Consider the following 144,179-nt stretch of genomic DNA (forward strand, 5'->3'; position numbering starts at 1 on the left):
TTTTACCAAATTTTTTCCCAAATTTTTTTTCTATTTTTGTATTCACCCAAATGTATTGTAAACACGTTTTTTAGATGTAAAATAATGTGAACTTAACGATAAAAATATAAAAAGTATGATTAGTTTAATAGAAATGACTTAAGACGATATTTAGCGGATTCATCATCTGTATTTCAAACTTTTTTTACGACCTTTTATATTCACCCAAATGTATTGTAAAGACGTGTTTTAGATGTAAAATAATGTGAACTTAACGATAAAAATATAAAAAGTATGATTAGTTCAATACAAATGACATTAAACGATATTTAGCGGAATTATCACCATTTTTTACCAAATTTTTTCCCAAATTTTTTTTCTATTTTTTGTATTCACCCAAATGTATTGTAAATACGTGTTTTCGATGTTAAATAATGTGAACTTAACGATAAAAATATAAAAAATATGATTAGTTCAATACAAATGACTTTAAACGATATTTAGCGGAATTATCACCATTTTTTACCAAATTTTTTTTCTAATCTTTGTATTCACCCAAATGTATTGTAAAGACGTGTTTTAGATGTAAAATTATGTGAACTTAACGATAAAAATATAAAAAGTATGATTAGTTCAATACAAATGACATTAAACGATATTTAGCGGAATTATCACCATTTTTTTCCCAATTTTTTCCCAAATTTTTTTTCTAGTTTTTTTATTCACCCAAATGTATTGTAAATACGTGTTTTAGATGTAGAATAATGTGAACTTAACTATAAAAATATAAAAAGTATGATTAGTTCAATACAAATGACTTTAATCGATATTTAGCGATATTATCACCATTTTTTACCAAATTTTTTCCCAAATTTTTTTTCTATTTTTTGTATTCACCCAAATGTATTGTAAATACGTGTTTTAGATGTAAAATAATGTGAACTTAACGTTAAAAATATAAAAAGTATGATTAGTTTAATAGAAATGACTTAAGACGATATTTAGCGGATTCATCAACCGTATTTCAAAATTTTTTTACGACCTTTTATATTCACCCAAATGTATTGTAAAGACGTGTTTTAGATGTAAAATTATGTGAACTTAACGAAAAAAATATAAAAATTATGATTAGTTCAATACAAATGACTTTAAACGATATTTAGCGGAATTATCACCATTTTTTACCAAATTTTTTTTCTATTTTTTGTATTCACCCAAATGTATTGTAAAGACGTGTTTTAGATGTAAAATTATGTGAACTTAACGATAAAAATATAAAAAGTATGATTAGTTCAATACAAATGACATTAAACTATATTTAGCGGAATTATCACCATTTTTTTCCCAATTTTTTCCCAAATTTTTTTTCTAGTTTTTTTATTCACCCAAATGTATTGTAAATACGTGTTTTAGATGTAGAATAATGTGAACTTAACTATAAAAATATAAAAAGTATGATTAGTTCAATACAAATGACTTTAATCGATATTTAGCGAAATTATCACCATTTTTTACCAAATTTTTTCCCAAATTTTTTTTCTATTTTTTGTATTCTCCCAAATGTATTGTAAATACGTGTTTTAGATGTAAAATAATGTGAACTTAACGTTAAAAATATAAAAAGTATGATTAGTTTAATAGAAATGACTTAAGACGATATTTAGCGGATTCATCAACCGTATTTCAAAATTTTTTTACGACCTTTTATATTCACCCAAATGTATTGTAAAGACGTGTTTTAGATGTAAAATTATGTGAACTTAACGATAAAAATATAAAAAGTATGATTAGTTCAATACAAATGACTTTAAACGATATTTAGCGGAATTATCACCATTTTTTACCAAATTTTTTTTCTATTTTTTGTATTCACCCAAATGTATTGTAAATACGTGTTTTAGATGTAAAATAATGTGAACTTAACGTTAAAAATATAAAAAGTATGATTAGTTCAATACAAATGACTTTAAACGATATTTAGCGGAATTATCACCATTTTTTACCAAATTTTTTTTCTATTTTTTGTATTCACCCAAATGTATTGTAAAGACGTGTTTTAGATGTAAAATTATGTGAACTTAACGATAAAAATATAAAAAGTATGATTAGTTCAATACAAATGACATTAAACGATATTTAGCGGAATTATCACCATTTTTTACCAAATTTTTTCCCAAATTTTTTTTCTAGTTTTTTTATTCACCCAAATGTATTGTAAATACGTGTTTTAGATGTAGAATAATGTGAACTTAACTATAAAAATATAAAAAGTATGATTAGTTTAATAGAAATGACTTAAGACGATATTTAGCGGATTCATCAACCGTATTTCAAAATTTTTTTACGACCTTTTATATTCACCCAAATGTATTGTAAAGACGTGTTTTAGATGTAAAATTATGTGAACTTAACGATAAAAATATAAAAAGTATGATTAGTTCAATAAAAATGACTTTAAACGATATTTAGCGGAATTATCACCATTTTTTACCAAATTTTTTCCCAAATTTTTTCCCAAATTTTTTTTCTATTTTTTGGATTCACCCAAATGTATTGTAAACACGTTTTTTAGATGTAAAATAATGTGAACTTAACGATAAAAATATAAAAAGTATGATTAGTTTAATAGAAATGACTTAAGACGATATTTAGCGGATTCATCATCTGTATTTCAAACTTTTTTTTCTATTTTTTGTATTCACCCAAATGTATTGTAAATACGTGTTTTAGATGTAAAATAATGTGAACTTAACGTTAAAAATATAAAAAGTATGATTAGTTTAATAGAAATGACTTAAGACGATATTTAGCGGATTCATCAACCGTATTTCAAAATTTTTTTACGACCTTTTATATTCACCCAAATGTATTGTAAAGACGTGTTTTAGATGTAAAATTATGTGAACTTAACGATAAAAATATAAAAAGTATGATTAGTTCAATACAAATGAATTTAAACGATATTTAGCGGAATTATCACCATTTTTTACCAAATTTTTTCCCAAATTTTTTTTCTATTTTTGTATTCACCCAAATGTATTGTAAACACGTTTTTTAGATGTAAAATAATGTGAACTTAACGATAAAAATATAAAAAGTATGATTAGTTTAATAGAAATGACTTAAGACGATATTTAGCGGATTCATCATCTGTATTTCAAACTTTTTTTACGACCTTTTATATTCACCCAAATGTATTGTAAAGACGTGTTTTAGATGTAAAATAATGTGAACTTAACGATAAAAATATAAAAAGTATGATTAGTTCAATACAAATGACATTAAACGATATTTAGCGGAATTATCACCATTTTTTACCAAATTTTTTCCCAAATTTTTTTTCTATTTTTTGTATTCACCCAAATGTATTGTAAATACGTGTTTTCGATGTTAAATAATGTGAACTTAACGATAAAAATATAAAAAATATGATTAGTTCAATACAAATGACTTTAAACGATATTTAGCGGAATTATCACCATTTTTTACCAAATTTTTTTTCTAATCTTTGTATTCACCCAAATGTATTGTAAAGACGTGTTTTAGATGTAAAATTATGTGAACTTAACGATAAAAATATAAAAAGTATGATTAGTTCAATACAAATGACATTAAACGATATTTAGCGGAATTATCACCATTTTTTTCCCAATTTTTTCCCAAATTTTTTTTCTAGTTTTTTTATTCACCCAAATGTATTGTAAATACGTGTTTTAGATGTAGAATAATGTGAACTTAACTATAAAAATATAAAAAGTATGATTAGTTCAATACAAATGACTTTAATCGATATTTAGCGATATTATCACCATTTTTTACCAAATTTTTTCCCAAATTTTTTTTCTATTTTTTGTATTCACCCAAATGTATTGTAAATACGTGTTTTAGATGTAAAATAATGTGAACTTAACGTTAAAAATATAAAAAGTATGATTAGTTTAATAGAAATGACTTAAGACGATATTTAGCGGATTCATCAACCGTATTTCAAAATTTTTTTACGACCTTTTATATTCACCCAAATGTATTGTAAAGACGTGTTTTAGATGTAAAATTATGTGAACTTAACGAAAAAAATAAAAAAATTATGATTAGTTCAATACAAATGACTTTAAACGATATTTAGCGGAATTATCACCATTTTTTACCAAATTTTTTTTCTATTTTTTGTATTCACCCAAATGTATTGTAAAGACGTGTTTTAGATGTAAAATTATGTGAACTTAACGATAAAAATATAAAAAGTATGATTAGTTCAATACAAATGACATTAAACTATATTTAGCGGAATTATCACCATTTTTTTCCCAATTTTTTCCCAAATTTTTTTTCTAGTTTTTTTATTCACCCAAATGTATTGTAAATACGTGTTTTAGATGTAGAATAATGTGAACTTAACTATAAAAATATAAAAAGTATGATTAGTTCAATACAAATGACTTTAATCGATATTTAGCGAAATTATCACCATTTTTTACCAAATTTTTTCCCAAATTTTTTTTCTATTTTTTGTATTCTCCCAAATGTATTGTAAATACGTGTTTTAGATGTAAAATAATGTGAACTTAACGTTAAAAATATAAAAAGTATGATTAGTTTAATAGAAATGACTTAAGACGATATTTAGCGGATTCATCAACCGTATTTCAAAATTTTTTTACGACCTTTTATATTCACCCAAATGTATTGTAAAGACGTGTTTTAGATGTAAAATTATGTGAACTTAACGATAAAAATATAAAAAGTATGATTAGTTCAATACAAATGACTTTAAACGATATTTAGCGGAATTATCACCATTTTTTACCAAATTTTTTTTCTATTTTTTGTATTCACCCAAATGTATTGTAAATACGTGTTTTAGATGTAAAATAATGTGAACTTAACGTTAAAAATATAAAAAGTATGATTAGTTCAATACAAATGACTTTAAACGATATTTAGCGGAATTATCACCATTTTTTACCAAATTTTTTTTCTATTTTTTGTATTCACCCAAATGTATTGTAAAGACGTGTTTTAGATGTAAAATTATGTGAACTTAACGATAAAAATATAAAAAGTATGATTAGTTCAATACAAATGACATTAAACGATATTTAGCGGAATTATCACCATTTTTTACCAAATTTTTTCCCAAATTTTTTTTCTAGTTTTTTTATTCACCCAAATGTATTGTAAATACGTGTTTTAGATGTAGAATAATGTGAACTTAACTATAAAAATATAAAAAGTATGATTAGTTTAATAGAAATGACTTAAGACGATATTTAGCGGATTCATCAACCGTATTTCAAAATTTTTTTACGACCTTTTATATTCACCCAAATGTATTGTAAAGACGTGTTTTAGATGTAAAATTATGTGAACTTAACGATAAAAATATAAAAAGTATGATTAGTTCAATAAAAATGACTTTAAACGATATTTAGCGGAATTATCACCATTTTTTACCAAATTTTTTCCCAAATTTTTTCCCAAATTTTTTTTCTATTTTTTGGATTCACCCAAATGTATTGTAAACACGTTTTTTAGATGTAAAATAATGTGAACTTAACGATAAAAATATAAAAAGTATGATTAGTTTAATAGAAATGACTTAAGACGATATTTAGCGGATTCATCATCTGTATTTCAAACTTTTTTTTCTATTTTTTGTATTCACCCAAATGTATTGTAAATACGTGTTTTAGATGTAAAATAATGTGAACTTAACGTTAAAAATATAAAAAGTATGATTAGTTTAATAGAAATGACTTAAGACGATATTTAGCGGATTCATCATCTGTATTTCAAACTTTTTTTACGACCTTTTATATTCACCCAAATGTATTGTAAAGACGTGTTTTAGATGTAAAATAATGTGAACTTGACGATAAAAATATAAAAAGTATGATTAGTTCAATACAAATGACTTTAAACGATATTTAGCGGAATTATCACCATTTTTTACCAAATTTTTTCCCAAATTTTTTTTCTATTTTTTGTATTCACCCAAATGTATTGTAAATACGTGTTTTCGATGTTAAATAATGTGAACTTAACGATAAAAATATAAAAAATATGATTAGTTCAATACAAATGACTTTAAACGATATTTAGCGGAATTATCACCATTTTTTACCAAATTTTTTTTCTATTTTTTGTATTCACCCAAATGTATTGTAAAGACGTGTTTTAGATGTAAAATTATGTGAACTTAACGATAAAAATATAAAAAGTATGATTAGTTCAATACAAATGACATTAAACGATATTTAGCGGAATTATCACCATTTTTTTCCCAATTTTTTCCCAAATTTTTTTTCTAGTTTTTTTATTCACCCAAATGTATTGTAAATACGTGTTTTAGATGTAGAATAATGTGAACTTAACTATAAAAATATAAAAAGTATGATTAGTTCAATACAAATGACTTTAATCGATATTTAGCGAAATTATCACCATTTTTTACCAAATTTTTTCCCAAATTTTTTTTCTATTTTTTGTATTCTCCCAAATGTATTGTAAATACGTGTTTTAGATGTAAAATAATGTGAACTTAACGTTAAAAATATAAAAAGTATGATTAGTTTAATAGAAATGACTTAAGACGATATTTAGCGGATTCATCAACCGTATTTCAAAATTTTTTTACGACCTTTTATATTCACCCAAATGTATTGTGAAGACGTGTTTTAGATGTAAAATTATGTGAACTTAACGATAAAAATATAAAAAGTATGATTAGTTCAATACAAATGACTTTAAACGATATTTAGCGGAATTATCACCATTTTTTACCAAATTTTTTCCCAAATTTTTTTTCTAGTTTTTTTATTCACCCAAATGTATTGTAAATACTTGTTTTAGATGTAGAATAATGTGAACTTAACTATAAAAATATAAAAAGTATGATTAGTTCAATACAAATGACTTTAATCGATATTTAGCGAAATTATCACCATTTTTTACCAAATTTTTTCCCAAATTTTTTTTCTATTTTTTGTATTCTCCCAAATGTATTGTAAATACGTGTTTTAGATGTAAAATAATGTGAACTTAACGTTAAAAATATAAAAAGTATGATTAGTTTAATAGAAATGACTTAAGACGATATTTAGCGGATTCATCAACCGTATTTCAAAATTTTTTTACGACCTTTTATATTCACCCAAATGTATTGTAAAGACGTGTTTTAGATGTAAAATTATGTGAACTTAACGATAAAAATATAAAAAGTATGATTAGTTCAATATAAATGACTTTAAACGATATTTAGCGGAATTATCACCATTTTTTACCAAATTTTTTCCCAAATTTTTTTTCTATTTTTTGTATTCACCCAAATGTATTGTAAACACGTTTTTTAGATGTAAAATAATGTGAACTTAACGATAAAAATATAAAAAGTATGATTAGTTTAATAGAAATGACTTAAGACGATATTTAGCGGATTCATCAACCGTATTTCAAAATTTTTTTACGACCTTTTATATTCACCCAAATGTATTGTAAAGACGTGTTTTAGATGTAAAATTATGTGAACTTAACGATAAAAATATAAAAAGTATGATTAGTTCAATATAAATGACTTTAAACGATATTTAGCGGAATTATCACCATTTTTTACCAAATTTTTTTTCTATTTTTTGTATTCACCCAAATGTATTGTAAAGACGTGTTTTAGATGTAAAATTATGTGAACTTAATGATAAAAATATAAAAAGTATGATTAGTTCAATACAAATGACATTAAACGATATTTAGCGGAATTATCACCATTTTTTCCCCAATTTTTTCCCAAATTTTTTTTCTAGTTTTTTTATTCACCCAAATGTATTGTAAATACGTGTTTTAGATGTAGAATAATGTGAACTTAACTATAAAAATATAAAAAGTATGATTAGTTCAATACAAATGACTTTAATCGATATTTAGCGAAATTATCACCATTTTTTACCAAATTTTTTCCCAAATTTTTTTTCTATTTTTTGTATTCTCCCAAATGTATTGTAAATACGTGTTTTAGATGTAAAATAATGTGAACATAACGTTAAAAATATAAAAAGTATGATTAGTTTAATAGAAATGACTTAAGACGATATTTAGCGGATTCATCAACCGTATTTCAAAATTTTTTTACGACCTTTTATATTCACCCAAATGTATTGTAAAGACGTGTTTTAGATGTAAAATTATGTGAACTTAACGATAAAAATATAAAAAGTATGATTAGTTCAATACAAATGACTTTAAACGATATTTAGCGGAATTATCACCATTTTTTACCAAATTTTTTCCCAAATTTTTTTTCTATTTTTTGTATTCACCCAAATGTATTGTAAACACGTTTTTTAGATGTAAAATAATGTGAACTTAACGATAAAAATATAAAAAGTATGATTAGTTTAATAGAAATGACTTAAGACGATATTTAGCGGATACATCATCTGTATTTCAAACTTTTTTTTCTATTTTTTGTATTCACCCAAATGTATTGTAAATACGTGTTTTAGATGTAAAATAATGTGAACTTAACGTTAAAAATATAAAAAGTATGATTAGTTTAATAGAAATGACTTAAGACGATATTTAGCGGATTCATCAACCGTATTTCAAAATTTTTTTACGACCTTTTATATTCACCCAAATGTATTGTAAAGACGTGTTTTAGATGTAAAATTATGTGAACTTAACGATAAAAATATAAAAAGTATGATTAGTTCAATATAAATGACTTTAAACGATATTTAGCGGAATTATCACCATTTTTTACCAAATTTTTTCCCAAATTTTTTTTCTATTTTTTGTATTCACCCAAATGTATTGTAAACACGTTTTTTAGATGTAAAATAATGTGAACTTAACGATAAAAATATAAAAAGTATGATTAGTTTAATAGAAATGACTTAAGACGATATTTAGCGGATTCATCACCTGTATTTCAAACTTTTTTTACGACCTTTTATATTCACCCAAATGTATTGTAAAGACGTGTTTTAGATGTAAAATTATGTGAACTTAACGATAAAAATATAAAAAGTATGATTAGTTCAATACAAATGACATTAAACGATATTTAGCGGAATTATCACCATTTTTTTCCCAATTTTTTCCCAAATTTTTTTTCTAGTTTTTTTATTCACCCAAATGTATTGTAAATACGTGTTTTAGATGTAGAATAATGTGAACTTAACTATAAAAATATAAAAAGTATGATTAGTTCAATACAAATGACTTTAATCGATATTTAGCGAAATTATCACCATTTTTTACCAAATTTTTTCCCAAATTTTTTTTCTATTTTTTGTATTCTCCCAAATGTATTGTAAATACGTGTTTTAGATGTAAAATAATGTGAACTTAACGTTAAAAATATAAAAAGTATGATTAGTTTAATAGAAATGACTTAAGACGATATTTAGCGGATTCATCAACCGTATTTCAAAATTTTTTTACGACCTTTTATATTCACCCAAATGTATTGTAAAGACGTGTTTTAGATGTAAAATTATGTGAACTTAACGATAAAAATATAAAAAGTATGATTAGTTCAATACAAATGACTTTAAACGATATTTAGCGGAATTATCACCATTTTTTACCAAATTTTTTCCCAAATTTTTTTTCTATTTTTTGTATTCACCCAAATGTATTGTAAACACGTTTTTTAGATGTAAAATAATGTGAACTTAACGATAAAAATATAAAAAGTATGATTAGTTTAATAGAAATGACTTAAGACGATATTTAGCGGATTCATCACCTGTATTTCAAACTTTTTTTACGACCTTTTATATTCACCCAAATGTATTGTAAAGACGTGTTTTAGATGTAAAATTATGTGAACTTAACGATAAAAATATAAAAAGTATGATTAGTTCAATACAAATGACATTAAACGATATTTAGCGGAATTATCACCATTTTTTTCCCAATTTTTTCCCAAATTTTTTTTCTAGTTTTTTTATTCACCCAAATGTATTGTAAATACGTGTTTTAGATGTAGAATAATGTGAACTTAACTATAAAAATATAAAAAGTATGATTAGTTCAATACAAATGACTTTAATCGATATTTAGCGAAATTATCACCATTTTTTACCAAATTTTTTCCCAAATTTTTTTTCTATTTTTTGTATTCTCCCAAATGTATTGTAAATACGTGTTTTAGATGTAAAATAATGTGAACTTAACGTTAAAAATATAAAAAGTATGATTAGTTTAATAGAAATGACTTAAGACGATATTTAGCGGATTCATCAACCGTATTTCAAAATTTTTTTACGACCTTTTATATTCACCCAAATGTATTGTAAAGACGTGTTTTAGATGTAAAATTATGTGAACTTAACGATAAAAATATAAAAAGTATGATTAGTTCAATACAAATGACTTTAAACGATATTTAGCGGAATTATCACCATTTTTTACCAAATTTTTTCCCAAATTTTTTTTCTATTTTTTGTATTCACCCAAATGTATTGTAAACACGTTTTTTAGATGTAAAATAATGTGAACTTAACGATAAAAATATAAAAAGTATGATTAGTTTAATAGAAATGACTTAAGACGATATTTAGCGGATTCATCATCTGTATTTCAAACTTTTTTTACGACCTTTTATATTCACCCAAATGTATTGTAAAGACGTGTTTTAGATGTAAAATAATGTGAACTTGACGATAAAAATATAAAAAGTATGATTAGTTCAATACAAATGACTTTAAACGATATTTAGCGGAATTATCACCATTTTTTACCAAATTTTTTCCCAAATTTTTTTTCTATTTTTTGTATTCACCCAAATGTATTGTAAATACGTGTTTTCGATGTTAAATAATGTGAACTTAACGATAAAAATATAAAAAATATGATTAGTTCAATACAAATGACTTTAAACGATATTTAGCGGAATTATCACCATTTTTTACCAAATTTTTTTTCTATTTTTTGTATTCACCCAAATGTATTGTAAAGACGTGTTTTAGATGTAAAATTATGTGAACTTAACGATAAAAATATAAAAAGTATGATTAGTTCAATACAAATGACATTAAACGATATTTAGCGGAATTATCACCATTTTTTTTCCAATTTTTTCCCAAATTTTTTTTCTAGTTTTTTTATTCACCCAAATGTATTGAAAATACGTGTTTTAGATGTAGAATAATGTGAACTTAACTATAAAAATATAAAAAGTATGATTAGTTCAATACAAATGACTTTAATCGATATTTAGCGAAATTATCACCATTTTTTACCAAATTTTTTCCCAAATTTTTTTTATATTTTTTGTATTCTCCCAAATGTATTGTAAATACGTGTTTTAGATGTAAAATAATGTGAACTTAACGTTAAAAATATAAAAAGTATGATTAGTTTAATAGAAATGACTTAAGACGATATTTAGCGGATTCATCAACCGTATTTCAAAATTTTTTTACGACCTTTTATATTCACCCAAATGTATTGTAAAGACGTGTTTTAGATGTAAAATTATGTGAACTTAACGATAAAAATATAAAAAGTATGATTAGTTCAATACAAATGACTTTAAACGATATTTAGCGGAATTATCACCATTTTTTACCAAATTTTTTCCCAAATTTTTTTTCTATTTTTTGTATTCACCCAAATGTATTGTAAACACGTTTTTTAGATGTAAAATAATGTGAACTTAACGATAAAAATATAAAAAGTATGATTAGTTTAATAGAAATGACTTAAGACGATATTTAGCGGATTCATCATCTGTATTTCAAACTTTTTTTACGACCTTTTATATTCACCCAAATGTATTGTAAAGACGTGTTTTAGATGTAAAATAATGTGAACTTAACGATAAAAATATAAAAAGTATGATTAGTTCAATACAAATGACTTTAAACGATATTTAGCGGAATTATCACCATTTTTTACCAAATTTTTTCCCAAATTTTTTTTCTATTTTTTGTATTCACCCAAATGTATTGTAAATACGTGTTTTCGATGTTAAATAATGTGAACTTAACGATAAAAATATAAAAAATATGATTAGTTCAATACAAATGACTTTAAACGATATTTAGCGGAATTATCACCATTTTTTACCAAATTTTTTTTCTATTTTTTGTATTCACCCAAATGTATTGTAAAGACGTGTTTTAGATGTAAAATTATGTGAACTTAACGATAAAAATATAAAAAGTATGATTAGTTCAATACAAATGACATTAAACGATATTTAGCGGAATTATCACCATTTTTTTCCCAATTTTTTCCCAAATTTTTTTTCTAGTTTTTTTATTCACCCAAATGTATTGTAAATACGTGTTTTAGATGTAGAATAATGTGAACTTAACTATAAAAATATAAAAAGTATGATTAGTTCAATACAAATGACTTTAATCGATATTTAGCGAAATTATCACCATTTTTTACCAAATTTTTTTTCTATTTTTTGTATTCACCCAAATGTATTGTAAATACGTGTTTTAGATGTAAAATAATGTGAACTTAACGTTAAAAATATAAAAAGTATGATTAGTTTAATAGAAATGACTTAAGACGATATTTGGCGGATTCATCAACCGTATTTCAAAATTTTTTTACGACCTTTTATATTCACCCAAATGTATTGTAAAGACGTGTTTTAGATGCAAAATTATGTGAACTTAACGATAAAAATATAAAAAGTATGATTAGTTCAATACAAATGACATTAAACGATATTTAGCGGAATTATCACCATTTTTTACCAAATTTTTTCCCAAATTTTTTTTCTATTTTTTGTATTCACCCAAATGTATTGTAAACACGTTTTTTAGATGTAAAATAATGTGAACTTAACGATAAAAATATAAAAAGTATGATTAGTTTAATAGAAATGACTTAAGACGATATTTAGCGGATTCATCACCTGTATTTCAAACTTTTTTTACGACCTTTTATATTCACCCAAATGTATTGTAAAGACGTGTTTTAGATGTAAAATAATGTGAACTTAACGATAAAAATATAAAATTTATGATTAGTTCAATACAAATGACTTTAAACGATATTTAGCGGAATTATCACTATTTTTTACCAAATTTTTTTTCTATTTTTTGTATTCACCCAAATGTATTGTAAAGACGTGTTTTAGATGTAAAATTATGTGAACTTAACGATAAAAATATAAAAAGTATGATTAGTTCAATACAAATGACATTAAACGATATTTAGCGGAATTATCACCATTTTTTTCCCAATTTTTTCCCAAATTTTTTTTCTAGTTTTTTTATTCACCCAAATGTATTGTAAATACGTGTTTTAGATGTAGAATAATGTGAACTTAACTATAAAAATATAAAAAGTATGATTAGTTCAATACAAATGACTTTAATCGATATTTAGCGAAATTATCACCATTTTTTACCAAATTTTTTCCCAAATTTTTTTTCTATTTTTTGTATTCTCCCAAATGTATTGTAAATACGTGTTTTAGATGTAAAATAATGTGAACTTAACGTTAAAAATATAAAAAGTATGATTAGTTTAATAGAAATGACTTAAGACGATATTTAGCGGATTCATCAACCGTATTTCAAAATTTTTTTACGACCTTTTATATTCACCCAAATGTATTGTAAAGACGTGTTTTAGATGTAAAATTATGTGAACTTAACGATAAAAATATAAAAAGTATGATTAGTTCAATACAAATGACTTTAAACGATATTTAGCGGAATTATCACCATTTTTTACCAAATTTTTTCCCAAATTTTTTTTCTATTTTTGTATTCACCCAAATGTATTGTAAACACGTTTTTTAGATGTAAAATAATGTGAACTTAACGATAAAAATATAAAAAGTATGATTAGTTTAATAGAAATGACTTAAGACGATATTTAGCGGATTCATCATCTGTATTTCAAACTTTTTTTACGACCTTTTATATTCACCCAAATGTATTGTAAAGACGTGTTTTAGATGTAAAATAATGTGAACTTAACGATAAAAATATAAAAAGTATGATTAGTTCAATACAAATGACATTAAACGATATTTAGCGGAATTATCACCATTTTTTACCAAATTTTTTTTCTATTTTTTGTATTCACCCAAATGTATTGTAAACACGTGTTTTAGATGTAAAATAATGTGAACTTAACGTAAAAAAAATAAAAAGTATGATTAGTTCAATAGAAATGACTTAAGACGATATTTAGCGGATTCATCACCCGTATTTTAAAATTTTTTTACGACCTTTTATATTCACCCAAATGTATTGTAAAGACGTGTTTTAGATGTAAAATAGTGTGAACTTAACGATAAAAATATAAAAAGTATGATTAGTTCAATACAAATGACTTTAAACGATATTTAGCGGAATTATCACCATTTTTTACCAAATTTTTTCCCAAATTTTTTTTCTAGTTTTTTTATTCACCCAAATGTATTGTAAATACGTGTTTTAGATGTAAAATAATGTGAACTTAACTATAAAAATATAAAAAGTATGATTAGTTCAATACAAATGACTTTAATCGATATTTAGCGAAATTATCACCATTTTTTACCAAATTTTTTTTCTATTTTTTGTATTCACCCAAATGTATTGTAAATACGTGTTTTAGATGTAAAATAATGTGAACTTAACGTTAAAAATATAAAAAGTATGATTAGTTTAATAGAAATGACTTAAGACGATATTTGGCGGATTCATCAACCGTATTTCAAAATTTTTTTACGACCTTTTATATTCACCCAAATGTATTGTAAAGACGTGTTTTAGATGCAAAATTATGTGAACTTAACGATAAAAATATAAAAAGTATGATTAGTTCAATACAAATGACATTAAACGATATTTAGCGGAATTATCACCATTTTTTACCAAATTTTTTCCCAAATTTTTTTTCTATTTTTTGTATTCACCCAAATGTATTGTAAACACGTTTTTTAGATGTAAAATAATGTGAACTTAACGATAAAAATATAAAAAGTATGATTAGTTTAATAGAAATGACTTAAGACGATATTTAGCGGATTCATCACCTGTATTTCAAACTTTTTTTACGACCTTTTATATTCACCCAAATGTATTGTAAAGACGTGTTTTAGATGTAAAATAATGTGAACTTAACGATAAAAATATAAAATTTATGATTAGTTCAATACAAATGACTTTAAACGATATTTAGCGGAATTATCACTATTTTTTACCAAATTTTTTTTCTATTTTTTGTATTCACCCAAATGTATTGTAAAGACGTGTTTTAGATGTAAAATTATGTGAACTTAACGATAAAAATATAAAAAGTATGATTAGTTCAATACAAATGACATTAAACGATATTTAGCGGAATTATCACCATTTTTTTCCCAATTTTTTCCCAAATTTTTTTTCTAGTTTTTTTATTCACCCAAATGTATTGTAAATACGTGTTTTAGATGTAGAATAATGTGAACTTAACTATAAAAATATAAAAAGTATGATTAGTTCAATACAAATGACTTTAATCGATATTTAGCGAAATTATCACCATTTTTTACCAAATTTTTTCCCAAATTTTTTTTCTATTTTTTGTATTCTCCCAAATGTATTGTAAATACGTGTTTTAGATGTAAAATAATGTGAACTTAACGTTAAAAATATAAAAAGTATGATTAGTTTAATAGAAATGACTTAAGACGATATTTAGCGGATTCATCAACCGTATTTCAAAATTTTTTTACGACCTTTTATATTCACCCAAATGTATTGTAAAGACGTGTTTTAGATGTAAAATTATGTGAACTTAACGATAAAAATATAAAAAGTATGATTAGTTCAATACAAATGACTTTAAACGATATTTAGCGGAATTATCACCATTTTTTACCAAATTTTTTCCCAAATTTTTTTTCTATTTTTGTATTCACCCAAATGTATTGTAAACACGTTTTTTAGATGTAAAATAATGTGAACTTAACGATAAAAATATAAAAAGTATGATTAGTTTAATAGAAATGACTTAAGACGATATTTAGCGGATTCATCATCTGTATTTCAAACTTTTTTTACGACCTTTTATATTCACCCAAATGTATTGTAAAGACGTGTTTTAGATGTAAAATAATGTGAACTTAACGATAAAAATATAAAAAGTATGATTAGTTCAATACAAATGACATTAAACGATATTTAGCGGAATTATCACCATTTTTTACCAAATTTTTTCCCAAATTTTTTTTCTATTTTTTGTATTCACCCAAATGTATTGTAAATACGTGTTTTCGATGTTAAATAATGTGAACTTAACGATAAAAATATAAAAAATATGATTAGTTCAATACAAATGACTTTAAACGATATTTAGCGGAATTATCACCATTTTTTACCAAATTTTTTTTCTAATCTTTGTATTCACCCAAATGTATTGTAAAGACGTGTTTTAGATGTAAAATTATGTGAACTTAACGATAAAAATATAAAAAGTATGATTAGTTCAATACAAATGACATTAAACGATATTTAGCGGAATTATCACCATTTTTTTCCCAATTTTTTCCCAAATTTTTTTTCTAGTTTTTTTATTCACCCAAATGTATTGTAAATACGTGTTTTAGATGTAGAATAATGTGAACTTAACTATAAAAATATAAAAAGTATGATTAGTTCAATACAAAAGACTTTAATCGATATTTAGCGATATTATCACCATTTTTTACCAAATTTTTTCCCAAATTTTTTTTCTATTTTTTGTATTCACCCAAATGTATTGTAAATACGTGTTTTAGATGTAAAATAATGTGAACTTAACGTTAAAAATATAAAAAGTATGATTAGTTTAATAGAAATGACTTAAGACGATATTTAGCGGATTCATCAACCGTATTTCAAAATTTTTTTACGACCTTTTATATTCACCCAAATGTATTGTAAAGACGTGTTTTAGATGTAAAATTATGTGAACTTAACGATAAAAATATAAAAAGTATGATTAGTTCAATACAAATGACTTTAAACGATATTTAGCGGAATTATCACCATTTTTTACCAAATTTTTTCCCAAATTTTTTTTCTATTTTTGTATTCACCCAAATGTATTGTAAACACGTTTTTTAGATGTAAAATAATGTGAACTTAACGATAAAAATATAAAAAGTATGATTAGTTTAATAGAAATGACTTAAGACGATATTTAGCGGATTCATCATCTGTATTTCAAACTTTTTTTACGACCTTTTATATTCACCCAAATGTATTGTAAAGACGTGTTTTAGATGTAAAATAATGTGAACTTAACGATAAAAATATAAAAAGTATGATTAGTTCAATACAAATGACATTAAACGATATTTAGCGGAATTATCACCATTTTTTACCAAATTTTTTCCCAAATTTTTTTTCTATTTTTTGTATTCACCCAAATGTATTGTAAATACGTGTTTTCGATGTTAAATAATGTGAACTTAACGATAAAAATATAAAAAATATGATTAGTTCAATACAAATGACTTTAAACGATATTTAGCGGAATTATCACCATTTTTTGCCAAATTTTTTTTCTAATCTTTGTATTCACCCAAATGTATTGTAAAGACGTGTTTTAGATGTAAAATTATGTGAACTTAACGATAAAAATATAAAAAGTATGATTAGTTCAATACAAATGACATTAAACGATATTTAGCGGAATTATCACCATTTTTTTCCCAATTTTTTCCCAAATTTTTTTTCTAGTTTTTTTATTCACCCAAATGTATTGTAAATACGTGTTTTAGATGTAGAATAATGTGAACTTAACTATAAAAATATAAAAAGTATGATTAGTTCAATACAAAAGACTTTAATCGATATTTAGCGATATTATCACCATTTTTTACCAAATTTTTTCCCAAATTTTTTTTCTATTTTTTGTATTCACCCAAATGTATTGTAAATACGTGTTTTAGATGTAAAATAATGTGAACTTAACGTTAAAAATATAAAAAGTATGATTAGTTTAATAGAAATGACTTAAGACGATATTTAGCGGATTCATCAACCGTATTTCAAAATTTTTTTACGACCTTTTATATTCACCCAAATGTATTGTAAAGACGTGTTTTAGATGTAAAATTATGTGAACTTAACGAAAAAAATATAAAAATTATGATTAGTTCAATACAAATGACTTTAAACGATATTTAGCGGAATTATCACCATTTTTTACCAAATTTTTTTTCTATTTTTTGTATTCACCCAAATGTATTGTAAAGACGTGTTTTAGATGTAAAATTATGTGAACTTAACGATAAAAATATAAAAAGTATGATTAGTTCAATACAAATGACATTAAACTATATTTAGCGGAATTATCACCATTTTTTTCCCAATTTTTTCCCAAATTTTTTTTCTAGTTTTTTTATTCACCCAAATGTATTGTAAATACGTGTTTTAGATGTAGAATAATGTGAACTTAACTATAAAAATATAAAAAGTATGATTAGTTCAATACAAATGACTTTAATCGATATTTAGCGAAATTATCACCATTTTTTACCAAATTTTTTCCCAAATTTTTTTTCTATTTTTTGTATTCTCCCAAATGTATTGTAAATACGTGTTTTAGATGTAAAATAATGTGAACTTAACGTTAAAAATATAAAAAGTATGATTAGTTTAATAGAAATGACTTAAGACGATATTTAGCGGATTCATCAACCGTATTTCAAAACTTTTTTACGACCTTTTATATTCACCCAAATGTATTGTAAAGACGTGTTTTAGATGTAAAATTATGTGAACTTAACGATAAAAATATAAAAAGTATGATTAGTTCAATACAAATGACTTTAAACGATATTTAGCGGAATTATCACCATTTTTTACCAAATTTTTTTTCTATTTTTTGTATTCACCCAAATGTATTGTAAATACGTGTTTTAGATGTAAAATAATGTGAACTTAACGTTAAAAATATAAAAAGTATGATTAGTTTAATAGAAATGACTTAAGACGATATTTAGCGGATTCATCAACCGTATTTCAAAATTTTTTTACGACCTTTTATTTTCACCCAAATGTATTGTAAAGACGTGTTTTAGATGTAAAATTATGTGAACTTAACGATAAAAATATAAAAAGTATGATTAGTTCAATATAAATGACTTTAAACGATATTTAGCGGATTCATCAACCGTATTTCAAAATTTTTTTACGACCTTTTATATTCACCCAAATGTATTGTAAACACGTTTTTTAGATGTAAAATAATGTGAACTTAACGATAAAAATATAAAAAGTATGATTAGTTTAATAGAAATGACTTAAGACGATATTTAGCGGATTCATCACCTGTATTTCAAACTTTTTTTACGACCTTTTATATTCACCCAAATGTATTGTAAAGACGTGTTTTAGATGTAAAACAATGTGAACTTAACGATAAAAATATAAAAATTATGATTAGTTCAATACAAATGACTTTAAACGATATTTAGCGGAATTATCACCATTTTTTACCAAATTTTTTTTCTATTTTTTGTATTCACCCAAATGTATTGTAAAGACGTGTTTTAGATGTAAAATTATGTGAACTTAACGATAAAAATATAAAAAGTATGATTAGTTCAATACAAATGACATTAAACGATATTTAGCGGAATTATCACCATTTTTTACCAAATTTTTTCCCAAATTTTTTTTCTAGTTTTTTTATTCACCCAAATGTATTGTAAATACGTGTTTTAGATGTAGAATAATGTGAACTTAACTATAAAAATATAAAAAGTATGATTAGTTTAATAGAAATGACTTAAGACGATATTTAGCGGATTCATCAACCGTATTTCAAAATTTTTTTACGACCTTTTATATTCACCCAAATGTATTGTAAAGACGTGTTTTAGATGTAAAATTATGTGAACTTAACGATAAAAATATAAAAAGTATGATTAGTTCAATAAAAATGACTTTAAACGATATTTAGCGGAATTATCACCATTTTTTACCAAATTTTTTCCCAAATTTTTTCCCAAATTTTTTTTCTATTTTTTGGATTCACCCAAATGTATTGTAAACACGTTTTTTAGATGTAAAATAATGTGAACTTAACGATAAAAATATAAAAAGTATGATTAGTTTAATAGAAATGACTTAAGACGATATTTAGCGGATTCATCATCTGTATTTCAAACTTTTTTTTCTATTTTTTGTATTCACCCAAATGTATTGTAAATACGTGTTTTAGATGTAAAATAATGTGAACTTAACGTTAAAAATATAAAAAGTATGATTAGTTTAATAGAAATGACTTAAGACGATATTTAGCGGATTCATCAACCGTATTTCAAAATTTTTTTACGACCTTTTATATTCACCCAAATGTATTGTAAAGACGTGTTTTAGATGTAAAATTATGTGAACTTAACGATAAAAATATAAAAAGTATGATTAGTTCAATACAAATGACTTTAAACGATATTTAGCGGAATTATCACCATTTTTTACCAAATTTTTTCCCAAATTTTTTTTCTATTTTTTGTATTCTCCCAAATGTATTGTAAATACGTGTTTTAGATGTAAAATAATGTGAACTTAACGTTAAAAATATAAAAAGTATGATTAGTTTAATATAAATGACTTTAAACGATATTTAGCGGAATTATCACCATTTTTTACCAAATTTTTTCCCAAATTTTTTTTCTATTTTTTGTATTCACCCAAATGTATTGTAAACACGTTTTTTAGATGTAAAATAATGTGAACTTAACGATAAAAATATAAAAAGTATGATTAGTTTAATAGAAATGACTTAAGACGATATTTAGCGGATTCATCAACCGTATTTCAAAATTTTTTTACGACCTTTTATATTCACCCAAATGTATTGTAAAGACGTGTTTTAGATGTAAAATTATGTGAACTTAACGATAAAAATATAAAAAGTATGATTAGTTCAATATAAATGACATTAAACGATATTTAGCGGAATTATCACCATTTTTTACCAAATTTTTTTTCTATTTTTTGTATTCACCCAAATGTATTGTAAAGACGTGTTTTAGATGTAAAATTATGTGAACTTAATGATAAAAATATAAAAAGTATGATTAGTTCAATACAAATGACATTAAACGATATTTAGCGGAATTATCACCATTTTTTCCCCAATTTTTTCCCAAATTTTTTTTCTAGTTTTTTTATTCACCCAAATGTATTGTAAATACGTGTTTTAGATGTAGAATAATGTGAACTTAACTATAAAAATATAAAAAGTATGATTAGTTCAATACAAATGACTTTAATCGATATTTAGCGAAATTATCACCATTTTTTACCAAATTTTTTCCCAAATTTTTTTTCTATTTTTTGTATTCTCCCAAATGTATTGTAAATACGTGTTTTAGATGTAAAATAATGTGAACTTAACGTTAAAAATATAAAAAGTATGATTAGTTTAATAGAAATGACTTAAGACGATATTTAGCGGATTCATCAACCGTATTTCAAAATTTTTTTACGACCTTTTATATTCACCCAAATGTATTGTAAAGACTTGTTTTAGATGTAAAATTATGTGAACTTAACGATAAAAATATAAAAAGTATGATTAGTTTAATAGAAATGACTTAAGACGATATTTAGCGGATTCATCAACCGTATTTCAAAATTTTTTTACGACCTTTTATATTCACCCAAATGTATTGTAAAGACGTGTTTTAGATGTAAAATTATGTGAACTTAACGATAAAAATATAAAAAGTATGATTAGTTCAATATAAATGACTTTAAACGATATTTAGCGGAATTATCACCATTTTTTACCAAATTTTTTTTCTATTTTTTGTATTCACCCAAATGTATTGTAAAGACGTGTTTTAGATGTAAAATTATGTGAACTTAATGATAAAAATATAAAAAGTATGATTAGTTCAATACAAATGACATTAAACGATATTTAGCGGAATTATCACCATTTTTTTCCCAATTTTTTCCCAAATTTTTTTTCTAGTTTTTTTATTCACCCAAATGTATTGTAAATACGTGTTTTAGATGTAGAATAATGTGAACTTAACTATAAAAATATAAAAAGTATGATTAGTTCAATACAAATGACTTTAATCGATATTTAGCGAAATTATCACCATTTTTTACCAAATTTTTTCCCAAATTTTTTTTCTATTTTTTGTATTCTCCCAAATGTATAGTAAATACGTGTTTTAGATGTAAAATAATGTGAACATAACGTTAAAAATATAAAAAGTATGATTAGTTTAATAGAAATGACTTAAGACGATATTTAGCGGATTCATCAACCGTATTTCAAAATTTTTTTACGACCTTTTATATTCACCCAAATGTATTGTAAAGACGTGTTTTAGATGTAAAATTATGTGAACTTAACGATAAAAATATAAAAAGTATGATTAGTTCAATACAAATGACTTTAAACGATATTTAGCGGAATTATCACCATTTTTTACCAAATTTTTTTTCTATTTTTTGTATTCACCCAAATGTATTGTAAACACGTGTTTTAGATGTAAAATAATGTGAACTTAACGTTAAAAATATAAACAGTATGATTAGTTCAATAGAAATGACTTAAGACGATATTTAGCGGATTCATCAACCGTATTTCAAAATTTTTTTACGACCTTTTATATTCACCCAAATGTATTGTAAAGACGTGTTTTAGATGTAAAATTATGTGAACTTAACGATAAAAATATAAAAAGTATGATTAGTTCAATACAAATGACTTTAAACGATATTTAGCGGAATTATCACCATTTTTTACCAAATTTTTTCCCAAATTTTTTTTCTATTTTTTGTATTCACCCAAATGTATTGTAAACACGTTTTTTAGATGTAAAATAATGTGAACTTAACGATAAAAATATAAAAAGTATGATTAGTTTAATAGAAATGACTTAAGACGATATTTAGCGGATTCATCACCTGTATTTCAAACTTTTTTTACGACCTTTTTTATATTCACCCAAATGTATTGTAAAGACGTGTTTTAGATGTAAAATAATGTGAACTTAACGATAAAAATATAAAAATTATGATTAGTTCAATACAAATGACTTTAAACGATATTTAGCGGAATTATCACCATTTTTTACCAAATTTTTTTTCTATTTTTTGTATTCACCCAAATGTATTGTAAAGACGTGTTTTAGATGTAAAATTATGTGAACTTAACGATAAAAATATAAAAAGTATGATTAGTTCAATACAAATGACATTAAACGATATTTAGCGGAATTATCACCATTTTTTTTCCAATTTTTTCCCAAATTTTTTTTCTAGTTTTTTTATTCACCCAAATGTATTGAAAATACGTGTTTTAGATGTAGAATAATGTGAACTTAACTATAAAAATATAAAAAGTATGATTAGTTCAATACAAATGACTTTAATCGATATTTAGCGAAATTATCACCATTTTTTACCAAATTTTTTCCCAAATTTTTTTTCTATTTTTTGTATTCTCCCAAATGTATTGTAAATACGTGTTTTAGATGTAAAATAATGTGAACTTAACGTTAAAAATATAAAAAGTATGATTAGTTTAATAGAAATGACTTAAGACGATATTTAGCGGATTCATCAACCGTATTTCAAAATTTTTTTACGACCTTTTATATTCACCCAAATGTATTGTAAAGACGTGTTTTAGATGTAGAATAATGTGAACTTAACTATAAAAATATAAAAAGTATGATTAGTTCAATACAAATGACTTTAATCGATATTTAGCGAAATTATCACCATTTTTTACCAAATTTTTTCCCAAATTTTTTTTCTATTTTTTGTATTCTCCCAAATGTATTGTAAATACGTGTTTTAGATGTAAAATAATGTGAACTTAACGTTAAAAATATAAAAAGTATGATTAGTTTAATAGAAATGACTTAAGACGATATTTAGCGGATTCATCAACCGTATTTCAAAATTTTTTTACGACCTTTTATATTCACCCAAATGTATTGTAAAGACGTGTTTTAGATGTAAAATTATGTGAACTTAACGATAAAAATATAAAAAGTATGATTAGTTCAATACAAATGACTTTAAACGATATTTAGCGGAATTATCACCATTTTTTACCAAATTTTTTCCCAAATTTTTTTTCTATTTTTTGTATTCACCCAAATGTATTGTAAACACGTTTTTTAGATGTAAAATAATGTGAACTTAACGATAAAAATATAAAAAGTATGATTAGTTTAATAGAAATGACTTAAGACGATATTTAGCGGATTCATCACCTGTATTTCAAACTTTTTTTACGACCTTTTTTATATTCACCCAAATGTATTGTAAAGACGTGTTTTAGATGTAAAATAATGTGAACTTAACGATAAAAATATAAAAATTATGATTAGTTCAATACAAATGACTTTAAACGATATTTAGCGGAATTATCACCATTTTTTACCAAATTTTTTTTCTATTTTTTGTATTCACCCAAATGTATTGTAAAGACGTGTTTTAGATGTAAAATTATGTGAACTTAACGATAAAAATATAAAAAGTATGATTAGTTCAATACAAATGACATTAAACGATATTTAGCGGAATTATCACCATTTTTTTTCCAATTTTTTCCCAAATTTTTTTTCTAGTTTTTTTATTCACCCAAATGTATTGAAAATACGTGTTTTAGATGTAGAATAATGTGAACTTAACTATAAAAATATAAAAAGTATGATTAGTTCAATACAAATGACTTTAATCGATATTTAGCGAAATTATCACCATTTTTTACCAAATTTTTTCCCAAATTTTTTTTCTATTTTTTGTATTCTCCCAAATGTATTGTAAATACGTGTTTTAGATGTAAAATAATGTGAACTTAACGTTAAAAATATAAAAAGTATGATTAGTTTAATAGAAATGACTTAAGACGATATTTAGCGGATTCATCAACCGTATTTCAAAATTTTTTTACGACCTTTTATATTCACCCAAATGTATTGTAAAGACGTGTTTTAGATGTAAAATTATGTGAACTTAACGATAAAAATATAAAAAGTATGATTAGTTCAATACAAATGACTTTAAACGATATTTAGCGGAATTATCACCATTTTTTACCAAATTTTTTCCCAAATTTTTTTTCTATTTTTTGTATTCACCCAAATGTATTGTAAACACGTTTTTTAGATGTAAAATAATGTGAACTTAACGATAAAAATATAAAAAGTATGATTAGTTTAATAGAAATGACTTAAGACGATATTTAGCGGATTCATCATCTGTATTTCAAACTTTTTTTACGACCTTTTATATTCACCCAAATGTATTGTAAAGACGTGTTTTAGATGTAAAATAATGTGAAATTAACGATAAAAATATAAAAAGTATGATTAGTTCAATACAAATGACTTTAAACGATATTTAGCGGAATTATCACCATTTTTTACCAAATTTTTTCCCAAATTTTTTTTCTATTTTTTGTATTCACCCAAATGTATTGTAAATACGTGTTTTCGATGTTAAATAATGTGAACTTAACGATAAAAATATAAAAAATATGATTAGTTCAATACAAATGACTTTAAACGATATTTAGCGGAATTATCACCATTTTTTACCAAATTTTTTTTCTATTTTTTGTATTCACCCAAATGTATTGTAAAGACGTGTTTTAGATGTAAAATTATGTGAACTTAACGATAAAAATATAAAAAGTATGATTAGTTCAATACAAATGACATTAAACGATATTTAGCGGAATTATCACCATTTTTTTCCCAATTTTTTCCCAAATTTTTTTTCTAGTTTTTTTATTCACCCAAATGTATTGTAAATACGTGTTTTAGATGTAGAATAATGTGAACTTAACTATAAAAATATAAAAAGTATGATTAGTTCAATACAAATGACTTTAATCGATATTTAGCGAAATTATCACCATTTTTTACCAAATTTTTTTTCTATTTTTTGTATTCACCCAAATGTATTGTAAATACGTGTTTTAGATGTAAAATAATGTGAACTTAACGTTAAAAATATAAAAAGTATGATTAGTTTAATAGAAATGACTTAAGACGATATTTGGCGGATTCATCAACCGTATTTCAAAATTTTTTTACGACCTTTTATATTCACCCAAATGTATTGTAAAGACGTGTTTTAGATGTAAAATTATGTGAACTTAACGATAAAAATATAAAAAGTATGATTAGTTCAATACAAATGACATTAAACGATATTTAGCGGAATTATCACCATTTTTTACCAAATTTTTTCCCAAATTTTTTTTCTATTTTTTGTATTCACCCAAATGTATTGTAAACACGTTTTTTAGATGTAAAATAATGTGAACTTAACGATAAAAATATAAAAAGTATGATTAGTTTAATAGAAATGACTTAAGACGATATTTAGCGGATTCATCACCTGTATTTCAAACTTTTTTTACGACCTTTTATATTCACCCAAATGTATTGTAAAGACGTGTTTTAGATGTAAAATAATGTGAACTTAACGATAAAAATATAAAATTTATGATTAGTTCAATACAAATGACTTTAAACGATATTTAGCGGAATTATCACTATTTTTTACCAAATTTTTTTTCTATTTTTTGTATTCACCCAAATGTATTGTAAAGACGTGTTTTAGATGTAAAATTATGTGAACTTAACGATAAAAATATAAAAAGTATGATTAGTTCAATACAAATGACATTAAACGATATTTAGCGGAATTATCACCATTTTTTTCCCAATTTTTTCCCAAATTTTTTTTCTAGTTTTTTTATTCACCCAAATGTATTGTAAATACGTGTTTTAGATGTAGAATAATGTGAACTTAACTATAAAAATATAAAAAGTATGATTAGTTCAATACAAATGACTTTAATCGATATTTAGCGAAATTATCACCATTTTTTACCAAATTTTTTCCCAAATTTTTTTTCTATTTTTTGTATTCTCCCAAATGTATTGTAAATACGTGTTTTAGATGTAAAATAATGTGAACTTAACGTTAAAAATATAAAAAGTATGATTAGTTTAATAGAAATGACTTAAGACGATATTTAGCGGATTCATCAACCGTATTTCAAAATTTTTTTACGACCTTTTATATTCACCCAAATGTATTGTAAAGACGTGTTTTAGATGTAAAATTATGTGAACTTAACGATAAAAATATAAAAAGTATGATTAGTTCAATACAAATGACTTTAAACGATATTTAGCGGAATTATCACCATTTTTTACCAAATTTTTTCCCAAATTTTTTTTCTATTTTTTGTATTCACCCAAATGTATTGTAAACACGTTTTTTAGATGTAAAATAATGTGAACTTAACGATAAAAATATAAAAAGTATGATTAGTTTAATAGAAATGACTTAAGACGATATTTAGCGGATTCATCATCTGTATTTCAAACTTTTTTTACGACCTTTTATATTCACCCAAATGTATTGTAAAGACGTGTTTTAGATGTAAAATAATGTGAAATTAACGATAAAAATATAAAAAGTATGATTAGTTCAATACAAATGACTTTAAACGATATTTAGCGGAATTATCACCATTTTTTACCAAATTTTTTCCCAAATTTTTTTTCTATTTTTTGTATTCACCCAAATGTATTGTAAATACGTGTTTTCGATGTTAAATAATGTGAACTTAACGATAAAAATATAAAAAATATGATTAGTTCAATACAAATGACTTTAAACGATATTTAGCGGAATTATCACCATTTTTTACCAAATTTTTTTTCTATTTTTTGTATTCACCCAAATGTATTGTAAAGACGTGTTTTAGATGTAAAATTATGTGAACTTAACGATAAAAATATAAAAAGTATGATTAGTTCAATACAAATGACATTAAACGATATTTAGCGGAATTATCACCATTTTTTTCCCAATTTTTTCCCAAATTTTTTTTCTAGTTTTTTTATTCACCCAAATGTATTGTAAATACGTGTTTTAGATGTAGAATAATGTGAACTTAACTATAAAAATATAAAAAGTATGATTAGTTCAATACAAATGACTTTAATCGATATTTAGCGAAATTATCACCATTTTTTACCAAATTTTTTTTCTATTTTTTGTATTCACCCAAATGTATTGTAAATACGTGTTTTAGATGTAAAATAATGTGAACTTAACGTTAAAAATATAAAAAGTATGATTAGTTTAATAGAAATGACTTAAGACGATATTTGGCGGATTCATCAACCGTATTTCAAAATTTTTTTACGACCTTTTATATTCACCCAAATGTATTGTAAAGACGTGTTTTAGATGTAAAATTATGTGAACTTAACGATAAAAATATAAAAAGTATGATTAGTTCAATACAAATGACATTAAACGATATTTAGCGGAATTATCACCATTTTTTACCAAATTTTTTCCCAAATTTTTTTTCTATTTTTTGTATTCACCCAAATGTATTGTAAACACGTTTTTTAGATGTAAAATAATGTGAACTTAACGATAAAAATATAAAAAGTATGATTAGTTTAATAGAAATGACTTAAGACGATATTTAGCGGATTCATCACCTGTATTTCAAACTTTTTTTACGACCTTTTATATTCACCCAAATGTATTGTAAAGACGTGTTTTAGATGTAAAATAATGTGAACTTAACGATAAAAATATAAAATTTATGATTAGTTCAATACAAATGACTTTAAACGATATTTAGCGGAATTATCACTATTTTTTACCAAATTTTTTTTCTATTTTTTGTATTCACCCAAATGTATTGTAAAGACGTGTTTTAGATGTAAAATTATGTGAACTTAACGATAAAAATATAAAAAGTATGATTAGTTCAATACAAATGACATTAAACGATATTTAGCGGAATTATCACCATTTTTTTCCCAATTTTTTCCCAAATTTTTTTTCTAGTTTTTTTATTCACCCAAATGTATTGTAAATACGTGTTTTAGATGTAGAATAATGTGAACTTAACTATAAAAATATAAAAAGTATGATTAGTTCAATACAAATGACTTTAATCGATATTTAGCGAAATTATCACCATTTTTTACCAAATTTTTTCCCAAATTTTTTTTCTATTTTTTGTATTCTCCCAAATGTATTGTAAATACGTGTTTTAGATGTAAAATAATGTGAACTTAACGTTAAAAATATAAAAAGTATGATTAGTTTAATAGAAATGACTTAAGACGATATTTAGCGGATTCATCAACCGTATTTCAAAATTTTTTTACGACCTTTTATATTCACCCAAATGTATTGTAAAGACGTGTTTTAGATGTAAAATTATGTGAACTTAACGATAAAAATATAAAAAGTATGATTAGTTCAATACAAATGACTTTAAACGATATTTAGCGGAATTATCACCATTTTTTACCAAATTTTTTCCCAAATTTTTTTTCTATTTTTTGTATTCACCCAAATGTATTGTAAACACGTTTTTTAGATGTAAAATAATGTGAACTTAACGATAAAAATATAAAAAGTAAGATTAGTTTAATAGAAATGACTTAAGACGATATTTAGCGGATTCATCATCTGTATTTCAAACTTTTTTTACGACCTTTTATATTCACCCAAATGTATTGTAAAGACGTGTTTTAGATGTAAAATAATGTGAACTTAACGATAAAAATATAAAAAGTATGATTAGTTCAATACAAATGACTTTAAACGATATTTAGCGGAATTATCACCATTTTTTACCAAATTTTTTCCCAAATTTTTTTTCTATTTTTTGTATTCACCCAAATGTATTGTAAATACGTGTTTTCGATGTTAAATAATGTGAACTTAACGATAAAAATATAAAAAATATGATTAGTTCAATACAAATGACTTTAAACGATATTTAGCGGAATTATCACCATTTTTTACCAAATTTTTTTTCTAATCTTTGTATTCACCCAAATGTATTGTAAAGACGTGTTTTAGATGTAAAATTATGTGAACTTAACGATAAAAATATAAAAAGTATGATTAGTTCAATACAAATGACATTAAACGATATTTAGCGGAATTATCACCATTTTTTTCCCAATTTTTTCCCAAATTTTTTTTCTAGTTTTTTTATTCACCCAAATGTATTGTAAATACGTGTTTTAGATGTAGAATAATGTGAACTTAACTATAAAAATATAAAAAGTATGATTAGTTCAATACAAATGACTTTAATCGATATTTAGCGATATTATCACCATTTTTTACCAAATTTTTTCCCAAATTTTTTTTCTATTTTTTGTATTCACCCAAATGTATTGTAAATACGTGTTTTAGATGTAAAATAATGTGAACTTAACGTTAAAAATATAAAAAGTATGATTAGTTTAATAGAAATGACTTAAGACGATATTTAGCGGATTCATCAACCGTATTTCAAAATTTTTTTACGACCTTTTATATTCACCCAAATGTATTGTAAAGACGTGTTTTAGATGTAAAATTATGTGAACTTAACGATAAAAATATAAAAAGTATGATTAGTTCAATACAAATGACTTTAAACGATATTTAGCGGAATTATCACCATTTTTTACCAAATTTTTTCCCAAATTTTTTTTCTATTTTTTGTATTCACCCAAATGTATTGTAAACACGTTTTTTAGATGTAAAATAATGTGAACTTAACGATAAAAATATAAAAAGTATGATTAGTTTAATAGAAATGACTTAAGACGATATTTAGCGGATTCATCATCTGTATTTCAAACTTTTTTTACGACCTTTTATATTCACCCAAATGTATTGTAAAGACGTGTTTTAGATGTAAAATAATGTGAACTTAACGATAAAAATATAAAAAGTATGATTAGTTCAATACAAATGACTTTAAACGATATTTAGCGGAATTATCACCATTTTTTACCAAATTTTTTCCCAAATTTTTTTTCTATTTTTTGTATTCACCCAAATGTATTGTAAATACGTGTTTTCGATGTTAAATAATGTGAACTTAACGATAAAAATATAAAAAATATGATTAGTTCAATACAAATGACTTTAAACGATATTTAGCGGAATTATCACCATTTTTTACCAAATTTTTTTTCTATTTTTTGTATTCACCCAAATGTATTGTAAACACGTGTTTTAGATGTAAAATAATGTGAACTTAACGTTAAAAATATAAACAGTATGATTAGTTCAATAGAAATGACTTAAGACGATATTTAGCGGATTCATCACCCGTATTTCAAAATTTTTTTACGACCTTTTATATTCACCCAAATGTATTGTAAAGACGTGTTTTAGATGTAAAATTATGTGAACTTAACGATAAAAATATAAAAAGTATGATTAGTTCAATACAAATGACATTAAACGATATTTAGCGGAATTATCACCACTTTTTTTCCCAATTTTTTCCCAAATTTTTTTTCTAGTTTTTTTATTCACCCAAATGTATTGTAAATACGTGTTTTAGATGTAGAATAATGTGAACTTAACTATAAAAATATAAAAAGTATGATTAGTTCAATACAAAAGACTTTAATCGATATTTAGCGGAATTATCACCATTTTTTACCAAATTTTTTCCCAAATTTTTTTTCTATTTTTTGTATTCACCCAAATGTATTGTAAACACGTTTTTTAGATGTAAAATAATGTGAACTTAACGATAAAAATATAAAAAGTATGATTAGTTTAATAGAAATGACTTAAGACGATATTTAGCGGATTCATCACCTGTATTTCAAACTTTTTTTACGACCTTTTATATTCACCCAAATGTATTGTAAAGACGTGTTTTAGATGTAAAATAATGTAAACTTAACGATAAAAATATAAAATTTATGATTAGTTCAATACAAATGACTTTAAACGATATTTAGCGGAATTATCACCATTTTTTACCAAATTTTTTTTCTATTTTTTGTATTCACCCAAATGTATTGTAAAGACGTGTTTTAGATGTAAAATTATGTGAACTTAACGATAAAAATATAAAAAGTATGATTAGTTCAATACAAATGACATTAAACGATATTTAGCGGAATTATCACCATTTTTTTCCCAATTTTTTCCCAAATTTTTTTTCTAGTTTTTTTATTCACCCAAATGTATTGTAAATACGTGTTTTAGATGTAGAATAATGTGAACTTAACTATAAAAATATAAAAAGTATGATTAGTTCAATACAAATGACTTTAATCGATATTTAGCGAAATTATCACCATTTTTTACCAAATTTTTTCCCAAATTTTTTTTCTATTTTTTGTATTCACCCAAATGTATTGTAAAGACGTGTTTTAGATGTAAAATTATGTGAACTTAACGATAAAAATATAAAAAGTATGATTAGTTCAATACAAATGACATTAAACGATATTTAGCGGAATTATCACCATTTTTTTCCCAATTTTTTCCCAAATTTTTTTTCTAGTTTTTTTATTCACCCAAATGTATTGTAAATACGTGTTTTAGATGTAGAATAATGTGAACTTAACTATAAAAATATAAAAAGTATGATTAGTTCAATACAAATGACTTTAATCGATATTTAGCGAAATTATCACCATTTTTTACCAAATTTTTTCCCAAATTTTTTTTCTATTTTTTGTATTCTCCCAAATGTATTGTAAATACGTGTTTTAGATGTAAAATAATGTGAACTTAACGTTAAAAATATAAAAAGTATGATTAGTTTAATAGAAATGACTTAAGACGATATTTAGCGGATTCATCAACCGTATTTCAAAATTTTTTTACGACCTTTTATATTCACCCAAATGTATTGTAAAGACGTGTTTTAGATGTAAAATTATGTGAACTTAACGATAAAAATATAAAAAGTATGATTAGTTCAATACAAATGACTTTAAACGATATTTAGCGGAATTATCACCATTTTTTACCAAATTTTTTTTCTATTTTTTGTATTCACCCAAATGTATTGTAAAGACGTGTTTTAGATGTAAAATTATGTGAACTTAACGATAAAAATATAAAAAGTATGATTAGTTCAATACAAATGACATTAAACGATATTTAGCGGAATTATCACCATTTTTTTCCCAATTTTTTCCCAAATTTTTTTTCTAGTTTTTTTATTCACCCAAATGTATTGTAAATACGTGTTTTAGATGTAGAATAATGTGAACTTAACTATAAAAATATAAAAAGTATGATTAGTTCAATACAAATGACTTTAATCGATATTTAGCGATATTATCACCATTTTTTACCAAATTTTTTCCCAAATTTTTTTTCTATTTTTTGTATTCACCCAAATGTATTGTAAATACGTGTTTTAGATGTAAAATAATGTGAACTTAACGTTAAAAATATAAAAAGTATGATTAGTTTAATAGAAATGACTTAAGACGATATTTAGCGGATTCATCAACCGTATTTCAAAATTTTTTTACGACCTTTTATATTCACCCAAATGTATTGTAAAGACGTGTTTTAGATGTAAAATTATGTGAACTTAACGATAAAAATATAAAAAGTATGATTAGTTCAATACAAATGACTTTAAACGATATTTAGCGGAATTATCACCATTTTTTACCAAATTTTTTCCCAAATTTTTTTTCTATTTTTTGTATTCACCCAAATGTATTGTAAACACGTTTTTTAGATGTAAAATAATGTGAACTTAACGATAAAAATATAAAAAGTATGATTAGTTTAATAGAAATGACTTAAGACGATATTTAGCGGATTCATCATCTGTATTTCAAACTTTTTTTACGACCTTTTATATTCACCCAAATGTATTGTAAAGACGTGTTTTAGATGTAAAATAATGTGAACTTAACGATAAAAATATAAAAAGTATGATTAGTTCAATACAAATGACTTTAAACGATATTTAGCGGAATTATCACCATTTTTTACCAAATTTTTTCCCAAATTTTTTTTCTATTTTTTGTATTCACCCAAATGTATTGTAAATACGTGTTTTCGATGTTAAATAATGTGAACTTAACGATAAAAATATAAAAAATATGATTAGTTCAATACAAATGACTTTAAACGATATTTAGCGGAATTATCACCATTTTTTACCAAATTTTTTTTCTATTTTTTGTATTCACCCAAATGTATTGTAAACACGTGTTTTAGATGTAAAATAATGTGAACTTAACGTTAAAAATATAAACAGTATGATTAGTTCAATAGAAATGACTTAAGACGATATTTAGCGGATTCATCACCCGTATTTCAAAATTTTTTTACGACCTTTTATATTCACCCAAATGTATTGTAAAGACGTGTTTTAGATGTAAAATTATGTGAACTTAACGATAAAAATATAAAAAGTATGATTAGTTCAATACAAATGACTTTAAACGATATTTAGCGGAATTATCACCATTTTTTACCAAATTTTTTCCCAAATTTTTTTTCTATTTTTTGTATTCACCCAAATGTATTGTAAACACGTTTTTTAGATGTAAAATAATGTGAACTTAACGATAAAAATATAAAAAGTATGATTAGTTTAATAGAAATGACTTAAGACGATATTTAGCGGATTCATCATCTGTATTTCAAACTTTTTTTACGACCTTTTATATTCACCCAAATGTATTGTAAAGACGTGTTTTAGATGTAAAATAATGTAAACTTAACGATAAAAATATAAAATTTATGATTAGTTCAATACAAATGACTTTAAACGATATTTAGCGGAATTATCACCATTTTTTACCAAATTTTTTTTCTATTTTTTGTATTCACCCAAATGTATTGTAAAGACGTGTTTTAGATGTAAAATTATGTGAACTTAACGATAAAAATATAAAAAGTATGATTAGTTCAATACAAATGACATTAAACGATATTTAGCGGAATTATCACCATTTTTTTCCCAATTTTTTCCCAAATTTTTTTTCTAGTTTTTTTATTCACCCAAATGTATTGTAAATACGTGTTTTAGATGTAGAATAATGTGAACTTAACTATAAAAATATAAAAAGTATGATTAGTTCAATACAAAAGACTTTAATCGATATTTAGCGGAATTATCACCATTTTTTACCAAATTTTTTCCCAAATTTTTTTTCTATTTTTTGTATTCACCCAAATGTATTGTAAACACGTTTTTTAGATGTAAAATAATGTGAACTTAACGATAAAAATATAAAAAGTATGATTAGTTTAATAGAAATGACTTAAGACGATATTTAGCGGATTCATCACCTGTATTTCAAACTTTTTTTACGACCTTTTATATTCACCCAAATGTATTGTAAAGACGTGTTTTAGATGTAAAATAATGTAAACTTAACGATAAAAATATAAAATTTATGATTAGTTCAATACAAATGACTTTAAACGATATTTAGCGGAATTATCACCATTTTTTACCAAATTTTTTTTCTATTTTTTGTATTCACCCAAATGTATTGTAAAGACGTGTTTTAGATGTAAAATTATGTGAACTTAACGATAAAAATATAAAAAGTATGATTAGTTCAATACAAATGACATTAAACGATATTTAGCGGAATTATCACCATTTTTTTCCCAATTTTTTCCCAAATTTTTTTTCTAGTTTTTTTATTCACCCAAATGTATTGTAAATACGTGTTTTAGATGTAGAATAATGTGAACTTAACTATAAAAATATAAAAAGTATGATTAGTTCAATACAAATGACTTTAATCGATATTTAGCGAAATTATCACCATTTTTTACCAAATTTTTTCCCAAATTTTTTTTCTATTTTTTGTATTCACCCAAATGTATTGTAAAGACGTGTTTTAGATGTAAAATTATGTGAACTTAACGATAAAAATATAAAAAGTATGATTAGTTCAATACAAATGACATTAAACGATATTTAGCGGAATTATCACCATTTTTTTCCCAATTTTTTCCCAAATTTTTTTTCTAGTTTTTTTATTCACCCAAATGTATTGTAAATACGTGTTTTAGATGTAGAATAATGTGAACTTAACTATAAAAATATAAAAAGTATGATTAGTTCAATACAAATGACTTTAATCGATATTTAGCGAAATTATCACCATTTTTTACCAAATTTTTTCCCAAATTTTTTTTCTATTTTTTGTATTCTCCCAAATGTATTGTAAATACGTGTTTTAGATGTAAAATAATGTGAACTTAACGTTAAAAATATAAAAAGTATGATTAGTTTAATAGAAATGACTTAAGACGATATTTAGCGGATTCATCAACCGTATTTCAAAATTTTTTTACGACCTTTTATATTCACCCAAATGTATTGTAAAGACGTGTTTTAGATGTAAAATTATGTGAACTTAACGATAAAAATATAAAAAGTATGATTAGTTCAATACAAATGACTTTAAACGATATTTAGCGGAATTATCACCATTTTTTACCAAATTTTTTTTCTATTTTTTGTATTCACCCAAATGTATTGTAAAGACGTGTTTTAGATGTAAAATTATGTGAACTTAACGATAAAAATATAAAAAGTATGATTAGTTCAATACAAATGACATTAAACGATATTTAGCGGAATTATCACCATTTTTTTCCCAATTTTTTCCCAAATTTTTTTTCTAGTTTTTTTATTCACCCAAATGTATTGTAAATACGTGTTTTAGATGTAGAATAATGTGAACTTAACTATAAAAATATAAAAAGTATGATTAGTTCAATACAAATGACTTTAATCGATATTTAGCGATATTATCACCATTTTTTACCAAATTTTTTCCCAAATTTTTTTTCTATTTTTTGTATTCACCCAAATGTATTGTAAATACGTGTTTTAGATGTAAAATAATGTGAACTTAACGTTAAAAATATAAAAAGTATGATTAGTTTAATAGAAATGACTTAAGACGATATTTAGCGGATTCATCAACCGTATTTCAAAATTTTTTTACGACCTTTTATATTCACCCAAATGTATTGTAAAGACGTGTTTTAGATGTAAAATTATGTGAACTTAACGATAAAAATATAAAAAGTATGATTAGTTCAATACAAATGACTTTAAACGATATTTAGCGGAATTATCACCATTTTTTACCAAATTTTTTCCCAAATTTTTTTTCTATTTTTTGTATTCACCCAAATGTATTGTAAACACGTTTTTTAGATGTAAAATAATGTGAACTTAACGATAAAAATATAAAAAGTATGATTAGTTTAATAGAAATGACTTAAGACGATATTTAGCGGATTCATCATCTGTATTTCAAACTTTTTTTACGACCTTTTATATTCACCCAAATGTATTGTAAAGACGTGTTTTAGATGTAAAATAATGTGAACTTAACGATAAAAATATAAAAAGTATGATTAGTTCAATACAAATGACTTTAAACGATATTTAGCGGAATTATCACCATTTTTTACCAAATTTTTTCCCAAATTTTTTTTCTATTTTTTGTATTCACCCAAATGTATTGTAAATACGTGTTTTAGATGTAGAATAATGTGAACTTAACTATAAAAATATAAAAAGTATGATTAGTTCAATACAAATGACTTTAATCGATATTTAGCGATATTATCACCATTTTTTACCAAATTTTTTCCCAAATTTTTTTTCTATTTTTTGTATTCACCCAAATGTATTGTAAATACGTGTTTTAGATGTAAAATAATGTGAACTTAACGTTAAAAATATAAAAAGTATGATTAGTTTAATAGAAATGACTTAAGACGATATTTAGCGGATTCATCAACCGTATTTCAAAATTTTTTTACGACCTTTTATATTCACCCAAATGTATTGTAAAGACGTGTTTTAGATGTAAAATTATGTGAACTTAACGATAAAAATATAAAAAGTATGATTAGTTCAATACAAATGACTTTAAACGATATTTAGCGGAATTATCACCATTTTTTACCAAATTTTTTCCCAAATTTTTTTTCTATTTTTTGTATTCACCCAAATGTATTGTAAACACGTTTTTTAGATGTAAAATAATGTGAACTTAACGATAAAAATATAAAAAGTATGATTAGTTTAATAGAAATGACTTAAGACGATATTTAGCGGATTCATCATCTGTATTTCAAACTTTTTTTACGACCTTTTATATTCACCCAAATGTATTGTAAAGACGTGTTTTAGATGTAAAATAATGTGAACTTAACGATAAAAATATAAAAAGTATGATTAGTTCAATACAAATGACTTTAAACGATATTTAGCGGAATTATCACCATTTTTTACCAAATTTTTTCCCAAATTTTTTTTCTATTTTTTGTATTCACCCAAATGTATTGTAAATACGTGTTTTCGATGTTAAATAATGTGAACTTAACGATAAAAATATAAAAAATATGATTAGTTCAATACAAATGACTTTAAACGATATTTAGCGGAATTATCACCATTTTTTACCAAATTTTTTTTCTATTTTTTGTATTCACCCAAATGTATTGTAAACACGTGTTTTAGATGTAAAATAATGTGAACTTAACGTTAAAAATATAAACAGTATGATTAGTTCAATAGAAATGACTTAAGACGATATTTAGCGGATTCATCACCCGTATTTCAAAATTTTTTTACGACCTTTTATATTCACCCAAATGTATTGTAAAGACGTGTTTTAGATGTAAAATTATGTGAACTTAACGATAAAAATATAAAAAGTATGATTAGTTCAATACAAATGACATTAAACGATATTTAGCGGAATTATCACCATTTTTTACCCAATTTTTTCCAAATTTTTTTTCTAGTTTTTTTATTCACCCAAATGTATTGTAAATACGTGTTTTAGATGTAAAATAATGTGAACTTAACTATAAAAATATAAAAAGTATGATTAGTTCAATACAAAAGACTTTAATCGATATTTAGCGGAATTATCACCATTTTTTACCAAATTTTTTCCCAAATTTTTTTTCTATTTTTTGTATTCACCCAAATGTATTGTAAACACGTTTTTTAGATGTAAAATAATGTGAACTTAACGATAAAAATATAAAAAGTATGATTAGTTTAATAGAAATGACTTAAGACGATATTTAGCGGATTCATCACCTGTATTTCAAACTTTTTTTACGACCTTTTATATTCACCCAAATGTATTGTAAAGACGTGTTTTAGATGTAAAATAATGTAAACTTAACGATAAAAATATAAAATTTATGATTAGTTCAATACAAATGACTTTAAACGATATTTAGCGGAATTATCACCATTTTTTACCAAATTTTTTTTCTATTTTTTGTATTCACCCAAATGTATTGTAAAGACGTGTTTTAGATGTAAAATTATGTGAACTTAACGATAAAAATATAAAAAGTATGATTAGTTCAATACAAATGACATTAAACGATATTTAGCGGAATTATCACCATTTTTTTCCCAATTTTTTCCCAAATTTTTTTTCTAGTTTTTTTATTCACCCAAATGTATTGTAAATACGTGTTTTAGATGTAGAATAATGTGAACTTAACTATAAAAATATAAAAAGTATGATTAGTTCAATACAAATGACTTTAATCGATATTTAGCGAAATTATCACCATTTTTTACCAAATTTTTTCCCAAATTTTTTTTCTATTTTTTGTATTCTCCCAAATGTATTGTAAATACGTGTTTTAGATGTAAAATAATGTGAACTTAACGTTAAAAATATAAAAAGTATGATTAGTTTAATAGAAATGACTTAAGACGATATTTAGCGGATTCATCAACCGTATTTCAAAATTTTTTTACGACCTTTTATATTCACCCAAATGTATTGTAAAGACGTGTTTTAGATGTAAAATTATGTGAACTTAACGATAAAAATATAAAAAGTATGATTAGTTCAATACAAATGACTTTAAACGATATTTAGCGGAATTATCACCATTTTTTACCAAATTTTTTTTCTATTTTTTGTATTCACCCAAATGTATTGTAAAGACGTGTTTTAGATGTAAAATTATGTGAACTTAACGATAAAAATATAAAAAGTATGATTAGTTCAATACAAATGACATTAAACGATATTTAGCGGAATTATCACCATTTTTTTCCCAATTTTTTCCCAAATTTTTTTTCTAGTTTTTTTATTCACCCAAATGTATTGTAAATACGTGTTTTAGATGTAGAATAATGTGAACTTAACTATAAAAATATAAAAAGTATGATTAGTTCAATACAAATGACTTTAATCGATATTTAGCGAAATTATCACCATTTTTTACCAAATTTTTTCCCAAATTTTTTTTCTATTTTTTGTATTCTCCCAAATGTATTGTAAATACGTGTTTTAGATGTAAAATAATGTGAACTTAACGTTAAAAATATAAAAAGTATGATTAGTTTAATAGAAATGACTTAAGACGATATTTAGCGGATTCATCAACCGTATTTCAAAATTTTTTTACGACCTTTTATATTCACCCAAATGTATTGTAAAGACGTGTTTTAGATGTAAAATTATGTGAACTTAACGATAAAAATATAAAAAGTATGATTAGTTCAATACAAATGACTTTAAACGATATTTAGCGGAATTATCACCATTTTTTACCAAATTTTTTCCCAAATTTTTTTTCTATTTTTTGTATTCACCCAAATGTATTGTAAACACGTTTTTTAGATGTAAAATAATGTGAACTTAACGATAAAAATATAAAAAGTATGATTAGTTTAATAGAAATGACTTAAGACGATATTTAGCGGATTCATCATCTGTATTTCAAACTTTTTTTACGACCTTTTATATTCACCCAAATGTATTGTAAAGACGTGTTTTAGATGTAAAATAATGTGAACTTAACGATAAAAATATAAAAAGTATGATTAGTTCAATACAAATGACTTTAAACGATATTTAGCGGAATTATCACCATTTTTTACCAAATTTTTTCCCAAATTTTTTTTCTATTTTTTGTATTCACCCAAATGTATTGTAAATACGTGTTTTCGATGTTAAATAATGTGAACTTAACGATAAAAATATAAAAAATATGATTAGTTCAATACAAATGACTTTAAACGATATTTAGCGGAATTATCACCATTTTTTACCAAATTTTTTTTCTAATCTTTGTATTCACCCAAATGTATTGTAAAGACGTGTTTTAGATGTAAAATTATGTTAACTTAACGATAAAAATATAAAAAGTATGATTAGTTCAATACAAATGACATTAAACGATATTTAGCGGAATTATCACCATTTTTTTCCCAATTTTTTCCCAAATTTTTTTTCTAGTTTTTTTATTCACCCAAATGTATTGTAAATACGTGTTTTAGATGTAGAATAATGTGAACTTAACTATAAAAATATAAAAAGTATGATTAGTTCAATACAAATGACTTTAATCGATATTTAGCGAAATTATCACAATTTTTTACCAAATTTTTTCCCAAATTTTTTTTCTATTTTTTGTATTCACCCAAATGTATTGTAAATACGTGTTTTAGATGTAAAATAATGTGAACTTAACGTTAAAAATATAAAAAGTATGATTAGTTTAATAGAAATGACTTAAGACGATATTTAGCGGATTCATCAACCGTATTTCAAAATTTTTTTACGACCTTTTATATTCACCCAAATGTATTGTAAAGACGTGTTTTAGATGTAAAATTATGTGAACTTAACGATAAAAATATAAAAAGTATGATTAGTTCAATACAAATGACTTTAAACGATATTTAGCGGAATTATCACCATTTTTTACCAAATTTTTTCCCAAATTTTTTTTCTATTTTTTGTATTCACCCAAATGTATTGTAAACACGTTTTTTAGATGTAAAATAATGTGAACTTAACGATAAAAATATAAAAAGTATGATTAGTTTAATAGAAATGACTTAAGACGATATTTAGCGGATTCATCATCTTTATTTCAAACTTTTTTTACGACCTTTTATATTCACCCAAATGTATTGTAAAGACGTGTTTTAGATGTAAAATAATGTGAACTTAACGATAAAAATATAAAAAGTATGATTAGTTCAATACAAATGACTTTAAACGATATTTAGCGGAATTATCACCATTTTTTACCAAATTTTTTCCCAAATTTTTTTTCTATTTTTTGTATTCACCCAAATGTATTGTAAATACGTGTTTTCGATGTTAAATAATGTGAACTTAACGATAAAAATATAAAAAATATGATTAGTTCAATACAAATGACTTTAAACGATATTTAGCGGAATTATCACCATTTTTTACCAAATTTTTTTTCTATTTTTTGTATTCACCCAAATGTATTGTAAACACGTGTTTTAGATGTAAAATAATGTGAACTTAACGTTAAAAATATAAACAGTATGATTAGTTCAATAGAAATGACTTAAGACGATATTTAGCGGATTCATCACCCGTATTTCAAAATTTTTTTACGACCTTTTATATTCACCCAAATGTATTGTAAAGACGTGTTTTAGATGTAAAATTATGTGAACTTAACGATAAAAATATAAAAAGTATGATTAGTTCAATACAAATGACATTAAACGATATTTAGCGGAATTATCACCATTTTTTACCCAATTTTTTCCAAATTTTTTTTCTAGTTTTTTTATTCACCCAAATGTATTGTAAATACGTGTTTTAGATGTAAAATAATGTGAACTTAACTATAAAAATATAAAAAGTATGATTAGTTCAATACAAAAGACTTTAATCGATATTTAGCGGAATTATCACCATTTTTTACCAAATTTTTTCCCAAATTTTTTTTCTATTTTTTGTATTCACCCAAATGTATTGTAAACACGTTTTTTAGATGTAAAATAATGTGAACTTAACGATAAAAATATAAAAAGTATGATTAGTTTAATAGAAATGACTTAAGACGATATTTAGCGGATTCATCACCTGTATTTCAAACTTTTTTTACGACCTTTTATATTCACCCAAATGTATTGTAAAGACGTGTTTTAGATGTAAAATAATGTAAACTTAACGATAAAAATATAAAATTTATGATTAGTTCAATACAAATGACTTTAAACGATATTTAGCGGAATTATCACCATTTTTTACCAAATTTTTTTTCTATTTTTTGTATTCACCCAAATGTATTGTAAAGACGTGTTTTAGATGTAAAATTATGTGAACTTAACGATAAAAATATAAAAAGTATGATTAGTTCAATACAAATGACATTAAACGATATTTAGCGGAATTATCACCATTTTTTTCCCAATTTTTTCCCAAATTTTTTTTCTAGTTTTTTTATTCACCCAAATGTATTGTAAATACGTGTTTTAGATGTAGAATAATGTGAACTTAACTATAAAAATATAAAAAGTATGATTAGTTCAATACAAATGACTTTAATCGATATTTAGCGAAATTATCACCATTTTTTACCAAATTTTTTCCCAAATTTTTTTTCTATTTTTTGTATTCTCCCAAATGTATTGTAAATACGTGTTTTAGATGTAAAATAATGTGAACTTAACGTTAAAAATATAAAAAGTATGATTAGTTTAATAGAAATGACTTAAGACGATATTTAGCGGATTCATCAACCGTATTTCAAAATTTTTTTACGACCTTTTATATTCACCCAAATGTATTGTAAAGACGTGTTTTAGATGTAAAATTATGTGAACTTAACGATAAAAATATAAAAAGTATGATTAGTTCAATACAAATGACTTTAAACGATATTTAGCGGAATTATCACCATTTTTTACCAAATTTTTTTTCTATTTTTTGTATTCACCCAAATGTATTGTAAAGACGTGTTTTAGATGTAAAATTATGTGAACTTAACGATAAAAATATAAAAAGTATGATTAGTTCAATACAAATGACATTAAACGATATTTAGCGGAATTATCACCATTTTTTTCCCAATTTTTTCCCAAATTTTTTTTCTAGTTTTTTTATTCACCCAAATGTATTGTAAATACGTGTTTTAGATGTAGAATAATGTGAACTTAACTATAAAAATATAAAAAGTATGATTAGTTCAATACAAATGACTTTAATCGATATTTAGCGAAATTATCACCATTTTTTACCAAATTTTTTCCCAAATTTTTTTTCTATTTTTTGTATTCTCCCAAATGTATTGTAAATACGTGTTTTAGATGTAAAATAATGTGAACTTAACGTTAAAAATATAAAAAGTATGATTAGTTTAATAGAAATGACTTAAGACGATATTTAGCGGATTCATCAACCGTATTTCAAAATTTTTTTACGACCTTTTATATTCACCCAAATGTATTGTAAAGACGTGTTTTAGATGTAAAATTATGTGAACTTAACGATAAAAATATAAAAAGTATGATTAGTTCAATACAAATGACTTTAAACGATATTTAGCGGAATTATCACCATTTTTTACCAAATTTTTTCCCAAATTTTATTTCTATTTTTTGTATTCACCCAAATGTATTGTAAACACGTTTTTTAGATGTAAAATAATGTGAACTTAACGATAAAAATATAAAAAGTATGATTAGTTTAATAGAAATGACTTAAGACGATATTTAGCGGATTCATCATCTGTATTTCAAACTTTTTTTACGACCTTTTATATTCACCCAAATGTATTGTAAAGACGTGTTTTAGATGTAAAATAATGTGAACTTAACGATAAAAATATAAAAAGTATGATTAGTTCAATACAAATGACTTTAAACGATATTTAGCGGAATTATCACCATTTTTTACCAAATTTTTTCCCAAATTTTTTTTCTATTTTTTGTATTCACCCAAATGTATTGTAAATACGTGTTTTCGATGTTAAATAATGTGAACTTAACGATAAAAATATAAAAAATATGATTAGTTCAATACAAATGACTTTAAACGATATTTAGCGGAATTATCACCATTTTTTACCAAATTTTTTTTCTAATCTTTGTATTCACCCAAATGTATTGTAAAGACGTGTTTTAGATGTAAAATTATGTTAACTTAACGATAAAAATATAAAAAGTATGATTAGTTCAATACAAATGACATTAAACGATATTTAGCGGAATTATCACCATTTTTTTCCCAATTTTTTCCCAAATTTTTTTTCTAGTTTTTTTATTCACCCAAATGTATTGTAAATACGTGTTTTAGATGTAGAATAATGTGAACTTAACTATAAAAATATAAAAAGTATGATTAGTTCAATACAAATGACTTTAATCGATATTTAGCGAAATTATCACAATTTTTTACCAAATTTTTTCCCAAATTTTTTTTCTATTTTTTGTATTCACCCAAATGTATTGTAAATACGTGTTTTAGATGTAAAATAATGTGAACTTAACGTTAAAAATATAAAAAGTATGATTAGTTTAATAGAAATGACTTAAGACGATATTTAGCGGATTCATCAACCGTATTTCAAAATTTTTTTACGACCTTTTATATTCACCCAAATGTATTGTAAAGACGTGTTTTAGATGTAAAATTATGTGAACTTAACGATAAAAATATAAAAAGTATGATTAGTTCAATACAAATGACTTTAAACGATATTTAGCGGAATTATCACCATTTTTTACCAAATTTTTTCCCAAATTTTTTTTCTATTTTTTGTATTCACCCAAATGTATTGTAAACACGTTTTTTAGATGTAAAATAATGTGAACTTAACGATAAAAATATAAAAAGTATGATTAGTTTAATAGAAATGACTTAAGACGATATTTAGCGGATTCATCATCTGTATTTCAAACTTTTTTTACGACCTTTTATATTCACCCAAATGTATTGTAAAGACGTGTTTTAGATGTAAAATAATGTGAACTTAACGATAAAAATATAAAAAGTATGATTAGTTCAATACAAATGACTTTAAACGATATTTAGCGGAATTATCACCATTTTTTACCAAATTTTTTCCCAAATTTTTTTTCTATTTTTTGTATTCACCCAAATGTATTGTAAATACGTGTTTTCGATGTTAAATAATGTGAACTTAACGATAAAAATATAAAAAATATGATTAGTTCAATACAAATGACTTTAAACGATATTTAGCGGAATTATCACCATTTTTTACCAAATTTTTTTTCTAATCTTTGTATTCACCCAAATGTATTGTAAAGACGTGTTTTAGATGTAAAATTATGTGAACTTAACGATAAAAATATAAAAAGTATGATTAGTTCAATACAAATGACATTAAACGATATTTAGCGGAATTATCACCATTTTTTTCCCAATTTTTTCCCAAATTTTTTTTCTAGTTTTTTTATTCACCCAAATGTATTGTAAATACGTGTTTTAGATGTAGAATAATGTGAACTTAACTATAAAAATATAAAAAGTATGATTAGTTCAATACAAATGACTTTAATCGATATTTAGCGAAATTATCACAATTTTTTACCAAATTTTTTCCCAAATTTTTTTTCTATTTTTTGTATTCACCCAAATGTATTGTAAATACGTGTTTTAGATGTAAAATAATGTGAACTTAACGTTAAAAATATAAAAAGTATGATTAGTTTAATAGAAATGACTTAAGACGATATTTAGCGGATTCATCAACCGTATTTCAAAATTTTTTTACGACCTTTTATATTCACCCAAATGTATTGTAAAGACGTGTTTTAGATGTAAAATTATGTGAACTTAACGATAAAAATATAAAAAGTATGATTAGTTCAATACAAATGACTTTAAACGATATTTAGCGGAATTATCACCATTTTTTACCAAATTTTTTCCCAAATTTTTTTTCTATTTTTTGTATTCACCCAAATGTATTGTAAACACGTTTTTTAGATGTAAAATAATGTGAACTTAACGATAAAAATATAAAAAGTATGATTAGTTTAATAGAAATGACTTAAGACGATATTTAGCGGATTCATCATCTTTATTTCAAACTTTTTTTACGACCTTTTATATTCACCCAAATGTATTGTAAAGACGTGTTTTAGATGTAAAATAATGTGAACTTAACGATAAAAATATAAAAAGTATGATTAATTCAATACAAATGACTTTAAACGATATTTAGCGGAATTATCACCATTTTTTACCAAATTTTTTCCCAAATTTTTTTTCTATTTTTTGTATTCACCCAAATGTATTGTAAATACGTGTTTTCGATGTTAAATAATGTGAACTTAACGATAAAAATATAAAAAATATGATTAGTTCAATACAAATGACTTTAAACGATATTTAGCGGAATTATCACCATTTTTTACCAAATTTTTTTTCTAATCTTTGTATTCACCCAAATGTATTGTAAAGACGTGTTTTAGATGTAAAATTATGTTAACTTAACGATAAAAATATAAAAAGTACGATTAGTTCAATACAAATGGCATTAAACGATATTTAGCGGAATTATCACCATTTTTTTCCCAATTTTTTCCCAAATTTTTTTTCTAGTTTTTTTATTCACCCAAATGTATTGTAAATACGTGTTTTAGATGTAGAATAATGTGAACTTAACGATAAAAATATAAAAAGTATGATTAGTTCAATACAAATGACTTTAAACGATATTTAGCGGAATTATCACCATTTTTTACCAAATTTTTTCCCAAATTTTTTTTCTATTTTTTGTATTCACCCAAATGTATTGTAAACACGTTTTTTAGATGTAAAATAATGTGAACTTAACGATAAAAATATAAAAAGTATGATTAGTTTAATAGAAATGACTTAAGACGATATTTAGCGGATTCATCATCTTTATTTCAAACTTTTTTTACGACCTTTTATATTCACCCAAATGTATTGTAAAGACGTGTTTTAGATGTAAAATAATGTGAACTTAACGATAAAAATATAAAAAGTATGATTAGTTCAATACAAATGACTTTAAACGATATTTAGCGGAATTATCACCATTTTTTACCAAATTTTTTCCCAAATTTTTTTTCTATTTTTTGTATTCACCCAAATGTATTGTAAATACGTGTTTTCGATGTTAAATAATGTGAACTTAACGATAAAAATATAAAAAATATGATTAGTTCAATACAAATGACTTTAAACGATATTTAGCGGAATTATCACCATTTTTTACCAAATTTTTTTTCTAATCTTTGTATTCACCCAAATGTATTGTAAAGACGTGTTTTAGATGTAAAATTATGTTAACTTAACGATAAAAATATAAAAAGTACGATTAGTTCAATACAAATGACATTAAACGATATTTAGCGGAATTATCACCATTTTTTACCAAATTTTTTCCCAAATTTTTTTTCTATTTTTTGTATTCACCCAAATGTATTGTAAATACGTGTTTTCGATGTTAAATAATGTGAACTTAACGATAAAAATATAAAAAATATGATTAGTTCAATACAAATGACTTTAATCGATATTTAGCGAAATTATCACCATTTTTTACCAAATTTTTTCCCAAATTTTTTTTCTATTTTTTGTATTCACCCAAATGTATTGTAAATACGTGTTTTAGATGTAAAATAATGTGAACTTAACGTTAAAAATATAAAAAGTATGATTAGTTTAATAGAAATGACTTAAGACGATATTTAGCGGATTCATCAACCGTATTTCAAAATTTTTTTACGACCTTTTATATTCACCCAAATGTATTGTAAAGACGTGTGTTAGATGTAAAATTATGTGAACTTAACGATAAAAATATAAAAAGTATGATTAGTTCAATACAAATGACTTTAAACGATATTTAGCGGAATTATCACCATTTTTTACCAAATTTTTTCCCAAATTTTTTTTCTATTTTTTGTATTCACCCAAATGTATTGTAAACACGTTTTTTAGATGTAAAATAATGTGAACTTAACGATAAAAATATAAAAAGTATGATTAGTTTAATAGAAATGACTTAAGACGATATTTAGCGGATTCATCATCTGTATTTCAAACTTTTTTTACGACCTTTTATATTCACCCAAATGTATTGTAAAGACGTGTTTTAGATGTAAAATAATGTGAACTTAACGATAAAAATATAAAAAGTATGATTAGTTCAATACAAATGACTTTAAACGATATTTAGCGGAATTATCACCATTTTTTACCAAATTTTTTCCCAAATTTTTTTTCTATTTTTTGTATTCACCCAAATGTATTGTAAATACGTGTTTTAGATGTAAATTTATGTGAACTTAACGATAAAAATATAAAAATTATGATTAGTTCAATACAAATGACTTTAAACGATATTTAGCGGAATTATCACCATTTTTTACCAAATTTTTTCCCAAATTTTTTGTATTCACCCAAATGTATTGTAAACACGTTTTTTAGATGTAAAATAATGTGAACTTAACGATAAAAATATAAAAAGTATGATTAGTTTAATAGAAATGACTTAAGACGATATTTAGCGGATTCATCACCTGTATTTCAAACTTTTTTTACGACCTTTTATATTCACCCAAATGTATTGTAAATACGTGTTTTAGATGTAAAATAATGTGAACTTAACTATAAAAATATAAAAAGTATGATTAGTTCAATACAAATGACTTTAAACGATATTTAGCGGAATTATCACCATTTTTTACAAAATTTTTTTTCTATTTTTTGTATTCAGACAAATGTATTGTAAACACGTGTTTTAGATGTAAAATAATGTGAACTTAACGATAAAAATATAAAAAGTATGATTAGTTTAATAGAAATGACTTAAGACGATATTTAGCGGATTCATCACCTGTATTTCAAAATTTTTTTACGACCTTTAATATTCACCCAAATGTATTGTAAAGACGTGTTTTAGATGTAAAATTATGTGAACTTAACGATAAAAATATAAAAAGTATGATTAGTTCAATACAAATGACTTTAAACGATATTTAGCGGAATTATCACCATTTTTTACCAAATTTTTTCCCAAATTTTTTTTCTATTTTTTGTATTCACCCAAATGTATTGTAAACACGTTTTTTAGATGTAAAATAATGTGAACTTAACGATAAAAATATAAAAAGTATGATTACTTTAATAGAAATGACTTAAGACGATATTTAGCGGATTCATCATCTGTATTTCAAACTTTTTTTACGACCTTTTATATTCACCCAAATGTATTGTAAAGACGTGTTTTAGATGTAAAATAATGTGAACTTAACGATAAAAATATAAAAAATATGATTAGTTCAATACAAATGACTTTAAACGATATTTAGCGGAATTATCACCATTTTTTACCAAATTTTTTTTCTATTTTTTGTATTCACCCAAATGTATTGTAAAGACGTGTTTTAGATGTAAAATAGTGTGAACTTAACGATAAAAATATAAAAAGTATGATTAGTTCAATACAAATGACTTTAAACGATATTTAGCGGAATTATCACCATTTTTTACCAAATTTTTTCCCAAATTTTTTTTCTATTTTTTGTATTCACCCAAATGTATTGTAAATACGTGTTTTAGATGTAAAATAATGTGAACTTAACGATAAAAATATAAAAAGTATGATTAGTTCAATACAAATGACTTTAAACGATATTTAGCGGAATTATCACCATTTTTTACCAAATTTTTTCCCAAATTTTTTTTCTATTTTTTGTATTCACCCAAATGTATTGTAAACACGTGTTTTAGATGTAAAATAATGTGAACTTAACGTTAAAAATATAAAAAGTATGATTAGTTTAATAGAAATGACTTAAGACGATATTTAGCGGATTCATCACCTGTATTTCAAACTTTTTTTACGACCTTTTATATTCACCCAAATGTATTGTAAAGACGTGTTTAAGATGTAAAATTATGTGAACTTAACGATAAAAATATAAAAAGTATGATTAGTTCAATACAAATGACTTTAAACGATATTTAGCGGAATTATCACCATTTTTTACCAAATTTTTTCCCAAATTTTTTTTCTATTTTTTGTATTCACCCAAATGTATTGTAAACACGTTTTTTAGATGTAAAATAATGTGAACTTAACGATAAAAATATAAAAAGTATGATTAGTTTAATAGAAATGACTTAAGACGATATTTAGCGGATTCATCATCTGTATTTCAAACTTTTTTTACGACCTTTTATATTCACCCAAATGTATTGTAAAGACGTGTTTTAGATGTAAAATAATGTGAACTTAACGATAAAAATATAAAAAGTATGATTAGTTCAATACAAATGACTTTAAACGATATTTAGCGGAATTATCACCATTTTTTACCAAATTTTTTCCCAAATTTTTTTTCTATTTTTTGTATTCACCCAAATGTATTGTAAATACGTGTTTTAGATGTAAATTTATGTGAACTTAACGATAAAAATATAAAAATTATGATTAGTTCAATACAAATGACTTTAAACGATATTTAGCGGAATTATCACCATTTTTTACCAAATTTTTTCCCAAATTTTTTGTATTCACCCAAATGTATTGTAAACACGTTTTTTAGATGTAAAATAATGTGAACTTAACGATAAAAATATAAAAAGTATGATTAGTTTAATAGAAATGACTTAAGACGATATTTAGCGGATTCATCACCTGTATTTCAAACTTTTTTTACGACCTTTTATATTCACCCAAATGTATTGTAAATACGTGTTTTAGATGTAAAATAATGTGAACTTAACTATAAAAATATAAAAAGTATGATTAGTTCAATACAAATGACTTTAAACGATATTTAGCGGAATTATCACCATTTTTTACAAAATTTTTTTTCTATTTTTTGTATTCAGACAAATGTATTGTAAACACGTGTTTTAGATGTAAAATAATGTGAACTTAACGATAAAAATATAAAAAGTATGATTAGTTTAATAGAAATGACTTAAGACGATATTTAGCGGATTCATCACCTGTATTTCAAAATTTTTTTACGACCTTTAATATTCACCCAAATGTATTGTAAAGACGTGTTTTAGATGTAAAATTATGTGAACTTAACGATAAAAATATAAAAAGTATGATTAGTTCAATACAAATGACTTTAAACGATATTTAGCGGAATTATCACCATTTTTTACCAAATTTTTTCCCAAATTTTTTTTCTATTTTTTGTATTCACCCAAATGTATTGTAAACACGTTTTTTAGATGTAAAATAATGTGAACTTAACGATAAAAATATAAAAAGTATGATTACTTTAATAGAAATGACTTAAGACGATATTTAGCGGATTCATCATCTGTATTTCAAACTTTTTTTACGACCTTTTATATTCACCCAAATGTATTGTAAAGACGTGTTTTAGATGTAAAATAATGTGAACTTAACGATAAAAATATAAAAAATATGATTAGTTCAATACAAATGACTTTAAACGATATTTAGCGGAATTATCACCATTTTTTACCAAATTTTTTTTCTATTTTTTGTATTCACCCAAATGTATTGTAAAGACGTGTTTTAGATGTAAAATAGTGTGAACTTAACGATAAAAATATAAAAAGTATGATTAGTTCAATACAAATGACTTTAAACGATATTTAGCGGAATTATCACCATTTTTTACCAAATTTTTTCCCAAATTTTTTTTCTATTTTTTGTATTCACCCAAATGTATTGTAAATACGTGTTTTAGATGTAAAATAATGTGAACTTAACGATAAAAATATAAAAAGTATGATTAGTTCAATACAAATGACTTTAAACGATATTTAGCGGAATTATCACCATTTTTTACCAAATTTTTTCCCAAATTTTTTTTCTATTTTTTGTATTCACCCAAATGTATTGTAAACACGTGTTTTAGATGTAAAATAATGTGAACTTAACGTTAAAAATATAAAAAGTATGATTAGTTTAATAGAAATGACTTAAGACGATATTTAGCGGATTCATCACCTGTATTTCAAACTTTTTTTACGACCTTTTATATTCACCCAAATGTATTGTAAAGACGTGTTTTAGATGTAAAATTATGTGAAATTAACGATAAAAATATAAAAAGTATGATTAGTTCAATACAAATGACTTTAAACGATATTTAGCGGAATTATCACCATTTTTTACCAAATTTTTTCCCAAATTTTTTTTCTATTTTTTGTATTCACCCAAATGTATTGTAAAGACGTGTTTTAGATGTAAAATAATGTGAACTTAACGATAAAAATATAAAAAGTATGATTAGTTCAATACAAATGACTTTAAACGATATTTAGCGGTATTATCACCATTTTTTACCAAATTTTTTCCCAAATTTTTTTTCTATTTTTTGTATTCACCCAAACGTATTGTAAACACGTGTTTTAGATGTAAAATAATGTGAACTTAACGTTAAAAATATAAAAAGTATGATTAGTTTAATAGAAATGGCTTAAGACGATATTTAGCGGACTCATCACCTGTATTTCAAAATTTTTTTACGACCTTTTATATTCACCCAAATGTATTGTAAAGACGTGTTTTAGATGTAAAATTATGTGAACTTAACGATAAAAATATAAAAAGTATGATTAGTTCAATACAAATGACTTTAAACGATATTTAGCGGAATTATCACCATTTTTTACCAAATTTTTTCCCAAATTTTTTGTATTCACCCAAATGTATTGTAAACACGTTTTTTAGATGTAAAATAATGTGAACTTAACGATAAAAATATAAAAAGTATGATTAGTTTAATAGAAATGACTTAAGACGATATTTAGCGGATTCATCACCTGTATTTCAAACTTTTTTTACGACCTTTTATATTCACCCAAATGTATTGTAAATACGTGTTTTAGATGTAAAATAATGTGAACTTAACTATAAAAATATAAAAAGTATGATTAGTTCAATACAAATGACTTTAAACGATATTTAGCGGAATTATCACCATTTTTTACAAAATTTTTTTTCTATTTTTTGTATTCAGACAAATGTATTGTAAACACGTGTTTTAGATGTAAAATAATGTGAACTTAACGATAAAAATATAAAAAGTATGATTAGTTTAATAGAAATGACTTAAGACGATATTTAGCGGATTCATCACCTGTATTTCAAAATTTTTTTACGACCTTTAATATTCACCCAAATGTATTGTAAAGACGTGTTTTAGATGTAAAATTATGTGAACTTAACGATAAAAATATAAAAAGTATGATTAGTTCAATACAAATGACTTTAAACGATATTTAGCGGAATTATCACCATTTTTTACCAAATTTTTTCCCAAATTTTTTTTCTATTTTTTGTATTCACCCAAATGTATTGTAAACACGTTTTTTAGATGTAAAATAATGTGAACTTAACGATAAAAATATAAAAAGTATGATTACTTTAATAGAAATGACTTAAGACGATATTTAGCGGATTCATCATCTGTATTTCAAACTTTTTTTACGACCTTTTATATTCACCCAAATGTATTGTAAAGACGTGTTTTAGATGTAAAATAATGTGAACTTAACGATAAAAATATAAAAAATATGATTAGTTCAATACAAATGACTTTAAACGATATTTAGCGGAATTATCACCATTTTTTACCAAATTTTTTTTCTATTTTTTGTATTCACCCAAATGTATTGTAAAGACGTGTTTTAGATGTAAAATAGTGTGAACTTAACGATAAAAATATAAAAAGTATGATTAGTTCAATACAAATGACTTTAAACGATATTTAGCGGAATTATCACCATTTTTTACCAAATTTTTTCCCAAATTTTTTTTCTATTTTTTGTATTCACCCAAATGTATTGTAAATACGTGTTTTAGATGTAAAATAATGTGAACTTAACGATAAAAATATAAAAAGTATGATTAGTTCAATACAAATGACTTTAAACGATATTTAGCGGAATTATCACCATTTTTTACCAAATTTTTTCCCAAATTTTTTTTCTATTTTTTGTATTCACCCAAATGTATTGTAAACACGTGTTTTAGATGTAAAATAATGTGAACTTAACGTTAAAAATATAAAAAGTATGATTAGCTTAATAGAAATGACTTAAGACGATATTTAGCGGATTCATCACCTGTATTTCAAACTTTTTTTACGACCTTTTATATTCACCCAAATGTATTGTAAAGACATGTTTTAGATGTAAAATTATGTGAACTTAACGATAAAAATATAAAAAGTATGATTAGTTCAATACAAATGACTTTAAACGATATTTAGCGGAATTATCACCATTTTTTACCAAATTTTTTCCCAAATTTTTTTTCTATTTTTTGTATTCACCCAAATGTATTGTAAAGACGTGTTTTAGATGTAAAATAATGTGAACTTAACGATAAAAATATAAAAAGTATGATTAGTTCAATACAAATGACTTTAAACGATATTTAGCGGTATTATCACCATTTTTTACCAAATTTTTTCCCAAATTTTTTTTCTATTTTTTGTATTCACCCAAACGTATTGTAAACACGTGTTTTAGATGTAAAATAATGTGAACTTAACGTTAAAAATATAAAAAGTATGATTAGTTTAATAGAAATGACTTAAGACGATATTTAGCGGACTCATCACCTGTATTTCAAAATTTTTTTACGACCTTTTATATTCACCCAAATGTATTGTAAAGACGTGTTTTAGATGTAAAATTATGTGAACTTAACGATAAAAATATAAAAAGTATGATTAGTTCAATACAAATGACTTTAAACGATATTTAGCGGAATTATCACCATTTTTTACCAAATTTTTTCCCAAATTTTTTTTCTATTTTTTGTATTCACCCAAACGTATTGTAAACACGTGTTTTAGATGTAAAATAATGTGAACTTAACGTTAAAAATATAAAAAGTATGATTAGTTTAATAGAAATGACTTAAGACGATATTTAGCGGATTCATCACCTGTATTTCAAACTTTTTTTACGACCTTTTATATTCACCCAAATGTATTGTAAAGACGTGTTTTAGATGTAAAATTATGTGAACTTAACGATAAAAATATAAAAAGTATGATTAGTTCAATACAAATGACTTTAAACGATATTTAGCGGAATTATCACCATTTTTTACCAAATTTTTTCCCAAATTTTTTTTCTATTTTTTGTATTCACCCAAATGTATTGTAAAGACGTGTTTTAGATGTAAAATAATGTGAACTTAACGATAAAAATATAAAAAGTATGATTAGTTCAATACAAATGACTTTAAACGATATTTAGCGGTATTATCACCATTTTTTACCAAATTTTTTCCCAAATTTTTTTTCTATTTTTTGTATTCACCCAAACGTATTGTAAACACGTGTTTTAGATGTAAAATAATGTGAACTTAACGTTAAAAATATAAAAAGTATGATTAGTTTAATAGAAATGACTTAAGACGATATTTAGCGGACTCATCACCTGTATTTCAAAATTTTTTTACGACCTTTTATATTCACCCAAATGTATTGTAAAGACGTGTTTTAGATGTAAAATTATGTGAACTTAACGATAAAAATATAAAAAGTATGATTAGTTCAATACAAATGACTTTAAACGATATTTAGCGGAATTATCACCATTTTTTACCAAATTTTTTCCCAAATTTTTTTTCTATTTTTTGTATTCACCCAAACGTATTGTAAACACGTGTTTTAGATGTAAAATAATGTGAACTTAACGTTAAAAATATAAAAAGTATGATTAGTTTAATAGAAATGACTTAAGACGATATTTAGCGGACTCATCACCTGTATTTCAAAATTTTTTTACGACCTTTTATATTCACCCAAATGTATTGTAAAGACGTGTTTTAGATGTAAAATTATGTGAACTTAACGATAAAAATATAAAAAGTATGATTAAATCAATACAAATGACTTTAAACGATATTTAGCGGAATTATCACCATTTTTTACCAAATTTTTTCCCAAATTTTTTTTCTATTTTTTGTATTCACCCAAATGTATTGTAAAGACGTGTTTTAGATGTAAAATAATGTGTGAACTTAACGATAAAAATATAAAAAGTATGATTAGTTCAATACAAATGACTTTAAACGATATTTAGCGGTATTATCACCATTTTTTACCAAATTTTTTCCCAAATTTTTTTTCTATTTTTTGTATTCACCCAAATGTATTGTAAATACGTGTTTTCGATGTAAAATAATGTGAACTTAACGATAAAAATATAAAAAATATGATTAGTTGAATACAAATGACTTTAAACGATATTTAGCGGAATTATCACCATTTTTTACCAAATTTTTTTTCTATTTTTTGTATTCACCCAAATGTATTGTAAACACGTGTTTTAGATGTAAAATAATGTGAACTTAACGTTAAAAATATAAAAAGTATGATTAGTTCAATACAAATGACTTTAAACGATATTTAGCGGAATTATCACCATTTTTTACCAAATTTTTTTTCTATTTTTTGTATTCACCCAAATGTATTGTAAAGACGTGTTTTAGATGTAAAATTATGTGAACTTAACGATAAAAATATAAAAAGTATGATTAGTTCAATACAAATGACATTAAACGATATTTAGCGGAATTATCACCATTTTTTTCCCAATTTTTTCCCAAATTTTTTTTCTAGCTTTTTTTATTCACCCAAATGTATTGTAAACACGTTTTTTAGATGTAAAATTATGTGAACTTAACGATAAAAATATAAAAAGTATGATTAGTTCAATACAAATGACTTTAAACGATATTTAGCGGAATTATCACCATTTTTTACCAAATTTTTTCCCAAATTTTTTTTCTATTTTTTGTATTCACCCAAATGTATTGTAAACACGTTTTTTAGATGTAAAATAATGTGAACTTAACGATAAAAATATAAAAAGTATGATTAGTTTAATAGAAATGACTTAAGACGATATTTAGCGGATTCATCACCTGTATTTCAAAATTTTTTTACGACCTTTAATATTCACCCAAATGTATTGTAAAGACGTGTTTTAGATGTAAAATTATGTGAACTTAACGATAAAAATATAAAAAGTATGATTAGTTCAATACAAATGACTTTAAACGATATTTAGCGGAATTATCACCATTTTTTACCAAATTTTTTCCCAAATTTTTTTTCTATTTTTTGTATTCACCCAAATGTATTGTAAACACGTTTTTTAGATGTAAAATAATGTGAACTTAACGATAAAAATATAAAAAGTATGATTACTTTAATAGAAATGACTTAAGACGATATTTAGCGGATTCATCATCTGTATTTCAAACTTTTTTTACGACCTTTTATATTCACCCAAATGTATTGTAAAGACGTGTTTTAGATGTAAAATAATGTGAACTAAACGATAAAAATATAAAAAATATGATTAGTTCAATACAAATGACTTTAAACGATATTTAGCGGAATTATCACCATTTTTTACCAAATTTTTTTTCTATTTTTTGTATTCACCCAAATGTATTGTAAAGACGTGTTTTAGATGTAAAATAGTGTGAACTTAACGATAAAAATATAAAAAGTATGATTAGTTCAATACAAATGACTTTAAACGATATTTAGCGGAATTATCACCATTTTTTACCAAATTTTTTCCCAAATTTTTTTTCTATTTTTTGTATTCACCCAAATGTATTGTAAATACGTGTTTTAGATGTAAAATAATGTGAACTTAACGATAAAAATATAAAAAGTATGATTAGTTCAATACAAATGACTTTAAACGATATTTAGCGGAATTATCACCATTTTTTACCAAATTTTTTCCCAAATTTTTTTTCTATTTTTTGTATTCACCCAAATGTATTGTAAACACGTGTTTTAGATGTAAAATAATGTGAACTTAACGTTAAAAATATAAAAAGTATGATTAGTTTAATAGAAATGACTTAAGACGATATTTAGCGGACTCATCACCTGTATTTCAAAATTTTTTTACGACCTTTTATATTCACCCAAATGTATTGTAAAGACGTGTTTTAGATGTAAAATTATGTGAACTTAACGATAAAAATATAAAAAGTATGATTAGTTCAATACAAATGACTTTAAACGATATTTAGCGGAATTATCACCATTTTTTACCAAATTTTTTCCCAAATTTTTTTTCTATTTTTTGTATTCACCCAAACGTATTGTAAACACGTGTTTTAGATGTAAAATAATGTGAACTTAACGTTAAAAATATAAAAAGTATGATTAGTTTAATAGAAATGACTTAAGACGATATTTAGCGGACTCATCACCTGTATTTCAAAATTTTTTTACGACCTTTTATATTCACCCAAATGTATTGTAAAGACGTGTTTTAGATGTAAAATTATGTGAACTTAACGATAAAAATATAAAAAGTATGATTAAATCAATACAAATGACTTTAAACGATATTTAGCGGAATTATCACCATTTTTTACCAAATTTTTTCCCAAATTTTTTTTCTATTTTTTGTATTCACCCAAATGTATTGTAAAGACGTGTTTTAGATGTAAAATAATGTGTGAACTTAACGATAAAAATATAAAAAGTATGATTAGTTCAATACAAATGACTTTAAACGATATTTAGCGGTATTATCACCATTTTTTACCAAATTTTTTCCCAAATTTTTTTTCTATTTTTTGTATTCACCCAAATGTATTGTAAATACGTGTTTTCGATGTAAAATAATGTGAACTTAACGATAAAAATATAAAAAATATGATTAGTTGAATACAAATGACTTTAAACGATATTTAGCGGAATTATCACCATTTTTTACCAAATTTTTTTTCTATTTTTTGTATTCACCCAAATGTATTGTAAACACGTGTTTTAGATGTAAAATAATGTGAACTTAACGTTAAAAATATAAAAAGTATGATTAGTTCAATACAAATGACTTTAAACGATATTTAGCGGAATTATCACCATTTTTTACCAAATTTTTTTTCTATTTTTTGTATTCACCCAAATGTATTGTAAAGACGTGTTTTAGATGTAAAATTATGTGAACTTAACGATAAAAATATAAAAAGTATGATTAGTTCAATACAAATGACTTTAAACGATATTTAGCGGAATTATCACCATTTTTTACCAAATTTTTTCCCAAATTTTTTTTCTATTTTTTGTATTCACCCAAATGTATTGTAAACACGTTTTTTAGATGTAAAATAATGTGAACTTAACGATAAAAATATAAAAAGTATGATTACTTTAATAGAAATGACTTAAGACGATATTTAGCGGATTCATCATCTGTATTTCAAACTTTTTTTACGACCTTTTATATTCACCCAAATGTATTGTAAAGACGTGTTTTAGATGTAAAATAATGTGAACTTAACGATAAAAATATAAAAAATATGATTAGTTCAATACAAATGACTTTAAACGATATTTAGCGGAATTATCACCATTTTTTACCAAATTTTTTTTCTATTTTTTGTATTCACCCAAATGTATTGTAAAGACGTGTTTTAGATGTAAAATAGTGTGAACTTAACGATAAAAATATAAAAAGTATGATTAGTTCAATACAAATGACTTTAAACGATATTTAGCGGAATTATCACCATTTTTTACCAAATTTTTTCCCAAATTTTTTTTCTATTTTTTGTATTCACCCAAATGTATTGTAAATACGTGTTTTAGATGTAAAATAATGTGAACTTAACGATAAAAATATAAAAAGTATGATTAGTTCAATACAAATGACTTTAAACGATATTTAGCGGAATTATCACCATTTTTTACCAAATTTTTTCCCAAATTTTTTTTCTATTTTTTGTATTCACCCAAATGTATTGTAAACACGTGTTTTAGATGTAAAATAATGTGAACTTAACGTTAAAAATATAAAAAGTATGATTAGTTTAATAGAAATGACTTAAGACGATATTTAGCGGATTCATCACCTGTATTTCAAACTTTTTTTACGACCTTTTATATTCACCCAAATGTATTGTAAAGACGTGTTTTAGATGTAAAATTATGTGAACTTAACGATAAAAATATAAAAAGTATGATTAGTTCAATACAAATGACTTTAAACGATATTTAGCGGAATTATCACCATTTTTTACCAAATTTTTTCCCAAATTTTTTTTCTATTTTTTGTATTCACCCAAATGTATTGTAAAGACGTGTTTTAGATGTAAAATAATGTGAACTTAACGATAAAAATATAAAAAGTATGATTAGTTCAATACAAATGACTTTAAACGATATTTAGCGGTATTATCACCATTTTTTACCAAATTTTTTCCCAAATTTTTTTTCTATTTTTTGTATTCACCCAAACGTATTGTAAACACGTGTTTTAGATGTAAAATAATGTGAACTTAACGTTAAAAATATAAAAAGTATGATTAGTTTAATAGAAATGACTTAAGACGATATTTAGCGGACTCATCACCTGTATTTCAAAATTTTTTTACGACCTTTTATATTCACCCAAATGTATTGTAAAGACGTGTTTTAGATGTAAAATTATGTGAACTTAACGATAAAAATATAAAAAGTATGATTAGTTCAATACAAATGACTTTAAACGATATTTAGCGGAATTATCACCATTTTTTACCAAATTTTTTCCCAAATTTTTTTTCTATTTTTTGTATTCACCCAAACGTATTGTAAACACGTGTTTTAGATGTAAAATAATGTGAACTTAACGTTAAAAATATAAAAAGTATGATTAGTTTAATAGAAATGACTTAAGACGATATTTAGCGGATTCATCACCTGTATTTCAAACTTTTTTTACGACCTTTTATATTCACCCAAATGTATTGTAAAGACGTGTTTTAGATGTAAAATTATGTGAACTTAACGATAAAAATATAAAAAGTATGATTAGTTCAATACAAATGACTTTAAACGATATTTAGCGGAATTATCACCATTTTTTACCAAATTTTTTCCCAAATTTTTTTTCTATTTTTTGTATTCACCCAAATGTATTGTAAAGACGTGTTTTAGATGTAAAATAATGTGAACTTAACGATAAAAATATAAAAAGTATGATTAGTTCAATACAAATGACTTTAAACGATATTTAGCGGTATTATCACCATTTTTTACCAAATTTTTTCCCAAATTTTTTTTCTATTTTTTGTATTCACCCAAACGTATTGTAAACACGTGTTTTAGATGTAAAATAATGTGAACTTAACGTTAAAAATATAAAAAGTATGATTAGTTTAATAGAAATGACTTAAGACGATATTTAGCGGACTCATCACCTGTATTTCAAAATTTTTTTACGACCTTTTATATTCACCCAAATGTATTGTAAAGACGTGTTTTAGATGTAAAATTATGTGAACTTAACGATAAAAATATAAAAAGTATGATTAGTTCAATACAAATGACTTTAAACGATATTTAGCGGAATTATCACCATTTTTTACCAAATTTTTTTTCTATTTTTTGTATTCACCCAAATGTATTGTAAACACGTGTTTTAGATGTAAAATAATGTGAACTTAACGTTAAAAATATAAAAAGTATGATTAGTTCAATACAAATGACTTTAAACGATATTTAGCGGAATTATCACCATTTTTTACCAAATTTTTTTTCTATTTTTTGTATTCACCCAAATGTATTGTAAAGACGTGTTTTAGATGTAAAATTATGTGAACTTAACGATAAAAATATAAAAAGTATGATTAGTTCAATACAAATGACATTAAACGATATTTAGCGGAATTATCACCATTTTTTTCCCAATTTTTTCCCAAATTTTTTTTCTAGCTTTTTTTATTCACCCAAATGTATTGTAAACACGTTTTTTAGATGTAAAATTATGTGAACTTAACGATAAAAATATAAAAAGTATGATTAGTTCAATACAAATGACTTTAAACGATATTTAGCGGAATTATCACCATTTTTTACCAAATTTTTTCCCAAATTTTTTTTCTATTTTTTGTATTCACCCAAATGTATTGTAAACACGTTTTTTAGATGTAAAATAATGTGAACTTAACGATAAAAATATAAAAAGTATGATTAGTTTAATAGAAATGACTTAAGACGATATTTAGCGGATTCATCACCTGTATTTCAAAATTTTTTTACGACCTTTAATATTCACCCAAATGTATTGTAAAGACGTGTTTTAGATGTAAAATTATGTGAACTTAACGATAAAAATATAAAAAGTATGATTAGTTCAATACAAATGACTTTAAACGATATTTAGCGGAATTATCACCATTTTTTACCAAATTTTTTCCCAAATTTTTTTTCTATTTTTTGTATTCACCCAAATGTATTGTAAACACGTTTTTTAGATGTAAAATAATGTGAACTTAACGATAAAAATATAAAAAGTATGATTACTTTAATAGAAATGACTTAAGACGATATTTAGCGGATTCATCATCTGTATTTCAAACTTTTTTTACGACCTTTTATATTCACCCAAATGTATTGTAAAGACGTGTTTTAGATGTAAAATAATGTGAACTTAACGATAAAAATATAAAAAATATGATTAGTTCAATACAAATGACTTTAAACGATATTTAGCGGAATTATCACCATTTTTTACCAAATTTTTTTTCTATTTTTTGTATTCACCCAAATGTATTGTAAAGACGTGTTTTAGATGTAAAATAGTGTGAACTTAACGATAAAAATATAAAAAGTATGATTAGTTCAATACAAATGACTTTAAACGATATTTAGCGGAATTATCACCATTTTTTACCAAATTTTTTCCCAAATTTTTTTTCTATTTTTTGTATTCACCCAAATGTATTGTAAATACGTGTTTTAGATGTAAAATAATGTGAACTTAACGATAAAAATATAAAAAGTATGATTAGTTCAATACAAATGACTTTAAACGATATTTAGCGGAATTATCACCATTTTTTACCAAATTTTTTCCCAAATTTTTTTTCTATTTTTTGTATTCACCCAAATGTATTGTAAACACGTGTTTTAGATGTAAAATAATGTGAACTTAACGTTAAAAATATAAAAAGTATGATTAGTTTAATAGAAATGACTTAAGACGATATTTAGCGGATTCATCACCTGTATTTCAAACTTTTTTTACGACCTTTTATATTCACCCAAATGTATTGTAAAGACGTGTTTTAGATGTAAAATTATGTGAACTTAACGATAAAAATATAAAAAGTATGATTAGTTCAATACAAATGACTTTAAACGATATTTAGCGGAATTATCACCATTTTTTACCAAATTTTTTCCCAAATTTTTTTTCTATTTTTTGTATTCACCCAAATGTATTGTAAAGACGTGTTTTAGATGTAAAATAATGTGAACTTAACGATAAAAATATAAAAAGTATGATTAGTTCAATACAAATGACTTTAAACGATATTTAGCGGTATTATCACCATTTTTTACCAAATTTTTTCCCAAATTTTTTTTCTATTTTTTGTATTCACCCAAACGTATTGTAAACACGTGTTTTAGATGTAAAATAATGTGAACTTAACGTTAAAAATATAAAAAGTATGATTAGTTTAATAGAAATGACTTAAGACGATATTTAGCGGACTCATCACCTGTATTTCAAAATTTTTTTACGACCTTTTATATTCACCCAAATGTATTGTAAAGACGTGTTTTAGATGTAAAATTATGTGAACTTAACGATAAAAATATAAAAAGTATGATTAGTTCAATACAAATGACTTTAAACGATATTTAGCGGAATTATCACCATTTTTTACCAAATTTTTTCCCAAATTTTTTTTCTATTTTTTGTATTCACCCAAACGTATTGTAAACACGTGTTTTAGATGTAAAATAATGTGAACTTAACGTTAAAAATATAAAAAGTATGATTAGTTTAATAGAAATGACTTAAGACGATATTTAGCGGATTCATCACCTGTATTTCAAACTTTTTTTACGACCTTTTATATTCACCCAAATGTATTGTAAAGACGTGTTTTAGATGTAAAATTATGTGAACTTAACGATAAAAATATAAAAAGTATGATTAGTTCAATACAAATGACTTTAAACGATATTTAGCGGAATTATCACCATTTTTTACCAAATTTTTTCCCAAATTTTTTTTCTATTTTTTGTATTCACCCAAATGTATTGTAAAGACGTGTTTTAGATGTAAAATAATGTGAACTTAACGATAAAAATATAAAAAGTATGATTAGTTCAATACAAATGACTTTAAACGATATTTAGCGGTATTATCACCATTTTTTACCAAATTTTTTCCCAAATTTTTTTTCTATTTTTTGTATTCACCCAAACGTATTGTAAACACGTGTTTTAGATGTAAAATAATGTGAACTTAACGTTAAAAATATAAAAAGTATGATTAGTTTAATAGAAATGACTTAAGACGATATTTAGCGGACTCATCACCTGTATTTCAAAATTTTTTTACGACCTTTTATATTCACCCAAATGTATTGTAAAGACGTGTTTTAGATGTAAAATTATGTGAACTTAACGATAAAAATATAAAAAGTATGATTAGTTCAATACAAATGACTTTAAACGATATTTAGCGGAATTATCACCATTTTTTACCAAATTTTTTCCCAAATTTTTTTTCTATTTTTTGTATTCACCCAAACGTATTGTAAACACGTGTTTTAGATGTAAAATAATGTGAACTTAACGTTAAAAATATAAAAAGTATGATTAGTTTAATAGAAATGACTTAAGACGATATTTAGCGGATTCATCACCTGTATTTCAAACTTTTTTTACGACCTTTTATATTCACCCAAATGTATTGTAAAGACGTGTTTTAGATGTAAAATTATGTGAACTTAACGATAAAAATATAAAAAGTATGATTAGTTCAATACAAATGACTTTAAACGATATTTAGCGGAATTATCACCATTTTTTACCAAATTTTTTCCCAAATTTTTTTTCTATTTTTTGTATTCACCCAAATGTATTGTAAAGACGTGTTTTAGATGTAAAATAATGTGAACTTAACGATAAAAATATAAAAAGTATGATTAGTTCAATACAAATGACTTTAAACGATATTTAGCGGAATTATCACCATTTTTTACCAAATTTTTTCCCAAATTTTTTTTCTATTTTTTGTATTCACCCAAACGTATTGTAAACACGTGTTTTAGATGTAAAATAATGTGAACTTAACGTTAAAAATATAAAAAGTATGATTAGTTTAATAGAAATGACTTAAGACGATATTTAGCGGACTCATCACCTGTATTTCAAAATTTTTTTACGACCTTTTATATTCACCCAAATGTATTGTAAAGACGTGTTTTAGATGTAAAATTATGTGAACTTAACGATAAAAATATAAAAAGTATGATTAGTTCAATACAAATGACTTTAAACGATATTTAGCGGAATTATCACCATTTTTTACCAAATTTTTTCCCAAATTTTTTTTCTATTTTTTGTATTCACCCAAATGTATTGTAAAGACGTGTTTTAGATGTAAAATAATGTGTGAACTTAACGATAAAAATATAAAAAGTATGATTAGTTCAATACAAATGACTTTAAACGATATTTAGCGGTATTATCACCATTTTTTACCAAATTTTTTCCCAAATTTTTTTTCTATTTTTTGTATTCACCCAAATGTATTGTAAATACGTGTTTTCGATGTAAAATAATGTGAACTTAACGATAAAAATATAAAAAATATGATTAGTTGAATACAAATGACTTTAAACGATATTTAGCGGAATTATCACCATTTTTTACCAAATTTTTTTTCTATTTTTTGTATTCACCCAAATGTATTGTAAACACGTGTTTTAGATGTAAAATAATGTGAACTTAACGTTAAAAATATAAAAAGTATGATTAGTTCAATACAAATGACTTTAAACGATATTTAGCGGAATTATCACCATTTTTTACCAAATTTTTTTTCTATTTTTTGTATTCACCCAAATGTATTGTAAAGACGTGTTTTAGATGTAAAATTATGTGAACTTAACGATAAAAATATAAAAAGTATGATTAGTTCAATACAAATGACATTAAACGATATTTAGCGGAATTATCACCATTTTTTTCCCAATTTTTTCCCAAATTTTTTTTCTAGCTTTTTTTATTCACCCAAATGTATTGTAAATACGTGTTTTAGATGTAGAATAATGTGAACTTAACTATAAAAATATAAAAAGTATGATTAGTTCAATACAAATGACTTTAATCGATATTTAGCGAAATTATCACCATTTTTTACCAAATTTTTTCCCAAATTTTTTTTCTATTTTTTGTATTCACCCAAATGTATTGTAAATACGTGTTTTAGATGTAAAATAATGTGAACTTAACGTTAAAAATATAAAAAGTATGATTAGTTTAATAGAAATGACTTAAGACGATATTTAGCGGATTCATCACCCGTATTTCAAAATTTTTTTACGACCTTTTATATTCACCCAAATGTATTGTAAAGACGTGTTTTAGATGTAAAATTATGTGAACTTAACGATAAAAATATAAAAAGTATGATTAGTTCAATACAAATGACTTTAAACGATATTTAGCGGAATTATCACCATTTTTTACCAAATTTTTTCCCAAATTTTTTGTATTCACCCAAATGTATTGTAAACACGTTTTTTAGATGTAAAATAATGTGAACTTAACGATAAAAATATAAAAAGTATGATTAGTTTAATAGAAATGACTTAAGACGATATTTAGCGGATTCATCACCTGTATTTCAAACTTTTTTTACGACCTTTTATATTCACCCAAATGTATTGTAAAGACGTGTTTTAGATGTAAAATAATGTGAACTTAACGATAAAAATATAAAAATTATGATTAGTTCAATACAAATGACTTTAAACGATATTTAGCGGAATTATCACCATTTTTTACCAAATTTTTTTTCTATTTTTTGTATTCACCCAAATGTATTGTAAAGACGTGTTTTAGATGTAAAATTATGTGAACTTAACGATAAAAATATAAAAAGTATGATTAGTTCAATACATATGACATTAAACGATATTTAGCGGAATTATCACCATTTTTTTCCCAATTTTTTCCCAAATTTTTTTTCTAGTTTTTTTATTCACCCAAATGTATTGTAAATACGTGTTTTAGATGTAGAATAATGTGAACTTAACTATAAAAATATAAAAAGTATGATTAGTTCAATACAAATGACTTTAATCGATATTTAGCGAAATTATCACCATTTTTTACCAAATTTTTTCCCAAATTTTTTTTCTATTTTTTGTATTCACCCAAATGTATTGTAAATACGTGTTTTAGATGTAAAATAATGTGAACTTAACGTTAAAAATATAAAAAGTATGATTAGTTTAATAGAAATGACTTAAGACGATATTTAGCGGATTCATCACCCGTATTTCAAAATTTTTTTACGACCTTTTATATTCACCCAAATGTATTGTAAAGACGTGTTTTAGATGTAAAATTATGTGAACTTAACGATAAAAATATAAAAAGTATGATTAGTTCAATACAAATGACTTTAAACGATATTTAGCGGAATTATCACCATTTTTTACCAAATTTTTTCCCAAATTTTTTTTCTATTTTTTGTATTCACCCAAATGTATTGTAAACACGTTTTTTAGATGTAAAATAATGTGAACTTAACGATAAAAATATAAAAAGTATGATTAGTTTAATAGAAATGACTTAAGATGATATTTAGCGGATTCATCACCTGTATTTCAAACTTTTTTTACGACCTTATATATTCACCCAAAAGTATTGTAAATACGTGTTTTAGATGTAAAATAATGTGAACTTAACGATAAAAATATAAAAAGTATGATTAGTTCAATACAAATGACTTTAAACGATATTTAGCGTAATTATCACCATTTTTTACCAAATTTTTTTTCTATTTTTTGTATTCACCCAAATGTATTGTAAACACGTGTTTTAGATGTAAAATAATGTGAACTTAACGTTAAAAATATAAAAAGTATGATTAGTTTAATAGAAATGACTTAAGACGATATTTAGCGGATTCATCACCTGTATTTCAAACTTTTTTTACGACCTTTTATATTCACCCAAATGTATTGTAAAGACGTGTTTTAGATGTAAAATTATGTGAACTTAACGATAAAAATATAAAAAGTATGATTAGTTCAATACAAATGACTTTAAACGATATTTAGCGGAATTATCACCATTTTTTACCAAATTTTTTCCCAAATTTTTTTTCTATTTTTTGTATTCACCCAAATGTATTGTAAAGACGTGTTTTAGATGTAAAATAATGTGAACTTAACGATAAAAATATAAAAAGTATGATTAGTTCAATACAAATGACTTTAAACGATATTTAGCGGTATTATCACCATTTTTTACCAAATTTTTTCCCAAATTTTTTTTCTATTTTTTGTATTCACCCAAATGTATTGTAAATACGTGTTTTCGATGTAAAATAATGTGAACTTAACGATAAAAATATAAAAAATATGATTAGTTGAATACAAATGACTTTAAACGATATTTAGCGGAATTATCACCATTTTTTACCAAATTTTTTTTCTATTTTTTGTATTCACCCAAATGTATTGTAAACACGTGTTATAGATGTAAAATAATGTGAACTTAACGTTAAAAATATAAAAAGTATGATTAGTTCAATACAAATGACTTTAAACGATATTTAGCGGAATTATCACCATTTTTTACCAAATTTTTTTTCTATTTTTTGTATTCAACCAAATGTATTGTAAAGACGTGTTTTAGATGTAAAATTATGTGAACTTAACGATAAAAATATAAAAAGTATGATTAGTTCAATACAAATGACATTAAACGATATTTAGCGGAATTATCACCATTTTTTTCCCAATTTTTTTTTCTAGCTTTTTTTATTCACCCAAATGTATTGTAAATACGTGTTTTAGATGTAGAATAATGTGAACTTAACTATAAAAATATAAAAAGTATGATTAGTTCAATACAAATGACTTTAATCGATATTTAGCGAAATTATCACCATTTTTTACCAAATTTTTTCCCAAATTTTTTTTCTATTTTTTGTATTCACCCAAATGTATTGTAAATACGTGTTTTAGATGTAAAATAATGTGAACTTAACGTTAAAAATATAAAAAGTATGATTAGTTTAATAGAAATGACTTAAGACGATATTTAGCGGATTCATCACCCGTATTTCAAAATTTTTTTACGACCTTTTATATTCACCTAAATGTATTGTAAAGACGTGTTTTAGATGTAAAATTATGTGAACTTAACGATAAAAATATAAAAAGTATGATTAGTTCAATACAAATGACTTTAAACGATATTTAGCGGAATTATCACCATTTTTTACCAAATTTTTTCCCAAATTTTTTGTATTCACCCAAATGTATTGTAAACACGTTTTTTAGATGTAAAATAATGTGAAGTTAACGATAAAAATATAAAAAGTATGATTAGTTTAATAGAAATGACTTAAGACGATATTTAGCGGATTCATCACCTGTATTTCAAACTTTTTTTACGACCTTTTATATTCACCCAAATGTATTGTAAAGACGTGTTTTAGATGTAAAATAATGTGAACTTAACGATAAAAATATAAAAATTATGATTAGTTCAATACAAATGACTTTAAACGATATTTAGCGGAATTATCACCATTTTTTACCAAATTTTTTTTCTATTTTTTGTATTCACCCAAATGTATTGTAAAGACGTGTTTTAGATGTAAAATTATGTGAACTTAACGATAAAAATATAAAAAGTATGATTAGTTCAATACAAATGACATTAAACGATATTTAGCGGAATTATCACCATTTTTTTCCCAATTTTTTCCCAAATTTTTTTTCTAGTTTTTTTATTCACCCAAATGTATTGTAAATACGTGTTTTAGATGTAGAATAATGTGAACTTAACTATAAAAATATAAAAAGTATGATTAGTTCAATACAAATGACTTTAATCGATATTTAGCGAAATTATCACCATTTTTTACCAAATTTTTTCCCAAATTTTTTTTCTATTTTTTGTATTCACCCAAATGTATTGTAAATACGTGTTTTAGATGTAAAATAATGTGAACTTAACGTTAAAAATATAAAAAGTATGATTAGTTCAATACAAATGACTTTAAACGATATTTAGCGGAATTATCACCATTTTTTACCAAATTTTTTCCCAAATTTTTTTTCTATTTTTTGTATTCACCCAAATGTATTGTAAACACGTTTTTTAGATGTAAAATAATGTGAACTTAACGATAAAAATATAAAAAGTATGATTAGTTTAATAGAAATGACTTAAGATGATATTTAGCGGATTCATCACCTGTATTTCAAACTTTTTTTACGACCTTATATATTCACCCAAAAGTATTGTAAATACGTGTTTTAGATGTAAAATAATGTGAACTTAACGATAAAAATATAAAAAGTATGATTAGTTCAATACAAATTACTTTAAACGATATTTAGCGTAATTATCACCATTTTTTACCAAATTTTTTTTCTATTTTTTGTATTCACCCAAATGTATTGTAAACACGTGTTTTAGATGTAAAATAATGTGAACTTAACGTTAAAAATATAAAAAGTATGATTAGTTTAATAGAAATGACTTAAGACGATATTTAGCGGAATTATCACCATTTTTTACCAAATTTTTTCCCAAATTTTTTTTCTATTTTTTGTATTCACCCAAATGTATTGTAAACACGTTTTTCAGATGTAAAATAATGTGAACTTAACGATAAAAATATAAAAAGTATGATTAGTTCAATACAAATGACATTAAACGATATTTAGCGGAATTATCACCATTTTTTTCCCAATTTTTTCCCAAATTTTTTTTCTAGTTTTTTTATTCACCCAAATGTATTGTAAATACGTGTTTTAGATGTAGAATAATGTGAACTTAACTATAAAAATATAAAAAGTATGATTAGTTCAATACAAATGACTTTAAACGATATTTACCGGAATTATCACCATTTTTTACCAAATTTTTTTTCTATTTTTTGTATTCACCCAAATGTATTGTAAAGACGTGTATTAGATGTAAAATTATGTGAACTTAACGATAAAAATATAAAAAGTATGATTAGTTCAATACAAATGACATTAAACGATATTTAGCGGAATTATCACCATTTTTTTCCCAATTTTTACCCAAATTTTTTTTCTAGTTTTTTTATTCACCCAAATGTATTGTAAATACGTGTTTTAGATGTAGAATAATGTGAACTTAACTATAAAAATATAAAAAGTATGATTAGTTCAATACAAATGACTTTAATCGATATTTAGCGAAATTATCACCATTTTTTACCAAATTTTTTCCCAAATTTTTTTTCTATTTTTTGTATTCACCCAAATGTATTGTAAATACGTGTTTTAGATGTAAAATAATGTGAACTTAACGTTAAAAATATAAAAAGTATGATTAGTTTAATAGAAATGACTTAAGACGATATTTAGCGGATTCATCACCCGTATTTCAAAATTTTTTTACGACCTTTTATATTCACCCAAATGTATTGTAAAGACGTGTTTTAGATGTAAAATTATGTGAACTTATCGATAAAAATATAAAAAGTATGATTAGTTCAATACAAATGACTTTAAACGATATTTAGCGGAATTATCACCATTTTTTACCAAATTTTTTCCCAAATTTTTTTTCTATTTTTTGTATTCACCCAAATGTATTGTAAACACGTTTTTCAGATGTAAAATAATGTGAACTTAACGATAAAAATATAAAAAGTATGATTAGTTTAATAGAAATGACTTAAGACGATATTTAGCGGATTCATCATCTGTATTTCAAACTTTTTTTACGACCTTTTATATTCACCCAAATGTATTGTAAAGACGTGTTTTAGATTTAAAATAATGTGAACTTAACGATAAAAATATAAAAAGTATGATTAGTTCAATACAAATGACTTTAAACGATATTTAGCGGAATTATCACCATTTTTTACCAAATTTTTTCCCAAATTTTTTTTCTATTTTTTGTATTCACCCAAATGTATTGTAACTACGTGTTTTCGATGTTAAATAATGTGAACTTAACGATAAAAATATAAAAAATATGATTAGTTCAATACAAATGACTTTAAACGATATTTAGCGGAATTATCACCATTTTTTACCAAATTTTTTCCCAAATTTTTTGTATTCACCCAAATGTATTGTAAACACGTGTTTTAGATGTAAAATAATGTGAACTTAACGTTAAAAATATAAAAAGTATGATTAGTTTAATAGAAATGACTTAAGACGATATTTAGCGGATTCATCACCCGTATTTCAAAATTTTTTTACGACCTTTTATATTCACCCAAATGTATTGTAAAGACGTGTTTTAGATGTAAAATAATGTGAACTTAACGATAAAAATATAAAAAGTATGATTAGTTTAATAGAAATGACTTAAGACGATATTTAGCGGAATTATCACCATTTTTTACCAAATTTTTTCCCAAAATTTCTTTTCTATTTTTTATATTCACCCAAATGTATTGTAAACACGTTTTTCAGATGTAAAATAATGTGAACTTAACGATAAAAATCTAAAAAGTATGATTAGTTCAATACAAATGACATTAAAAGATATTTAGCGGAATTATCACCATTTTTTTCCCAATTTTTTCCCAAATTTTTTTTCTAGTTTTTTTATTCACCCAAATGTATTGTAAATACGTGTTTTAGATGTAGAATAATGTGAACTTAACTATAAAAATATAAAAAGTATGATTAGTTCAATACAAATGACTTTAAACGATATTTAGCGGAATTATCACAATTTTTTACCAAATTTTTTTTCTATTTTTTGTATTCACCCAAATGTATTGTAAAGACGTGTATTAGATGTAAAATTATGTGAACTTAACGATAAAAATATAAAAAGTATGATTAGTTCAATACAAATTACATTAAACGATATTTAGCGGAATTATCACCATTTTTTTCCCAATTTTTTCCCAAATTTTTTTTCTAGTTTTTTTATTCACCCAAATGTATTGTAAATACGTGTTTTAGATGTAGAATAATGTGAACTTAACTATAAAAATATAAAAAGTATGATTAGTTCAATACAAATGACTTTAATCGATATTTAGCGAAATTATCACCATTTTTTACCAAATTTTTTCCCAAATTTTTTTTCTATTTTTTGTATTCACCCAAATGTATTGTAAATACGTGTTTTAGATGTAAAATAATGTGAACTTAACGTTAAAAATATAAAAAGTATGATTAGTTTAATAGAAATGACTTAAGACGATATTTAGCGGATTCATCACCCGTATTTCAAAATTTTTTTACGACCTTTTATATTCACCCAAATGTATTGTAAAGACGTGTTTTAGATGTAAAATTATGTGAACTTATCGATAAAAATATAAAAAGTATGATTAGTTCAATACAAATGACTTTAAACGATATTTAGCGGAATTATCACCATTTTTTACCAAATTTTTTCCCAAATTTTTTTTCTATTTTTTGTATTCACCCAAATGTATTGTAAACACGTTTTTCAGATGTAAAATAATGTGAACTTAACGATAAAAATATAAAAAGTATGATTAGTTTAATAGAAATGACTTAAGACGATATTTAGCGGATTCATCATCTGTATTTCAAACTTTTTTTACGACCTTTTATATTCACCCAAATGTATTGTAAAGACGTGTTTTAGATTTAAAATAATGTGAACTTAACGATAAAAATATAAAAAGTATGATTAGTTCAATACAAATGACTTTAAACGATATTTAGCGGAATTATCACCATTTTTTACCAAATTTTTTCCCAAATTTTTTTTCTATTTTTTGTATTCACCCAAATGTATTGTAAATACGTGTTTTCGATGTTAAATAATGTGAACTTAACGATAAAAATATAAAAAATATGATTAGTTCAATACAAATGACTTTAAACGATATTTAGCGGAATTATCACCATTTTTAACCAAATTTTTTTTCTATTTTTTGTATTCACCCAAATGTATTGTAAACACGTGTTTTAGATGTAAAATAATGTGAACTTAACGTTAAAAATATAAAAAGTATGATTAGTTCAATAGAAATGACTTAAGACGATATTTAGCGGAATTATCACCATTTTTTTCCCAATTTTTTCCCAAATTTTTTTTCTAGTTTTTTTATTCACCCAAATGTATTGTAAATACGTGTTTTAGATGTAAAATAATGTGAACTTAACGTTAAAAATATAAAAAGTATGATTAGTTTAATAGAAATGACTTAAGACGATATTTAGCTGATTCATCACCCGTATTTCAAAATTTTTTTACGACCTTTTATATTCACCCAAATGTATTGTAAAGACGTGTTTTAGATGTAAAATTATGTGAACTTATCGATAAAAATATAAAAAGTATGATTAGTTCAATACAAATGACTTTAAACGATATTTAGCGGAATTATCACCATTTTTTACCAAATTTTTTCCCAAATTTATTTTCTATTTTTTGTATTCACCCAAATGTATTGTAAACACGTTTTTCAGATGTAAAATAATGTGAACTTAACGATAAAAATATAAAAAGTATGATTAGTTTAATAGAAATGACTTAAGACGATATTTAGCGGATTCATCATCTGTATTTCAAACTTTTTTTACGACCTTTTATATTCACCCAAATGTATTGTAAAGACGTGTTTTAGATGTAAAATAATGTGAACTTAACGATAAAAATATAAAAAGTATGATTAGTTCAATACAAATGACTTTAAACGATATTTAGCGTAATTATCACCATTTTTTACCAAATTTTTTTTCTATTTTTTGTATTCACCCAAATGTATTGTAAACACGTGTTTTAGATGTAAAATAATGTGAACTTAACGTTAAAAATATAAAAAGTATGATTAGTTTAATAGAAATGACTTAAGACGATATTTAGCGGATTCATCACCCGTATTTCAAAATTTTTTTACGACCTTTTATATTCACCCAAATGTATTGTAAAGACGTGTTTTAGATGTAAAATTATGTGAACTTAACGATAAAAATATAAAAAGTATGATTAGTTCAATACAAATGACTTTAAACGATATTTAGCGGAATTATCACCATTTTTTACCAAATTTTTTCCCAAATTTTTTGTATTCACCCAAATGTATTGTAAACACGTTTTTTAGATGTAAAATAATGTGAACTTAACGATAAAAATATAAAAAGTATGATTAGTTTAATAGAAATGACTTAAGACGATATTTAGCGGATTCATCACCTGTATTTCAAACTTTTTTTACGACCTTTTATATTCACCCAAATGTATTGTAAAGACGTGTTTTAGATGTAAAATAATGTGAACTTAACGATAAAAATATAAAAAGTATGATTAGTTCAATACAAATGACTTTAAACGATATTTAGCGGAATTATCACCATTTTTTACCAAATTTTTTTTCTATTTTTTGTATTCACCCAAATGTATTGTAAAGACGTGTATTAGATGTAAAATTATGTGAACTTAACGATAAAAATATAAAAAGTATGATTAGTTCAATACAAATGACATTAAACGATATTTAGCGGAATTATCACCATTTTTTTCCCAATTTTTTCCCAAATTTTTTTTCTAGTTTTTTTATTCACCCAAATGTATTGTAAATACGTGTATTAGATGTAGAATAATGTGAACTTAACTATAAAAATATAAAAAGTATGATTAGTTCAATACAAATGACTTTAATCGATATTTAGCGAAATTATCACCATTTTTTACCAAATTTTTTCCCAAATTTTTTTTCTATTTTTTGTATTCACCCAAATGTATTGTAAATACGTGTTTTAGATGTAAAATAATGTGAACTTAACGTTAAAAATATAAAAAGTATGATTAGTTTAATAGAAATGACTTAAGACGATATTTAGCGGATTCATCACCCGTATTTCAAAATTTTTTTACGACCTTTTATATTCACCCAAATGTATTGTAAAGACGTGTTTTAGATGTAAAATTATGTGAACTTATCGATAAAAATATAAAAAGTATGATTAGTTCAATACAAATGACTTTAAACGATATTTAGCGGAATTATCACCATTTTTTACCAAATTTTTTCCCAAATTTTTTTTCTATTTTTTGTATTCACCCAAATGTATTGTAAATACGTGTTTTCGATGTTAAATAATGTGAACTTAACGTTAAAAATATAAAAAGTATGATTAGTTCAATAGAAATGACTTAAGACGATATTTAGCGGAATTATCACCATTTTTTACCAAATTTTTTCCCAAATTTTTTTTCTATTTTTTGTATTCACCCAAATGTATTGTAAATACGTGTTTTCGATGTTAAATAATGTGAACTTAACGTTAAAAATATAAAAAGTATGATTAGTTCAATAGAAATGACTTAAGACGATATTTAGCGGATTCATCACCCGTATTTCAAAATTTTTTTACGACCTTTTATATTCACCCAAATGTATTGTAAAGACGTGTTTTAGATGTAAAATTATGTGAACTTAACGATAAAAATATAAAAAGTATGATTAGTTCAATAGAAATGACTTAAGACGATATTTAGCGGATTCATCACCTGTATTTCAAATTTTTTTACGACCTTTCATATTCACCCAAATGTATCGTAAACACGTGTTTTAGATGTAAAATTATGTGAACTTAACGATAAAAATATAAAAAGTATGATTAGTTCAATACAAATGACTTTAATCGATATTTAGCGGAATTGTCACCATTTTTTACCAAATTTTTTTTCTATTTTTTGTAGACACCCAAATGTATTGTAAATACGTGTTTTAGATGTAAAATAATGTTAACTTAACGTTAAAAATATAAAAAGTATGATTAGTTCAATACAAATCACTTTAAACGATATTTAGCGGAAATATCACCATTTTTTACCAAATTTTTTTTCTATTTTTTGTATTCACCCAAATGTATTGTAAATACGTGTTTTAGATGTAAAATTATGTGAACTTAACGATAAAAATATAAAAAGTATGATTAGTTCAATACAAATGACTTTAAACGATATTTAGCGGAATTATCACCATTTTTTACCAAATTTTTTCCCAAATTTTTTTTCTATTTTTTGTATTCACCCAAATGTATTGTAAATACGTATTTTAGATGTAAAATAATGTGAACTTAACGATAAAAATATAAAAAGTATGATTAGTTTAATAGAAATGACTTAAGACGATATTTAGCGGATTCATCACCTGTATTTCAAACTTTTTTTACGACCTTTTATATTCACCCAAATGTATTGTAAAGACGTGTTTTAGATGTAAAATAATGTGAACTTAACGGTAAAAATATAAAAAGTATGATTAGTTTAATACAAATGACTTTAAACGATATTTAGCAGAATTATCACCATTTTTTACCAAATTTTTTCCCAAATTTTTTTTCTATTTTTTGTATTCACCCAAATGTATTGTAAATACGTGTTTTCGATGTTAAATAATGTGAACTTAACGATAAAAATATAAAAAATATGATTAGTTTAATACAAATGACTTTAAACGATATTTAGCGGAATTATCACCATTTTTAACCAAATTTTTTTTCTATTTTTTGTATTCACCCAAATGTATTGTAAATACGTGTTTTAGATGTAAAATAATGTGAACTTAACGTTAAAAATATAAAAAGTATGATTAGTTTAATAGAAATGAATTCAGACGATATATAGCGGATTCATCACCTGTATTTCAAAATTTTTTTACGACCTTTCATATTCACCCAAATGTATCGTAAACACGTGTTTTAGATGTAAAATTATGTGAACTTAACGATAAAAATATAAAAAGTATGATTAGTTCAATACAAATGACTTTAATCGATATTTAGCGGAATTGTCACCATTTTTTACCAAATTTTTTTTCTATTTTTTGTAGACACCCAAATGTATTGTAAATACGTGTTTTAGATGTAAAATAATGTTAACTTAACGTTAAAAATATAAAAAGTATGATTAGTTTAATAGAAATGAATTAAGACGATATTTAGCGGATTCATCACTTGTATTTCAAAATTTTTTTACGACCTTTCATATTCACCCAAATGTATTGTAAAGACGTGTTTTAGATGTAAAATTATGTGAACTTAACGATAAACATATAAAAAGTATGATTAGTTCAATACAAATGACTTTAAACGATATTTAGCGGAATTATCACCATTTTTTACCAAATTTTTTCCCAAATTTTTTTTCTATTTTTTGTATTCACCCAAATGTATTGTAAATACGTATTTTAGATGTAAAATAATGTGAACTTAACGTTAAAAATATAAAAAGTATGATTAGTTTAATAGAAATGACTTAAGACGATATTTAGCGGATTCATCACCTGTATTTCAAAATTTTTTTACGACCTTTTATATTCACCCAAATGTATTGTAAAGACGTGTTTTAGATGTAAAATTATGTGAACTTAACGATAAAAATATAAAAAGTATGATTAGTTCAAAAAAAATGACTTTAAACGATATTTAGCGGAATTATCACCATTTTTTACCAAATTTTTTCCCAAATTTTTTTTCTATTTTTTGTATTCACCCAAATGTATTGTAAACACGTGTTTTAGATGTAAAATAATGTGAACTTATCGTTAAAAATATAAAAAAAATGATTAGTTTAATAGAAATGACTTAAGACGATATTTAGCGAATTCATCACCTGTATTTCAAAATTTTTTTACGACCTTTTATATTCACCCAAATGTATTGTAAAGACGTGTTTTAGATGTAAAATTATGTGAACATAACGATAAAAATATAAAAAGTATGATTAGTTCAATACAAATGACTTTAATCAATATTTAGCGGAATTATCACCATTTTTTACCAAATTTTTTCCCAAATTTTTTTTCTATTTTTTGTAGTCACCCACATGTATTGTAAATACGTGTTTTAGATGTGAAATAATGTGAACTTAACGTTAAAAATATAAAAAGTATGATTAGTTCAATACAAATGACTTTAATCGATATTTAGCGGAATTATTACCATTTTTTACCAAATTTTTTCCCAAATTTTTTTACGACCTTTTATATTCACCCAAATGTATTGTAAAGACGTGTTTTAGATGTGAAATTATGTGAACTTAACGATAAAAATATAAAAAGTATGATTAGTTCAATACAAATGACTTTAAACGATATTTAGCGGAATTATCACCATTTTTTACCAAATTTTTTCCCAAATTTTTTTTCTATTTTTTGTATTCACCCAAATGTATTGTAAATACGTATTTTAGATGTAAAATAATGTGAACTTAACGTTAACAATATAAAAAGTATGATTAGTTTAATAGAAATGAATTAAGACGATATTTAGCGGATTCATCACCTGTATTTCAAAATTTTTTTACGACCTTTTATATTCACCCAAATGTATTGTAAAGACGTGTTTTAGATGTAAAATTATGTGAACTTAACGATAAACATATAAAAAGTATGATTAGTTCAATACAAATGACTTTAATCGATATTTAGCGGAATTATCACCATTTTTTACCAAATTTTTTCCCAAATTTTTTTTCTATTTTTTGTAGTCACCCAAATGTATTGTAAATACGTGTTTTAGATGTAAAATAATGTGAACTTAACGTTAATAATATAAAAAGTATGATTAGTTTAATAGAAATGAATTAAGACGATATTTAGCGGATTCATCACTTGTATTTCAAAATTTTTTTACGACCTTTCATATTCACCCAAATGTATTGTAAAGACGTGTTTTAGATGTAAAATTATGTGAACTTAACGATAAACATATAAAAAGTATGATTAGTTCAATACAAATGACTTTAAACGATATTTAGCGGAATTATCACCATTTTTTACCAAATTTTTTCCCAAATTTTTTTTCTATTTTTTGTATTCACCCAAATGTATTGTAAATACGTGTTTTAGATGTAAAATAATGTGAACTTAACGTTAAAAATATAAAAAGTATGATTAGTTTAATAGAAATGACTTAAGACGATATTTAGCGGATTCATCACCTGTATTTCAAAATTTTTTTACGACCTTTTATATTCACCCAAATGTATTGTAAAGACGTGTTTTAGATGTAAAATTATGCGAACTTAACGATAAAAATATAAAAAGTATGATTAGTTCAAAAAAAATGACTTTAAACGATATTTAGCGGAATTATCACCATTTTTTACCAAATTTTTTCCCAAATTTTTTTTCTATTTTTTGTATTCACCCAAATGTATTGTAAACACGTGTTTTAGATGTAAAATAATGTGAACTTATCGTTAAAAATATAAAAAAAATGATTAGTTTAATAGAAATGACTTAAGACGATATTTAGCGGATTCATCACCTGTATTTCAAAATTTTTTTACGACCTTTTATATTCACCCAAATGTATTGTAAAGACGTGTTTTAGATGTAAAATTATGTGAACATAACGATAAAAATATAAAAAGTATGATTAGTTCAATACAAATGACTTTAATCAATATTTAGCGGAATTATCACCATTTTTTACCAAATTTTTTCCCAAATTTTTTTTCTATTTTTTGTAGTCACCCACATGTATTGTAAATACGTGTTTTAGATGTGAAATAATGTGAACTTAACGTTAAAAATATAAAAAGTATGATTAGTTCAATACAAATGACTTTAATCGATATTTAGCGGAATTATTACCATTTTTTACCAAATTTTTTCCCAAATTTTTTTACGACCTTTTATATTCACCCAAATGTATTGTAAAGACGTGTTTTAGATGTGAAATTATGTGAACTTAACGATAAAAATATAAAAAGTATGATTAGTTCAATACAAATGACTTTAAACGATATTTAGCGGAATTATCACCATTTTTTACCAAATTTTTTCCCAAATTTTTTTTCTATTTTTTGTATTCACCCAAATGTATTGTAAATACGTATTTTAGATGTAAAATAATGTGAACTTAACGTTAACAATATAAAAAGTATGATTAGTTTAATAGAAATGAATTAAGACGATATTTAGCGGATTCATCACCTGTATTTCAAAATTTTTTTACGACCTTTTATATTCACCCAAATGTATTGTAAAGACGTCTTTTAGATGTAAAATTATGTGAACTTAACGATAAACATATAAAAAGTATGATTAGTTCAATACAAATGACTTTAATCGATATTTAGCGGAATTATCACCATTTTTTACCAAATTTTTTCCCAAATTTTTTTTCTATTTTTTGTAGTCACCCAAATGTATTGTAAATACGTGTTTTAGATGTAAAATAATGTGAACTTAACGTTAAAAATATAAAAAGTATGATTAGTTTAATAGAAATGAATTAAGACGATATTTAGCGGATTCATCACTTGTATTTCAAAATTTTTTTACGACCTTTCATATTCACCCAAATGTATTGTAAAGACGTGTTTTAGATGTAAAATTATGTGAACTTAACGATAAACATATAAAAAGTATGATTAGTTCAATACAAATGACTTTAAACGATATTTAGCGGAATTATCACCATTTTTTACCAAATTTTTTCCCAAATTTTTTTTCTATTTTTTGTATTCACCCAAATGTATTGTAAATACGTGTTTTAGATGTAAAATAATGTGAACTTAACGTTAAAAATATAAAAAGTATGATTAGTTTAATAGAAATGAATTCAGACGATATATAGCGGATTCATCACCTGTATTTCAAAATTTTTTTACGACCTTTCATATTCACCCAAATGTATCGTAAACACGTGTTTTAGATGTAAAATTATGTGAACTTAACGATAAAAATATAAAAAGTATGATTAGTTCAATACAAATGACTTTAATCGATATTTAGCGGAATTGTCACCATTTTTTACCAAATTTTTTTTCTATTTTTTGTAGACACCCAAATGTATTGTAAATACGTGTTTTAGATGTAAAATAATGTTAACTTAACGTTAAAAATATAAAAAGTATGATTAGTTCAATACAAATCACTTTAAACGATATTTAGCGGAAATATCACCATTTTTTACCAAATTTTTTTTCTATTCTTTGTAGTCACCCAAATGTATTGTAAATACGTGTTTTAGATGTAAAATAATGTGAACTTAACGATAAAAATATAAAAAGTATGATTAGTTCAATACAAATGACTGTAAATGATATTTAGCGTAATTATCATCATTCATTTTTTATCAAATTTTTTACCAAATTTTTTCCCAAATTTTTTTTCTATTTTTTGTATTCACCCAAATGTATTGTAAATACGTGTTTTAGATGTAAAATAATCTGAACTTAACGTTAAATATATAAAAAGTATGATTAGTTTAATAGAAATGAATTAAGACGATATTTAGCGGATTCATCACCTGTATTTCAAAATTTTTTTACGACCTTTTATATTCACCCAAATGTATTGTAAAGACGTGTTTTAGATGTAAAATTATGTGAACTTAACGATAAAAATATAAAAAGTATGATTAGTTCAATACAAATGACTTTAAACGATATTTAGCGGAATTATCACCATTTTTTACCAAATTTTTTCCCAAATTTTTTTTCTATTTTTTTAGTCACCCACATGTATTGTAAATACGTGTTTTAGATGTGAAATAATGTGAACTTAACGATAAAAATATAAAAAGTATGATTAGTTCAATACAAATGACTTTAATCGATATTTAGCGGAATTGTCACCATTTTTTACCAAATTTTTTTTCTATTTTTTGTAGACACCCAAATGTATTGTAAATACGTGTTTTAGATGTAAAATAATGTTAACTTAACGTAAAAAATATAAAAAGTATGATTAGTTCAATACAAATCACTTTAAACGATATTTAGCGGAAATATCACCATTTTTTACCAAATTTTTTTTCTATTCTTTGTAGTCACCCAAATGTATTGTAAATACGTGTTTTAGATGTACAATAATGTGAACTTAACGATAAAAATATAAAAAGTATGATTAGTTCAATACAAATGACTGTAAATGATATTTAGCGTAATTATCATCATTCATTTTTTATGAAATTTTTTACCAAATTTTTTCCCAAATTTTTTTTCTATTTTTTGTATTCACCCAAATGTATTGTAAATACGTGTTTTAGATGTAAAATAATCTGAACTTAACGTTAAATATATAAAAAGTATGATTAGTTTAATAGAAATGAATTAAGACGATATTTAGCGGATTCATCACCTGTATTTCAAAATTTTTTTACGACCTTTTATATTCACCCAAATGTATTGTAAAGACGTGTTTTAGATGTAAAATTATGTGAACTTAACGATAAAAATATAAAAAGTATGATTAGTTCAAAAAAAATGACTTTAAACGATATTTAGCGGAATTATCACCATTTTTTACCAAATTTTTTCCCAAATTTTTTTTCTATTTTTTGTATTCACCCAAATGTATTGTAAACACGTGTTTTAGATGTAAAATAATGTGAACTTATCGTTAAAAATATAAAAAAAATGATTAGTTTAATAGAAATGACTTAAGACGATATTTAGCGGATTCATCACCTGTATTTCAAAATTTTTTTACGACCTTTTATATTCACCCAAATGTATTGTAAAGACGTGTTTTAGATGTAAAATTATGTGAACATAACGATAAAAATATAAAAAGTATGATTAGTTCAATACAAATGACTTTAATCAATATTTAGCGGAATTATCACCATTTTTTACCAAATTTTTTCCCAAATTTTTTTTCTATTTTTTGTAGTCACCCACATGTATTGTAAATACGTGTTTTAGATGTGAAATAATGTGAACTTAACGTTAAAAATATAAAAAGTATGATTAGTTCAATACAAATGACTTTAATCGATATTTAGCGGAATTATTACCATTTTTTACCAAATTTTTTCCCAAATTTTTTTACGACCTTTTATATTCACCCAAATGTATTCTAAAGACGTGTTTTAGATGTGAAATTATGTGAACTTAACGATAAAAATATAAAAAGTATGATTAGTTCAATACAAATGACTTTAAACGATATTTAGCGGAATTATCACCATTTTTTACCAAATTTTTTCCCAAATTTTTTTTCTATTTTTTGTATTCACCCAAATGTATTGTAAATACGTATTTTAGATGTAAAATAATGTGAACTTAACGTTAACAATATAAAAAGTATGATTAGTTTAATAGAAATGAATTAAGACGATATTTAGCGGATTCATCACCTGTATTTCAAAATTTTTTTACGACCTTTTATATTCACCCAAATGTATTGTAAAGACGTGTTTTAGATGTAAAATTATGTGAACTTAACGATAAACATATAAAAAGTATGATTAGTTCAATACAAATGACTTTAATCGATATTTAGCGGAATTATCACCATTTTTTACCAAATTTTTTCCCAAATTTTTTTTCTATTTTTTGTAGTCACCCAAATGTATTGTAAATACGTGTTTTAGATGTAAAATAATGTGAACTTAACGTTAAAAATATAAAAAGTATGATTAGTTTAATAGAAATGAATTAAGACGATATTTAGCGGATTCATCACTTGTATTTCAAAATTTTTTTACGACCTTTCATATTCACCCAAATGTATTGTAAAGACGTGTTTTAGATGTAAAATTATGTGAACTTAACGATAAACATATAAAAAGTATGATTAGTTCAATACAAATGACTTTAAACGATATTTAGCGGAATTATCACCATTTTTTACCAAATTTTTTCCCAAATTTTTTTTCTATTTTTTGTATTCACCCAAATGTATTGTAAATACGTGTTTTAGATGTAAAATAATGTGAACTTAACGTTAAAAATATAAAAAGTATGATTAGTTTAATAGAAATGAATTCAGACGATATATAGCGGATTCATCACCTGTATTTCAAAATTTTTTTACGACCTTTCATATTCACCCAAATGTATCGTAAACACGTGTTTTAGATGTAAAATTATGTGAACTTAACGATAAAAATATAAAAAGTATGATTAGTTCAATACAAATGACTTTAATCGATATTTAGCGGAATTGTCACCATTTTTTACCAAATTTTTTTTTTATTTTTTGTAGACACCCAAATGTATTGTAAATACGTGTTTTAGATGTAAAATAATGTTAACTTAACGTTAAAAATATAAAAAGTATGATTAGTTCAATACAAATCACTTTAAACGATATTTAGCGGAAATATCACCATTTTTTACCAAATTTTTTTTCTATTCTTTGTAGTCACCCAAATGTATTGTAAATACGTGTTTTAGATGTAAAATAATGTGAACTTAACGATAAAAATATAAAAAGTATGATTAGTTCAATACAAATGACTGTAAATGATATTTAGCGTAATTATCATCATTCATTTTTTATCAAATTTTTTACCAAATTTTTTCCCAAATTTTTTTTCTATTTTTTGTATTCACCCAAATGTATTGTAAATACGTGTTTTAGATGTAAAATAATCTGAACTTAACGTTAAATATATAAAAAGTATGATTAGTTTAATAGAAATGAATTAAGACGATATTTAGCGGATTCATCACCTGTATTTCAAAATTTTTTTACGACCTTTTATATTCACCCAAATGTATTGTAAAGACGTGTTTTAGATGTAAAATTATGTGAACTTAACGATAAAAATATAAAAAGTATGATTAGTTCAATACAAATGACTTTAAACGATATTTAGCGGAATTATCACCATTTTTTACCAAATTTTTTCCCAAATTTTTTTTCTATTTTTTTAGTCACCCACATGTATTGTAAATACGTGTTTTAGATGTGAAATAATGTGAACTTAACGATAAAAATATAAAAAGTATGATTAGTTCAATACAAATGACTTTAATCGATATTTAGCGGAATTGTCACCATTTTTTACCAAATTTTTTTTCTATTTTTTGTAGACACCCAAATGTATTGTAAATACGTGTTTTAGATGTAAAATAATGTTAACTTAACGTAAAAAATATAAAAAGTATGATTAGTTCAATACAAATCACTTTAAACGATATTTAGCGGAAATATCACCATTTTTTACCAAATTTTTTTTCTATTCTTTGTAGTCACCCAAATGTATTGTAAATACGTGTTTTAGATGTAAAATAATGTGAACTTAACGATAAAAATATAAAAAGTATGATTAGTTCAATACAAATGACTGTAAATGATATTTAGCGTAATTATCATCATTCATTTTTTATGAAATTTTTTACCAAATTTTTTCCCAAATTTTTTTTCTATTTTTTGTATTCACCCAAATGTATTGTAAATACGTGTTTTAGATGTAAAATAATCTGAACTTAACGTTAAATATATAAAAAGTATGATTAGTTTAATAGAAATGAATTAAGACGATATTTAGCGGATTCATCACCTGTATTTCAAAATTTTTTTACGACCTTTTATATTCACCCAAATGTATTGTAAAGACGTGTTTTAGATGTAAAATTATGTGAACTTAACGATAAAAATATAAAAAGTATGATTAGTTCAAAAAAAATGACTTTAAACGATATTTAGCGGAATTATCACCATTTTTTACCAAATTTTTTCCCAAATTTTTTTTCTATTTTTTGTATTCACCCAAATGTATTGTAAACACGTGTTTTAGATGTAAAATAATGTGAACTTATCGTTAAAAATATAAAAAAAATGATTAGTTTAATAGAAATGACTTAAGACGATATTTAGCGGATTCATCACCTGTATTTCAAAATTTTTTTACGACCTTTTATATTCACCCAAATGTATTGTAAAGACGTGTTTTAGATGTAAAATTATGTGAACATAACGATAAAAATATAAAAAGTATGATTAGTTCAATACAAATGACTTTAATCAATATTTAGCGGAATTATCACCATTTTTTACCAAATTTTTTCCCAAATTTTTTTTCTATTTTTTGTAGTCACCCACATGTATTGTAAATACGTGTTTTAGATGTGAAATAATGTGAACTTAACGTTAAAAATATAAAAAGTATGATTAGTTCAATACAAATGACTTTAATCGATATTTAGCGGAATTATTACCATTTTTTACCAAATTTTTTCCCAAATTTTTTTACGACCTTTTATATTCACCCAAATGTATTGTAAAGACGTGTTTTAGATGTGAAATTATGTGAACTTAACGATAAAAATATAAAAAGTATGATTAGTTCAATACAAATGACTTTAAACGATATTTAGCGGAATTATCACCATTTTTTACCAAATTTTTTCCCAAATTTTTTTTCTATTTTTTGTATTCACCCAAATGTATTGTAAATACGTATTTTAGATGTAAAATAATGTGAACTTAACGTTAACAATATAAAAAGTATGATTAGTTTAATAGAAATGAATTAAGACGATATTTAGCGGATTCATCACCTGTATTTCAAAATTTTTTTACGACCTTTTATATTCACCCAAATGTATTGTAAAGACGTGTTTTAGATGTAAAATTATGTGAACTTAACGATAAACATATAAAAAGTATGATTAGTTCAATACAAATGACTTTAATCGATATTTAGCGGAATTATCACCATTTTTTACCAAATTTTTTCCCAAATTTTTTTTCTATTTTTTGTAGTCACCCAAATGTATTGTAAATACGTGTTTTAGATGTAAAATAATGTGAACTTAACGTTAAAAATATAAAAAGTATGATTAGTTTAATAGAAATGAATTAAGACGATATTTAGCGGATTCATCACTTGTATTTCAAAATTTTTTTACGACCTTTCATATTCACCCAAATGTATTGTAAAGACGTGTTTTAGATGTAAAATTATGTGAACTTAACGATAAACATATAAAAAGTATGATTAGTTCAATACAAATGACTTTAAACGATATTTAGCGGAATTATCACCATTTTTTACCAAATTTTTTCCCAAATTTTTTTTCTATTTTTTGTATTCACCCAAATGTATTGTAAATACGTGTTTTAGATGTAAAATAATGTGAACTTAACGTTAAAAATATAAAAAGTATGATTAGTTTAATAGAAATGAATTCAGACGATATATAGCGGATTCATCACCTGTATTTCAAAATTTTTTTACGACCTTTCATATTCACCCAAATGTATCGTAAACACGTGTTTTAGATGTAAAATTATGTGAACTTAACGATAAAAATATAAAAAGTATGATTAGTTCAATACAAATGACTTTAATCGATATTTAGCGGAATTGTCACCATTTTTTACCAAATTTTTTTTTTATTTTTTGTAGACACCCAAATGTATTGTAAATACGTGTTTTAGATGTAAAATAATGTTAACTTAACGTTAAAAATATAAAAAGTATGATTAGTTCAATACAAATCACTTTAAACGATATTTAGCGGAAATATCACCATTTTTTACCAAATTTTTTTTCTATTCTTTGTAGTCACCCAAATGTATTGTAAATACGTGTTTTAGATGTAAAATAATGTGAACTTAACGATAAAAATATAAAAAGTATGATTAGTTCAATACAAATGACTGTAAATGATATTTAGCGTAATTATCATCATTCATTTTTTATCAAATTTTTTACCAAATTTTTTCCCAAATTTTTTTTCTATTTTTTGTATTCACCCAAATGTATTGTAAATACGTGTTTTAGATGTAAAATAATCTGAACTTAACGTTAAATATATAAAAAGTATGATTAGTTTAATAGAAATGAATTAAGACGATATTTAGCGGATTCATCACCTGTATTTCAAAATTTTTTTACGACCTTTTATATTCACCCAAATGTATTGTAAAGACGTGTTTTAGATGTAAAATTATGTGAACTTAACGATAAAAATATAAAAAGTATGATTAGTTCAATACAAATGACTTTAAACGATATTTAGCGGAATTATCACCATTTTTTACCAAATTTTTTCCCAAATTTTTTTTCTATTTTTTTAGTCACCCACATGTATTGTAAATACGTGTTTTAGATGTGAAATAATGTGAACTTAACGATAAAAATATAAAAAGTATGATTAGTTCAATACAAATGACTTTAATCGATATTTAGCTGAATTGTCACCATTTTTTACCAAATTTTTTTTCTATTTTTTGTAGACACCCAAATGTATTGTAAATACGTGTTTTAGATGTAAAATAATGTTAACTTAACGTAAAAAATATAAAAAGTATGATTAGTTCAATACAAATCACTTTAAACGATATTTAGCGGAAATATCACCACTTTTTACCAAATTTTTTTTCTATTCTTTGTAGTCACCCAAATGTATTGTAAATACGTGTTTTAGATGTAAAATAATGTGAACTTAACGATAAAAATATAAAAAGTATGATTAGTTCAATACAAATGACTGTAAATGATATTTAGCGTAATTATCATCATTCATTTTTTATGAAATTTTTTACCAAATTTTTTCCCAAATTTTTTTTCTATTTTTTGTATTCACCCAAATGTATTGTAAATACGTGTTTTAGATGTAAAATAATCTGAACTTAACGTTAAATATATAAAAAGTATGATTAGTTTAATAGAAATGAATTAAGACGATATTTAGCGGATTCATCACCTGTATTTCAAAATTTTTTTACGACCTTTTATATTCACCCAAATGTATTGTAAAGACGTGTTTTAGATGTAAAATTATGTGAACTTAACGATAAACATATAAAAAGTATGATTAGTTCAATACAAATGACTTTAATCGATATTTAGCGGAATTATCACCATTTTTTACCAAATTTTTTCCCAAATTTTTTCCCAAATTTTTTTTCTATTTTTTGTATTCACCCAAATGTATTGTAAATACGTGTATTAGATGTAAAATAATGTGAACTTAACGTTAACAATATAAAAAGTATGATTAGTTTAATAGAAATGAATTAAGACGATATTTAGCGGATTCATCACCTGTATTTCAAAATTTTTTTACGACCTTTCATATTCACCCAAATGTATTGTAAAGACGTGTTTTAGATGTAAAATTATGTGAACTTAACGATAAACATATAAAAAATATGATTAGTTCAATACAAATGACTTTAAACGATATTTAGCGGAATTATCACCATTTTTTACCAAATTTTTTCCCAAATTTTTTTTCTATTTTTTGTATTCACCCAAATGTATTGTAAATACGTATTTTAGATGTAAAATAATGTGAACTTAACGTTAAAAATATAAAAAGTATGATTAGTTTAATAGAAATGACTTAAGACGATATTTAGCGGATTCATCACCTGTATTTCAAAATTTTTTTACGACCTTTTATATTCAACCAAATGTATTGTAAAGACGTGTTTTAGATGTAAAATTATGTGAACTTAACGATAAAAATATAAAAAGTATGATTAGTTCAATACAAATGACTTTAAACGATATTTAGCGGAATTATCACCATTTTTTACCAAATTTTTTCCCAAATTTTTTTTCTATTCTTTGTAGTCACCCACATGTATTGTAAATACGTGTTTTAGATGTGAAATAATGTGAACTTAACGATAAAAATATAAAAAGTATGATTAGTTCAATACAAATGACTTTAAACGATATTTAGCGGAATTATCACCATTTTTTACCAAATTTTTTCCCAAATTTTTTTTCTATTTTTTGTATTCACCCAAATGTATTTTAAATACGTGTTTTAGATGTAAAATAATGTGAACTTAACGTTAAAAATATAAAAAGTATGATTAGTTTAATAGAAATGATTTAAGACGATATTTAGCGGATTCATCACCTGTATTTCAAAATTTTTTTACGACCTTTTATATTAACCCAAATGTATTGTGAAGACGTGTTTTAGATGTAAAATTATGTGAACTTAACGATAAAAATATAAAAAGTATGATTAGTTCAATACAAATGACTTTAAACGATATTTAGCGGAATTATCACCATTTTTTACCAAATTTTTTCCCAAATTTTTTTTCTATTTTTTGTATTCACCCAAATGTATTGTAAACACGTGTTTTAGATGTAAAATAATGTGAACTTATCGTTAAAAATATAAAAAAAATGATTAGTTTAATAGAAATGACTTAAGACGATATTTAGCGGATTCATCACCTGTATTTCAAAATTTTTTTACGACCTTTTATATTCACCCAAATGTATTGTAAAGACGTGTTTTAGATGTGAAATTATGTGAACTTAACGATAAAAATATAAAAAGTATGATTAGTTCAATACAAATGACTTTTAACGATATTGAGCGGAATTATCACCATTTTTTACCAAATTTTTTCCCAAATTTTTTTTCTATTTTTTGTATTCACCCAAATGTATTTTAAATACGTATTTTAGATGTAAAATAATGTGAACTTAACGTTAAAAATATAAAAAGTATGATTAGTTCAATACAAATGACTTTAAATGATATTTAGCGGAATTATCACCATTTTTTACCAAATTTTTTCCCAAATTTTTTTTCTATTTTTTGTATTCACCCAAATGTATTGTAAATACGTATTTTAGATGTAAAATAATGTGAACTTAACGTTAAAAATATAAAAAGTATGATTAGTTTAATAGAAATGACTTAAGACGATATTTAGCGGATTCATCACCTGTATTTCAAAATTTTTTAACGACCTTTTATATTCACCCAAATGTATTGTAAAGACGTGTTTTAGATGTAAAATTATGTGAACTTAACGATAAAAATATAAAAAGTATGATTAGTTCTATACAAATGACATTAAACAATATTTAGCAGAATTATCACCATTTTTTTCCCAATTTTTTCCCAAATTTTTTTTCTAGTTTTTTTATTCACCCAAATGTATTGTAAATACGTGTTTTAGATGTAGAATAATGTGAACTTAACTATAAAAATATAAAAAGTATGATTAGTTCAATACAAATGACTTTAATCGATATTTAGCGGAATTATCACCATTTTTTACCAAATTTTTTCCCAAATTTTTTTTCTATTCTTTGTAGTCACCCAAATGTATTGTAAATACGTGTTTTAGATGTAAAATAATGTGAACTTAACGATAAAAATATAAAAAGTATGATTAGTTCAATACAAATGACTGTAAATGATATTTAGCGTAATTATCATCATTCATTTTTTATCAAATTTTTTACCAAATTTTTTCCCAAATTTTTTTTCTATTTTTTGTATTCACCCAAATGTATTGTAAATACGTGTTTTAGATGTAAAATAATCTGAACTTAACGTTAAATATATAAAAAGTATGATTAGTTTAATAGAAATGAATTAAGACGATATTTAGCGGATTCATCACCTGTATTTCAAAATTTTTTTACGACCTTTTATATTCACCCAAATGTATTGTAAAGACGTGTTTTAGATGTAAAATTATGTGAACTTAACGATAAACATATAAAAAGTATGATTAGTTCAATACAAATGACTTTAATCGATATTTAGCGGAATTATCACCATTTTTTACCAAATTTTTTCCCAAATTTTTTTTCTATTTTTTGTATTCACCCAAATGTATTGTAAATACGTGTTTTAGATGTAAAATAATGTGAACTTATCGTTAAAAATATAAAAAAAATGATTAGTTTAATAGAAATGACTTAAGACGATATTTAGAGGATTCATCACCTGTATTTCAAAATTTTTTTACGACCTTTTATATTCACCCAAATGTATTGTAAAGACGTGTTTTAGATGTGAAATTATGTGAACTTAACGATAAAAATATAAAAAGTATGATTAGTTCAATACAAATGACATTAAACGATATTTAGCGGAATTATCACCATTTTTTACCAAATTTTTTCCCAAATTTTTTTTCTATTTTTTGTATTCACCCAAATGTATTGTAAATACGTATTTTAGATGTAAAATAATGTGAACTTAACGTTAAAAATATAAAAAGTATGATTAGTTTAATAGAAATGAATTAAGACGATATTTAGCGGATTCATCACCTGTATTTCAAAATTTTTTTACGACCTTTTATATTCACCCAAATGTATTGTAAAGATGTGTTTTAGATGTAAAATTATGTGAACTTAACGATAAACATATAAAAAGTATGATTAGTTCAATACAAATGACTTTAATCGATATTTAGCGGAATTATCACCATTTTTTACCAAATTTTTTCCCAAATTTTTTTTCTATTTTTTGTAGTCACCCACATGTATTGTAAATACGTGTTTTAGATGTGAAATAATGTGAACTTAACGTTAAAAATATAAAAAGTATGATTAGTTCAATACAAATGACTTTAAACGATATCTAGCGGAATTATCACCATTTTTTACCAAATTTTTTCCCAAATTTTTTTTCTATTTTTTGTATTCACCCAAATGTATTGTAATGACGTGTTTTAGATGTAAAATTATGTGAACTTAACGATAAAAATATAAAAAGTATGATTAGTTCAATACAAATGACTTTAAACGATATTTAGCGGAATTATCACCATTTTTTACCAAATTTTTTCCCAAATTTTTTTTCTATTTTTTGTATTCACCCAAATGTATTGTAAATACGTTTTTTAGATGTAAAATTATGTGAACTTAACGATAAAAATATAAAATGTATGATTAGTTCAATACAAATGACTTTAACGATATTTAGCGGAATTATCACCATTTTTTACCAAATTTTTTCCCAAATTTTTTTTCTATTTTTTGTATTCACCCAAATGTATTTTAAATACGTGTTTTAGATGTAAAATAATGTGAACTTAACGTTAAAAATATAAAAAGTATGATTAGTTTAATAGAAATGATTTAAGACGATATTTAGCGGATTCATCACCTGTATTTCAAAATTTTTTTACGACCTTTTATACTAACCCAAATGTATTGTAAAGACGTGTTTTAGATGTAAAATTATGTGAACTTAACGATAAAAATATAAAAAGTATGATTAGTTCAATACAAATGACTTTAAACGATATTTAGCGGAATTATCACCATTTTTTACCAAATTTTTTCCCAAATTTTTTTTCTATTTTTTGTATTAACCCAAATGTATTGTAAACACGTGTTTTAGATGTAAAATAATGTGAACTTATCGTTAAAAATATAAAAAAAATGATTAGTTTAATAGAAATGACTTAAGACGATATTTAGCGGATTCATCACCTGTATTTCAAAATTTTTTTACGACCTTTTATATTCACCCAAATGTATTGTAAAGACGTGTTTTAGATGTGAAATTATGTGAACTTAACGATAAAAATATAAAAAGTATGATTAGTTCAATACAAATGACTTTAAACGATATTTAGCGGAATTATCACCATTTTTTACCAAATTTTTTCCCAAATTTTTTTTCTATTTTTTGTATTCACCCAAATGTATTGTAAATACGTGTTTTAGATGTAAAATAATCTGAACTTAACGTTAAATATATAAAAAGTATGATTAGTTTAATAGAAATGAATTAAGACGATATTTAGCGGATTCATCACCTGTATTTCAAAATTTTTTTACGACCTTTTATATTCACCCAAATGTATTGTAAAGACGTGTTTTAGATGTAAAATTATGTGAACTTAACGATAAACATATAAAAAGTATGATTAGTTCAATACAAATGACTTTAATCGATATTTAGCGGAATTATCACCATTTTTTACCAAATTTTTTCCCAAATTTTTTTTCTATTTTTTGTATTCACCCAAATGTATTGTAAATACGTGTTTTAGATGTAAAATAATGTGAACTTATCGTTAAAAATATAAAAAAAATGATTAGTTTAATAGAAATGACTTAAGACGATATTTAGCGGATTCATCACCTGTATTTCAAAATTTTTTTACGACCTTTTATATTCACCCAAATGTATTGTAAAGACGTGTTTTAGATGTGAAATTATGTGAACTTAACGATAAAAATATAAAAAGTATGATTAGTTCAATACAAATGACATTAAACGATATTTAGCGGAATTATCACCATTTTTTACCAAATTTTTTCCCAAATTTTTTTTCTATTTTTTGTATTCACCCAAATGTATTGTAAATACGTATTTTAGATGTAAAATAATGTGAACTTAACGTTAAAAATATAAAAAGTATGATTAGTTTAATAGAAATGAATTAAGACGATATTTAGCGGATTCATCACCTGTATTTCAAAATTTTTTTACGACCTTTTATATTCACCCAAATGTATTGTAAAGATGTGTTTTAGATGTAAAATTATGTGAACTTAACGATAAACCTATAAAAAGTATGATTAGTTCAATACAAATGACTTTAATCGATATTTAGCGGAATTATCACCATTTTTTACCAAATTTTTTCCCAAATTTTTTTTCTATTTTTTGTAGTCACCCACATGTATTGTAAATACGTGTTTTAGATGTGAAATAATGTGAACTTAACGTTAAAAATATAAAAAGTATGATTAGTTCAATACAAATGACTTTAAACGATATCTAGCGGAATTATCACCATTTTTTACCAAATTTTTTCCCAAATTTTTTTTCTATTTTTTGTATTCACCCAAATGTATTGTAATGACGTGTTTTAGATGTAAAATTATGTGAACTTAACGATAAAAATATAAAAAGTATGATTAGTTCAATACAAATGACTTTAAACGATATTTAGCGGAATTATCACCATTTTTTACCAAATTTTTTCCCAAATTTTTTTTCTATTTTTTGTATTCACCCAAATGTATTGTAAATACGTTTTTTAGATGTAAAATTATGTGAACTTAACGATAAAAATATAAAATGTATGATTAGTTCAATACAAATGACTTTAACGATATTTAGCGGAATTATCACCATTTTTTACCAAATTTTTTCCCAAATTTTTTTTCTATTTTTTGTATTCACCCAAATGTATTTTAAATACGTGTTTTAGATGTAAAATAATGTGAACTTAACGTTAAAAATATAAAAAGTATGATTAGTTTAATAGAAATGATTTAAGACGATATTTAGCGGATTCATCACCTGTATTTCAAAATTTTTTTACGACCTTTTATACTAACCCAAATGTATTGTAAAGACGTGTTTTAGATGTAAAATTATGTGAACTTAACGATAAAAATATAAAAAGTATGATTAGTTCAATACAAATGACTTTAAACGATATTTAGCGGAATTATCACCATTTTTTACCAAATTTTTTCCCAAATTTTTTTTCTATTTTTTGTATTAACCCAAATGTATTGTAAACACGTGTTTTAGATGTAAAATAATGTGAACTTATCGTTAAAAATATAAAAAAAATGATTAGTTTAATAGAAATGACTTAAGACGATATTTAGCGGATTCATCACCTGTATTTCAAAATTTTTTTACGACCTTTTATATTCACCCAAATGTATTGTAAAGACGTGTTTTAGATGTGAAATTATGTGAACTTAACGATAAAAATATAAAAAGTATGATTAGTTCAATACAAATGACTTTAAACGATATTTAGCGGAATTATCACCATTTTTTACCAAATTTTTTCCCAAATTTTTTTTCTATTTTTTGTATTCACCCAAATGTATTGTAAATACGTATTTTAGATGTAAAATAATGTGAACTTAACGTTAAAAATATAAAAAGTATGATTAGTTTAATAGAAATGAATTAAGACGATATTTAGCGGATTCATCACCTGTATTTCAAAATTTTTTTACGACCTTTTATATTCACCCAAATGTATTGTAAAGATGTGTTTTAGATGTAAAATTATGTGAACTTAACGATAAACATATAAAAAGTATGATTAGTTCAATACAAATGACTTTAATCGATATTTAGCGGAATTATCACCATTTTTTACCAAATTTTTTCCCAAATTTTTTTTCTATTTTTTGTAGTCACCCAAATGTATTGTAAATACGTGTTTTAGATGTAAAATAATGTTAACTTAACGTTAAAAATATAAAAAGTATGATTAGTTTAATAGAAATGAATTAAGACGATATTTAGCGGATTCATCACCTGTATTTCAAAATTTTTTTACGACCTTTCATATTCACCCAAATGTATTGTAAAGACGTGTTTTAGATGTAAAATTATGTGAACTTAACGATAAACATATAAAAAGTATGATTAGTTCAATACAAATGACTTTAAACGATATTTAGCGGAATTATCACCATTTTTTACCAAATTTTTTCCCAAATTTTTTTTCTATTTTTTGTATTCACCCAAATGTATTGTAAATACGTATTTTAGATGTAAAATAATGTGAACTTAACGTTAAAAATATAAAAAGTATGATTAGTTTAATAGAAATGACTTAAGACGATATTTAGCGGATTGATCACCTGTATTTCAAAATTTTTTTACGACCTTTTATATTCACCCAAATGTATTGTAAAGACGTGTTTTTTATGTAAAATTATGTGAACTTAACGATAAAAATATAAAAAGTATGATTAGTTCAATACAAATGACTTTAAACGATATTTAGCGGAATTATCACCATTTTTTACCAAAATTTTTCCCAAATTTTTTTTCTATTTTTTGTATTCACCCAAATGTATTGTAATGACGTGTTTTAGATGTAAAATTATGTGAACTTAACGATAAAAATATAAAAAGTATGATTAGTTTAATAGAAATGAATTAAGACGATATTTAGCGGATTCATCACCTGTATTTCAAAATTTTTTTACGACCTTTTATATTCACCCAAATGTATTGTAAAGACGTGTTTTAGATGTAAAATTATGTGAACTTAACGATAAAAATATAAAAAGTATGATTAGTTCAATACAAATGACTTTAATCAATATTTAGCGGAATTATCACCATTTTTTACCAAATTTTTTTTCTATTTTTTGTAGTCACCCACATGTATTGTAAATACGTGTTTTAGATGTGAAATAATGTGAACTTAACGTTAAAAATATAAAAACTATGATTAGTTCAATACAAATGACTTTAAACGATATCTAGCGGAATTATCACCATTTTTTACCAAATTTTTTCCCAAATTTTTTTTCTATTTTTTGTATTCACCCAAATGTATTGTAATGACGTGTTTTAGATGTAAAATTATGTGAACTTAACGATAAAAATATAAAAAGTATGATTAGTTCAATACAAATGACTTTAAACGATATTTAGCGGAATTATCACCATTTTTTACCAAATTTTTTCCCAAATTTTTTTTCTATTTTTTGTATTCACCCAAATGTATTGTAAATACGTTTTTTAGATGTAAAATTATGTGAACTTAACGATAAAAATATAAAATGTATGATTAGTTCAATACAAATGACTTTAACGATATTTAGCGGAATTATCACCATTTTTTACCAAATTTTTTCCCAAATTTTTTTTCTATTTTTTGTATTCACCCAAATGTATTTTAAATACGTGTTTTAGATGTAAAATAATGTGAACTTAACGTTAAAAATATAAAAAGTATGATTAGTTTAATAGAAATGATTTAAGACGATATTTAGCGGATTCATCACCTGTATTTCAAAATTTTTTTACGACCTTTTATACTAACCCAAATGTATTGTAAAGACGTGTTTTAGATGTAAAATTATGTGAACTTAACGATAAAAATATAAAAAGTATGATTAGTTCAATACAAATGACTTTAAACGATATTTAGCGGAATTATCACCATTTTTTACCAAATTTTTTCCCAAATTTTTTTTCTATTTTTTGTATTAACCCAAATGTATTGTAAACACGTGTTTTAGATGTAAAATAATGTGAACTTATCGTTAAAAATATAAAAAAAATGATTAGTTTAATAGAAATGACTTAAGACGATATTTAGCGGATTCATCACCTGTATTTCAAAATTTTTTTACGACCTTTTATATTCACCCAAATGTATTGTAAAGACGTGTTTTAGATGTGAAATTATGTGAACATAACGATAAAAATATAAAAAGTATGATTAGTTCAATACAAATGACTTTAAACGATATTTAGCGGAATTATCACCATTTTTTACCAAATTTTTTCCCAAATTTTTTTTCTATTTTTTGTATTCACCCAAATGTATTGTAAATACGTATTTTAGATGTAAAATAATGTGAACTTAACGTTAAAAATATAAAAAGTATGATTAGTTTAATAGAAATGAATTAAGACGATATTTAGCGGATTCATCACCTGTATTTCAAAATTTTTTTACGACCTTTCATATTCACCCAAATGTATTGTAAAGACGTGTTTTAGATGTAAAATTATGTGAACTTAACGATAAACATATAAAAAGTATGATTAGTTCAATACAAATGACTTTAAACGATATTTAGCGGAATTATCACCATTTTTTACCAAATTTTTTCCCAAATTTTTTTTCTATTTTTTGTATTCACCCAAATGTATTGTAAATACGTATTTTAGATGTAAAATAATGTGAACTTAACGTTAAAAATATAAAAAGTATGATTAGTTTAATAGAAATGACTTAAGACGATATTTAGCGGATTGATCACCTGTATTTCAAAATTTTTTTACGACCTTTTATATTCACCCAAATGTATTGTAAAGACGTGTTTTTTATGTAAAATTATGTGAACTTAACGATAAAAATATAAAAAGTATGATTAGTTCAATACAAATGACTTTAAACGATATTTAGCGGAATTATCACCATTTTTTACCAAAATTTTTCCCAAATTTTTTTTCTATTTTTTGTATTCACCCAAATGTATTGTAATGACGTGTTTTAGATGTAAAATTATGTGAACTTAACGATAAAAATATAAAAAGTATGATTAGTTTAATAGAAATGAATTAAGACGATATTTAGCGGATTCATCACCTGTATTTCAAAATTTTTTTACGACCTTTTATATTCACCCAAATGTATTGTAAAGACGTGTTTTAGATGTAAAATTATGTGAACTTAACGATAAAAATATAAAAAGTATGATTAGTTCAATACAAATGACTTTAATCAATATTTAGCGGAATTATCACCATTTTTTACCAAATTTTTTTTCTATTTTTTGTAGTCACCCACATGTATTGTAAATACGTGTTTTAGATGTGAAATAATGTGAACTTAACGTTAAAAATATAAAAACTATGATTAGTTCAATACAAATGACTTTAAACGATATCTAGCGGAATTATCACCATTTTTTACCAAATTTTTTCCCAAATTTTTTTTCTATTTTTTGTATTCACCCAAATGTATTGTAATGACGTTTTTTAGATGTAAAATTATGTGAACTTAACGATAAAAATATAAAATGTATGATTAGTTCAATACAAATGACTTTAACGTTATTTAGCGGAATTATCACCATTTTTTACCAAATTTTTTCCCAAATTTTTTTTCTATTTTTTGTATTCACCCAAATGTATTTTAAATACGTGTTTTAGATGTAAAATAATGTGAACTTAACGTTAAAAATATAAAAAGTATGATTAGTTTAATAGAAATGATTTAAGACGATATTTAGCGGATTCATCACCTGTATTTCAAAATTTTTTTACGACCTTTTATACTAACCCAAATGTATTGTAAAGACGTGTTTTAGATGTAAAATTATGTGAACTTAACGATAAAAATATAAAAAGTATGATTAGTTCAATACAAATGACTTTAAACGATATTTAGCGGAATTATCACCATTTTTTACCAAATTTTTTCCCAAATTTTTTTTCTATTTTTTGTATTAACCCAAATGTATTGTAAACACGTGTTTTAGATGTAAAATAATGTGAACTTATCGTTAAAAATATAAAAAAAATGATTAGTTTAATAGAAATGACTTAAGACGATATTTAGCGGATTCATCACCTGTATTTCAAAATTTTTTTACGACCTTTTATATTCACCCAAATGTATTGTAAAGACGTGTTTTAGATGTGAAATTATGTGAACTTAACGATAAAAATATAAAAAGTATGATTAGTTCAATACAAATGACTTTAAACGATATTTAGCGGAATTATCACCATTTTTTACCAAATTTTTTCCCAAATTTTTTTTCTATTTTTTGTATTCACCCAAATGTATTGTAAATACGTATTTTAGATGTAAAATAATGTGAACTTAACGTTAAAAATATAAAAAGTATGATTAGTTTAATAGAAATGAATTAAGACGATATTTAGCGGATTCATCACCTGTATTTCAAAATTTTTTTACGACCTTTTATATTCACCCAAATGTATTGTAAAGATGTGTTTTAGATGTAAAATTATGTGAACTTAACGATAAACATATAAAAAGTATGATTAGTTCAATACAAATGGCTTTAATCGATATTTAGCGGAATTATCACCATTTTTTACCAAATTTTTTCCCAAATTTTTTTTCTATTTTTTGTAGTCACCCAAATGTATTGTAAATACGTGTTTTAGATGTAAAATAATGTTAACTTAACGTTAAAAATATAAAAAGTATGATTAGTTTAATAGAAATGAATTAAGACGATATTTAGCGGATTCATCACCTGTATTTCAAAATTTTTTTACGACCTTTCATATTCACCCAAATGTATTGTAAAGACGTGTTTTAGATGTAAAATTATGTGAACTTAACGATAAACATATAAAAAGTATGATTAGTTCAATACAAATGACTTTAAACGATATTTAGCGGAATTATCACCATTTTTTACCAAATTTTTTCCCAAATTTTTTTTCTATTTATTGTATTCACCCAAATGTATTGTAAATACGTATTTTAGATGTAAAATAATGTGAACTTAACGTTAAAAATATAAAAAGTATGATTAGTTTAATAGAAATGACTTAAGACGATATTTAGCGGATTGATCACCTGTATTTCAAAATTTTTTTACGACCTTTTATATTCACCCAAATGTATTGTAAAGACGTGTTTTAGATGTAAAATTATGTGAACTTAACGATAAAAATATAAAAAGTATGATTAGTTCAATACAAATGACTTTAATCAATATTTAGCGGAATTATCACCATTTTTTACCAAATTTTTTTTCTATTTTTTGTAGTCACCCACATGTATTGTAAATACGTGTTTTAGATGTGAAATAATGTGAACTTAACGTTAAAAATATAAAAACTATGATTAGTTCAATACAAATGACTTTAAACGATATCTAGCGGAATTATCACCATTTTTTACCAAATTTTTTCCCAAATTTTTTTTCTATTTTTTGTATTCACCCAAATGTATTGTAATGACGTGTTTTAGATGTAAAATTATGTGAACTTAACGATAAAAATATAAAAAGTATGATTAGTTCAATACAAATGACTTTAAACGATATTTAGCGGAATTATCACCATTTTTTACCAAATTTTTTCCCAAATTTTTTTTCTATTTTTTGTATTCACCCAAATGTATTGTAAATACGTTTTTTAGATGTAAAATTATGTGAACTTAACGATAAAAATATAAAATGTATGATTAGTTCAATACAAATGACTTTAACGATATTTAGCGGAATTATCACCATTTTTTACCAAATTTTTTCCCAAATTTTTTTTCTATTTTTTGTATTCACCCAAATGTATTTTAAATACGTGTTTTAGATGTAAAATAATGTGAACTTAACGTTAAAAATATAAAAAGTATGATTAGTTTAATAGAAATGATTTAAGACGATATTTAGCGGATTCATCACCTGTATTTCAAAATTTTTTTACGACCTTTTATACTAACCCAAATGTATTGTAAAGACGTGTTTTAGATGTAAAATTATGTGAACTTAACGATAAAAATATAAAAAGTATGATTAGTTCAATACAAATGACTTTAAACGATATTTAGCGGAATTATCACCATTTTTTACCAAATTTTTTCCCAAATTTTTTTTCTATTTTTTGTATTAACCCAAATGTATTGTAAACACGTGTTTTAGATGTAAAATAATGTGAACTTATCGTTAAAAATATAAAAAAAATGATTAGTTTAATAGAAATGACTTAAGACGATATTTAGCGGATTCATCACCTGTATTTCAAAATTTTTTTACGACCTTTTATATTCACCCAAATGTATTGTAAAGACGTGTTTTAGATGTGAAATTATGTGAACTTAACGATAAAAATATAAAAAGTATGATTAGTTCAATACAAATGACTTTAAACGATATTTAGCGGAATTATCACCATTTTTTACCAAATTTTTTCCCAAATTTTTTTTCTATTTTTTGTATTCACCCAAATGTATTGTAAATACGTATTTTAGATGTAAAATAATGTGAACTTAACGTTAAAAATATAAAAAGTATGATTAGTTTAATAGAAATGAATTAAGACGATATTTAGCGGATTCATCACCTGTATTTCAAAATTTTTTTACGACCTTTTATATTCACCCAAATGTATTGTAAAGATGTGTTTTAGATGTAAAATTATGTGAACTTAACGATAAACATATAAAAAGTATGATTAGTTCAATACAAATGACTTTAAACGATATTTAGCGGAATTATCACCATTTTTTACCAAATTTTTTCCCAAATTTTTTTTCTATTTTTTGTATTCACCCAAATGTATTGTAAATACGTATTTTAGATGTAAAATAATGTGAACTTAACGTTAAAAATATAAAAAGTATGATTAGTTTAATAGAAATGACTTAAGACGATATTTAGCGGATTCATCACCTGTATTTCAAAATTTTTTTACGACCTTTTATATTCACCCAAATGTATTGTAAAGACGTGTTTTAGATGTAAAATTATGTGAACTTAACGATAAACATATAAAAAGTATGATTAGTTCAATACAAATGACTTTAAACGATATTTAGCGGAATTATCACCATTTTTTACCAAATTTTTTCCCAAATTTTTTTTCTATTTTTTGTATTCACCCAAATGTATTGTAAATACGTGTTTTAGATGTAAAATTATGTGAACTTAACGATAAAAATATAAAAAGTATGATTAGTTCAATACAAATGACTTTAAACGATATTTAGCGGAATTATCACCATTTTTTACCAAATTTTTTCCCAAATTTTTTTTCTATTTTTTGTATTCACCCAAATGTATTTTAAATACGTGTTTTAGATGTAAAATAATGTGAACTTAACGTTAAAAATATAAAAAGTATGATTAGTTTAATAGAAATGATTTAAGACGATATTTAGCGGATTCATCACCTGTATTTCAAAATTTTTTTACGACCTTTTATATTAACCCAAATGTATTGTAAAGACGTGTTTTAGATGTAAAATTATGTGAACTTAACGATAAAAATATAAAAAGTATGATTAGTTCAATACAAATGACTTTAAACGATATTTAGCGGAATTATCACCATTTTTTACCAAATTTTTTCCCAAATTTTTTTTCTATTTTTTGTATTCACCCAAATGTATTGTATTGACGTGTTTTAGATGTAAAATTATGTGAACTTAACGATAAAAATATAAAAAGTATGATTAGTTTAATAGAAATGAATTAAGACGATATTTAGCGGATTCATCACCTGTATTTCAAAATTTTTTTACGACCTTTTATATTCACCCAAATGTATTGTAAAGACGTGTTTTAGATGTAAAATTATGTGAACTTAACGATAAAAATATAAAAAGTATGATTAGTTCAATACAAATGACTTTAATCAATATTTAGCGGAATTATCACCATTTTTTACCAAATTTTTTTTCTATTTTTTGTAGTCACCCACATGTATTGTAAATACGTGTTTTAGATGTGAAATAATGTGAACTTAACGTTAAAAATATAAAAAGTATGATTAGTTCAATACAAATGACTTTAAACGATATCTCTCGGAATTATCACCATTTTTTACCAAATTTTTTCCCAAATTTTTTTTCTATTTTTTGTATTCACCCAAATGTATTTTAAATACGTGTTTTAGATGTAAAATAATGTGAACTTAACGTTAAAAATATAAAAAGTATGATTAGTTTAATAGAAATGATTTAAGACGATATTTAGCGGATTCATCACCTGTATTTCAAAATTTTTTTACGACCTTTTATATTAACCCAAATGTATTGTAAAGACGTGTTTTAGATGTAAAATTATGTGAACTTAACGATATAAATATAAAAAGTATGATTAGTTCAATACAAATGACTTTAAACGATATTTAGCGGAATTATCACCATTTTTTACCAAATTTTTTCCCAAATTTTTTTTCTATTTTTTGTATTCACCCAAATGTATTGTAAACACGTGTTTTAGATGTAAAATACTGTGAACTTATCGTTAAAAATATAAAAAAAATGATTAGTTTAATAGAAATGACTTAAGACGATATTTAGCGGATTCATCACCTGTATTTCAAAATTTTTTTACGACCTTTTATATTCACCCAAATGTATTGTAAAGACGTGTTTTAGATGTGAAATTATGTGAACTTAACGATAAAAATATAAAAAGTATGATTAGTTCAATACAAATGACTTTAAACGATATTGAGCGGAATTATCAACATTTTTTACCAAATTTTTTCCCAAATTTTTTTTCTATTTTTTGTATTCACCCAAATGTATTGTAAATACGTATTTTAGATGTAAAATAATGTGAACTTAACGTTAAAAATATAAAAAGTATGATTAGTTCAATACAAATGACTTTAAACGATATTTAGCGGAATTATCACCATTTTTTACCAAGTTTTTTCCCAAATTTTTTTTCTATTTTTTGTATTCACCCAAATGTATTGTAAATACGTATTTTAGATGTAAAATAATGTGAACTTAACGTTAAAAATATAAAAAGTATGATTAGTTTAATAGAAATGACTTAAGACGATATTTAGCGGATTCATCACCTGTATTTCAAAATTTTTTTACGACCTTTTATATTCACCCAAATGTATTGTAAAGACGTGTTTTAGATGTAAAATTATGTGAACTTAACGATAAAAATATAAAAAGTATGATTAGTTCAATACAAATGACTTTAAACGATATTTAGCGGAATTATCACCATTTTTTACCAAATTTTTTCCCAAATTTTTTTTCTATTTTTTGTATTCACCCAAATGTATTGTAATGACGTGTTTTAGATGTAAAATTATGTGAACTTAACGATAAAAATATAAAAAGTATGATTAGTTCAATACAAATGACTTTAAACGATATTTAGCGGAATTATCACCATTTTTTACCAAATTTTTTCCCAAATTTTTTTTCTATTTTTTGTATTCACCCAAATGTATTGTAAATACGTTTTTTAGATGTAAAATAATGTGAACTTATCGTTAAAAATATAAAAAAAATGATTAGTTTAATAGAAATGACTTAAGACGATATTTAGCGGATTCATCACCTGTATTTCAAAATTTTTTTACGACCTTTCATATTCACCCAAATGTATTGTAAAGACGTGTTTTAGATGTAAAATTATGTGAACTTAACGATAAACATATAAAAAGTATGATTAGTTCAATACAAATGACTTTAAACGATATTTAGCGGAATTATCACCATTTTTTACCAAATTTTTTCCCAAATTTTTTTTCTATTTTTTGTATTCACCCAAATGTATTGTAAACACGTGTTTTAGATGTAAAATAATGTGAACTTATCGTTAAAAATATAAAAAAAATGATTAGTTTAATAGAAATGACTTAAGACGATATTTAGCGGATTCATCACCTGTATTTCAAAATTTTTTTACGACCTTTTATATTCACCCAAATGTATTGTAAAGACGTGTTTTAGATGTGAAATTATGTGAACTTAACGATAAAAATATAAAAAGTATGATTAGTTCAATACAAATGACTTTAAACGATATTGAGCGGAATTATCAACATTTTTTACCAAATTTTTTCCCAAATTTTTTTTCTATTTTTTGTATTCACCCAAATGTATTGTAAATACGTATTTTAGATGTAAAATAATGTGAACTTAACGTTAAAAATATAAAAAGTATGATTAGTTCAATACAAATGACTTTAAACGATATTTAGCGGAATTATCACCATTTTTTACCAAATTTTTTCCCAAATTTTTTTTCTATTTTTTGTATTCACCCAAATGTATTGTAAATACGTTTTTTAGATGTAAAATAATGTGAACTTATCGTTAAAAATATAAAAAAAATGATTAGTTTAATAGAAATGACTTAAGACGATATTTAGCGGATTCATCACCTGTATTTCAAAATTTTTTTACGACCTTTCATATTCACCCAAATGTATTGTAAATACGTGTTTTAGATGTAAAATTATGTGAACTTAACGATAAACATATAAAAAGTATGATTAGTTCAATACAAATGACTTTAAACGATATTTAGCGGAATTATCACCATTTTTTACCAAATTTTTTCCCAAATTTTTTTTCTATTTTTTGTATTCACCCAAATGTATTGTAAATACGTGTTTTAGATGTAAAATAATGTGAACTTAACGTTAAAAATATAAAAAGTATGATTAGTTTAATAGAAATGAATTCAGACGATATATAGCGGATTCATCACCTGTATTTCAAAATTTTTTTACGACCTTTCATATTCACCCAAATGTATTGTAAACACGTGTTTTAGATGTAAAATTATGTGAACTTAACGATAAAAATATAAAAAGTATGATTAGTTCAATACAAATGACTTTAATCGATATTTAGCGGAATTGTCACCATTTTTTACCAAATTTTTTTTCTATTTTTTGTAGTCACCCAAATGTATTGTAAATACGTGTTTTAGATGTAAAATAATGTTAACTTAACGTTAAAAATATAAAAAGTATGATTAGTTCAATACAAATGACTTTAAACGATATTTAGCGGAATTATCACCATTTTTTACCAAATTTTTTCCCAAATTTTTTTTCTATTTTTTGTATTCACCCAAATGTATTGTAAATACGTGTTTTAGATGTAAAATAATCTGAACTTAACGTTAAATATATAAAAAGTATGATTAGTTTAATAGAAATGAATTAAGACGATATTTAGCGGATTCATCACCTGTATTTCAAAATTTTTTTACGACCTTTTATATTCACCCAAATGTATTGTAAAGACGTGTTTTAGATGTAAAATTATGTGAACTTAACGATAAACATATAAAAAGTATGATTAGTTCAATACAAATGACTTTAATCGATATTTAGCGGAATTATCACCATTTTTTACCAAATTTTTTCCCAAATTTTTTTTCTATTTTTTGTATTCACCCAAATGTATTGTAAATACGTGTATTAGATGTAAAATAATGTGAACTTAACGTTAACAATATAAAAAGTATGATTATTTTAATAGAAATGAATTAAGACGATATTTAGCGGATTCATCACCTGTATTTCAAAATTTTTTTACGACCTTTTATATTCACCCAAATGTATTGTAAAGACGTGTTTTAGATGTAAAATTATGTGAACTTAACGATAAACATATAAAAAGTATGATTAGTTCAATACAAATGACTTTAAACGATATTTAGCGGAATTATCACCATTTTTTACCAAATTTTTTCCCAAATTTTTTTTCTATTTTTTGTAGTCACCCAAATGTATTGTAAATACGTGTTTTAGATGTAAAATAATGTGAACTTAACGTTAAAAATATAAAAAGTATGATTAGTTTAATAGAAATGAATTAAGACGATATTTAGCGGATTCATCACCTGTATTTCAAAATTTTTTTACGACCTTTCATATTCACCCAAATGTATTGTAAAGACGTGTTTTAGATGTAAAATTATGTGAACTTAACGATAAACATATAAAAAGTATGATTAGTTCAATACAAATGACTTTAATCGATATTTAGCGGAATTATCACCATTTTTTACCAAATTTTTTCCCAAATTTTTTTTCTATTCTTTGTAGTCACCCAAATGTATTGTAAATACGTGTTTTAGATGTAAAATAATGTGAACTTAACGTTAAAAATATAAAAAGTATGATTAGTTCAATACAAATGACTGTAAATGATATTTAGCGTAATTATCATCATTCATTTTTTATCAAATTTTTTACCAAATTTTTTCCCAAATTTTTTTTCTATTTTTTGTATTCACCCAAATGTATTGTAAATACGTGTTTTAGATGTAAAATAATCTGAACTTAACGTTAAATATATAAAAAGTATGATTAGTTTAATAGAAATGAATTAAGACGATATTTAGCGGATTCATCACCTGTATTTCAAAATTTTTTTACGACCTTTTATATTCACCCAAATGTATTGTAAAGACGTGTTTTAGATGTAAAATTATGTGAACTTAACGATAAACATATAAAAAGTATGATTAGTTCAATACAAATGACTTTAATCGATATTTAGCGGAATTATCACCATTTTTTACCAAATTTTTTCCCAAATTTTTTTTCTATTTTTTGTATTCACCCAAATGTATTGTAAATACGTGTATTAGATGTAAAATAATGTGAACTTAACGTTAACAATATAAAAAGTATGATTATTTTAATAGAAATGAATTAAGACGATATTTAGCGGATTCATCACCTGTATTTCAAAATTTTTTTACGACCTTTTATATTCACCCAAATGTATTGTAAAGACGTGTTTTAGATGTAAAATTATGTGAACTTAACGATAAACATATAAAAAGTATGATTAGTTCAATACAAATGACTTTAATCGATATTTAGCGGAATTATCACCATTTTTTACCAAATTTTTTCCCAAATTTTTTTTCTATTTTTTGTAGTCACCCAAATGTATTGTAAATACGTGTTTTAGATGTAAAATAATGTGAACTTAACGTTAAAAATATAAAAAGTATGATTAGTTTAATAGAAATGAATTAAGACGATATTTAGCGGATTCATCACCTGTATTTCAAAATTTTTTTACGACCTTTCATATTCACCCAAATGTATTGTAAAGACGTGTTTTAGATGTAAAATTATGTGAACTTAACGATAAACATATAAAAAGTATGATTAGTTCAATACAAATGACTTTAAACGATATTTAGCGGAATTATCACCATTTTTTACCAAATTTTTTCCCAAATTTTTTTTCTATTTTTTGTATTCACCCAAATGTATTGTAAATACGTATTTTAGATGTAAAATAATGTGAACTTAACGTTAAAAATATAAAAAGTATGATTAGTTTAATAGAAATGAATTAAGACGATATTTAGCGGATTCATCACCTGTATTTCAAAATTTTTTTACGACCTTTTATATTCACCCAAATGTATTGTAAAGATGTGTTTTAGATGTAAAATTATGTGAACTTAACGATAAACATATAAAAAGTATGATTAGTTCAATACAAATGACTTTAATCGATATTTAGTGGAATTATCACCATTTTTTACCAAATTTTTTCCCAAATTTTATTTCTATTCTTTGTAGTCACCCAAATGTATTGTAAATACGTGTTTTAGATGTAAAATAATGTGAACTTAACGATAAAAATATAAAAAGTATGATTAGTTCAATACAAATGACTGTAAATGATATTTAGCGTAATTATCATCATTCATTTTTTATCAAATTTTTTACCAAATTTTTTCCCAAATTTTTTTTCTATTTTTTGTATTCACCCAAATGTATTGTAAATACGTGTTTTAGATGTATAATAATCTGAACTTAACGTTAAATATATAAAAAGTATGATTAGTTTAATAGAAATGAATTAAGACGATATTTAGCGGATTCATCACCTGTATTTCAAAATTTTTTTACGACCTTTTATATTCACCCAAATGTATTGTAAATACTCGTTTTAGATGTAAAATTATGTGAACTTAACGATAAACATATAAAAAGTATGATTAGTTCAATACAAATGACTTTAATCGATATTTAGCGGAATTATCACCATTTTTTACCAAATTTTTTCCCAAATTTTTTTTCTATTTTTTGTATTCACCCAAATGTATTGTAAATACGTGTATTAGATGTAAAATAATGTGAACTTAACGTTAACAATATAAAAAGTATGATTATTTTAATAGAAATGAATTAAGACGATATTTAGCGGATTCATCACCTGTATTTCAAAATTTTTTTACGACCTTTTATATTCACCCAAATGTATTGTAAAGACGTGTTTTAGATGTACAATTATGTGAACTTAACGATAAACATATAAAAAGTATGATTAGTTCAATACAAATGACTTTAATCGATATTTAGCGGAATTATCACCATTTTTTACCAAATTTTTTCCCAAATTTTTTTTCTATTTTTTGTATTCACCCAAATGTATTGTAAATACGTGTATTAGATGTAAAATAATGTGAACTTAACGTTAACAATATAAAAAGTATGATTAGTTTAATAGAAATGAATTAAGACGATATTTAGCGGATTCATCACCTGTATTTCAAAATTTTTTTACGACCTTTTATATTCACCCAAATGTATTGTAAAGACGTGTTTTAGATGTAAAATAATGTGAACTTAACGTTAAAAATATAAAAAGTATGATTAGTTTAATAGAAATGAATTAAGACGATATTTAGCGGATTCATCACCTGTATTTCAAAATTTTTTTACGACCTTTTATATTCACCCAAATGTATTGTAAAGATGTGTTTTAGATGTAAAATTATGTGAACTTAACGATAAACATATAAAAAGTATGATTAGTTCAATACAAATGACTTTAATCGATATTTAGCGGAATTATCACCATTTTTTACCAAATTTTATTTCTATTCTTTGTAGTCACCCAAATGTATTGTAAATACGTGTTTTAGATGTAAAATAATGTGAACTTAACGATAAAAATATAAAAAGTATGATTAGTTCAATACAAATGACTGTAAATGATATTTAGCGTAATTATCATCATTCATTTTTTATCAAATTTTTTACCAAATTTTTTCCCAAATTTTTTTTCTATTTTTTGTATTCACCCAAATGTATTGTAAATACGTATTTTAGATGTAAAATAATGTGAACTTAACGTTAAAAATATAAAAAGTATGATTAGTTCAATACAAATGACTGTAAATGATATTTAGCGTAATTATCATCATTCATTTTTTATCAAATTTTTTACCAAATTTTTTCCCAAATTTTTTTTCTATTTTTTGTATTCACCCAAATGTATTGTAAATACGTATTTTAGATGTAAAATAATGTGAACTTAACGTTAAAAATATAAAAAGTATGATTAGTTTAATAGAAATGAATTAAGACGATATTTAGCGGATTCATCACCTGTATTTCAAAATTTTTTTACGACCTTTTATATTCACCCAAATGTATTGTAAAGATGTGTTTTAGATGTAAAATTATGTGAACTTAACGATAAACATATAAAAAGTATGATTAGTTCAATACAAATGACTTTAATCGATATTTAGTGGAATTATCACCATTTTTTACCAAATTTTTTCCCAAATTTTATTTCTATTCTTTGTAGTCACCCAAATGTATTGTAAATACGTGTTTTAGATGTAAAATAATGTGAACTTAACGATAAAAATATAAAAAGTATGATTAGTTCAATACAAATGACTGTAAATGATATTTAGCGTAATTATCATCATTCATTTTTTATCAAATTTTTTACCAAATTTTTTCCCAAATTTTTTTTCTATTTTTTGTATTCACCCAAATGTATTGTAAATACGTGTTTTAGATGTATAATAATCTGAACTTAACGTTAAATATATAAAAAGTATGATTAGTTTAATAGAAATGAATTAAGACGATATTTAGCGGATTCATCACCTGTATTTCAAAATTTTTTTACGACCTTTTATATTCACCCAAATGTATTGTAAAGACTCGTTTTAGATGTAAAATTATGTGAACTTAACGATAAACATATAAAAAGTATGATTAGTTCAATACAAATGACTTTAATCGATATTTAGCGGAATTATCACCATTTTTTACCAAATTTTTTCCCAAATTTTTTTTCTATTTTTTGTATTCACCCAAATGTATTGTAAATACGTGTATTAGATGTAAAATAATGTGAACTTAACGTTAACAATATAAAAAGTATGATTATTTTAATAGAAATGAATTAAGACGATATTTAGCGGATTCATCACCTGTATTTCAAAATTTTTTTACGACCTTTTATATTCACCCAAATGTATTGTAAAGACGTGTTTTAGATGTACAATTATGTGAACTTAACGATAAACATATAAAAAGTATGATTAGTTCAATACAAATGACTTTAATCGATATTTAGCGGAATTATCACCATTTTTTACCAAATTTTTTCCCAAATTTTTTTTCTATTTTTTGTATTCACCCAAATGTATTGTAAATACGTGTATTAGATGTAAAATAATGTGAACTTAACGTTAACAATATAAAAAGTATGATTAGTTTAATAGAAATGAATTAAGACGATATTTAGCGGATTCATCACCTGTATTTCAAAATTTTTTTACGACCTTTTATATTCACCCAAATGTATTGTAAAGACGTGTTTTAGATGTAAAATAATGTGAACTTAACGTTAAAAATATAAAAAGTATGATTAGTTTAATAGAAATGAATTAAGACGATATTTAGCGGATTCATCACCTGTATTTCAAAATTTTTTTACGACCTTTTATATTCACCCAAATGTATTGTAAAGATGTGTTTTAGATGTAAAATTATGTGAACTTAACGATAAACATATAAAATGTATGATTAGTTCAATACAAATGACTTTAATCGATATTTAGTGGAATTATCACCATTTTTTACCAAATTTTTTCCCAAATTTTATTTCTATTCTTTGTAGTCACCCAAATGTATTGTAAATACGTGTTTTAGATGTAAAATAATGTGAACTTAACGATAAAAATATAAAAAGTATGATTAGTTCAATACAAATGACTGTAAATGATATTTAGCGTAATTATCATCATTCATTTTTTATCAAATTTTTTACCAAATTTTTTCCCAAATTTTTTTTCTATTTTTTGTATTCACCCAAATGTATTGTAAATACGTGTTTTAGATGTATAATAATCTGAACTTAACGTTAAATATATAAAAAGTATGATTAGTTTAATAGAAATGAATTAAGACGATATTTAGCGGATTCATCACCTGTATTTCAAAATTTTTTTACGACCTTTTATATTCACCCAAATGTATTGTAAAGACTCGTTTTAGATGTAAAATTATGTGAACTTAACGATAAACATATAAAAAGTATGATTAGTTCAATACAAATGACTTTAATCGATATTTAGCGGAATTATCACCATTTTTTACCAAATTTTTTCCCAAATTTTTTTTCTATTTTTTGTATTCACCCAAATGTATTGTAAATACGTGTATTAGATGTAAAATAATGTGAACTTAACGTTAACAATATAAAAAGTATGATTATTTTAATAGAAATGAATTAAGACGATATTTAGCGGATTCATCACCTGTATTTCAAAATTTTTTTACGACCTTTTATATTCACCCAAATGTATTGTAAAGACGTGTTTTAGATGTACAATTATGTGAACTTAACGATAAACATATAAAAAGTATGATTAGTTCAATACAAATGACTTTAATCGATATTTAGCGGAATTATCACCATTTTTTACCAAATTTTTTCCCAAATTTTTTTTCTATTTTTTGTATTCACCCAAATGTATTGTAAATACGTGTATTAGATGTAAAATAATGTGAACTTAACGTTAACAATATAAAAAGTATGATTAGTTTAATAGAAATGAATTAAGACGATATTTAGCGGATTCATCACCTGTATTTCAAAATTTTTTTACGACCTTTTATATTCACCCAAATGTATTGTAAAGACGTGTTTTAGATGTAAAATTATGTGAACTTAACGATAAACATATAAAAAGTATGATTAGTTCAATACAAATGACTTTAATCGATATTTAGCGGAATTATCACCATTTTTTACCAAATTTTTTCCCAAATTTTTTTTCTATTTTTTGTATTCACCCAAATGTATTGTAAATACGTGTATTAGATGTAAAATAATGTGAACTTAACGTTAACAATATAAAAAGTATGATTATTTTAATAGAAATGAATTAAGACGATATTTAGCGGATTCATCACCTGTATTTCAAAATTTTTTTACGACCTTTTATATTCACCCAAATGTATTGTAAAGACGTGTTTTAGATGTACAATTATGTGAACTTAACGATAAACATATAAAAAGTATGATTAGTTCAATACAAATGACTTTAATCGATATTTAGCGGAATTATCACCATTTTTTACCAAATTTTTTCCCAAATTTTTTTTCTATTTTTTGTATTCACCCAAATGTATTGTAAATACGTGTATTAGATGTAAAATAATGTGAACTTAACGTTAACAATATAAAAAGTATGATTAGTTTAATAGAAATGAATTAAGACGATATTTAGCGGATTCATCACCTGTATTTCAAAATTTTTTTACGACCTTTTATATTCACCCAAATGTATTGTAAAGACGTGTTTTAGATGTAAAATTATGTGAACTTAACGATAAACATATAAAAAGTATGATTAGTTCAATACAAATGACTTGAATCGATATTTAGCGGAATTATCACCATTTTTTACCAAATTTTTTCCCAAATTTTTTTTCTATTTTTTGTAGTCACCCAAATGTATTGTAAATACGTGTTTTAGATGTAAAATAATGTGAACTTAACGTTAAAAATATAAAAAGTATGATTAGTTTAATAGAAATGTATTAAGACGATATTTAGCGGATTCATCACCTGTTTTTCAAAATTTTTTTACGACCTTTCATATTCACCCAAATGTATTGTAAAGACGTGTTTTAGATGTAAAATTATGTGAACTTAACGATAAACATATAAAAAGTATGATTAGTTCAATACAAATGACTTTAAACGATATTTAGCGGAATTATCACCATTTTTTACCAAATTTTTTCCCAAATTTTTTTTCTATTTTTTGTATTCACCCAAATGTATTGTAAATACGTGTTTTAGATGTAAAATAATGTGAACTTAACGTTAAAAATATAAAAAGTATGATTAGTTTAATAGAAATGAATTCAGACGATATATAGCGGATTCATCACCTGTATTTCAAAATTTTTTTACGACCTTTCATATTCACCCAAATGTATTGTAAACACGTGTTTTAGATGTAAAATTATGTGAACTTAACGATAAAAATATAAAAAGTATGATTAGTTCAATACAAATGACTTTAATCGATATTTAGCGGAATTGTCACCATTTTTTACCAAATTTTTTTTCTATTTTTTGTAGTCACCCAAATGTATTGTAAATACTTGTTTTAGATGTAAAATAATGTTAACTTAACGTTAAAAATATAAAAAGTATGATTAGTTCAATACAAATCACTTTAAACGATATTTAGCGGAAATATCACCATTTTTTACCAAATTTTTTTTCTATTTTTTGTATTCACCCAAATGTATTGTAAATACGTGTTTTAGATGTAAAATAATGTGAACTTAACGATAAAAATATAAAAAGTATGATTAGTTTAATAGAAATGACTTAAGACGATATTTAGCGGATTCATCACCTGTATTTCAAAATTTTTTTACGACCTTTTATATGCACCCAAATGTATTGTAAAGACGTGTTTTAGATGTGAAATTATGTGAACTTAACGATAAAAATATAAAAAGTATGATTAGTTCAATACAAATGACTTTATACGATATTTAGCGGAATTATCATCATTCATTTTTTATCAAATTTTTTACCAAATTTTTTCCCAAATTTTTTTTCTATTTTTTGTATTCACCCAAATGTATTGTAAATACGTATTTTAGATGTAAAATAATGTGAACTTAACGTTAAAAATATAAAAAGTATGATTAGTTTAATAGAAATGAATTAAGACGATATTTAGCGGATTCATCACCTGTATTTCAAAATTTTTTTACGACCTTTTATATTCACCCAAATGTATTGTAAAGATGTGTTTTAGATGTAAAATTATGTGAACTTAACGATAAACATATAAAAAGTATGATTAGTTCAATACAAATGACTTTAATCGATATTTAGCGGAATTATCACCATTTTTTACCAAATTTTTTCCCAAATTTTTTTTCTATTTTTTGTATTCACCCAAATGTATTGTAAATACGTGTATTAGATGTAAAATAATGTGAACTTAACGTTAACAATATAAAAAGTATGATTAGTTTAATAGAAATGAATTAAGACGATATTTAGCGGATTCATCACCTGTATTTCAAAATTTTTTTACGACCTTTTATATTCACCCAAATGTATTGTAAAGACGTGTTTTAGATGTAAAATTATGTGAACTTAACGATAAACATATAAAAAGTATGATTAGTTCAATACAAATGACTTGAATCGATATTTAGCGGAATTATCACCATTTTTTACCAAATTTTTTCCCAAATTTTTTTTCTATTTTTTGTAGTCACCCAAATGTATTGTAAATACGTGTTTTAGATGTAAAATAATGTGAACTTAACGTTAAAAATATAAAAAGTATGATTAGTTTAATAGAAATGTATTAAGACGATATTTAGCGGATTCATCACCTGTTTTTCAAAATTTTTTTACGACCTTTCATATTCACCCAAATGTATTGTAAAGACGTGTTTTAGATGTAAAATTATGTGAACTTAACGATAAACATATAAAAAGTATGATTAGTTCAATACAAATGACTTTAAACGATATTTAGCGGAATTATCACCATTTTTTACCAAATTTTTTCCCAAATTTTTTTTCTATTTTTTGTATTCACCCAAATGTATTGTAAATACGTGTTTTAGATGTAAAATAATGTGAACTTAACGTTAAAAATATAAAAAGTATGATTAGTTTAATAGAAATGAATTCAGACGATATATAGCGGATTCATCACCTGTATTTCAAAATTTTTTTACGACCTTTCATATTCACCCAAATGTATTGTAAACACGTGTTTTAGATGTAAAATTATGTGAACTTAACGATAAAAATATAAAAAGTATGATTAGTTCAATACAAATGACTTTAATCGATATTTAGCGGAATTGTCACCATTTTTTACCAAATTTTTTTTCTATTTTTTGTAGTCACCCAAATGTATTGTAAATACTTGTTTTAGATGTAAAATAATGTTAACTTAACGTTAAAAATATAAAAAGTATGATTAGTTCAATACAAATCACTTTAAACGATATTTAGCGGAAATATCACCATTTTTTACCAAATTTTTTTTCTATTTTTTGTATTCACCCAAATGTATTGTAAATACGTGTTTTAGATGTAAAATAATGTGAACTTAACGATAAAAATATAAAAAGTATGATTAGTTTAATAGAAATGACTTAAGACGATATTTAGCGGATTCATCACCTGTATTTCAAAATTTTTTTACGACCTTTTATATGCACCCAAATGTATTGTAAAGACGTGTTTTAGATGTGAAATTATGTGAACTTAACGATAAAAATATAAAAAGTATGATTAGTTCAATACAAATGACTTTATACGATATTTAGCGGAATTATCATCATTCATTTTTTATCAAATTTTTTACCAAATTTTTTCCCAAATTTTTTTTCTATTTTTTGTATTCACCCAAATGTATTGTAAATACGTATTTTAGATGTAAAATAATGTGAACTTAACGTTAAAAATATAAAAAGTATGATTAGTTTAATAGAAATGAATTAAGACGATATTTAGCGGATTCATCACCTGTATTTCAAAATTTTTTTACGACCTTTTATATTCACCCAAATGTATTGTAAAGATGTGTTTTAGATGTAAAATTATGTGAACTTAACGATAAACATATAAAAAGTATGATTAGTTCAATACAAATGACTTTAATCGATATTTAGCGGAATTATCACCATTTTTTACCAAATTTTTTCCCAAATTTTTTTTCTATTTTTTGTATTCACCCAAATGTATTGTAAATACGTGTATTAGATGTAAAATAATGTGAACTTAACGTTAACAATATAAAAAGTATGATTAGTTTAATAGAAATGAATTAAGACGATATTTAGCGGATTCATCACCTGTATTTCAAAATTTTTTTACGACCTTTTATATTCACCCAAATGTATTGTAAAGACGTGTTTTAGATGTAAAATTATGTGAACTTAACGATAAACATATAAAAAGTATGATTAGTTCAATACAAATGACTTTAATCGATATTTAGCGGAATTATCACCATTTTTTACCAAATTTTTTCCCAAATTTTTTTTCTATTCTTTGTAGTCACCCAAATGTATTGTAAATACGTGTTTTAGATGTAAAATAATGTGAACTTAACGATAAAAATATAAAAAGTATGATTAGTTCAATACAAATGACTGTAAATGATATTTAGTGTAATTATCATCATTCATTTTTTATCAAATTTTTTACCAAATTTTTTCCCAAATTTTTTTTCTATTTTTTGTATTCACCCAAATGTATTGTAAATACGTGTTTTAGATGTAAAATAATCTGAACTTAACGTTAAATATATAAAAAGTATGATTAGTTTAATAGAAATGAATTAAGACGATATTTAGCGGATTCATCACCTGTATTTCAAAATTTTTTTACGACCTTTTATATGCACCCAAATGTATTGTAAAGACGTGTTTTAGATGTGAAATTATGTGAACTTAACGATAAAAATATAAAAAGTATGATTAGTTCAATACAAATGACTTTATACGATATTTAGCGGAATTATCATCATTCATTTTTTATCAAATTTTTTACCAAATTTTTTCCCAAATTTTTTTTCTATTTTTTGTATTCACCCAAATGTATTGTAAATACGTGTATTAGATGTAAAATAATGTGAACTTAACGTTAACAATATAAAAAGTATGATTAGTTTAATAGAAATGAATTAAGACGATATTTAGCGGATTCATCACCTGTATTTCAAAATTTTTTTACGACCTTTTATATTCACCCAAATGTATTGTAAAGACGTGTTTTAGATGTAAAATTATGTGAACTTAACGATAAACATATAAAAAGTATGATTAGTTCAATACAAATGACTTTAATCGATATTTAGCGGAATTATCACCATTTTTTACCAAATTTTTTCCCAAATTTTTTTTCTATTTTTTGTATTCACCCAAATGTATTGTAAATACGTGTATTAGATGTAAAATAATGTGAACTTAACGTTAACAATATAAAAAGTATGATTATTTTAATAGAAATGAATTAAGACGATATTTAGCGGATTCATCACCTGTATTTCAAAATTTTTTTACGACCTTTTATATTCACCCAAATGTATTGTAAAGACGTGTTTTAGATGTACAATTATGTGAACTTAACGATAAACATATAAAAAGTATGATTAGTTCAATACAAATGACTTTAATCGATATTTAGCGGAATTATCACCATTTTTTACCAAATTTTTTCCCAAATTTTTTTTCTATTTTTTGTATTCACCCAAATGTATTGTAAATACGTGTATTAGATGTAAAATAATGTGAACTTAACGTTAACAATATAAAAAGTATGATTAGTTTAATAGAAATGAATTAAGACGATATTTAGCGGATTCATCACCTGTATTTCAAAATTTTTTTACGACCTTTTATATTCACCCAAATGTATTGTAAAGACGTGTTTTAGATGTAAAATTATGTGAACTTAACGATAAACATATAAAAAGTATGATTAGTTCAATACAAATGACTTGAATCGATATTTAGCGGAATTATCACCATTTTTTACCAAATTTTTTCCCAAATTTTTTTTCTATTTTTTGTAGTCACCCAAATGTATTGTAAATACGTGTTTTAGATGTAAAATAATGTGAACTTAACGTTAAAAATATAAAAAGTATGATTAGTTTAATAGAAATGTATTAAGACGATATTTAGCGGATTCATCACCTGTTTTTCAAAATTTTTTTACGACCTTTCATATTCACCCAAATGTATTGTAAAGACGTGTTTTAGATGTAAAATTATGTGAACTTAACGATAAACATATAAAAAGTATGATTAGTTCAATACAAATGACTTTAAACGATATTTAGCGGAATTATCACCATTTTTTACCAAATTTTTTCCCAAATTTTTTTTCTATTTTTTGTATTCACCCAAATGTATTGTAAATACGTGTTTTAGATGTAAAATAATGTGAACTTAACGTTAAAAATATAAAAAGTATGATTAGTTTAATAGAAATGAATTCAGACGATATATAGCGGATTCATCACCTGTATTTCAAAATTTTTTTACGACCTTTCATATTCACCCAAATGTATTGTAAACACGTGTTTTAGATGTAAAATTATGTGAACTTAACGATAAAAATATAAAAAGTATGATTAGTTCAATACAAATGACTTTAATCGATATTTAGCGGAATTGTCACCATTTTTTACCAAATTTTTTTTCTATTTTTTGTAGTCACCCAAATGTATTGTAAATACTTGTTTTAGATGTAAAATAATGTTAACTTAACGTTAAAAATATAAAAAGTATGATTAGTTCAATACAAATCACTTTAAACGATATTTAGCGGAAATATCACCATTTTTTACCAAATTTTTTTTCTATTTTTTGTATTCACCCAAATGTATTGTAAATACGTGTTTTAGATGTAAAATAATGTGAACTTAACGATAAAAATATAAAAAGTATGATTAGTTTAATAGAAATGACTTAAGACGATATTTAGCGGATTCATCACCTGTATTTCAAAATTTTTTTACGACCTTTTATATGCACCCAAATGTATTGTAAAGACGTGTTTTAGATGTGAAATTATGTGAACTTAACGATAAAAATATAAAAAGTATGATTAGTTCAATACAAATGACTTTATACGATATTTAGCGGAATTATCATCATTCATTTTTTATCAAATTTTTTACCAAATTTTTTCCCAAATTTTTTTTCTATTTTTTGTATTCACCCAAATGTATTGTAAATACGTATTTTAGATGTAAAATAATGTGAACTTAACGTTAAAAATATAAAAAGTATGATTAGTTTAATAGAAATGAATTAAGACGATATTTAGCGGATTCATCACCTGTATTTCAAAATTTTTTTACGACCTTTTATATTCACCCAAATGTATTGTAAAGATGTGTTTTAGATGTAAAATTATGTGAACTTAACGATAAACATATAAAAAGTATGATTAGTTCAATACAAATGACTTTAATCGATATTTAGCGGAATTATCACCATTTTTTACCAAATTTTTTCCCAAATTTTTTTTCTATTTTTTGTATTCACCCAAATGTATTGTAAATACGTGTATTAGATGTAAAATAATGTGAACTTAACGTTAACAATATAAAAAGTATGATTAGTTTAATAGAAATGAATTAAGACGATATTTAGCGGATTCATCACCTGTATTTCAAAATTTTTTTACGACCTTTTATATTCACCCAAATGTATTGTAAAGACGTGTTTTAGATGTAAAATTATGTGAACTTAACGATAAACATATAAAAAGTATGATTAGTTCAATACAAATGACTTTAATCGATATTTAGCGGAATTATCACCATTTTTTACCAAATTTTTTCCCAAATTTTTTTTCTATTCTTTGTAGTCACCCAAATGTATTGTAAATACGTGTTTTAGATGTAAAATAATGTGAACTTAACGATAAAAATATAAAAAGTATGATTAGTTCAATACAAATGACTGTAAATGATATTTAGTGTAATTATCATCATTCATTTTTTATCAAATTTTTTACCAAATTTTTTCCCAAATTTTTTTTCTATTTTTTGTATTCACCCAAATGTATTGTAAATACGTGTTTTAGATGTAAAATAATCTGAACTTAACGTTAAATATATAAAAAGTATGATTAGTTTAATAGAAATGAATTAAGACGATATTTAGCGGATTCATCACCTGTATTTCAAAATTTTTTTACGACCTTTTATATTCACCCAAATGTATTGTAAAGACGTGTTTTAGATGTAAAATTATGTGAACTTAACGATAAACATATAAAAAGTATGATTAGTTCAATACAAATGACTTTAATCGATATTTAGCGGAATTATCACCATTTTTTACCAAATTTTTTCCCAAATTTTTTTTCTATTTTTTGTATTCACCCAAATGTATTGTAAATACGTGTATTAGATGTAAAATAATGTGAACTTAACGTTAACAATATAAAAAGTATGATTATTTTAATAGAAATGAATTAAGACGATATTTAGCGGATTCATCACCTGTATTTCAAAATTTTTTTACGACCTTTTATATTCACCCAAATGTATTGTAAAGACGTGTTTTAGATGTAAAATAATCTGAACTTAACGTTAAATATATAAAAAGTATGATTAGTTTAATAGAAATGAATTAAGACGATATTTAGCGGATTCATCACCTGTATTTCAAAATTTTTTTACGACCTTTTATATTCACCCAAATGTATTGTAAAGACGTGTTTTAGATGTAAAATTATGTGAACTTAACGATAAACATATAAAAAGTATGATTAGTTCAATACAAATGACTTTAATCGATATTTAGCGGAATTATCACCATTTTTTACCAAATTTTTTCCCAAATTTTTTTTCTATTTTTTGTATTCACCCAAATGTATTGTAAATACGTGTATTAGATGTAAAATAATGTGAACTTAACGTTAACAATATAAAAAGTATGATTATTTTAATAGAAATGAATTAAGACGATATTTAGCGGATTCATCACCTGTATTTCAAAATTTTTTTACGACCTTTTATATTCACCCAAATGTATTGTAAAGACGTGTTTTAGATGTACAATTATGTGAACTTAACGATAAACATATAAAAAGTATGATTAGTTCAATACAAATGACTTTAATCGATATTTAGCGGAATTATCACCATTTTTTACCAAATTTTTTCCCAAATTTTTTTTCTATTTTTTGTATTCACCCAAATGTATTGTAAATACGTGTATTAGATGTAAAATAAGGTGAACTTAACGTTAACAATATAAAAAGTATGATTAGTTTAATAGAAATGAATTAAGACGATATTTAGCGGATTCATCACCTGTATTTCAAAATTTTTTTACGACCTTTTATATTCACCCAAATGTATTGTAAAGACGTGTTTTAGATGTAAAATTATGTGAACTTAACGATAAACATATAAAAAGTATGATTAGTTCAATACAAATGACTTTAATCGATATTTAGCGGAATTATCACCATTTTTTACCAAATTTTTTCCCAAATTTTTTTTCTATTCTTTGTAGTCACCCAAATGTATTGTAAATACGTGTTTTAGATGTAAAATAATGTGAACTTAACGATAAAAATATAAAAAGTATGATTAGTTCAATACAAATGACTGTAAATGATATTTAGCGTAATTATCATCATTCATTTTTTATCAAATTTTTTACCAAATTTTTTCCCAAATTTTTTTTCTATTTTTTGTATTCACCCAAATGTATTGTAAATACGTGTTTTAGATGTAAAATAATCTGAACTTAACGTTAAATATATAAAAAGTATGATTAGTTTAATAGAAATGAATTAAGACGATATTTAGCGGATTCATCACCTGTATTTCAAAATTTTTTTACGACCTTTTATATTCACCCAAATGTATTGTAAAGACGTGTTTTAGATGTAAAATTATGTGAACTTAACGATAAACATATAAAAAGTATGATTAGTTCAATACAAATGACTTTAATCGATATTTAGCGGAATTATCACCATTTTTTACCAAATTTTTTCCCAAATTTTTTTTCTATTTTTTGTATTCACCCAAATGTATTGTAAATACGTGTATTAGATGTAAAATAATGTGAACTTAACGTTAACAATATAAAAAGTATGATTATTTTAATAGAAATGAATTAAGACGATATTTAGCGGATTCATCACCTGTATTTCAAAATTTTTTTACGACCTTTTATATTCACCCAAATGTATTGTAAAGACGTGTTTTAGATGTACAATTATGTGAACTTAACGATAAACATATAAAAAGTATGATTAGTTCAATACAAATGACTTGAATCGATATTTAGTGGAATTATCACCATTTTTTACCAAATTTTTTCCCAAATTTTTTTTCTATTTTTTGTAGTCACCCAAATGTATTGTAAATACGTGTTTTAGATGTAAAATAATGTGAACTTAACGTTAAAAATATAAAAAGTATGATTAGTTAATAGAAATGAATTAAGACGATATTTAGCGGATTCATCACCTGTTTTTCAAAATTTTTTTACGACCTTTCATATTCACCCAAATGTATTGTAAAGACGTGTTTTAGATGTAAAATTATGTGAACTTAACGATAAACATATAAAAAGTATGATTAGTTCAATACAAATGACTTTAAACGATATTTAGCGGAATTATCACCATTTTTTACCAAATTTTTTCCCAAATTTTTTTTCTATTTTTTGTATTCACCCAAATGTATTGTAAATACGTGTTTTAGATGTAAAATAATGTGAACTTAACGTTAAAAATATAAAAAGTATGATTAGTTTAATAGAAATGAATTCAGACGATATATAGCGGATTCATCACCTGTATTTCAAAATTTTTTTACGACCTTTCATATTCACCCAAATGTATTGTAAACACGTGTTTTAGATGTAAAATTATGTGAACTTAACGATAAAAATATAAAAAGTATGATTAGTTCAATACAAATGACTTTAATCGATATTTAGCGGAATTGTCACCATTTTTTACCAAATTTTTTTTCTATTTTTTGTAGTCACCCAAATGTATTGTAAATACTTGTTTTAGATGTAAAATAATGTTAACTTAACGTTAAAAATATAAAAAGTATGATTAGTTTAATAGAAATGACTTAAGACGATATTTAGCGGATTCATCACCTGTATTTCAAAATTTTTTTACGACCTTTTATATGCACCCAAATGTATTGTAAAGACGTGTTTTAGATGTGAAATTATGTGAACTTAACGATAAAAATATAAAAAGTATGATTAGTTCAATACAAATGACTTTATACGATATTTAGCGGAATTATCATCATTCATTTTTTATCAAATTTTTTACCAAATTTTTTCCCAAATTTTTTTTCTATTTTTTGTATTCACCCAAATGTATTGTAAATACGTATTTTAGATGTAAAATAATGTGAACTTAACGTTAAAAATATAAAAAGTATGATTAGTTTAATAGAAATGAATTAAGACGATATTTAGCGGATTCATCACCTGTATTTCAAAATTTTTTTACGACCTTTTATATTCACCCAAATGTATTGTAAAGACGTGTTTTAGATGTAAAATTATGTGAACTTAACGATAAACATATAAAAAGTATGATTAGTTCAATACAAATGACTTTAATCGATATTTAGCGGAATTATCACCATTTTTTACCAAATTTTTTCCCAAATTTTTTTTCTATTTTTTGTATTCACCCAAATGTATTGTAAATACGTGTATTAGATGTAAAATAATGTGAACTTAACGTTAACAATATAAAAAGTATGATTATTTTAATAGAAATGAATTAAGACGATATTTAGCGGATTCATCACCTGTATTTCAAAATTTTTTTACGACCTTTTATATTCACCCAAATGTATTGTAAAGACGTGTTTTAGATGTACAATTATGTGAACTTAACGATAAACATATAAAAAGTATGATTAGTTCAATACAAATGACTTTAATCGATATTTAGCGGAATTATCACCATTTTTTACCAAATTTTTTCCCAAATTTTTTTTCTATTTTTTGTATTCACCCAAATGTATTGTAAATACGTGTATTAGATGTAAAATAAGGTGAACTTAACGTTAACAATATAAAAAGTATGATTAGTTTAATAGAAATGAATTAAGACGATATTTAGCGGATTCATCACCTGTATTTCAAAATTTTTTTACGACCTTTTATATTCACCCAAATGTATTGTAAAGACGTGTTTTAGATGTAAAATTATGTGAACTTAACGATAAACATATAAAAAGTATGATTAGTTCAATACAAATGACTTTAATCGATATTTAGCGGAATTATCACCATTTTTTACCAAATTTTTTCCCAAATTTTTTTTCTATTCTTTGTAGTCACCCAAATGTATTGTAAATACGTGTTTTAGATGTAAAATAATGTGAACTTAACGATAAAAATATAAAAAGTATGATTAGTTCAATACAAATGACTGTAAATGATATTTAGCGTAATTATCATCATTCATTTTTTATCAAATTTTTTACCAAATTTTTTCCCAAATTTTTTTTCTATTTTTTGTATTCACCCAAATGTATTGTAAATACGTGTTTTAGATGTAAAATAATCTGAACTTAACGTTAAATATATAAAAAGTATGATTAGTTTAATAGAAATGAATTAAGACGATATTTAGCGGATTCATCACCTGTATTTCAAAATTTTTTTACGACCTTTTATATTCACCCAAATGTATTGTAAAGACGTGTTTTAGATGTAAAATTATGTGAACTTAACGATAAACATATAAAAAGTATGATTAGTTCAATACAAATGACTTTAATCGATATTTAGCGGAATTATCACCATTTTTTACCAAATTTTTTCCCAAATTTTTTTTCTATTTTTTGTATTCACCCAAATGTATTGTAAATACGTGTATTAGATGTAAAATAATGTGAACTTAACGTTAACAATATAAAAAGTATGATTATTTTAATAGAAATGAATTAAGACGATATTTAGCGGATTCATCACCTGTATTTCAAAATTTTTTTACGACCTTTTATATTCACCCAAATGTATTGTAAAGACGTGTTTTAGATGTACAATTATGTGAACTTAACGATAAACATATAAAAAGTATGATTAGTTCAATACAAATGACTTGAATCGATATTTAGTGGAATTATCACCATTTTTTACCAAATTTTTTCCCAAATTTTTTTTCTATTTTTTGTAGTCACCCAAATGTATTGTAAATACGTGTTTTAGATGTAAAATAATGTGAACTTAACGTTAAAAATATAAAAAGTATGATTAGTTTAATAGAAATGAATTAAGACGATATTTAGCGGATTCATCACCTGTTTTTCAAAATTTTTTTACGACCTTTCATATTCACCCAAATGTATTGTAAAGACGTGTTTTAGATGTAAAATTATGTGAACTTAACGATAAACATATAAAAAGTATGATTAGTTCAATACAAATGACTTTAAACGATATTTAGCGGAATTATCACCATTTTTTACCAAATTTTTTCCCAAATTTTTTTTCTATTTTTTGTATTCACCCAAATGTATTGTAAATACGTGTTTTAGATGTAAAATAATGTGAACTTAACGTTAAAAATATAAAAAGTATGATTAGTTTAATAGAAATGAATTCAGACGATATATAGCGGATTCATCACCTGTATTTCAAAATTTTTTTACGACCTTTCATATTCACCCAAATGTATTGTAAACACGTGTTTTAGATGTAAAATTATGTGAACTTAACGATAAAAATATAAAAAGTATGATTAGTTCAATACAAATGACTTTAATCGATATTTAGCGGAATTGTCACCATTTTTTACCAAATTTTTTTTCTATTTTTTGTAGTCACCCAAATGTATTGTAAATACTTGTTTTAGATGTAAAATAATGTTAACTTAACGTTAAAAATATAAAAAGTATGATTAGTTTAATAGAAATGACTTAAGACGATATTTAGCGGATTCATCACCTGTATTTCAAAATTTTTTTACGACCTTTTATATGCACCCAAATGTATTGTAAAGACGTGTTTTAGATGTGAAATTATGTGAACTTAACGATAAAAATATAAAAAGTATGATTAGTTCAATACAAATGACTTTATACGATATTTAGCGGAATTATCATCATTCATTTTTTATCAAATTTTTTACCAAATTTTTTCCCAAATTTTTTTTCTATTTTTTGTATTCACCCAAATGTATTGTAAATACGTATTTTAGATGTAAAATAATGTGAACTTAACGTTAAAAATATAAAAAGTATGATTAGTTTAATAGAAATGAATTAAGACGATATTTAGCGGATTCATCACCTGTATTTCAAAATTTTTTTACGACCTTTTATATTCACCCAAATGTATTGTAAAGATGTGTTTTAGATGTAAAATTATGTGAACTTAACGATAAACATATAAAAAGTATGATTAGTTCAATACAAATGACTTTAATCGATATTTAGCGGAATTATCACCATTTTTTACCAAATTTTTTCCCAAATTTTTTTTCTATTCTTTGTAGTCACCCAAATGTATTGTAAATACGTGTTTTAGATGTAAAATAATGTGAACATAACGATAAAAATATAAAAAGTATGATTAGTTCAATACAAATGACTGTAAATGATATTTAGCGTAATTATCATCATTCATTTTTTATCAAATTTTTTACCAAATTTTTTCCCAAATTTTTTTTCTATTTTTTGTATTCACCCAAATGTATTGTAAATACGTGTTTTAGATGTAAAATAATCTGAACTTAACGTTAAATATATAAAAAGTATGATTAGTTTAATAGAAATGAATTAAGACGATATTTAGCGGATTCATCACCTGTATTTCAAAATTTTTTTACGACCTTTTATATTCACCCAAATGTATTGTAAAGACGTGTTTTAGATGTAAAATTATGTGAACTTAACGATAAAAATATAAAATGTATGATTAGTTCAATACAAATGACTTTAACGATATTTAGTGGAATTATCACCATTTTTTACCAAATTTTTTCCCAAATTTTTTTTCTATTTTTTGTATTCACCCAAATGTATTGTAAATACGTGTTTTAGATGTAAAATAATGTGAACTTAACGATAAAAATATAAAATGTATGATTAGTTCAATACAAATTACTTTAACGATATTTAGCGGAATTATCACCATTTTTTACCAAATTTTTTCCCAAATTTTTTTTCTATTTTTTGTATTCACCCAAATGTATTGTAAATACGTGTTTTAGATGTAAAATAATCTGAACTTAACGTTAAAAATATAAAAAGTATGATTAGTTTAATAGAAATGACTTAAGACGATATTTAGCGGATTCATCACCTGTATTTCAAAATTTTTTTACGACATTTTATATTCACTTAAATGTATTGTAAAGACGTGTTATAGATGTAAAATTATGTGAACTTAACGATAAAAATATAAAAAGTATGATTAGTTCAATACAAATGACTTTAAACGATATTTAGCGGAATTATCACAATTTTTTACCAAATTTTTTCCCAAATTTTTTTTCTAGTTTTTGTATTCACCCAAATGTATTGTAAAGACGTGTTTTAGATGTAAAATAATGTGAACTTAACGATAAAAATATAAAAAGTATGATTAGTTCAATACAAATGACTTTAAACGATATTTAGCGGAATTATCACCATTTTTTACCAAATTTTTTCCCAAATTTTTTTTCTATTTTTTGTATTCACCCAAATGTATTGTAAATACGTATTTTAGATGTAAAATAATGTGAAATTAACGATAAAAATATAAAATGTATGATTAGTTCAATACAAATGACTTTAACGATATTTAGCGGAATTATCACCATTTTTTACCAAATTTTTTCCCAAATTTTTTTTCTATTTTTTGTATTCACCCAAATGTATTGTAAATACGTGTTTTAGATGTAAAATAATGTGAACTTAACGATAAAAATATAAAATGTATGATTAGTTCAATACAAATGACTTTAACGATATTTAGCGGAATTATCACCATTTTTTACCAAATTTTTTCCCAAATTTTTTTTCTATTTTTTGTATTCACCCAAATGTATTGTAAATACGTGTTTTAGATGTAAAATAATCTGTACTTAACGTTAAAAATATAAAAAGTATGATTAGTTCAATACAAATGACTTTAATCGATATTTAGCGGAATTATCACCATTTTTTACCAAATTTTTTCCCAAATTTTTTTTCTATTTTTTGTAGTCACCCAAATGTATTGTAAATACGTGTTTTAGATGTAAAATAATGTTAACTTAACGTTAAAAATATAAAAAGTATGATTAGTTTAATAGAAATGACTTAAGACGATATTTAGCGGATTCATCACCTGTATTTCAAAAATTTTTTACGACCTTTTATATTCACCCAAATGTATTGTAAAGACGTGTTATAGATGTAAAATTATGTGAACTTAACGATAAAAATATAAAATGTATGATTAGTTCAATACAAATGACTTTAACGATATTTAGCGGAATTATCACCATTTTTTACCAAATTTTTTCCCAAATTTTTTTTCTATTTTTTGTATTCACCCAAATGTATTGTAAATACGTATTTTAGATGTAAAATAATGTGAACTTAATGTTAAAAATATAAAAAGTATGATTAGTTTAATAGAAATGACTTAAGACGATATTTAGCGGATTCATCACCAGTATTTCAAAATTTTTTTACGACCTTTTATATTCACCCAAATGTATTGTAAAGACGTGTTTTAGATGTAAAATTATGTGAACTTAACGATAGAAATATAAAAAGTATGATTAGTTTAATAGAAATGACTTAAGACGATATTTAGCGGATTCATCACCTGTATTTCAAAATTTTTTTACGACCTTTTATATTCACCCAAATGTATTGTAAAGACGTGTTTTAGATGTAAAATTATGTGAACTTAACGATAAAAATATAAAAAGTATGATTAGTTCAATACAAATGACTTTAAACGATATTTAGCGGAATTATCACCATTTTTTACCAAATTTTTTCCCAAATTTTTTTTCTATTTTTTGTATTCACCCAAATGTATTGTAAATACGTATTTTAGATGTAAAATAATGTGAACTTAACGATAAAAATATAAAATGTATGATTAGTTCAATACAAATTACTTTAACGATATTTAGCGGAATTATCACCATTTTTTACCAAATTTTTTCCCAAATTTTTTTTCTATTTTTTGTATTCACCCAAATGTATTGTAAATACGTGTTTTAGATGTAAAATAATCTGAACTTAACGTTAAAAATATAAAAAGTATGATTAGTTTAATAGAAATGACTTAAGACGATATTTAGCGGATTCATCACCTGTATTTCAAAATTTTTTTACGACCTTTTATATTCACCCAAATGTATTGTAAAGACGTGTTATAGATGTAAAATTATGTGAACTTAACGATAAAAATATAAAAAGTATGATTAGTTCAATACAAATGACTTTAAACGATATTTAGCGGAATTATCACAATTTTTTACCAAATTTTTTCCCAAATTTTTTTTCTATTTTTTGTATTCACCCAAATGTATTGTAAATACGTATTTTAAATGTAAAATAATGTGAACTTAACGATAAAAATATAAAATGTATGATTAGTTCAATACAAATGACTTTAACGATATTTAGCGGAATTATCAACATTTTTTACCAAATTTTTTCCCAAATTTTTTTTCTATTTTTTGTATTCACCCAAATGTATTGTAAATACGTATTTTAGATGTAAAATAATGTGAACTTAATGTTAAAAATATAAAAAGTATGATTAGTTTAATAGAAATGACTTAAGACGATATTTAGCGGATTCATCACCAGTATTTCAAAATTTTTTTACGACCTTTTATATTCACCCAAATGTATTGTAAAGACGTGTTTTAGATGTAAAATTATGTGAACTTAACGATAGAAATATAAAAAGTATGATTAGTTTAATAGAAATGACTTAAGACGATATTTAGCGGATTCATCACCTGTATTTCAAAATTTTTTTACGACCTTTTATATTCACCCAAATGTATTGTAAAGACGTGTTTTAGATGTAAAATTATGTGAACTTAACGATAAAAATATAAAAAGTATGATTAGTTCAATACAAATGACTTTAAACGATATTTAGCGGAATTATCACCATTTTTTACCAAATTTTTTCCCAAATTTTTTTTCTATTTTTTGTATTCACCCAAATGTATTGTAAATACGTATTTTAGATGTAAAATAATGTGAACTTAACGATAAAAATATAAAATGTATGATTAGTTCAATACAAATTACTTTAACGATATTTAGCGGAATTATCACCATTTTTTACCAAATTTTTTCCCAAATTTTTTTTCTATTTTTTGTATTCACCCAAATGTATTGTAAATACGTGTTTTAGATGTAAAATAATCTGAACTTAACGTTAAAAATATAAAAAGTATGATTAGTTTAATAGAAATGACTTAAGACGATATTTAGCGGATTCATCACCTGTATTTCAAAATTTTTTTACGACCTTTTATATTCACCCAAATGTATTGTAAAGACGTGTTATAGATGTAAAATTATGTGAACTTAACGATAAAAATATAAAAAGTATGATTAGTTCAATACAAATGACTTTAAACGATATTTAGCGGAATTATCACAATTTTTTACCAAATTTTTTCCCAAATTTTTTTTCTATTTTTTGTATTCACCCAAATGTATTGTAAATACGTATTTTAGATGTAAAATAATGTGAACTTAACGATAAAAATATAAAATGTATGATTAGTTCAATACAAATGACTTTAACGATATTTAGCGGAATTATCAACATTTTTTACCAAATTTTTTCCCAAATTTTTTTTCTATTTTTTGTATTCACCCAAATGTATTGTAAATACGTGTTTTAGATGTAAAATAATGTGAACTTAACGATAAAAATATAAAATGTATGATTAGTTCAATACAAATGACTTTAACGATATTTAGCGGAATTATCACCATTTTTTACCAAATTTTTTCCCAAATTTTTTTTCTATTTTTTGTATTCACCCAAATGTATTGTTAATACGTGTTTTAGATGTAAAATAATCTGTACTTAACGTTAAAAATATAAAAAGTATGATTAGTTCAATACAAATGACTTTAATCGATATTTAGCGGAATTATCACCATTTTTTACCAAATTTTTTCCCAAATTTTTTTTCTATTTTTTGTAGTCACCCAAATGTATTGTAAATACGTGTTTTAGATGTAAAATAATGTTAACTTAACGTTAAAAATATAAAAAGTATGATTAGTTTAATAGAAATGACTTAAGACGATATTTAGCGGATTCATCACCTGTATTTCAAAAATTTTTTACGACCTTTTATATTCACCCAAATGTATTGTAAAGACGTGTTATAGATGTAAAATTATGTGAACTTAACGATAAAAATATAAAATGTATGATTAGTTCAATACAAATGACTTTAACGATATTTAGCGGAATTATCACCATTTTTTACCAAATTTTTTCCCAAATTTTTTTTCTATTTTTTGTATTCACCCAAATGTATTGTAAATACGTGTTTTAGATGTAAAATAATCTGAACTTAACGTTAAAAATATAAAAAGTATGATTAGTTTAATAGAAATGAAGTAAGACGATATTTAGCGGATCCATCACCTGTATTTCAAAATTTTTTAACGACCTTTTATATTCACCCAAATGTGTTGTAAATACGTGTTTTAGATGTAAAATAATGTGAACTTAACGTTAAAAATATAAAAAGTATGATTAGTTTAATAGAAATGACTTAAGACGATATTTAGCGGATTCATCACCTGTATTTCAAAATTTATTTACGACCTTTTATATTCACCCAAATGTATTGTAAAGACGTGTTTTAGATGTAAAATTATGTGAACTTAACGATAGAAATATAAAAAGTATGATTAGTTCAATACAAATGACTTTAAACGATATTTAGCGGAATTATCACCATTTTTTACCAAATTTTTTCCCAAATTTTTTTTCTATTTTTTGTATTCACCCAAATGTATTGTAAATACGTGTTTTAGATGTAAAATAATGTGAACTTAACGATAAAAATATAAAAAGTATGATTAGTTCAATACAAATGACTTTAAACGATATTTAGCGGAATTATCACCATTTTTTACCAAATTTTTTCCCAAATTTTTTTTCTATTTTTTGTATTCACCCAAATGTATTGTAAATACGTATTTTAGATGTAAAATAATGTGAACTTAACGATAAAAATATAAAATGTATGATTAGTTCAATACAAATTACTTTAACGATATTTAGCGGAATTATCACCATTTTTTACCAAATTTTTTCCCAAATTTTTTTTCTATTTTTTGCATTCACCCAAATGTATTGTAAATACGTGTTTTAGATGTAAAATAATCTGAACTTAACGTTAAAAATATAAAAAGTATGATTAGTTTAATAGAAATGACTTAAGACGATATTTAGCGGATTCATCACCTGTATTTCAAAATTTTTTTACGACCTTTTATATTCACCCAAATGTATTGTAAAGACGTGTTATAGATGTAAAATTATGTGAACTTAACGATAAAAATATAAAAAGTATGATTAGTTCAATACAAATGACTTTAAACGATATTTAGCGGAATTATCACAATTTTTTACCAAATTTTTTCCCAAATTTTTTTTCTATTTTTTGTATTCACCCAAATGTATTGTAAAGACGTGTTTTAGATGTAAAATAATGTGAACTTAACGATAAAAATATAAAAAGTATGATTAGTTCAATACAAATGACTTTAAACGATATTTAGCGGAATTATCACCATTTTTTACAAAATTTTTTCCCAAATTTTTTTTCTATTTTTTGTATTCACCCAAATGTATTGTAAATACGTATTTTAGATGTAAAATAATGTGAACTTAACGATAAAAATATAAAATGTATGATTAGTTCAATACAAATGACTTTAACGATATTTAGCGGAATTATCACCATTTTTTACCAAATTTTTTCCCAAATTTTTTTTCTATTTTTTGTATTCACCCAAATGTATTGTAAATACGTGTTTTAGATGTAAAATAATGTGAACTTAACGATAAAAATATAAAATGTATGATTAGTTCAATACAAATGACTTTAACGATATTTAGCGGAATTATCACCATTTTTTACCAAATTTTTTCCCAAATTTTTTTTCTATTTTTTGTATTCACCCAAATGTATTGTTAATACGTGTTTTAGATGTAAAATAATCTGTACTTAACGTTAAAAATATAAAAAGTATGATTAGTTCAATACAAATGACTTTAATCGATATTTAGCGGAATTATCACCATTTTTTACCAAATTTTTTCCCAAATTTTTTTTCTATTTTTTGTAGTCACCCAAATGTATTGTAAATACGTGTTTTAGATGTAAAATAATGTTAACTTAACGTTAAAAATATAAAAAGTATGATTAGTTTAATAGAAATGACTTAAGACGATATTTAGCGGATTCATCACCTGTATTTCAAAAATTTTTTACGACCTTTTATATTCACCCAAATGTATTGTAAAGACGTGTTATAGATGTAAAATTATGTGAACTTAACGATAAAAATATAAAATGTATGATTAGTTCAATACAAATGACTTTAACGATATTTAGCGGAATTATCACCATTTTTTACCAAATTTTTTCCCAAATTTTTTTTCTATTTTTTGTATTCACCCAAATGTATTGTAAATACGTGTTTTAGATGTAAAATAATCTGAACTTAACGTTAAAAATATAAAAAGTATGATTAGTTTAATAGAAATGAAGTAAGACGATATTTAGCGGATCCATCACCTGTATTTCAAAATTTTTTAACGACCTTTTATATTCACCCAAATGTGTTGTAAATACGTGTTTTAGATGTAAAATAATGTGAACTTAACGTTAAAAATATAAAAAGTATGATTAGTTTAATAGAAATGACTTAAGACGATATTTAGCGGATTCATCACCTGTATTTCAAAATTTATTTACGACCTTTTATATTCACCCAAATGTATTGTAAAGACGTGTTTTAGATGTAAAATTATGTGAACTTAACGATAGAAATATAAAAAGTATGATTAGTTCAATACAAATGACTTTAAACGATATTTAGCGGAATTATCACCATTTTTTACCAAATTTTTTCCCAAATTTTTTTTCTATTTTTTGTATTCACCCAAATGTATTGTAAATACGTGTTTTAGATGTAAAATAATGTGAACTTAACGATAAAAATATAAAAAGTATGATTAGTTCAATACAAATGACTTTAAACGATATTTAGCGGAATTATCACCATTTTTTACCAAATTTTTTCCCAAATTTTTTTTCTATTTTTTGAATTCACCCAAATGTATTGTAAATACGTATTTAGATGTAAAATAATGTGAACTTAACGATAAAAATATAAAATGTATGATTAGTTCAATACAAATGACTTTAACGATATTTAGCGGAATTATCACCATTTTTTACCAAATTTTTTCCCAAATTTTTTTTCTATTTTTTGTATTCACCCAAATGTATTGTAAATACGTGTTTTAGATGTAAAATAATGTGAACTTAACGATAAAAATATAAAATGTATGATTAGTTCAATACAAATGACTTTAACGATATTTAGCGGAATTATCACCATTTTTTACCAAATTTTTTCCCAAATTTTTTTTCTATTTTTTGTATTCACCCAAATGTATTGTAAATACGTGTTTTAGATGTAAAATAATCTGTACTTAACGTTAAAAATATAAAAAGTATGATTAGTTCAATACAAATGACTTTAATCGATATTTAGCGGAATTATCACCATTTTTTACCAAATTTTTTCCCAAATTTTTTTTCTATTTTTTGTAGTCACCCAAATGTATTGTAAATACGTGTTTTAGATGTAAAATAATGTTAACTTAACGTTAAAAATATAAAAAGTATGATTAGTTTAATAGAAATGACTTAAGACGATATTTAGCGGATTCATCACCTGTATTTCAAAATTTATTTACGACCTTTTATATTCACCCAAATGTATTGTAAAGACGTGTTTTAGATGTAAAATTATGTGAACTTAACGATAGAAATATAAAAAGTATGATTAGTTCAATACAAATGACTTTAAACGATATTTAGCGGAATTATCACCATTTTTTACCAAATTTTTTCCCAAATTTTTTTTCTATTTTTTGTATTCACCCAAATGTATTGTAAATACGTGTTTTAGATGTAAAATAATGTGAACTTAACGATAAAAATATAAAAAGTATGATTAGTTCAATACAAATGACTTTAAACGATATTTAGCGGAATTATCACCATTTTTTACCAAATTTTTTCCCAAATTTTTTTTCTATTTTTTGAATTCACCCAAATGTATTGTAAATACGTATTTAGATGTAAAATAATGTGAACTTAACGATAAAAATATAAAATGTATGATTAGTTCAATACAAATGACTTTAACGATATTTAGCGGAATTATCACCATTTTTTACCAAATTTTTTCCCAAATTTTTTTTCTATTTTTTGTATTCACCCAAATGTATTGTAAATACGTGTTTTAGATGTAAAATAATGTGAACTTAACGATAAAAATATAAAATGTATGATTAGTTCAATACAAATGACTTTAACGATATTTAGCGGAATTATCACCATTTTTTACCAAATTTTTTCCCAAATTTTTTTTCTATTTTTTGTATTCACCCAAATGTATTGTAAATACGTGTTTTAGATGTAAAATAATCTGTACTTAACGTTAAAAATATAAAAAGTATGATTAGTTCAATACAAATGACTTTAATCGATATTTAGCGGAATTATCACCATTTTTTACCAAATTTTTTCCCAAATTTTTTTTCTATTTTTTGTATTCACCCAAATGTATTGTAAATACGTGTTTTAGATGTAAAATAATCTGAACTTAACGTTAAAAATATAAAAAGTATGATTAGTTTAATAGAAATGAAGTAAGACGATATTTAGCGGATTCATCACCTGTATTTCAAAATTTTTTTACGACCTTTTATATTCACCCAAATGTATTGTAAAGACGTGTTTTAGATGTAAAATTATGTGAACTTAACGATAAACATATAAAAAGTATGATTAGTTCAATACAAATGACTTTAAACGATATTTAGCGGAATTATCACCATTTTTTACCAAATTTTTTCCCAAATTTTTTTTCTATTTTTTGTATTCACCCAAATGTATTGTAAATACGTGTTTTAGATGTAAAATAATGTGAACTTAACATTAAAAATATAAAAAGTATGATTAGTTTAATAGAAATGAATTCAGACGATATATAGCGGATTCATCACCTGTATTTCAAAATTTTTTTACGACCTTTCATATTCACCCAAATGTATTGTAAACACGTGTTTTAGATGTAAAATTATGTGAACTTAACGATAAAAATATAAAAAGTATGATTAGTTCAATACAAATGACTTTAAACGATATTTAGCGGAATTATCACCATTTTTTACCAAATTTTTTCCCAAATTTTTTTCTATTTTTTGTATTCACCCAAATGTATTGTAAAGACGTGTTTTAGATGTAAAATTATGTGAACTTAACGATAAACATATAAAAAGTATGATTAGTTCAATACAAATGACTTTAAACGATATTTAGCGGAATTATAACCATTTTTTACCAAATTTTTTCCCAAATTTTTTTTCTATTTTTTGTATTCACCCAAATGTATTGTAAATACGTATTTTAGATGTAAAATAATGTGACCTTAACGATAAAAATATAAAATCTATGATTAGTTCAATACAAATGACTTTAACGATATTTAGCGGAATCATCACCATTTTTTACCAAATTTTTTTTCTATTTTTTGTATTCACCCAAATGTATTGTAAATACGTGCTTTAGATGTAAAATAATGTGAACTTAACGTTAAAAATATAAAAAGTATGATTAGTTTAATAGAAATGAATTCAGACGATATATAGCGGATTCATCACCTGTATTTCAAAATTTTTTTACGACCTTTCATATTCACCCAAATGTATTGTAAACACGTGTTTTAGATGTAAAATTATGTGAACTTAACGATAAAAATATAAAAAGTATGATTAGTTCAATACAAATGACTTTAATCGATATTTAGCGGAATTGTCACCATTTTTTACCAAATTTTTTTCTATTTTTTGTAGTCACCCAAATGTATTGTAAATACGTGTTTTAGATGTAAAATAATGTTAACTTAACGTTAAAAATATAAAAAGAATGATTAGTTTAATAGAAATGACTGAAGACGATATTTAGCGAATCATCACCTGTATTTCAAAATTTTTTTACGACCTTTTATATTCACCCAAATGTATTGTAAAGACGTGTTTTAGATGTAAAATTATGTGAACTTAACGATAAACATATAAAAAGTATGATTAGTTCAATACAAATGACTTTAAACGATATTTAGCGGAATTATCACCATTTTTTACCAAATTTTTTCCCAAATTTTTTTTCTATTTTTTGTATTCACCCAAATGTATTGTAAATACGTATTTTAGATGTAAAATAATGTGAACTTAACGATAAAAATATAAAATGTATGATTAGTTCAATACAAATGACTTTAAACGATATTTAGCGGAATTATCACCATTTTTTACCCAATTTTTTCCCAAATTTTTTTTCTATTTTTTGTGTTCACCCAAATGTGTTGTAAATACGTGTTTTAGATGTAAAATAATGTGAACTTAACGTTAAAAATATAAAAAGTATGATTAGTTTAATAGAAATGACTTAAGACGATATTTAGCGGATTCATCACCTGTATTTCAAAATTTTTTTACGACCTTTTATATTCACCCAAATGTATTGTAAAGACGTGTTTTAGATGTAAAATTATGTGAACTTAACGATAAACATATAAAAAGTATGATTAGTTCAATACAAATGACTTTAAACGATATTTAGCGGAATTATCACCATTTTTTACCAAATTTTTTCCCAAATTTTTTTTCTATTTTTTGTATTCACCCAAATGTATTGTAAATACGTGTTTTAGATGTAAAATAATGTGAACTTAACGTTAAAAATATAAAAAGTATGATTAGTTTAATAGAAACGAATTCAGACGATATATAGCGGATTCATCACCTGTATTTCAAAATTTTTTTACGACCTTTCATATTCACCCAAATGTATTGTAAACACGTGTTTTAGATGTAAAATTATGTGAACTTAACGATAGAAATATAAAAAGTATGATTAGTTCAATACAAATGACTTTAAACGATATTTAGCGGAATTATCACCATTTTTTACCAAATTTTTTCCCAAATTTTTTTTCTATTTTTTGTATTCACCCAAATGTATTGTAAAGACGTGTTTTAGATGTAAAATTATGTGAACTTAACGATAAACATATAAAAAGTATGATTAGTTCAATACAAATGACTTTAAACGATATTTAGCGGAATTATCACCATTTTTTACCAAATTTTTTCCCAAATTTTTTTTCTATTTTTTGTATTCACCCAAATGTATTGTAAATACGTATTTTAGATGTAAAATAATGTGAACTTAACGATAAAAATATAAAATGTATGATTAGTTCAATACAAATGACTTTAAACGATATTTAGCGGAATTATCACCATTTTTTACCCAATTTTTTCCCAAATTTTTTTTCTATTTTTTGTGTTCACCCAAATGTGTTGTAAATACGTGTTTTAGATGTAAAATAATGTGAACTTAACGTTAAAAATATAAAAAGTATGATTAGTTTAATAGAAATGACTTAAGACGATATTTAGCGGATTCATCACCTGTATTTCAAAATTTTTTTACGACCTTTTATATTCACCCAAATGTATTGTAAAGACGTGTTTTAGATGTAAAATTATGTGAACTTAACGATAAACATATAAAAAGTATGATTAGTTCAATACAAATGACTTTAAACGATATTTAGCGGAATTATCACCATTTTTTACCAAATTTTTTCCCAAATTTTTTTTCTATTTTTTGTATTCACCCAAATGTATTGTAAATACGTGTTTTAGATGTAAAATAATGTTAACTTAACGTTAAAAATATAAAAAGAATGATTAGTTTAATAGAAATGACTTAAGACGATATTTAGCGAATCATCACCTGTATTTCAAAATTTTTTTACGACCTTTTATATTCACCCAAATGTATTGTAAAGACGTGTTTTAGATGTAACATAATGTGAACTTAACGTTAAAAATATAAAAAGTATGATTAGTTTAATAGAAATGAATTAAGACGATATTTAGCGGATTCATCACCTGTATTTCAAAATTTTTTTACGACCTTTTATATTCAACCAAATGTATTGTAAAGACGTGTTATAGATGTAAAATTATGTGAACTTAACGATAAAAATATAAAAAGTATGATTAGTTCAATACAAATGACTTTATACGATATTTAGCGGAATTATCGCCATTTTTTACCAAATTTTTTCCCAAATTTTTTTTCTATTTTTTGTATTCACCCAAATGTATTGTAAATACGTATTTTAGATGTAAAATAATGTGAACTTAACGTTAAAAATATAAAAAGTATGATTAGTTTAATAGAAATGACTTAAGACGATATTTAGCGGATTCATCACCTGTATTTCAAAATTTTTTTACGACCTTTTATATTCACCCAAATGTATTGTAAAGACGTGTTTTAGATGTAAAATTATGTGAACTTAACGATAGAAATATAAAAAGTATGATTAGTTCAATACAAATGACTTTAAACGATATTTAGCGGAATTATCACCATTTTTTACCAAATTTTTTCCCAAATTTTTTTTCTATTTTTTGTATTCAACCAAATGTATTGTAAAGACGTGTTTTAGATGTAAAATTATGTGAACTTAACGATAAACATATAAAAAGTATGATTAGTTCAATACAAATGACTTTAAACGATATTTAGCGGAATTATCACCATTTTTTACCAAATTTTTTCCCAAATTTTTTTTCTATTTTTTGTATTCACCCAAATGTATTGTAAATACGTATTTTAGATGTAAAACAATGTGACCTTAACGATAAAAATATAAAATCTATGATTAGTTCAATACAAATGACTTTAACGATATTTAGCGAAATCATCACCATTTTTTACCAAATTTTTTTTCTATTTTTTGTATTCACCCAAATGTATTGTAAATACGTGTTTTAGATGTAAAATAATGTAAACTTAACGTTAAAAATATAAAAAGTATGATTAGTTTAATAGAAATGACTTAAGACGATATTTAGCGGATTCATCACCTGTATTTCAAAATTTTTTTACGACCTTTTATATTCACCCAAATTTATTGTAAAGACGTGTTTTAGATGTAAAATTATGTGAACTTAACGATAAAAATATAAAAAGTATGATTAGTTCAATACAAATGACTTTAAACGATATTTAGCGGAATTATCGCCATTTTTTACCAAATTTTTTCCCAAATTTTTTTTCTATATTTTGTATTCACCCAAATGTATTGTAAATACGTATTTTAGATGTAAAATAATGTGAACTTAACGTTAAAAATATAAAAAGTATGATTAGTTTAATAGAAATGACTTAAGACGATATTTAGCGGATTCATCACCTGTATTTCAAAATTTTTTTACGACCTTTTATATTCACCCAAATGTATTGTAAAGACGTGTTTTAGATGTAAAATTATGTGAACTTAACGATAGAAATATAAAAAGTATGATTAGTTCAATACAAATGACTTTAAACGATATTTAGCGGAATTATCACCATTTTTTACCAAATTTTTTCCCAAATTTTTTTTCTATTTTTTGTATTCACCCAAATGTATTGTAAAGACGTGTTTTAGATGTAAAATTATGTGAACTTAACGATAAACATATAAAAAGTATGATTAGTTCAATACAAATGACTTTAAACGATATTTAGCGGAATTATAACCATTTTTTACCAAATTTTTTCCCAAATTTTTTTTCTATTTTTTGTATTCACCCAAATGTATTGTAAATACGTATTTTAGATGTAAAATAATGTGACCTTAACGATAAAAATATAAAATCTATGATTAGTTCAATACAAATGACTTTAACGATATTTAGCGGAATCATCACCATTTTTTACCAAATTTTTTTTCTATTTTTTGTATTCACCCAAATGTATTGTAAATACGTGTTTTAGATGTAAAATAATGTGAACTTAACGTTAAAAATATAAAAAGTATGATTAGTTTAATAGAAATGAATTCAGACGATATATAGCGGATTCATCACCTGTATTTCAAAATTTTTTTACGACCTTTCATATTCACCCAAATGTATTGTAAACACGTGTTTTAGATGTAAAATTATGTGAACTTAACGATAAAAATATAAAAAGTATGATTAGTTCAATACAAATG

Source organism: Diuraphis noxia, unplaced genomic scaffold (assembly GCF_037042655.1).
Source record: "Diuraphis noxia isolate RWA-SAM2 unplaced genomic scaffold, SU_Dnox_SAM2 contig0002, whole genome shotgun sequence".
NCBI lineage: Eukaryota > Metazoa > Arthropoda > Insecta > Hemiptera > Aphididae > Diuraphis > Diuraphis noxia.